This window comes from Ornithodoros turicata, chromosome 3, assembly GCF_037126465.1.
Source record: "Ornithodoros turicata isolate Travis chromosome 3, ASM3712646v1, whole genome shotgun sequence".
In the NCBI taxonomy this organism is placed as follows: domain Eukaryota; kingdom Metazoa; phylum Arthropoda; class Arachnida; order Ixodida; family Argasidae; genus Ornithodoros; species Ornithodoros turicata.
The window spans coordinates 31894872-32039050 of record NC_088203.1 but is presented as its reverse complement, the minus strand read 5'-3'; the positions used below and the strand labels follow the sequence as shown (position 1 = coordinate 32039050).

Here is a 144179-nt window from a genome sequence, read left to right as displayed (position 1 = left end):
TTATCTTCTTCTCGTATTTCTTTATGTCGGGCGTCATCCCGAACTCCACAGGACCACAACGGAAAAAATCTCTACCTGGGATAGACCCTCCTTTATGTTGGCAGCGCTCCCTGTAATGATTGACAATCTCCCGACGAAGCACCTTAGCCCTGCAGAGCTTGCACGTCACAGCGTGGAATTCGCACTCTTTCAAGAAATGATACTTCATTTCTTCTACCGTACCGACGAAAGCGCATCCTTGCTTGGAATTCGTGCAGAATACAATTTCTGTTTCAATTTGACGTTGTGTGAAAGAGCACTTTTCTACAAAACTTTCGTCGAAACAGTCGTTATCTATAGGGCATCTGTGATCACTCTTGAGTACGTCATTGTAGCAGAGTTCGCATAATGCATGGGATTGGGAACACTGTAGAACATATGTCTTACCGGGAATCACGCTGCATAAGCTGCAACATCGTGTTGACGGTAGGTCCACAAATTCCAGAGGTCGCCAATCCAGCGTCTCACAGAATCCACAGATGTATTTTTCAGACGACATGCTTCGACAGATAAATCGATGTGCAGCTGTCTCATGCGAGTCTAGAGGGAGAGTGCAACGAGCGCAGTGTTACATTCCTCCAAGATAACAACTGCGTCATGTGACTGTATTTTTTATGTCCCTTCTCTGATAACCTGTCGTTCACACAGCCACTGCAGCGTTGCCTCTATTGTACCGCATGTAGCCGTATGGTGAAAAAGCTAAGAAGCAGGGCGCTATGGTGGTGCATTTACTTGGGTTGTCCATCCATTGTGGATGATAGAGGCGCTGTACTGAAAAACAAAAAAAACAACAACAACAAAATAACACAGGGATTCCTGTTTGTTCCTGACAGGCGAGGGAGATTCATGCGCAGCAGAATCATGACCATTGGAGCAGCACAATAAGTTGTGACGCCCATATCTACCTTGCGCTTTCTTCGCCGTCCGATCATGAGCTGTGATTTTCAGGCTCCTGTTGAAGTATCACTACGTACACGAAAAACGACATTTTTTTTTTATTCAGCGTATTAAATGAAGATAACTTATTAGATTATTTTCGTCACTCATATAAATGCTCTATGCGTACGTTGTGCATTTCTACTGGTTTTTGAAGATCTCTTTAGTCTCCACATGTTTCGTAGACGCGATACGCAGGCTACGCCGTGCGCTGCTCCGCAAACTGCACTGATGTCATCCTCTGGCGAGAGCGCTACCCAAGCAGCACACAATATTGGACCCATATTGGCTGGTCAATGGCGATACGGGTCCAATATGGGACCCGTTTCGCCAAGATTTTCCCCATATTGGCTGAAAATGGGCAATATGGGCCCCATATTGCCCAGTTTCAGCCAATATGGGGAAAATCCTGGCAATATGGGCCCCATATTACCCACTTTGAGCCAATATTGGGAAAATCTTGGGAATATGGGCCCCATATTGCACGCGTACACCCCATATTGACTGAACAGGGTACGTAGCCGTGTTGCACAAATGCCCAAGCAGCACGGCAAGATTGAACGTTGAAGCGTGTGAAATACCCAATTCACTACATCGTTACATTCAACAACTTTCCCCCAGATGATACACATTGTTCGAAACAGTCAACGTAACTTGGCATTCCCAACGTAAAGTTCGCTAGAGTTCGACACCTCAACATTCCACGTCTTGGAAGTCGCCGCCATCTTTTTTCGCGATGCCAATGCCAATCGCTCGAGCCGACTGTGAGCAAGCGAGTTGTTTGAGCGTAATCACGCGTCCTACAACTAATGCGCATGCGCGACAGCCCGAACGGACGTTTCATAGGGCTAAAATGTCGCTGGGAGCTGTAATGGTAACGAAATTACGGCAGGTCAAGTAAAAAACACAATGTTTGATAAGAAGGGATGGCTATTCTGTAAAGTTAGGTGATTTCAAGTTGCTGCAAGCAGTGTAAATTGCTCTGGCGTGTGTCCGTCACCGCCACGAAAGTGTTTCGCTGCTTTGTATTCTCGGAGCGGGTCCACAGTATATTGGGATCCCAATGAAGGCTTCTGAGGGATCTTTGGTGTTGGCAGTTCTGTGGGACAGCTCGTGTCCTTCAGCGCGGGCGTAGCACCTGTTCTTCGTTTTTTTTTTGCGTTTGGGCAATGCCGTGTTTTAGTGATGGGCAAGTCAGTTCATTTTTGTGAACTAATTCATTTAGTTCAGTTCACTCCACTGAACTGTCTAAAAGAATAGTTCATTCGTTCAACTGTTCGCAATTAAACACAATCAAGTAATATAGTCCCAAACTTTAAAGTGGCTCGACCAAGACAGATACAACAAAATGATCTTGCAATTCAGTTTTCCAAAGGTTCGAGAACATCAACATAGCAAACGTAATCTTTTAGGTCGCTTTTTTATTTTGCTTTAAATTTCTACGTATATTTTAACGAGAAAAGTAATGCAGAGATCAATATGCAAGGTGCCGTCGTCGTTCAATGCTACAATCGTGTATTTCTGATCACTTACGTCTGCTTGCTGCGAACTTGAGAACACAGAAGTGTGATAAAGTAACCGCAGTTTCAACTCATTTCATTCAAATGCATGAGAGAGCTTGAAGAAAAGTACAACGTAGCGTTGTGGAGGAAAAATTGGGAAGCTTGCAGTGTATTGCCGCAAAAATAGCGTGCCCGCTCCAGGGTGTGCCAGTCACACAAGCAGTCAGCCAGAAGTCAGAACATAACGGCGCCACTAGCAGTCCACAATTGCGAGAAGGAGCTCAGAACAATCTCAGCGCAATCAGTTCTAAATGATTTACTCTCCTTCGCCGTTCATATAGTTCACTTGCCCAGAGTACTTCAATCCAGATCTCAGTTGTCTCGCGACGTAAACACCCAATTATTATTATTATAATTATTACTTCAATCCATACGGCGTTCAGAGCCGCTCTGCTGGCTCTCCCTCCCCCGTGGACGAGTAACAGTTCTGACAGGTACTTCCAAACGACCCGCGGCATCGTTTAGTTCTTTAGTTCATCCAGTTCTCTTCCTTCACACCTTCACACAGTCCACTCGAAGCTCTCCCTCCCCACGCTTTTTCTTAAGCGCATGCGCTGTGGACTAGCACCTTCTCTGACGGCCAACGGCAGGCTCTGCGAGTCCTTCAAAACGACTCGCGACGTCGTTTAGTTCTTTAGTTCATCCAGTTCTCTTCCTTCACACAGGTCCACTTCAGCGCAGCGTCAGAGCCACTCAAGGCCACAGCGTATGCGCCGTGGTCTCCCGCCCTTCTTCATGCGCGCATGTCCTTTGTTAGCTTTTCAAAACGTTCGTTAGATGGCGCAGATGTCACACTTGGAAGCGTATCAAAGCGTATGCGTTGTGGGTGTCGAGGGCAGGCCCAATGAACTGAATTGAGGAACTAATGTTTTGGTTGTTGTTGAACTAGTTCGTTCAGTTCACCCGAATGACTAGTTCAGTTTGAAGGGTTCGTCCACGAACGACACATCACTACCGTGTTTCTTTCCTTTTTTTCCGTTCTTTTTTTTTTTCTGCACTGATGTGAACGTGGATCAATTAGACCCGCAGAAATAAAAAAGCAAAAATCATACAGCATAATGCTTTATTATTACACAGGCTCCCCGTAGGTGTTATCACAGAAATATTGGCAATATTGGCGCAAAATGGGCTTGCCAATATGGGCAGCCCATATTGGTCCAATATGGAGCCTGGTTGCGCTCCCCATATTGGTCCAATATTGGCAGCCCATATTGGACCAATATTGGCAATCTTGGCAGCCCATATGGGTCCAATATTGGACCAATATTGGCGTGCTGCTTGGGATAGTCTCCTACTATAGAAACGGCGGAGGTGTCTCGCTTCGGCGCGTACCACCACACTCTAAAAACAGAACTTCACCGCATAGCACGTTGTGTGCGCCAACCATTCTCATGGACGATAGGGTTATCTCTGGTGACTGGAGAACAGAGGGGGGAGTACGCCTTTTTGTGAAAATTTTCATCTTTCCAAATTTCCATAAAAAGGCATGCACCGCCATCTCTCATCAAATCAGAAGCGATAGCCCTATCATTCGTGGCAATAGTTGGCGCACAGCGAGCTATCAGGTGAAGTTCTGTATTTAGAGTGCAGGGCGCGCCTCCACTTTGCAAGATGGCTAGCTGGTCCAGTTATGGTTCGGAGATTGCGATTTGGAAGGTTTCTCTCTGAATGGAAAACTTGTGCCTCCTTACGAACTCGACCTTATAACTAACGGTGATGACTAGGGCCCGGACCTTGAAGCACTGAAGCGCCCGAAATAGGCAGTCATTTAAACCCCAAGCAACATCAGAGAGTAAAAAGAGAAAATAGGCACGTTCTCCCGAGGACGTATATTGATTTCCTTGTAAAGCTTTCACGGCATACGATGCTGGTGCTTGCACTCGTTTAAATAATATCACACTACACAACCTGCAACTCCTCGTATAAGAACGCTTCTATGCATGGGGTCAATCCCAGGATGCCACCACCACTTTTACACTGATAGTTTCGCCGCTCATTGTCCTGAAAGCGAACTGTAATGAATCATATTTTCAGCATCCCAGTCAGCCCTGAAGATCTCGAAACGCCAAGGAATGCTGCATGTCTTGATTCCTCTTGCTATCTGAATATCATCTAGCTAACCAAAATACCGAACAATATCGAAGTGCCTTCAGCTATAAATCAAGCCTCCGTGAATAAAGAAAAAGAAAAGAAAATATACCAAGGCCCATATGGTCCCATGGTCCCACTTCGCCTATTCCCATTTCGCCTAATGCTACTTATCAGATTATCTCCCAATCCCTCGCCATGTTGCCTCCCCCGGAACTACACGGGGCCCCATTTCGCCTAATGTATGTGCCAGGCAGTTCCATTTCGCCTACTAAGGCTTATACAGGGTGTTTCATTTAAGTTGAACCCCCACTCCCCACCCCCACCCCCCCCCCCCAAAAAAAGACCGTCTGCATAATGTTAGCAGCCTTAAATATATTAACCATATTTTTGTTTCCTAATTCATTGACTTTTGAATTATTAGGATTAGATAAAAGTGTTCAATAGTGTAGTTGTGGAGGCTGACATGAGTTGACAAATATACGTATGGGTACAATTCTCCACCTGTTTCGCGTTTTTTTTCCCGTGTCCAAAAAATGATCGAGGACTTCCAAAAATACCACGTGACCTTTCTACGTCGCGCTAAAGGTGCGTCTGATCGAAGCGGTCTCTAGCACCCACTTCACGGACAAGCCATCAAAAGTTGGAACAAAGGGATCTCTTAAGCAGAGTGGATTTCGCTAACTGGCTTTTGCTAGACATCGACGAAAAGCCGGACTTTCTCAGAACTGTCATTTGGACCGACGAGGCAAACTTTTCCAGGGATGCGCACGCAAATGTGCATAGTCTCATTATTGGAGCCCTATTATTCCACACTGGCTTCACGAGTAGCGTCACCAATAACAGTGGACTTTGAACGCTTGGTGGGGTACAGGTCCTGACAAAAGTTGACGGAACACGCGAGCAGTATATTTTCTCGTCTGTGCGACACCCTATCGGCTAGCGGAAACGGACTCGTCTACTCGGTCAGAGGGGTGAGCGAGTGCGCTGGTAGCGACACACGGCGGTAGTATCGGTACGGTATCGCTTGAATGTGCCCAAAAGGTTGTTTAAATTGGTGTCGCTGTTCGCGAACTCCACCACCCCTCTGAACGAGTGAACAAGGCCGCCTTCGGTTGCCGCTAGGGTGTCGCACCGAGGAGAAATTACATCGCTCGCGTGTTCCGTTGACTGTTGTCGGGACCTCTAGTTTTGATGGAGCTCTCATTGGTCCCGTCTTCTTTGACGTCCAAGACGACGGCATTCTTGCCCACAGTTCACGCCAAGCTCGTACCCAGATATGTCTCAGAAACATCCACACAATATCCCACTTCGGATTTTGGGATATCCCAAGGACTAGGCTGAATAGCCCGTTGACGTCTCTGGGACAGACAGAGGACCCGCATTTCTTCCGCATTTGCTGATCCAGGGAAGGTTCCAGGAATGCTCTCAGGGATATTTGGACATATAGAGGACATACACAGGACGTATTATTATTATTATTGTATTTTGCTACTTTTTTATTTTTATTTAGCTTTTATTTATATTATTATTATTATTTTATTTTTTGTTGATTTTGCGATCCGCTACAATGACACACCTCGCTTGTTTGATCAAACGGCGGTTGGAGAATGTCGATGGTGATGGCGAATTCCCGTGGAAAAGCTAAAATACGTTTTTTTTTGCTTTGTTTATTGACTATGGTGCGATACGTGATGAGTCGTTACTGCTATGATTAGAAAGGCTATGGCTATGAGGGCATAAAATAAATATTATCAGTGGAGGAATGCGTGTGATAAATACCACATCAAACAGGCCTTACTCCACATGGGAACGGCACTGTGTCAAAATAGAGTTTAGAGTGTAAATAAGTTAGAGTGTAAAAATAAAATACAGTGCGAACAAATTGGGTGCGCAGTATGTTCACTAAAGACGCAACGACTTTTCTATTCGTGATAAAGGTCGTTGAAAGTACAATGTGGAATCCAGGCAAATATTTCTTGCGTAAATCCTCAGTTGAGTGGCTCGTGGAAAATCAACGTTGTTCCTTATGCTCACAATCCACCATTGACCACGTACAGTTGAAACAGCGTTGATTCAGCGCTATCTGTTTACATACAACATTAGTCAACATTAGACAACGTAGATTCTACGTTACACCAAGAGTCGGTGTTGACTGGCAGCTATTCTGCGAGAGCTTTTTTATTTGCTTTGTTGGACGTGTCTGAAGTGAGAAGCTATTTATTTAAAGAGAGTTTATAATATTTTGATTCAAAAATGAAATTGTCGCGCATTCTGAGAATGCTGAAAATGGCTGCTATTGCTACAAGAAATCTTTATTGTAATGTAAAGAAACGTCATTGTAGTGATATTCGTAGTATATCCACAGAATATTCACTGGGGGATATATGTGACGTCTCATGGCGGATATACAGCGGACGTAGTGAGGATACGCGTGACATCTGTGACGTATGAGACGAATTTGGGAGGTATGTGGGATATTGATGGTTTGCTGGGTAGCGTCTGCCGGAACCAGTGGATTGGAAGGTTCGGGACTGTGCCACTGAGTGTTAGGTCCCCAGGTATAACACCTTCGGTCTTTTTTTGTCTTTTTTTGTGGGGATACATAAAAAAAGCGTGTGCAGAGACGAAATGACAACAGCAGACGCACTGAAGGCAAAAATCACGGAAGTGTGCCGAGAAGTACCTGAAACTGTATAATAGTAGCACAGAAGTCATTTTTAACACACAGTTTTCTTCCTATAAAGCTGTTCAGTAGGCCAGTAAGATGCACAATGCGAAGTAATTCACACCACAGCGTCATAATTATCCCAAAATGGAATTTAAAGTACGCCGCCAAAAGCGACAGTGCGCAACGGCGGTGAAGAGCAGTACCAGCCTGTGCTCTGCCTGGAACCTCGCGCTGACGCTATAAGGAGAACGCTTGCTGATTGGTCTCTGAGAAATATTGTTCGGGGCTGTTCGGGGTTCTGAAAAAGCCTTTCTCCTCGCTCGATAATGATTGGGCCGCTCCTTCTATCCCCAATTCTCCAGGAGAACTGGCAAAACTGGTTTACGGCGGCAAAGGGACAAGGCGCTGACCCCCACTGACCGATGAACCAGAACGAGTTCTCCTTATGACGTCATCGGTGACGTGCCATTATACCTTCTCCTCCTCGTAATACCGGGAGTGGCGAGTTAAGGGTGAAGGCGCGGAGCCATGTTTATGTGAGTTTCTTTTTTTTTTTTTTCTGGGAACAAATTGCACACATCAAAACCTCTAGCGCCATTCTGTAAAATGACACACACACTTTCATCAGATGTCTTAATCTGAAAATTTTTAGGACGGCCCTCTGTACTCCTTTAAGGAGAGCAACAGAAGATGAGATTACGACATGCTGGCACTTTGTAGCTTCTGAAGGTTTGTGAAGGTAAAGGATGCTCTGAAATAAAACCATACTTTGCCCAATTGAAGTAAGTTGTGCTGTAAAAGAACAGTGGTCCGAACTTCGTGCCCTGCTTACTACTCAACAGATATGACCACACGCCCTTTCTTCCTTCACAAACAACCTTAACATCTGGTAGCATAACCGTTGTTTCTGGGCCTGTTCATTCGTGAAGTGGTCGCCAGAGACCGCTTCGATCAGACGGACATTTCGCGCGACGGAGAAAAGTCCCCTGGTATTTTTCGAATTCCGCGCACATTTTTTGGACACGAAAAAAAAAAACGTGAAAAAAATTCGTCACCTCATGTCAGCGTCCGCAACTTCACCATTGAATGACTTTATCTATTAAAAAGTTAAAGAACTATGTTGGTTAAGTAGGAAACAAAAATATGCTGATACCTTGCAAGGCTGGTAACATTATGCAGACGGTCTCGTTCCTGTGCGATGCTCCCCCAAGTGGAATGAAACACTCTGCATATCCCGGTTGATAGGAAGAACACAAGATTCCCGGGGTGTAACAAGGACACTGGGCGATTCTAGCATTTTGCATTGATAGGCTAAAAGATATGCAACACCCGTAGTCAGGGGCGCCATGTCACGTCGAGACTGGGAGGTACCCGGGTTCGAATCCCGGTGCCGGCTGTGCTGTCTGGGGTTTTTCCTGGGTTTTCCTCAGACGCTTTCAGATGTGTTTCAGATATGTCGGCACAGTTCCCTTAGAAGTCGGCCCAGGACGCACATTCCCCCAGGGCGTCAGTCGTGTCGTTGCCCACATACGTGAGGCCGACAACGGCAAGCCTACAGTCACTATATAAGCTACGCTTACAGTATCGACACACTTTTCCCCCATTCAAGAAGCCGCCAGGGGCGTTCATTCGCTCCGGGGTGTCATGTGGCCGGGAGCTTGTCGACTGGACGCAGACATCTTGGGGCTCTCGTTTTTCGGGCGTACGCGGCCTCTTTGGAAGTTGTTTTGTGCCGAAAACTACGATATGCCGTGCTGTGCGGCGCTATATTGTAAAAACAGCAACGCTGGAGGACATAAACTCTACAGATTTCCCCTCGGAAAGAAGGATGAGCTTCGTCTCCAGGATTGGTTGCGAATCGTGAATCGCAAGGGGTTCACGGTGAGAGAGCATTCAAGGCTGTGCCAGGTACGTGGTGTCGCGCCAGCAAGACTGATAAAGTTGCGGAAAGGATTTAAGTAGTTTCTTTTTTCAGGACCATTTTGAACCCAGTCAGTTTGAGCCAAACAGGGCTGACGGGAGACGCCTTCTAAAAGGGAACGCCGTGCCCACGATACCGGGAAGCAACAAGAGTGGGAGCAAACCCGGCAAAAAGCTACCAAAGGCGGTCGTGACAGACATACAAGAACCAGGTAATAAAGACTGGATTAACTCGATAATAAATCGCGAACGGACAGGCCGCGAATCTGGCAGAGCTGCGTAAATGTTGTTTGACTGTTGATTTATTTTGACGTTTGACGAAAAGAAAAATTATCGGCCACGAATAATTCGTACTGTTCATACACACAGAAATCCCAAGGCCGAATGAAGTTATTGCTGTCGTGCCTTCTACGGCACAGGAGTGTATTGTCGAAGATCCCACAGCACCATATCTTGGTGAGAAAACAGCATACTGCACCGCGGGTGCATGCATTCAAGCACGAGTGCCTGTTATTCAAAGAAGAAAAGTGACTTCCATAAATTAACTGAGTCATTCTTTCACACAGAAGTCCCAGAATTCACAAGTGTGAGTGTTGAGCCCTCCGTTGCACATGAATTGATGGTGATTGATCCGTCACACTCATACACTGGTACTACATCTCACTTTCTATCCCAGCTCTCAGATCACGCCACGTACGAGAGATCATGTAGTAAATGTTTTACAGGTCATGTAGTAGTCGGTGAGACTGCAGCAATGGAAGATACGACAGCCTGTACAAGTGGTATGTATTAAAGATTATGAATAAGTGTAAGAAATGAAAATTCAGATTGACCTTGATGCTGATGATTTTACACAAAAGGAGAGAAAAACAACAACCAGTTGCTAATTTTTCTCAATTCCACGTAGAAATGCCACTCGAAGATGAAACTGTTGAGCTGTACCCTTGCGCTACACAGGAGTACATTTTCATGAACCATATCGATCAACCGGTGCTCCTTCCTGGTAAGAAAACTGAAAGTTGGACATGTGGTAGTTTATTTTTGCATAATTCCGTTGATTCGATTCGGTGTAGCTGGAACAGGTTTGAAAAATGAGACATCTGAGAAGATGACACAAAAATCCCATTTATATTACATCACACAGTAGTTGGTTAGGTTTGTGAAATGAAATATGCCTGTGTGTCAATGAATTGCTTTTGTTACATGACTTGAGACAATATCATGTTTCCCAACAGACCACGTACTGTTCTACAATGAAGGTGAAAGGGAGGCCAACATTTCCTCAGTCTCGGCGACCCATTGTAAGTGCCACTCCCAGTAGCAAGTATGATTTTTATTTCTTGGTGACTGATTATTGACAAATATTTTTGTAGCTGAAATCTATTATTCAAACCGTTCCCTGGATGTGAGTGGACTGCTGTCCAGCTCTCTAATTGCTGACACTGGTAAGAGTTCTTGTATACGTGAAAATGGATTATGAACAACAAAATGATATCGAGTATCTGCAAACTGTTCCAAAGTAATTTGCAACACTCTCACAGAATTCATTTCCTTCAGTAGATGTCCTGCCCAGCTGCAGCAACGCAGTTGACATACCATCATATCAGGACCGCCTGTACTGTTGTGGTAAACCGTGTCAACATGAATTCTTGGTTGCTGATCTGAGACGCCGGCTGAACGTTGCACAAAAAAAGTCCGTCAATTGGAGCAGAAACTGGAGGCTCTTGAAAGTAATAATAATAATAATTGGGTGTTTACGTCGCGAGACAACTGAGGCTCTTGAAAGTGAGAGCTGCTTTTTGGAAATGGTGAACCCATTGCTTAATGTTGGCTGTTTATTTTCAGAAGACCCACGACTGCGCCTGGCACCCGACCACCTGAGAAGCATGGAGAACATTGATGCACGAGCAAATAGGTAGGATATTATTCTCTTTCACTTCTCTAGAACGCCACACAGCAAGTGCAATAAAATTTCTGTAGTGTACACTCTTTCACAGAGCCTTCGTTTTCTCAGGTGGGATGACCGAACTGTCCTCAAAGCCTTAAAGACAAGACTTGCATGTGGCCGTGGGGGATATGATTTTGTCAAGGATGAACTTCTGCCACTACCATCAGAAAGGACCTTACAAAGAAAAATTGAAAATGTCAAGTTCAGTCCAGGTATAGAATTAAGGTTATCGACATGCACAGGTGAAGATGTCGTGTTGATATGAGCAACACACATTTTAATGGTAGTTCAAAGTAATGAACACAGTGTGAACATTTTTCGTGTCACTAGGTATTCTTGAGGAGCTCCTACCTGCACTTAGAGTAAAGCTGGAGCAAATGCGACCAGAAGAGCGCCACTGCGCAATCCTAGTCGACGAAATGCAGTTGACACCTGGCTTGGATTTCGACCCCACACAGAAAGTCGTAATAAGACAAGCAACAGCACCACCCTCGAGCCGCAGTAACAAGGAACCAGGCTTGGCAACACACGGACTTGTCATCATGCTGGCCGGCCTGTCGTCCAGATGGAAGCAAGTGATAGCATACCACTTTTCAGGTTTGTTTCCAACTTGTGATGTTTTCTTTTCATAGAGCATAGTTCACAAGCAAAAGCTCAATACGAGACATTCTGACATCTTACAGGAGACTCCATCGACGGATCCTTCCTCAAGGATTTCATCTTTGAAGTAACAAAGAAATGCGAGGCTGTCGGCGCTCAAGTCAATGCCATTATTTCCGACATGGGTCCCAGCAACAGAGCTCTGTGGAAACTCTGCGGGATTGGGGCTACGAGGGCGTCTGGAGCAAGTGTGTCCTGCGGCCACCCATGCAGCACGAAGCGCAGGTTGTACTTCCTCGCGGATCCTCCACATATCTTGAAAAACCTTCGTGGTCACCTCGTAAGGGGTCAATCTATTCACATCCCACCGAATGTCGTCAAAGCAGAGAATCTTCCATCTGATGAGGTAGGTCGCATAACGTTCTGCAAGTTAATAAATGTTGTGCTTGATGTTAGTATGTGCAATGTATTGGTTACATAATACTGTGTATTTGCTCTTATGTCTTGATTCTCATTTACAGGTGTCAGTACGCCACATCAGGAAAGTTGCTGAAATTGACGCAGAACACGACCTAAAACTTGCACCCCACCTCAAGCTGAAATACCTGGACCCGAGCCACTATGAGAAAATGAACGTGTCATCTGCCGTGGCTGTTCTGAACCATGCAGTAGCTGCTGCCATCAGGGTTCTTGTACAGCTTGGGAAACTCGAAAAGGAAGCCATGACCACTGCCTGGTTTTTGGAGCAGGTGGACAAGTGGTTCTGCCTCATGTCATCGAGGTCAGTTTCCACAGGTCTGAGCAACTTCAAGGAAAACAAACATCAAGATGCTGTGTGCTTTCTTGAGGTATTTGCAAGGTTAATGTCGGCTGTGAAGATAAAAAAGGAAACTCAAAATGAATGCTTCAAACCTGTCCAAGCAGGCATCATGGTTTCATCTATGTGTGCAGTGCGATTGCAGGACCTTCTGTTGAGAAAGTGCAACTTCAAGTTTGTCATGCTTGGCCGACTGAGCCAGGATGCACTGGAGGACCTCTTTTCCTGTGTACGTGCAAAGAACCCTGTACCTCGGCCGCTCGAGTTCAAGCTAACCTTACGACTCATAATGCTGTCGCAGTATTTCCGGCCAAGTCATAAAGGCAGCTACCATGTCAGTGACCGCTCTGATCTGTTGGAGTTTGTTGAACTCCGAAAAGGACTTGCACGAGAGGAGAGCCACAGCAAAAATGACAGTGTTGCAAGTGTGGAACCCGAATTGCTGGAGTGGGAGGAGACCGTGACACTGGACGCCCTTGAAGCTCAGTCACTCTGCTACGTAGCAGGGTATGCTACCAAAAGTGTGGCCGGACTACACAGGCCCTGTGCAGCATGCAAAGCATTTTTGGAAGATAACTTGGTGGACAAGGATGACGAATTGCTTCAATTCAAGTCATATTGTGGTGCCGGTGAGAAAAACCCACTTTGCCGGCCAGCGAAAAAAGTTGTCAACTTGTTGCAGCACACAGAAAAGGTGTTTCGACAGCACGAAGACAATATCTTGAACATATCGATGTCAGTTCTTGCTGAAATTGTGCTGCAGTCTGCCCCTTCACATGAGTATCCGTCCTGCCACGGGATTGCTAGGAAACTAGTGGACAAATTCCTGAGCCTGCGGATGCGTATTGCCCTCAGGAAGATAAACTGTGCACCACGTGCTGCGCCATCAAAATGTGGCAGCAAGAGTGTAGCCATGAGAGTACTTGCTGAGCGACTCAAGTAATACCATCGGTAATCTGCAAGATGGCTGAGAAGAAAAAGGCCCTTTTCAGGGCCACACCACTTGCCTTACACAGAGGCCATGCTGCGTGTTTCGAAAACCCTTATACAATTCTTAAGCTACACACTGCACTTAAGCTGCTGTTGGGAGAATAAAGTTTGTGTATTTTGCTACACAGCTGGCTGTACACTGTTAGAAGAAAAGGTATATAAAAGGTATAAAAAAGGTATAAATAAGGTCTAGAGTACGACATTTATACCTCATCACCATTGTCTATACCCTGTTTAAACCATGTGTAAGGTATAGATCTTTGGTTCTATACCTTCCGCGGCAGCTGAGGGTATAAAAAAGTACTTCTATGTTACGATTATACCTTCAGCGTTTTGTATACCTTTTCTTCCACAACATCTGGGATCACATTAATTTGTGACGGCGACTATATCATCTCAGTTAAACAATAAGTTGATTTTAAAACATAGTAAGTAATACAGTAGCATTCTAATTATATTGGGTAGTGACATCTGGAATCCAATTGTTTGATCCCAAAATAAATAAATTTACACGCACTCACTTCTTAAGTTGCTTCCCGTGCGAAGGATGGTCTCCACCATGTGTAGCCGCGGTGTGTTGTATATATGTATATGTTCTCCAGCAAATGCTAACTGCTCCTGGAAATATTCTTCCTAATATTTGTTGGTGTTGCTTCTTGGTTTCCAATTTAATGCTAATTGTTACTTAATTTCTTTCCTCTCCGATTCACATCCATGTTTTGTGAGTTTGTGCGCGAGAGTCTCCAGGTATTCTTTTTCTCTCTTTTTTTTTTTGTTATCGTTCCTTTGGTCCTTTTTTTTTTTTCAATATTTGTGGAAAGCTGCGCTGGGAAGCCGCCACTCGGATATGACGCTGAAACAAATCGAATATTACCGTTTTCTTCAATTATACCCACAAGGTCTTCAACATATACCCTCAAGGAGGTATATCTTTATACCCTGAGGTGCAAATAATATACCTTCAGGGAGGTATAAAGATAGTATACCTTGAGGAAGGTATAGCGTTTATACCTCAGAAGGTATGCGCCCTGGGACAAGCCGTTTATACCTCAAAAGGTATACATTTTTCTAACAGTGTACAGACAGCTAGTTGTGTGTTTGTCTGCGGCTTTGTCAGTTTATGCACATACCAAAATCATCACAATCAACGGTGGTGTTAGGCTACAACCGTCCATTCAAACTGCAAGCTACCTATCTTCAAATTAAATCAGTTTGTAGCGCACAACGCAACGTAGATCCTCTCAACACATATCACAACCACAACGGCAGTGTCAAAGACTACACTCAAACTGGATGTTCAGTTTCAAACGCACAACGCAATGTAGATCCTATCAGAACACATATCACAACCAACGGCGCTGTCAGACCACAATCGTCCACTCAAACGAACTAATTTTCAAATAAAATCAGTTTCAAACGCGCAACGCGATGTAGATCCTATCAGAACACATATCACAACCAACGGCGCTGTCAGACCACAATCGTCCACTCAAACTAACTGATTTTCAAATAAAATCAGTTTCAAACGCAGTGTAGATCCCATCAGAACAGACATCACAACCAACGGCAGTGTCAGAATACAGTTGTCTACTCAAACTGATCCTCAAATAAAATCAGTTTCAAGCGCACAACGCAGTGTAGATCCTCTCGACACTTATCACAACTACAACGGCAGTGTCAAAGTCTACAATCGCCCACTGAAACTGGAACTTATCTTCAAATTAAATCAGTTTCAAAGACACAACGCAATGTCGATCCTATCAACACACACGAAACTTCGAGCACCCGCAGAGATCGACGCGAGAAAGCAAATCACACCTACGGCTCACCCGAAGTGAGCGGGAACTGTACGGGGACCGTATCATAACGTCATAACTGAGAGAAACCGAAACAGGAACCACTTTGCTGCCAGGACAGCTACGCCACAAAATGGCCGCCGTGTTCGTCGGCATAGCTCAGTGTCGATACTGTAAGCGTAGCTTATATAGTGACTGTAGGCAAGCCCTATCACCACCACCACCACCAGGGGCGCCGGAACAGGGGGAGCGACGGCTCCCCCAGTGTCACCCAGCGTCGTATTCTTCTACGCGGTAACGGAAAAGCCCGTGCATGTGTTCTTTCAGCAGCCATAAATTTAGAGAGCAATAAACAGAGAGCCTACCACTGTCACTGTGCGGAGACCGTTTGAGAGGAGCTACATACCAAAGGTGTCGGTTCACAGGGTTCTGGAGTTGACCATGGCAAGGTTTATGGTACGAAGTGCACTGTCGAGGTTTCGAAGTGCAATAAATCAGTCCGAAAGTGTGTTCCGGGAGGCGCGAGCATTACCAGACTCAATTCACGGGGTGGGGGGGGGGGGGATAGAGGCGCAAACGGGAATCGCGAAAGGCACGCAAGACACAAGACATCTGGGGGAAATAAGGATACAAAGATACCGCCCGGTTGAAGGTTGTTATAGGGGCGGTTTGCCAGGTGCAGCCACAGATTTCAGTCCGTTGTGGCCATGGTGCCCACTTCGAGCTGGCGTATGAGACCTGTAGTACAACAATAAGTGTGATTGACTGAGACGAAACGTCGCACCGGTGTTGTGTTCACGTGTCGGATTCCAACGGCAACGTCGAGGAAGCGCTATCAAGTTGTCGCCTGCAGCAGCGTTACATGATTATCAAACGCCACAGACATCGGAGAAGCCCACACCTCTGGTAAGAGATATGTATCGCAGCTTGTTTGTTGTCTTCATATTATGTATATGTTCACTTGTCATAGTAAAATATTCTAGCTGTTAACCGGATTGCTGCCTCCTCACTTTCCACCGTACTGATATCCAAAACTACCCGCTGTTGTCATTTACCCGGCTTTCCCTATTGAGTCGCCCAGGACTGATAACGACAGCGTGACACCCAGTCAAAGAGCTGGGTGTCAAAGGGACACATTCTTACTGAGCTCCAGACTGCCCCAGGAAGTTGTGGTTTCTCCGCAGAAGGCTTGCGGATCGGACGATATTCGCTTCCTTTCGCGGCACGCGTACATGCCTCGACGACGGTTCCCGGGGACAAGTCCCCGAAGTTCCTTACACATTACTTGTCATAGAGGTCTAGGCACCGCGCAGAAGTAAAAAAAGCCGGACGCACTGAACTCATACCAACTAGCCCAACACCAAGCGCTATTTCATTACAATACTTCTGCAATGCTATTTTAGATCTACTGTACAAATATGCAGATGTCGTTTGCATGGAGCACGTTTACAGTTTGTGTAGCAACCCTGTATAACGCCAGCATGAGCCCTCAAGGAAAATAAGTGATGATGATGATGATGATGATATTTATGGTAGCACTTTTTTTCGCTCCCCCACTGGAAAAATAGTTCCGACGCCACTGCCCGTAGTGCTGAGGACCTAACTGCCATGTCATTTTCGCGGAAACGCAGTTTTGGGCAGACCTTGGCAAAACTCACTAATTAGTACGCTCACTCATGCTCCCTCACGCTCAATTCGGCCAATGAACTGTGCGTGAGTGAGCGAGCAGAGACTTGAGCTTGCAGTGAGTGAGCGAGCCGAGAGCTCAGCGGACGGTGAGTGAGCGTGAGTGAGCGAGCCGAGGGCTGAGTGGGCGGTGAGCGAGCCTTGGTGAGCGAGCCGAGAGCTGAACGGGCAGTGAGTGAGCGAGCTGAGAACGGTGCGAGCGATCAGTGAAACGTGAGTGAGTGAGCCAGAGAAGTGACAGGGCAGCGAGTGAACTAGAACAAGCGACAGTCAAAACTGCCGAGGTATGTATGTCAGTATGAAGCTGAAAACGGCTACGGTCCAGCGACGCGTTGCCCCTGTTAACTGCTGTTACAGAAGAAGTCTCAATGCGCCCATTGTTTCTAAATGGCTGCCTTCCCGTGCCTTCGCCGGCGAAGGACCTTGCCGCGCTCAATACGTGGTCTAAGCGGCATACGCTCCGTGCATACTCACTGTGTTCTCAGCGATCGTTCATGGGCGGCGCAACGACTGATTCTTCGTGGAAAGCAATAACACATGCCCAGCAATTCGGGACAAAACGTAAAGCAGGCTTCACCTGATACTACTAAAATAGAAACGATGTATTAGGGATAGAAAAGCGCGTGCAGCACGTTCCGTTGTCATCGCTTTGCATTCATTCGCCAGTGGGACGTTTTCTGTGTCATATGAAAACATTTCGTGCAAATTTCGTTGGCGAATACTGGGGTCTTCGAGGTTCCAGTTTGTTTCCAAATTTCCAACCCCGTAAAGGGGGCTTCACGCGATGCACTGAAGCGGAGGTTGAGGCCGTCGTCCTGGTGAGTTAACGCGAACGCACCATGTATTTTGCAAGAAACGCGTGTGTTGTCTGTTCTGTACGGCTTCTCAAACACTGTTCAAGTAGACAATTTCGCATATTTGTCGCGAGACTCTCTCTTCGATGTACGCAGCTTGTGAGATAATTGGCCAGTGGCGCGCAAGGCAAGGAATATCGTGATAAACGAGCACAGAGGGCGATATTAGTTTATTTCTTTCGCCTTCTAAGAGGTTGGGTCTAAATGTAAAGCATGTATCACCTATCGCCGTGGGATACGCACATTGACATCGAAGAACGCTTTTAAATGCAGATTTGTGGCTCAATTCTGTGAGGTTCCTTTGAAGTTCCAAGCTTTTCAGCTCGACTTGTTGAGGAAGCTACACTTGGGTGCCCCAATTTGGGGATTCCTTTGTACATTTCCGCATTAGCTTCGCGTGTTCCACATACCGTTTGCGTGAATTTCAAATACGAAACAGATCCAGCTACTACTACAACACCAAGTCCTGAATAAGGTGCGAAAATGACAAGGAAAACCAAATAGAAAAATGATATTCCGAGGGTAATGGTAACATACCAGAAACAAACATCTGTTGAGCATGTCCCGAACGCACAGAACCGTCCTCGCCACTTCAATTGCTCTCTATGATTCGTTCTTGAAGCAAATGATTTATGCAGCCATATTTGGCCATATGGATGACGTTTTGTTTGCGCTACTTGGCCGCAGGCGTTTCTGACTGTTTTTCTCGCGTTTCGTTGGTAACATTTATTGCTCATTACTTATGTGTCATTTGTTATTCAGCTGTCATCATCCCGTCTTGTTTTGTACATGCCTGACGTTCTGCTGCTGCACACAGAGGAAAAGAAGTAAACATTTCAGACATAGCATGTGCGCAGTTGCTACATAAAGCGGAAGACCAACTGTCCAGCACCGAACCAGAACCCGTAAAAGTCAAGCACAACTCCCTTTGTTGGGCACGACAGTCATAGTATATAGTCCAGAGCACAGTTTCCGTACAGTTCGAATGAAACATCTCAAGGGTAAAAGCGATACGCTTTTACAGCATCCTGCTGTGTGGCATCAACAAGCTACAAGAGCGTGTAGGACGTGTTGCAATAGAACCACGTCATCTTTACTTCACCAGTAAGATATCAACTGGAAAACCTACAACGTCCTCGTACAGTTATCGCTTATCGGTACTTCAGAGACACATAAGAGGAAAGCAACGCTGCCTCAGACACCCCCAATACCATATCCCCTTTTTTTTTTCTTGTCTTTATCTTGAGGTTGATCGGACCACAGTTTGAAGCATACGGGTCTCAAGCAGTGTAAAATTTTCAAAAAGCTATGTGAGCACCTGCTGTACAGCGCCTGGTGTGCGCATCAACATAGTCATAATGTTGAGTAAATGTTTATCTGAAGCTCCCTAGGAAGAGCGACCAGAACTTCCGAGAAACTTAGCGAGTCTCATGAAAGGTGCTCACGATAACGATCCCGAAAGCATGGTAAGCCAATCGCTCTGTTTCTTTGAAGCGGATGACATCACATTGCTAAGCTTGGATTTGAGAACTTCATTTATCGTATGATTCGTGTCGTTTTCGCAGAATTCTTCCGATGTACTAGAACTCGGTAATACCGAGTTAGCAAAGTGATATGTCACTCGCTCCGAAGGAAGAGGATGATTAGCTTATGTTTTCGGAACTGTTGTCATAAAAACGTTCGGATATATTAAAACTCCCTATTGCCGCGCACACGATAATGCCGACTTCGGTAAATAAAGGTACTCTTTACATGACTATTGAATGAATAAAGGCTAAAACTAAAACCAGCTAAAGTAATGAAGGGCATAAGTCTTCCCGTTTCCTCTTTTTTTTTTGTGTAAATAGAGTGTTGGCTGTGTTGGAATTATTTACAAGGAATAGCAAGCCGTCCTTTCTGGCTGACTTTTCCTGTGAAAGTAAATAGATCCCCCCGTATTGGCTGAATCGATTGCAAACAGGTGAAGTGTATGTCTTCCACAAAACAACCAACTACAATTACACCGACAGCAATTTACCTACCTGAGCCTGATGGACAATGCGATTATGACTCTCCCTTTTTATTTCTATTCTACGTGCGGGTGATTCACACTTTTGAGACGCCTCAGTCTGTATTTCCTTTTCATTTGTATTTTATTGTATTTTTTAAGGGGAAAATCACTTTTTCATGGCTAGCGTTACAATGGACACTCTTCTCCACCGTGTTGACAACGACCTGAAAGGCGGAAAGCCCAAACAAGAAAGCCACAAGCCAAACGAGACGTTTTATGTGTGAAGAACGTAGAAACAGAAATTATATTTTCAATTCAGATTGTGGACGCCACGGTCTCTCCACGTTGACCTTCGCAGTCAGTGCAGAAGCGGATCACTAAGACAGACAAGTACAAAAAGTTGGAACAAGAAATTCAGGAAAAAAAAAAGGGGGGGGGGGTGTCAGAGTCAGTTACTAAACTTACACCGCAACATTTGCCTCAGCTTCCCTATGTCCTTCGAAGATGTCACCGCATCGTTTGCCTTGAGTTCCGCGCGAAGTTGACCGCGCGTTATGGAACGCACATCGGCTGCACTAGCTTCATGTTGTATTGGCAGTGTCAACGCGACCTCCCGACTTTAATGAAAATAACGAAAATACAATAACGAAAATATACTAAAGAGCGCAAGCACTCAGCCTCTCACGCCTCCTTCACAAATTCGTTTCGAGAGCACCCTAAGAAGAGCGCATCCAGTTCGACGATGAAAAGAGGACGAGAAAGGGCATACGCCGTGAATGTGCTAGGATACTAGGCACAGCGTGCATGTTCGCCAGGAATGGGAAATCTGATTTCAAGCACTACGGCAGAAGATAACTATAGCTATCAAGGCGGAGACGCGCACACTACACACACACACACACAAGGTGAGAAGAAACAGGTTGAAAGGATGGCGGTTAGCTGGTGATCGTTCATAGCGCAGAATACACCGTGAGTTTAAAGCCCAAGTCCTTTTTTTTCTTACGTACGACAGAGTTTGGTTGGCTGCAGCAGAGAGGGTCAGTAATACGGAATCAAAATAAATAAAATAGATAAATAAAAAGTGAAAGCGCATTACGGGCCCCCTCCTCGGAGGGAACCGTTGTTATCGCCATGAAGTTATCTATCTTGGAATGACACGGCAGCGCGTTGGTCGCCGACGCCCTGCACGGACACCGTACTGGCGAGAACGTTCTGCGCGATTGGAAGCTCCTTACACAAAAGCAAGTCTGCAGTTTCACGTGGACAATGCAAACAGCTTGAAGAGCACATCGTGCAAACAATGATGTGTTACTGCAGATCCGGTTAAGAGTAATCCGAGTGAACCTAGTTCTCGCAAGAACGGTGTCTGTGCAGGACGCCAGCGACGAACGCGCTGCTGTGTCATTCCAAGATAGATAACGTCATGGCATACCTACAGTTCCCTCCGCGGAGGCGGGCCCGTAGCTCGCTCTCATTTATTTTGATTTTGTCATACTGACTCTCTCTCATACCGCAGCCTACTAAATCTTCCTTACGTACGGGGGAAAAAAATAGATCGACTTTCGAAACAGATGTTTGTGGCTGGGATGTCACCATTACCCTCGGAATGTCATCTTTTTTTGTGTGTGTATTGTTGAAGACGAGTCACAGAATTAGTGAGCCCATCTTCGCTATCGTTTTAGCCTACCATTCCCTATATCCTTAATTTACTGGTTCGCTGTATTTTCCCCAACGAAGACGACAGCTGAGGCCAGTTCTAAAACACTGACCCATTGCTTTTGCACTTGAGTGTAACGCTGTATATTGTGCTTCATAAGAGCGCCAACACTGCTGTGCTTTGCAATTAACTCACCCCAGATTTCCTATGGATCCCCTCCCTCGTCATTTTCACAGCTTATTCAGAACTTGGTGCTGTAGTAGGAGCAGCTGGATCCGTCTCGTATACTGAATCCACGTAAGCGGTAAGATCAAATCTAGCGCTATGGCACAGGCAATGTCCCACCAGCGAACGGTAAAAACGGAACGTGCTGCACGCACTTTTCTATTCCTGATACATGGCTTCTATGGCAGCATTAGGAGGTGAAGCCTGCTTTACGTTTTGTCCCGGATTGCTGGGCATGTATGGGCGTGAGTGACAAAATAACTGAAAACAACACAAACGATGAGTTCAGCTGGAAGTGAGTGTGCGGGCCTAGACGTGAGCGGGCGGTGAGTGAATGTGAGTGAGCCATTCGAGAGCTGAGCGGCCGCTGGGTGAACGTGAGTGAGCGAACAGAGAACTGATCAGCCGGTGAATGAGCCTGAGTGAAATCAGGAAACCAGGAACGTCTGCTGGACGTACTAGAAAAATCCAAAAATCTAAGACTGAAGGGAACGTCTAATCTATACGTAGAGTTAGTGCGTTGGAAACAGTGGAGGTCTATGGAACGTGCACTGTACCTATGTTCTAGACATCCCTTGTGCATCCATTTTGTAGTATGTACAATTAACGTATAATGGATGGTACAAACCTGTGACACGTTTATGAAACATACGTTGTTCCCACTGTCAATTTAAAGGTCAGCTACGCCGATTTTAGAGAGTTGCAGAATGGAACGATACACATACGACGTTTTCGTTAGGGAACACTGGTTTTATGTACAAAGCAGTTATCCGAAAGTCTTCACGGTTCTTTAGAAAAGTGAATTTTCGGTTTCACTGACATTCCTACCTGCAGCCCGCAAACCCTGTGTCGACGATACACTCGAGGTGGGGGACGTGGCGGCTTGACATGACATTTGGCTTCGTTTCTTCCGCTGAGCCGGCCGGGATGTCTGCTCAGCGGCCCCTACGCTGCTGGTTAGAGAGATAGAGGTAGATGCGCTATTATTGAATAATTATATTTATGTGACTTCATTGAACCCACGAGGAACGCAAGTTTGGCTTGTCCAGGAGCATTGTCCAGGAGCATTGTCATGGGCTGTACTTGAAGTACCAAGAACTCAAGTAGTACTATAAGTACATTTCTGTGAACTTGTACTTTACTTTAAGTACATTTTAAATCGTGTACTTTGTACTGTACTTAAAGTACTTTTTTTCGAGTGCTTTTCCAACAAATACTCAAGTACCCAAATATTGACTCCAGACAAAAAATCACAAAAGAGTATCAAAAATGCACCCTACTAAGTGCGCTAAAATGACAACTGGAAGACGAAAACACACAGATAGGGCTATATCTCTGAGTTTCGTCTTCTTGCCATCATTTTAGCGCTTCTAGTGAAATGCAGTACCAATATTCCCAGTGGACATTTTACCAAACGGAATTTTTGTTCTTTTAAAGAGCATATTTGTTGAAGCAAACCTATTGTAGAGAGGCTTGACATCTTGAAAAAGTATCAACTCTTCTATGATTGAGTAAAATGAATGGAATGCAAAGACACGCACACGTTACGACACTGCAACCGGCAGCACAATGACTTGGTCAATTGTCATTTCAGCTCTCCCAATGCAAGGTTCTATGCTTTTTTATGTTGTTTCCTTCATTGGCAATTAATATTCAACTGATATCTCAATGTGTGATTGCATTACACGATGAGCACTCTGAAAGACGCACGTGCTTTCATTTTTACGTTTAGCGTTTTTTAATTGGTCGCATGGATTACATTGCTGCATATCACAGTCGTATAAAAATGAGGCTTACATCGTGTTTCATCCTCTTTAATTTTCTTCATATTCTTTTTTTAAACATGTTGTATTTCAAAAAAAGCAGCAAGGAATGCCAAGAAATGTATAGTCTCTGTTGGCTTGTACTTTTTTCCACCGAAATTATCTAGCCTCCTATACCCGAAGATTAGTACCGGAACACCACAGTCGCCGGCTTGAGCGCACCAAGGAAAGTTCATAATTTCAAACCAACCAATGAGCGCTCGCATACCGGAGGAGCGACCTCAGCAGCCAATGGGCTCGTGACGGTTGAGAACTCGCGCTTCGACATGAACGTTTCATGACGTGAAAAGCTCGCAGCGCCTCACTTTAGTCCGCAAGTGAACTCGCGAGTTTCATCCCTTGACCCGGCATTGACTTTTGGTTTGACGGCGTGCCCACAGAGGGCGCGCTTCCACACGTGGATGCAGAGCCGTTTATAGGGAGAGTTTGGCCATTAGGAGGAGCTTAACTTGAAGCGCGTCATGCGACGTCACGGCTAAGCCACCTCCCTCGCCGTGCTCTATTGTTGTCCCGTTGTCAGCCGGTCGCCGACGCCATATTGATGCTGATCGTTGTTTACGATGCAAGGAGGGAAGACACGTGCGTACATTGTCCTTCGGAAGCCCTTCGTCCTTGAACTCTTTCAGTTTGGTAACAAAACCCCCCCTTATCAGAGGCGGCTGTGGGTCATAAGCTGGTTATTCCTGTAGATTGCATTCACTGCGAAACAAAGCTGCGGACAGCATCAATATGGCGCGCATCAGATGGCTGATAAGCGGATTCTGCTTGGATTCAGTCTTTTTGGGCGGTGCAACGATGACTCTGACGTCAAAATAGGCTCCACCCACGAGGCGGCAAAAGATCAGAGAATGGCCAAACTCGTGGATTTGGGGACAAAGGGGAGCGCCTTTTCGGAGGCTGCCTTGGTACAGGAGGAGGAGTCGAAAGGATCACGTGGTTCGCTGACGTCGGTACGCGAAAGAGGGTCACGTGACTTTGGCGCGCGAGTTTTGAACGCTTCTGACCCGATCGAGAGGAGTACCCCTCAGGCTTCGTTTCGTTATCATCGCACTCGAGTCTGAATTAAGTTTCGGGGGATATTTTTTTTCTGGCACGGGTGGGGTTTTGTATCGTTGAGTGGTTCTCATGCTGTAATCCCTCGAGAACACCTAAACCAAATAGCTAACCATTCAGTGGAAACCTGAGTGGGGGTTAGGTCAGGAGTGTATACCGGAAAATTGGAAAACGCACTCTGCAGACTGTGGCTTCCTCGGTCGTATGGTTTACGTTTTCTGGACCAATGGTTAGATGGTGAACTGAGCCGAACATCACGACTGCCCCATATTGCAAATAACCTCAGGTTGGGCAGTCCCCATGCAGGCTTCTATTTATAGTACGGAGTTTCTCAGAAAGAGGCCTTCGTGCGACTGGTAGAAATATCTGTCCTCCTGATCATGTGACAGCTGCCATATCTCTGCAGCTATACTAATTGCTATTTTTGTCACACACACACACTTACTTAGTTAAACTCACTACTTTAATACTTGCTTTCGGTTACATTATAAAAAGCACAGACAAGTTCCCATCGCGTTCCACACGCTCGCAGTAATGCACACTCTGTATCTGCTCTTCTTGCACATTTCCCAACTTTTTGGCTTCGCCCACGCCGCCCGTCCGTCTCTCCATCGCCATTTAGACGCTTCAATACTCAACTTTCTCTTTCGTTCGAGGCAAAGAAAATGTAAACGCCTACATAACGTTCATGTACTAGACATTTAATAGCGCACACTGGTTAAACATAAAACACCAAACACAGCCATTCCCTCAAACATGTTTGACGAAAATGCCTGACAAACGTCCCCCATACGGGTATGGCTCAACAGCTGTGGTCACACTGCGAAAACGCCGTCAGAACATGTTCAAAGACACGAGTGTATAACCAGTGTGACCGTGTCGTGATACAAAAGTGCGCTTCGGTTGTGTTTGACAGCTTGTTTTGAAACACTTGAACGTGTATTTGGACACTGTCGAAAAACAGCGCATGGGGTTTCGAAGAAATCAAATAAATTTCGATATCCACCAAAGAATATATTGCTTTTTACGTGTTTGAGTGTCAGCAACATTGGGCATCATTGAAAATGGCGAGTTCTTTCCGTCTGGAGCTTCCCGAATCACCTCCGATCTGTCACTTCGGTGAGCGATCGGCGTGAAGTAAATTTAGCAGAAGGTGAGTACCTGTTTACTATCAGTGCTTCAACTCATCGAGCTAAGTTTTGCGTCGCAAGAACAGCACGACGCCGATATCGGCGTCACCGTCGTTTTGTTATCGTAAAATCATATGATCGGCGCAGTTTTGTGCGTCTTGTTTGTTTGTGCTGTTCTCGCGCCGCAAAACTTGTCTGCTATGTACGAACTACCCAGATGTTTCTAGTCTTTCTAGTCTTTTCTAGTCAAGTGGATAACATTTGTGTTTGGCGTTTGCTTTCGAGGAGTGAAAGGTCGACGCAAAAGGCCCGGAGACGGCGGCGATGAGTCTACGCTTCGCCCGATGCCCGTTTCATAAACATGGTGTTGCTCGCAGCCGGAATCCCGAAAGCCACAAGAAACTCGAACCCGGACATGAATTTCACGCCAACAACAGTGGAATAGGTATGAGGAGAATGTCCACTCCAATATCAATTTTAACATGTATGTGCGGCTCTGCTGCTAATGTAATGTGCGTCCAAAGAAGCAAATTAGCGGGCATGTCAGTATCGGCTAGCACCATGACATCTAGATTTGGTTTTGTTTCTTTGAATTATTCCCGTGTGGTAATTTGTCAAGGTGTTCAGAGTGCTCTACTGATTTCACCTCTGGGTGCACAACTGCACATGTACAGTTTATAGTGAAATGTGTCCCAAGATTTTCCCTGAAATCTTGCGTATTGAGCACAGTCTGTCATACCCTGCACATTGACTGTGTTTTTAAATTCTTTGCAGTGCCCTATATTGGCATATTGACCGCTATATAAGCAGATCGATATACATAGGATACTTAGAAATTTGGACAAAGTATGGCTAATTATTGCTGTATGTGGATCATTTGCACATAGCAATAGCAGGTCTGTATCTCATCAAAGTGTGCTGCAAAGCATTTGTGCTGTAGTGCTGTTACATTAGAGAATTGTAACCATTTAGCTGGTATTTTCATTATTTTGTGTGCTCTATTTAGGCCCTTCTGTAGGCAACATAACATATCGCCGCAAGTGAAGAGCTGAATGAGTCACCACAATACACCAAGTAGCTGTTCTTCCAGCGACAACTGCAGCACGGCAGCAATCAACACTGAAAAGCAAAACAAGCTCCAGTGAAAACACAAAGTGCCGATCAAGAGCCTCAGTCAGAGTGTCAGTAAGGAGTGCTCCAGCGTATTTCTCCCATTTTGTGATAAGCTACCAATGCTTGTTTGTGTTGCACATGTTTAAACCAGTTCAGTCACACGAGTATACCCAATGTTTATTTATTACTATATTGTACATAGTATTTATTAGTACTCATTCCTAATATACACAATATTTATCGAAGCACATCTTAAATTACGTAATGTAATGTAAGATGTCAACTCGTTCTTACACTCTCGGGACTGTTTATTTTCTGAACGCAAAATTCATGCAAAATAATTTCAACGTAAATCTGGCTGTTATCAATTCTGAGCTCTGTGGACATCTTGATGAGTGTCACAGTTGTTGTGCTGACATATACTCTGCCTTCGTGCTCAGGAAAGAAAGAAATTTAGGCAAAATCTTTATTCTTGAACAAGTGGAGGTTGCAAGTAGGGATAATTGTGTTATTTGTTCCCATTTCCTTCGCTATTGAGGTTTCTTGCTTCAAAATGTATTGGTATTGATTAAAATATTTTTCTTTAAGCATCTGTCGTCGTTTGCATTGCGTTCATCATGGAATAATCAATGAAACAAATGTTTATTGACCACCTGTTTATAAAACCAAATACAACATGAGACTGCAAAGGCAAGCCTGTGAAGGAGCTTGGTGAGGAGGAGGTGCAGCTTGCTGCTGTGCATGGTGCACAAGCAGTGCATGTCCTAGCATCAGATCCGGCGGGCCAGCTCGAAAAATGATAAGGGTACACAAGAAGCTTCAAGCCTTGTTGAGCAATGGATGGCTCTCTTATGGGGAGCTGTCTACAGACTGAGTCATCCCGCTCTCCAAACAAAGTTGACAACTTATTGAAGAAGCAGGGGAATGTCATCCATTGCGGTCTCTCCGGAATAAAACGGGACAGGTTACTGCATGCGATATGGACTACTGCTCTGAAGGAAAACAATGTGACAACTGAGCTTGTTTGTGCAAACCATTTCTACTCACCGGCATGGAATGTATTTTGTTAAATTAACGGGACCACGCTTAAAGGTGACGTAACCAGTATCCCACAGAAAATGATGATCAGCTCATGACGTCAAACTGTGGCACGTGCAGCAAGGTAGGCTAGCCAACCGTGTAAATCTGAACTGAGTTTACATTACATGGGTGACAATTTTCACGTACCATGCACACTGGAGCTTGTATCAACTAACTATATCATACAGTCAGAGTGGTGCAACGAAATTTGTGTGTGTTTGGATCAGGTTGGTGCCATTCTAGTTCTTCTAGTTCTAACTGGTTCGGCATGTGTGCTATGTGCCATAAAGCACGGCTACAATCTCAAATAGGAACAAAAATAGAAATTTCTGGTGTAAGAAAAATTAGGGACAGCAAGCACATTTTTTTTTTTTCCATTGTTGGTTTGGTGGTTATGTCTACCCAATTTTCACAGTCTGGATATGGTGCTATTGCAATGCCTGGATTCCCATTCCACCATGTGCTATCTCTTTTGCATTCATGACTCGTGAACTGTATCATTCCTGTTTTTGTTGTTTGTCGTCCCCTGTATCTCTCCTTTGGTGTTTCATTGTTTTCGACCTGTATGATATCCGTGTATGATATTACTGCAGGCAGCTCTCATTCAGCTCAAACGCTGAGCTTCAGACTGCTTCAGACGATCCCACCTCATGACAGAGACAAACTTGGGAGTAGATTTGTTTCGGTGGTCTTTGGCGCATATTTCGAGTCCTACATTGCCGCACTTGTGCAACAACGTATTTATCTACAATCTTACGCAATCAAGCTGCGTATGTGACACGTAGCCCACGTATGCAGTGGCGTATCTAGAGCTACCTGCGCCCATGGCAACATGGATAACATGATGTCCTTGGGGATGCGTTTTCGTGTTGTCCGCACTAGGTTTCAGACTATAACCTCTCTAATGGCGGGTGCTTTAGATCATTTATGAATGTGCCAGGTTGAGTACCCGACCTGGCACATTCGCACCCGACCACATAATAGCGCCCCTGTTCACCTGGCGCCCATGGCACCTGTCCACACCTGCCACACCCTAGATACGCCACTGCACGTATGAGCACCAGTTGCGATTCAAACGCAATTATTTCTTGCACGAAATCATGCTTAAAAACACAGGCGCATTCTCATATTTTGCTGCTCGGTAAATATCCTAGCAGTAGACGCCGTAGACGAACGAAGTACTCCGCTGCTTCCAAAATTAAGCGTCTCGATTTGTACTGTTTTCACGGTGTGATGCGTTTTTGTTTTTTCTGGTGGTGTTGACGTTCTCGGAGCCGCACAAACAAACGACATCGACGATAAAAATGCGCAATATTTTACGACGAATGAATATATCGGCAGCGTAGGCAGTCACCCGCCGCCATGCTCCATCGGCCGTCATCGTCCCCGACTGGTTACTGAGTCGATGACGAGTCGTGATGTCAGTGTATAAGCGGCCCCGTATGACCAGTATGACCAGCTATCGTGTGTTGTGTTTGCTGTTCATGTTGAAAGTGTCGTTCTGTCAAACAAGACAAGCATCAAACACTGTTGCGAGGCATGTTTTGTATCGTCAGTGTGACCAGTCGATTATACATAAACAAAACATGTTTGCATGCACGTTGTTAAACGTGTTTTGAGCGTTTGTATAACCAGTGTGATTGCATATCAACAACTGCAATCACACTGGTTATACAAACGCTCAAAACACGTTTAACAACGTGCATGCAAACATGTTTTGTTTATGTATAATCGACTGGTCACATTGACGATACAAAACATGCCTCGCAACAGTGTTTGATGCTTGTCTTGTTTGACAGAACGACACTTTCAACATGAACAGCAAACACAACACACGATAGCTGGTCATACTGGTCATACGGGGCCGCTTATACACTGACATCACGACTCGTCATCGACTCAGTAACCAGTCGGGGACGATGACGGCCGATGGAGCATGGCGGCGGGTGACTGCCTACGCTGCCGATATATTCATTCGTCGTAAAATATTGCGCATTTTTATCGTCGATGTCGTTTGTTTGTGCGGCTCCGAGAACGTCAACACCACCAGAAAAAACAAAAACGCATCACACCGTGAAAACAGTACAAATCGAGACGCTTAATTTTGGAAGCAGCGGAGTACTTCGTTCGTCTACGGCGTCTACTGCTAGAATATTTACCGAGCAGCAAAATATGAAAATGCGCCTGTGTTTTTAAGCATGATTTCGTGCAAGAAATAATCGCGTTTGAATCGCAACTGGTGCTCATACGTGGGCTACGTGTCACATACGCAGTTTGATTGCGTAAGACTGTAGATAAACACGTTGTTGCACAAGTGCGGCAATGTAGGATTCGAAATATGCGCCAAAGACCACCGAACCATATCTACTCCCAAGTTTGTCTCTGTCATCAGGTGGGATCGTCTGAAGCAGTCTGAAGCTCAGCGTTTGAGCTGAATGAGAGCTGCCTGCAGTACATATATCATACACCGATATCATACAGGTCGCAAAGAATGAAACACCAAAGGAGAGATACAGGGGACGACAAACAACAAAAACAGGAATGATACAGTTCACGAGTGATGAAAGAAAAGAGATAACACATGATGGAATGGGAATCCAGGCATTGCAATAGCACCATATCCAGACTGCAAAATTTGGGTACACATAACCACCAAACCATAAAACAATGGAAAAGTAAAGGTGCTTGCTGTCCCTAATTTTTCTTACACCACAAATTTCTATTTTTGTTCCTATTTGAGATTGTAGCTGTGCTTTATGGCACACATCCCACACGCTGAACCAGCTAGAAATAGAAGAACTAGAAGTATAACTAGAAACTAGAATGGCACAAACCTGACCCAAACGCACAATAATTTCGTTGCAACGCTCTGACTGTATGATATAGTTAGCCGATACAAGCTCTAGTGTGCATTGTATGTGAAAATGGTCACCCATGCAATGTAAACTCAGTCCAGATTTACATGGTTGGCTAGCCTACCTTGCTGCACGTGCCACAGATTGATGTCATGACCTGAGCATCATTTTCGGTGGGATACTTGTTAAGTCACCTTTAAGCTAATTTAACGGAATACATTCCATACCAGTGAGTAGAACTGGTTTGTACAAACAAGCTCGGTTGTCACATTGCTTGCCTTCAGAGCATTAGTCCATATCGCATGCAGTAACGTGTCCCAGTTTATTCCGGAGAGACCGCAATGGATGACATTCCCCTGCTTCTTCAATAAGTTGTCAACTTTGTTTGGGGAGCGGGATGACTCAGTCTGTAGACAGCTCCCCATAAGAGAGCCATCCATTGCTAAATAAGGCTTGAAGCTTCTTGTGTACCGTTATCATTTTTTGAGCTGCACCGCTGGAGCTGCTGCTAGGACATGAACTGCTTGTGCATCATGCACAGCAGCAAGCTGCACCTCCTCCTCACCAAGCTCCTTCACAGTCTTATGTTATATTCTGTTTTTTAAACAGGTGGTCAATAAACATTTGATTGATTGATTATCCCATGATGAACGCAATGCACACGACGACAGATTCTTAAACAAAAATATTTTAATCAATACCAATACATTTTGAAGCAAGAAACTTCAATAGCGAAGGAAATGAGAACACATAACACAATTATCCCTACTTGCAACTTCCACTTGTTCAAGAAGAAAGGTTTTGCCCCAATTTCTTTCTTTCCTCAACACGAAGGCTGAGTAAATGTCAGCACAACAACTGTGACAGTCAGCAAGATGTTGACAGAGCTCAGAATTGATAACAGCCAGATTAACGTTGAAATTATTTTGCATGAATCTTGTATTCAGACAATAAACAGTCCGAGAGTGTAAGAACGAAATGACATCCTACATTACATTACGTAATTTAAAACAATGCGCTTTGATAAATATTGTGTATATTAGGAATGAGTACTAATAAATACTGTATACAATATAGTAATAAACAAACATTGGATATACTTGTGTGACTACACTGGCTTAAACATGTGCAACAGAAACAAGCACTGGTAGCTTATCACGAAATGGGAGAAATACACAGGAGACAATGATGCGAGCACTCCTTACTGACACTCTGACTGAGGCTCTTGATCGGCACTTTGTGTTTTCACTGGAGCTTGTTTCGCTTTTCAGTGTTGATTGCTGCCGTGCTGCAGTTGTCGCTGGAAGAACAGCTACTTGGTGTATTGTGGTGACTCATTCAGCTCCTCACTTGTGCCAATACGTTATGTTGCCTACAGAAGGGCATAAAGAGAGCACATAAAATGATAAAAATACCAGCTAAATGGTTACAATTCTCTAATGTAACAGCACTACAGCACAAATGCACTTCGACAGAGTTTAAATTTAGCACGCCAGTTCAGAAAAAAATCGACAGTGACAGCCAGTGGCTTCACCCAATGTGGCTCTTTGTGTCACACCACCCACCCCCCAATAATGGATCCCTTCCCATACCAGATCATATGTGATGCGTAATAATATGGCACAAGCTATAAAAAAAAGAAAAAGAAACTGACGGCAGAGGGCTCCTCATCTCGCCACAGAGAAAGAGAGGTATGATGTGCCACGCTCTTCAACTGTCCCATGTAGAAATGCATATGTGCAGTTTTGAAAAGCAGAGTTTGGCTATTGTGGCATGCTGCAGTGACGAATAAGGAATACCTTAGTGTGCACACATGCCAACTTCCAATTTGCATTCGAACTACCAATAGGGAATGTGAATTTTCATGTGCAGAATGTTTATCGAAAAGTTACATATTCATGCAGTTTGAAGCTACGCAACAGCTTCTATACTGCAGTATAGCTTAAATACATTTTTAATTTCTCTTGCTTTTTTACACTTTCTTTCCATGTGCGCAGATTCAGCACCAAGGTGCCAAGTGCCTCAGGAGCGATAAAGGGGGCAGTTCTAATGATAAAGATTCCTCAGAATCATGTCTACACCATAGGTTTTCGGGCACCATACATAGTGACTAGCTAATTTTTTTGAACTTGCAGGATTCTTTCTAATGGTTTAACGGATCATGTTAAAAATTATATGCACAAAGTGCAGTACCCTTTCAACGAACGTGCATTTAAAGCAGAAAATTGACATACTTGACTGTTCTGTAGCTATGTTATTGTGATAATTCTGCATGTGCTGAGTGCAAGTACCTGCATTTTGCTTCCTCATCATTGGGAATTAGTAAAACATATGCCCATGTGTCGTTCCGGGGTTCACTATGATGTCTAGTGCAAACAATGTCTCTATGTGCAAGTGATCCACATACAGCAATAATTATCCATACGTTATCCAAATTTCTAAGTATCCTATGTAATGTATATCGACCTGCTTATATAGCGGACAATATAGGGTGCTACCAAGGATTTAAAAACTCAGTCAATGTGCAGGGTATGACAGGTGCTAACTATGCAAGGTTTCAGGGAAACTCTTGGGAAACATTTCACTATAAACTGTACATGAGCTCCCAGAGGTGAAATCAGCAGAGCGCTCTGAGCACCTTGACAAATTACCACAAAGGAATAATTCAAAGAAACAAAAACAAATCTAGATGTCATGGTGCTAGCAGCAGCTGACATGCCCGCTAATTTGCTTCTTTGGACGCACATTACATTAGCAGCAGAACCGCACATACATGTTAAAATTGATATTGGAGTGCACATTCTCCTCATACCTATTCCACTGTCGTTGGCGTGAAATTCGTGTCCGGGGTCGAGTTTCTTGTGGCTTTCGGGATTCCGGCTGCGAGTAACACCATATGTTTATGAAACGGGCGTCGGGCGAAGCGTAGACTGATCGCTGCCGTCTCCGGGCCTTTTGCGTCGACATTTCACTCCTCGAAAGCAAACGCCAAACACAAGCGTTATCCACTTGACTAGAAAAACAACCATTGCATTGTACTAACATTTGGGCAGTTCGTACATAGCAGACAAGTTTTGCGGCGCGAGAACAGCACAAACAAACAAGACGCACAAAACTGCGCCGATCATGATTTCACGATAACCCGGGGACGCCGATATCGGCGTCGTGCTGTTCTTGCGACGCAAAACTTAGCTCGATAAGTTGAAGCACTGATAGTAAACAGGTACTCACCTTCTGCGAAATGTATTTCACGCTAATCTCCCACCAAAGTCGACAGATCGGAGGAGGTCGGCGAAGCTCCACACCAGCGCCTCCTTTATTACTCTATGCCTGTCAGAAAGGAGCGATAACAATAGGAGAGGCTGGCCTTGCTAGTTCCCGAGCTCCGCCGCAAAAGTGAGTGGTGGCGCTGTTGAAGTAGGGTGGCTGCCGAGGTTGCGGACGCGAGCTAATGACGGGTAAGCGGCAATAGCTTAGGTTTCGTGTGAAGATCTCTTGTTTTGGAACGAACTGATGCTCCATGTTCTGCAGTCAGCTATTGAGTGTTCAGCTTCACATCACCGACAGTATAACAGGAACGTACCGATGTGCAAGCGTGTGTGGAACGAACGTTCACGTGCGGTTACAAAGGATGCACGCCCGTGTAACAAAGCGTCCAAGACTATCCAGCATTATGAGCACACCTTCTACGCCAGAATACAAGACACAAAGAAAACATAACGTTTATTATTCACATCAACTACAGTTTTACAACTTTGCGAGAGAGTGGCTCTTGGCGGAATGCTTTGTACACATCGTTCTTGTCGGTGACAGTGAAGGCATAGTTGCTCAGAAGTGTCCTGAAGAAATATCTGCAAATCAAGGTGCACAGTTCTTCCCTAAGCTCACAGTCATGGCTAGGACATTGCAACAGCGGGCAGCAAGATAGAGCAGGCACAGCATATTTGAGCAGTGTACCCAGTGGGCGAGGCAGGTTTGGCTTGCTCTTCAACGCAGCATCAGCAAATTTGTTCAGAATGTCCACGGCACGGAGAAGGTCTTGTGAAGCGTTTCTCATGTTCCTCAGCTTCCTGTTCCATCTTGATCTTTCAAGTGCAGTGATGCCCCCCTTCCTGAGGTTGTCCACTTGTGTTGCATAGTCCTGTCGTAGTGTTTGCTGTGGTGCTTTGCTCATATCCGCTGTTACTGCTTGTGTCAGCCTTTCTTCAGGCCGAACCGTACAGTGTCAGTGTCCATGCTGAGAGTCTGGTCGACTTTAAATTCTTCCTCTGGCAACGCAACATTCTGGGCAAGCTTAATTCTTTTTGCTGAATCGATGATGCCGCGTGTGTCATTGGCCAACTTTCGTTTCCTGATAGAGCTATCACCGCGGTTCGAAATTTGTCGTGGCTGAAGATGCGATGGATTGTCCGTGAACACCGAAGGTAGCGCTCCCTTTTTGAGCCTCCGTCTCATATCCTTCCACAAAATCTGCATTTGTGAAATGCCGGCTGCACACTTTACTGTAGTTAGACGTCGCGTTCGGCACCCAGTTATCACGCTTGATGCGCTTCAGCCACTGCTCCCATGTGTAAATATCCGCGGGAATCTCGTGGAAAGACACCCTGGGCGGCTTCTTCTTCAAGTCCGATCGACAGAGTGGAATGCAACAATACGCCATTACCTAAAATGAGAAGGAATAAAGCTCTTTTAAACGGGTGCTCGAAGGACTAAGCGTGCATTCATTCTCGTAGCTAAACACCACGCCTATATATACATTTCGCTAATGCACTAAAAGCGAGGAATAAAGTCTTACCTCAGGCTTTTCATTAAGGAAGGACCAGCTTCACACGTGTGCAAGAAGCAAGGCGTGAAACACGCTAGAACCACTGCCACTGTGAACTTTGGCTAGCTCTCTCATATATTCTACCCTACTTACACAGCGCTCCTGGCGGGAGAAATGTTGCGCGGGCAGCTTAGCGGGGGACGGCGCCGGGAGACTGGTTTGACAGGCGTAGAGTAATAAAGGAGGCGCTGTCCACACCGAAAGAACTCGCCATTTTCAATGATGCCCAATGTTGTTGACACTCAAACACGTAAAAAGCAACATATTCTTTGATGAATATCAAGAAATTTCTTTGATATCTCCGAAATCCCATGAGCTGTTTTTCGACAGTGTCCAAATACACGTTCAAGTGTTTGAAAACAAGCTTTCAAACACAACCGAAGCGCATTTTTGTATCACGGCACGGTCACACTGGCTACAGTATACACGCGTGTCTTTGAACATGTTCTGACGGCGTTTTCGCAGTGTGACCACAGCTGTTGAGCCATACATGTATGGGGGATGTTTGTCAGGCATTTTCGTCAAACATGTTTGAGGAAATGTTCGTGTTTGGTGTTTTATGTTTAACCAGCCGGTGTTCACCATAACACACAACTGCTTTTGCATTTTCCGAACTACAAGGGCGCTGCTATAGGGTTGTTACCTGTCCTGATTTCACCTACAAAGTTCGGAAAGTCATGACTTGCGGTCGGTGTCCTGTGTCCGGTGGAGGCGTAATCCGGACATAAAATGTTCGGAAATTCGTGCAGTCGGAATAAAAATCTTACGAGATGAGTTTTTCGCTTGTGTCATGGTCACCGAAGATTGAACGATAGCTAAATTGAGCAATCAGAGCTAGTTGAGTCACATTCACGTATAGAACCCACCGTACCCAGCGCTCAGCATTCAAGTCTCAAGAATTTCATACGGTTTCTCACAATCCACTTCATCCAATCCCAAGACAGAACAAACAAAAAACAAACAAAAAAAAAGCAAGAAAGAGGGTGGCACGGCAGGGCCCAGCACAACACTACACACCACCCATAAGTTGGATAGTCCACATAGAACAGGGACAAATGAAATTAACCGGACCTTATTATTATTATTATTTACCTTAACCTTGGTTGAAGTGTTAATCAGCATTGGGGAAACTGGGCCCTAAAGTCTGAGTGTCTTTGAACTCTGTATAAGGCAGCACTGGTGCAATATTGTGGCAGTGCCGCCTGTCACAAAACACGGCCACCCGCTTTACGTAAAGGGCGATAATTTACTTGGTTTCTGCAAATGTCTGAGGTGCGAAGATTTTTTCCCAGACCCCGCGGCCAAAGCAGAGAAACAAATAAACTGAGTAACCGTGGATGGGGGGAACGACCGGAGAATCACACCCCTGGTGGTCGAAGGCGACCTGGAAGACCTACACAGACGCGTCCGAGGTGTCCGGTTACTCGACTCGGGTTGTTTTTCCCAGACGTCTGAGACAAACTGTGTCAGCAATAAATTTGGGGATTCCGTGCATGTTGTGGCTAGCCAAACCTATGTTTGCGGTATTGTATGTTTTGTATTTTTGTCTTGTCTCGTCTGGCACCGGGGTGAGAAGTAACACATGTATTCTGAGTGCATCGTAAGGGGCTAAGTAGAGAAGACAAGGGGAGTCGCTCAGAAGACTTGGTGGGGACATGTAGCTTGTTCGGTTCCGTCTTACGCGAGTGGCGCAAACCGGGACTTTGGTGACTTCGGAAAGCAGGGGCGGTCAGTGTCGGTAGTTAACGGGGGCCTCACGTATCCACGAGCGACAACGACGGGTGTCGCGGCGAAGAAGTCGTCGCACTACAACACAACAGTCAACGAGGACTTTGTGAGTGTTTGCGTGTACGTGTGTTGTCCACCAACAGAACATCGACCCAACAAGGACCCGACCCTTCCGAGCTCCAGGACCCTCAGCCGGCACCAGCTAAGACTTTGTTTCTTTGTTGCCTGTCTTACCTCTTTGTAACCGGTTGCTCAAAATGCAGAATGTATCATTTTGTAACATGCGTGGTATTCTATATGCATTGGTTAGTTCATTCGTTTAAAAGCCTCGCTGTTTCTCAAGTAAATATTTGTTTTGTTTAAGCTACATTGTCTTTGTGACTCCCCTCTTTTCACAGTCTCGTGTTCATACGTGCCGCAAGGTACGCATTGGCGGTCCAACTTCTTTCTTCTGTGTTCTTGCTTACGAGGTAGGGTGTGCTTCGGGTGAATCGCACAGGTATAAAGTACATGTCGCGGAATTAGTCCCGATATTCCCCTGTGAGAATCGCCTGGCTAACCAAACGGAGCACCCCCCGCCGGACCTCGTGACACCGCCTGGTTAACACTTTAACAGCCTCAGTAACAGCCTCAGGTGTGGTTGCAAATGTAGGAGAACCCCTCCATTCAGTAAACCTATGCTGTATACCTACATACAGTAAACCTATATACTATACTCGACTGTAAGCTGTGCTTCTGTAATTCAACTTTTCAGCTGCACCTCTAACTGTGACGGTTTGGGGATTTGCTTCTGGGAGAGGTGAAATGGCTTTCCCGGGGGAGGCAACTGTAACACGATACGACCCGCCTTGCGCGAAGTTGCAGTGCCAAGGGGGCCATGAGGACTCGTCCGGCAAACGTTCGGCCACATGTTTTCGGGTGCTCCCGGTGTCCGGTTTCGACACAGCGTCCGCGAAGAGTGTCTAAAAATAAAGAGCAAAAAGAAAAGCCCGCGAAAACGAAGGAAGTGGCAGTGGGCGGTTGGTTCGGACACGAAAAGGAAGCAGAGAGAACGCTGCGACTGATCGCCAGAACCGAGGTTCAGCGGCCAGTAAGTTGCTGTAGTTTTCTCCTGAATCGGCCACCGCCCCGTAATTCGAAGGACGTCATAACCCAGGACTGAGAATTCTTGGAGAAGCATCTCATCTTTTGTCGACGCCGGGATCCTCGCTTCAGCCAGTCATCGGCCCCTACGCTTCGGACGTGAATATCGCCCCAAATCCAGGATTCATCGCTGTGTGACGAGAGACGACGCACTCGGTGAGAGCACTGACTTTGTCACCGTGCCGAGGTCCTCTTTAGGTTAGGGAACACCATAGTAGATCTGTGTGAGCATTTTTATTGTCTGTATCGTGTATCGCATTTGCCACATTAAATGTTTGTTGTTTCTTTTGTGCTGAGTCTCTCTGCCTCTGCGGGTGCCCACGTTAGCGTTTCCCATCCCGTTGTGCTCCGTCTGCTCCAAAACCGGGAGGCGTCACAATTGGTGGCAGCGGTGGGATCGCTCTTGTGAGTCCGCAGAGGTTACCGTTCGAGACCTATCTTGCCCTCGAACGGGAGAGAGGTCGGCGCGGGAGACCAACATGGCAACGCAGGCAGGCGCAATGGCAAACTCAGTAGGACCGGGCGTGTTAGCATTGGGGGGAATGGTTCCTTCATTTACGGGTGATGGCAACGGAGTCAGTGTTAAGGACTTCTTTATTGTGTTGGAGCAAGTGGGCAAAATGGGTGCCTGGAAAGACGAGCAGCTGATCGGCATTGCACGATGCAAGATGGTGGGAGCCGCGTATAGTTTTGCGTGGCATGATGAGGATGTACAGAACGCTACTACGTACAAACGTTTCAGGGAATTGAGTCTAGCTCGTTTCGACACAGAACCCCAGCACGTGAAGATGGAAAGATTTTACAGTGCGCGACAAGAGCCTAGTGAGGATGTGCGGGCATTCTCTTCGCGAATTCGGATATTAGGAAACGATACGTTGGGCACATTTGAGGGCGAGCGCGCCGACGAAAGGAGAGACGTAGCTAATGAGATCGTCAAGCAACAGCTTCGGACACAGTTTCTCAACGGTCTGCGGGACCCTGTACGGCGATTCGCTTTATCTCATGATCCCAAAACGTTTGAGGAGGCTGTGGAGGTGGCCGTTAGAGAAGAGAGCAATGAGAGACTTATCGGAGAAAAGCAGGCTGTGCGAGGGGTTTGCTCGGAAAGGGATGAAAAGTCCGACATGTTAACGCGGCTTGAACGCTTAGAGACCTTGTTGGCCAGGACGCTTTCCCTGCAGGAGGAACGTAGTCAGTACCCTCCCAGTGGACGTCGCGAGAGCAGACAACTGACTTGTTACAACTGTGGTAGACCGGGCCATATCGCGAGAATCTGCCGATCACACGTCAGAAATAGGTACGAAGAGCCCCGCATGAACACTGAACGTAGGGCAGAACCGCGCACCCCGCGCAACACGCAATCAGTGAACCAGGGAAACTAGATATACCCCCCGTCGACGACCACGGCGAGGGGGATACAGAGGTCTGCGTCGTTCGAGCTGGGGGAGAGTGCTGCCCGATGGTAGAGTGCACGATTGCCGGTTGTCCTGCGCGATTCCTCATCGACACAGGTTCTAAGGTCAGTTTGATAAAAGAGGGTTTTCTAAACAGAGTGAAGCCTGGATGGCGAGATTTGTACATAAAGAATGGGTCAAGCGTTAGGTTGGTAGGTATAACGGGAAGTCCACTTGAGCATAGCGGCTGCTACAATGTCCCCTTCGTGCTAGGTTCAACGCAGTTCGAACGCCCGTGTTATATTTGTCGGAATGGCGCGTTATTTCCCACTGACGGCATAATCGGGCAAGACACATTGAGGGCTGCGGCGATCGATCTTATCACTAGTCGAGGCGTTCTAACGATACAAGACAAAGAAGTACCCATTATAAACTGGCAAGGAACGTTACCGAAGTGCGGTTGTGACCGGCCTACCGAAGATCGCACGCCAGTTAGGTTGGCGGACTGTTACAAACTCCCCCCACTTTCAGAAAGTATCTGCGTGGATGTCCTGCCGGAGAGCATACAGGAGGGTGGATTAGCCGTACTTGAGGTGGACAGGTTAGAGGTGAACGGATTGACCGGGGCGAGTGCCCTAATACGCGTGCACGCAAGCCGTGACGTACCGGTTCGAATCGCGAATTTGACGTTACAAGAAATAACCCTTCCTAAGAATAAGGTTGTCGCTTCACTAGTTCATGCTGAGGTGTCCGAACCGTTACCTGATTCAGGCGAAGTTCCTGTGCGAGGAATCGAAGTTGTAGATGTCGAGAAGATGTTCCAGTTAGGTCACATCGAAAGTGTTAAACGAGACAGCCTTACCGCCTTAATCACAAAGTACAGTGACGCGTTCGCGCTTGATAATCTGGACTTGGGATGTTGTGGTGTTATTAAGCACCGTGTCCCGACACAGGACGCTGCGCCGGTGTACCGTAGGGCGTACAGGATACCATATTCGAAAAGAGAAGAGATGGAACGTCAGGTCAGCGAGCTGATGGACAAAGGAATCATAGAACATTCCACGTCACCATGGGGCGCTCCGGCATTGTTGGTAGAAAAACCAGATGGATCGTATCGTTTCGTTGTCGACTATCGGGACCTCAACAAGGTCACCAGAGTTGATCCATATCCTCTTCCGAACATTCAAGAAACACTGTCACTTTTAGGGGGTTCTCAGTATTTTTCGGTTGTGGACATGGCTTCGGGTTATTGGCAGATTCAGCTAGACGAACGGGACAAGGAAAAGACGGCGTTTAACACTCCGACAGGGCATTATCAATGGACAAGAATGCCGATGGGACTTGCAAATAGTGCTGCCGTGTGGCAGAGAACAGCCGATGTTGTTTTGGCTGGACTGCTTGGAAAGTCATGCCACGTTTACCTGGATGATATAATTATTTTCAGTAACAGTTTTGAGGACCACATCGAGCACATAGAGAAAGTTCTGGTTAGATTGAGGGAAGCGGGGCTCAAACTGAAGCCGTCCAAATGTCAATTTCTGAAATCGGAAGTCAAATACCTTGGACATATAATTTCAAAGGATGGAGTCAGGCCAGATCCGGGAAAAGTGCAATGTGTCGAAGAGTTCCCTAGACCAAGCAACGTTAAGGAGGTTCGCCAATTCTTGGGGTTGGTCGGTTATTATCGTCGCCACATTCCCGATTTCGCAAAGCTAGCTAGACCCCTCACTCGCCTTACGTCCAAGACAGTTCGATTTTGCTGGGACGGTATGGCCGAAGACGCATTCACTGTGCTCAAAGAGAAGCTTGTCACGGCCCCGGTTTTGAGATTCCCAGATTTCACCCGCCCCTTCACGCTCACGACCGACGCATCGAAGCACGCTATAGGCGCGATACTGTCTCAGACATTTGATGGTCAAGAACACCCGGTGGCGTACGCAAGTAGGCAGCTTAATAAAGCAGAACGAAACTACGGCGCCACTGAGCAGGAGTGTTTGGGAGTAGTGTGGGGCATACGTCATTTCAGGTGTTACTTGTACGGCAGGCGCTTCCAGGTAATAACTGACTGCAGATCGCTAAAGTGGCTCATGAACACCCGAGACCCCAGCTCGCGTCTAGCTCGGTGGAACTTGCTCTTACAGGAGTACGACATGGAAATCACACATAAGGCAGGGAAGGTGAATCAGAACGCTGATGCGCTCAGTCGAACGGCTGTGAGATCGGTGCATTTCCTCCCTGTCATTGAGGACTCCGAAATTCACCGAATGCAAAGGGAAGACGATAAGCTAAAGAAGGTTATGGCGGGGTGCGAAGCGACAGCTGAACAGAAAAACGGGCAGTTCTTTCTGGACTCTGATGGACTCCTTAAACATAGGTCAAGTACAAAGTCCCCCCCGGAGGGCATGCTAACGCGCGTTGTCGTTCCGCGAGCGCTGGTGTCCAGCGTTATTAAATCATTCCATGATGCGCCGTATGCAGGGCACTTGGGGGCTCGCAAGACAAGGGCACGGATAAGGGCCTTGTATTTCTGGGAAGGAATGATAAACGACATCAAAGAGTATTGCGCGAAATGTGTGTCGTGCTGCCTCATGAAAAGCCCTAAGAATGTGGAGCGGGCGCCGCTTCAGGTATTCCAGGAGGTGGGGACCCCTTTCGAACGCACCGCCATGGATATAATGGGACCGTTACCCACGAGTGGTGGCGGCAACCGCTATATCCTTATGTTTATTGACCACTTATCACGCTACGCTGAGGCGATTCCCATGCCGAATCAAAAAGCGGAAACAGTAGCTCGTGCATTCGTGGAAAATATAGTCCTTCGTCACGGCGTACCGCAACAACTGCTTACCGATCGCGGAGCGAATTTCACGTCACAGTTGATGCGAGAGATATATAGTCTTTTGGGTGTCAAAAAGCTACAGACGACGGCTTACCATCCCCAGTGCAACGGTGCAGTAGAAAGGCTAAACCATACCATCAGCACCATAATATCTCACTATGTGGCTCATGATCAGCGGGACTGGGATCAATGGCTTCCGTACGCATTGTTCGCGTACAATACGGCGGTACACGAGGGAACTAAGGAAACTCCGTTCTACCTTCTCTACGGCCGCAGCCCAACCATCCCAAGCGTCGCTGTATCCTCGCCAACAATGAACTACGGAACTCTGGAAAACTACAGAGTAGAACTGGAACAGCGCTTGGCGATGGCACATGAAATAGCACGAAGGGCGCTGAGTTCGGCTGCTCACGCACGACGAGAGCGTCAGGGAGTAAAGACCCGCGACAGGCCATACAAAGTAGGGGATGCCGTATACCTTATAACATTTGCAGCGCGAACGGGTCTCGCTAAGAAATTGTCGCCGAAGTGGAGGGGTCCGTTTGAAGTTGTCGAAATTTTATCGGATGTCACTCTAAGATTAAAAGGAATCAGATTGAGAGATGACAAGATTGTTCATATCGACAAGCTGAAGTTGGCCCCATGGTCGGTCGAATTTACCTTCAGGGTAAATTTCGAGAACTCGAATGCGATCTGGAAAGGAAGTTGACGGCCATGCAAACGATGCAACCGACGTCGAGGTGCCGCACACGCTGACCGAAATGACGATGATGGACGCGGCGCTCGCCGAGGCATCAGCACCGTCATGCGAGAAAAATCAGTTAAGCCCGCTGCCACCGAGCAGTGTCAATGCTATGCCTGATGCTGTACCGGTGCACTCATACGCCCTCAGAAGTAGAGGTCCGGTTGATTCCGTTGCAGCACTGTACCTGGAGGCGAAGACATGTAACTAGGCGGGCAAAACTCCTCTGGATTAATTGTCCCTATAACATGCAGCTTTTGGCATGCTACCGTTGCGTCTGTCTGCAGTCGCGCTAAGTTAATGTGGTGCTTGTGGTGTTTTTCAATCCAGCTTTCAGTGCCTTGTTGTATTTTATTGTTGTCTGGAGACAATTTTGTAATAGATATCATTTGACTGTGTTGTTTAGGTTAGGTTTTTGAAGTTGTACGAGGACTTTGGGCGGTTACGGGGTTAGTTGTTCTTACTGGGGAACGCATGCAGCGCAGTGCAGTGAACATTGTTTCAACATGTGTGTCTGCAACTGCGTCTCGAGTGAAATAACTTTCAAGAACATCCAGTGAATGAGGACAATGTGATTGTGTGGGCTGCAGTTCGTGTTGTCGTATTTGAATTTTCGTTTTTGTAGAAAATTCCTGTTGTAGGGAGGGCGAGTGTGACGGTTTGGGGATTTGCTTCTGGGAGAGGTGAAATGGCTTTCCCGGGGGAGGCAACTGTAACACGATACGACCCGCCTTGCGCGAAGTTGCAGTGCCAAGGGGGCCATGAGGACTCGTCCGGCAAACGTTCGGCCACATGTTTTCGGGTGCTCCCGGTGTCCGGTTTCGACACAGCGTCCGCGAAGAGTGTCTAAAAATAAAGAGCAAAAAGAAAAGCCCGCGAAAACGAAGGAAGTGGCAGTGGGCGGTTGGTTCGGACACGAAAAGGAAGCAGAGAGAACGCTGCGACTGATCGCCAGAACCGAGGTTCAGCGGCCAGTAAGTTGCTGTAGTTTTCTCCTGAATCGGCCACCGCCCCGTAATTCGAAGGACGTCATAACCCAGGACTGAGAATTCTTGGAGAAGCATCTCATCTTTTGTCGACGCCGGGATCCTCGCTTCAGCCAGTCATCGGCCCCTACGCTTCGGACGTGAATCTTGCCCCAAATCCAGGATTCATCGCTGTGTGACGAGAGACGACTCACTCGGTGAGAGCACTGACTTTGTCACCGTGCCGAGGTCCTCTTTAGGTTAGGGAACACCATAGTAGATCTGTGTGAGCATTTTTATCGTCTGTATCGTGTATCGCATTTGCCACATTAAATGTTTGTTGTTTCTTTTGTGCTGAGTCTCTCTGCCTCTGCGGGTGCCCACGTTAGCGTTTCCCATCCCGTTGTGCTCCGTCTGCTCCAAAACCGGGAGGCGTCACATAACAGGAGGTATAACAGGATCTAACTAAGTAACTATATAACACAAAAAAAAATGGAGGCTTCACTGTTGCTGTGATCGGGATTGTCTCAGGGCGTTCTACTGAATATTGGGACTCAATTGATGTAAAATTAACTTCTATCTTATACATTATTTTTCCTTTAGCTCTGCATTCCACCTGACAGCACAGAAAGGAAGTCTAAAGCAGCAGTGAAAGACCAGGACATAGCAAGGGATGACACGACAAGAATGGTTCTACATAGGATTACCTTTGAAAGCCCAACACACAAATCATGACTTCGGACCAGTTCTGAGTTCTGCACAGCCAGTGACCAAACAAATAATTGAACGAGTACTCGCACTGGTACGTGAAGGAATTACATCAGCAAAGAAGGTGAAGAAGTGCCTAAGGTTCTACGTTGAGGATGTCCTCTTCCCAGAATATGAGAAGCCTCCAGACTCCTCAAGAGCCTTCTACCCAACAAATAAGGACATTGCAAACCACATTCAGAGCGCGCTGCGAAAGGACAGATTCAGCTCTGTGGATCAGGAAAATACAATGCATTTTGTAGAGGCATTTAAAACAGCTAACCCTGAGTGCATATTCTGTTCAGGCCATATTGTGCACGTTCAGAGGAAGCACCTGTAGCCTCATCCGAGGCTTCTGATACAGATGATCCTACGCACATGCTCCTGCACGAGTGCAGAAGACAATACTCTTCTGCTACCAGTCAAATTTTATGAAAATGATAATGGACAAGCACACTAGTGATGGTGTGTGTTTAGATGCCACAAACAAAACCACAGACTATGCATTGTCACTGTTATTTCTTGTTGCCAAGACACCTACGGCATATGTAATTGTTGGGACGGTCATCGTTCAGTTTGAAACGGCACAATGCATACAAGAAGCTCTCAATGTGTTCATAAAGTGGTGTCCTCTATTTAATCCAAAATATTGGATGGTTGACTACAGTTTAGCAGAAATCAATGCAATCCATGCAACATTCCCCAAATCTCGTGTAGCCCTTTGCGACTTCCACAGAGAAAATGCATGGGAACGGTGGTGCCGAAGAAAGGAGAACCATGTTGAAGACAAAAAAATGGTCCTGAGCCTTCTGCGGCAAGTAGCAAGGGCCTCCACAGAAGTTGAGTATATGAGAGCACTGACTCTGCTGCAGTCAAGCCCATGCGGGTTCAATAACAGTCAGTTGCAGACATATGTAACGCAGCAGTGGCTGTCAGTGAAAGAAATGTGGGTTTCTTGCTTCAGGTTGGACCTGCCTATTTCAACGAATAATGGGACTAAAACACAAAACAAGCAACTGAAGACACAGCACTTAAAATCGTATACAGTGGACCAAGGAGCCTTACAGGCCTCGTTAGGCCCCTTTTGCAGCAGTTCTTTCCTGAAAAGAAAAAGGAATTCTTTCAAAAACTGCTACGTTATGCTGACAACTATTGTGCATACCACAGATATGTTCCACAATTTCTCCTAAACAGGCCTCCACGTATCATAAAACACATAATGCAAAGACTGATGCTTGGTGAGAACTTTGTGGCTGAAGACTTTCAAATGAAGGAAGAAGGTGTGTTCTTGGTGAAGTCTCAGACAGTTGCTGATACATTCTATACAGTGAACTTCACAATCCCAAGCTGTACTTGTGCAGACTTTTCTAAGAACAAACTTCCATGCAAACACTTTTGTGGCATCTTCATTCGTGTCAGCGATTGGGGATTTGAGCGACTGCACACAGTCTACAGAACTGGACCTCTTCTGTCACTTGCTACTACAGTCGGTGATTGTGTCGCAGAAGACATTGAGATGTCATATGTCCCAAGAACATCCTCTGGACCAGAAGACACTGATGACATGGGTTCTCCTACTGAACCAACTTCACTGCTAGATATCTGTAAGCAACAGAAGGCTTGAGTAAGTCACAAGAAAAGAAGGCTGCTCGCTAATCTTGAAAGGGCCAAGAACCTGGCATACTACTGCATAGATGACAAGTGCATGGATGAAGCCCTTTCAGCCCTATCAACATGCAAAACATCATTGCAAAGAGGCACAGCTAGTAGTGCTGGATTGAATGTTCGCCTGTCCCCAACAAAAGGCTGCTCAGGACAACAGCGAGGAAGACAAAGTGTAGCTGCTGCTTCATCACCTGCACCAATTATGGAGCTTACACGGTATATGCCTCCCCATAGAGACGACTGGAGAACAAGGGGAAGGGTCGGAGAAAAAGCAGATACCCTGAGAGAGACATACCATGGCACCAGATTTGTAGCGATTTTTCACAAAAGGAGCACGATATACATGAAATATGTGAAATATTTTGCCAGCTGTAGATAGTGATTTAGAATTCAATCAACTGGAGTGTATTTAAATTAATTAAAAAATGCATGTTTATATATCAGTTTCAACAACGCAGCCAAAAACACAGACAAAAGAGGAACGTACAGAGACAGTACGAACCGCCAAGTGTTTTTTAAACTTGTCATGTACTCAGTTCCCCCAGCTTAAGACTCTCTGTGTTTATACATCAACGTACACTGGGATTTTAACACTTTTGTACCAACAACTTGCACAACCACTCTACTCTTTCGCAAATTTGCAGGTTGGGTAGTCAGACACACAAGGGAGCTCCAAAGTAGGCAGTTCTCTCTAAAATGTCTTGACCTGTTGCTAACAATTGAACCTCTGTATGCAATAAGGGGATAAGTCGAAAAATCCCAAACCGAGAAAAGGGGCCTGATCTGATTGTGCGTCCCATTGACATACATGCATTTCCCATTTCTTACCCTCCTGTAGCGGGCCAATGTATTGCAATAGGGTCCTAAATTATTTGTGGCAGGTACATACTGGTATATAGATGTCATTACAGCAAAAATAGCGAAAAGGGGATAAATTGACTTATCCCCTTATTGCATACAGAGGTTCAATTACGGTACGTGTGCTCAATTGGATGACTCACCTTCCAGGCCTCTCCACTTTCTTTACTTTGATGCCACCCGCTGCCATATCTTTCTGATATTCTACAAGCGACGCCTACACTGGCCTGCACGACACGGTACGGCTATGGGCGTCAAGTGCGGGCATTGGTCATAAGTGATGAAATGGCACAAAAACAAGCTATAGTTCGAGGTGGAACTCCATATAGAAGCCTGCGTTTCGGTCACTTGCTGCGCAAACACGGGCTTTTGTAGTATGCGGCATTCATAATGTTGGGCTGAGCTATATGTAGTCCTTCATCCGGAAAACTGACACCTTTTTGCAATCCACAGTGTGAAGGCCCCCTTAGGGCAACCACCTAGCTCCAGTACACCACACCCCAGTTAAATTTAGGCTGCTGTTTTCCAGTTTCCCGGAACGGGTTCCACAGGTAGCCTGCACCGAAAAAAAAAACGGGAAGAAAACATGCAAGGTTTTCCACTATTAAAATGGTTTCACTTTTTACTGCGAATACTATTCTCGAGGGATTACAGCATGAGAGCTCCCCCGAATCGGATGGGAAGCGTTCAAAACTCGCGCTCCGAAGTCACGTGACCGTCTTCCGAGAAGTGGGCGGTGTCAGCGAGCACGTCATCCTCTCGCCCCTCCTCCTGTACCAAGACAGCCTCCGAAAAGGCTCTCCCGTGCAGGGGGGTCGGACTCGCTCAAAAGAGCGTGACCATACGGGAGCTGCCATCCGTTGGTCATGGAAGGTGTTGCCTTCCGTTGGCTGCTTCATTCCGCTAAATTTGACGTGCTCCTTTTCCAAAATTCATCACTTGCTATCTAAATTCCGCGTACTATGGGCGTATCTCATATGTATTCGTTGAGCAAATAAGCAGTGGATATTTTCCAACTACATCACTTGCTTGTGTGCTGCCGTTCGTTCACCACTTTATTATCACGAAACTCGACAGACCAGAGCGTGGAATGGCGGGTGGTGTCGGTTTTGCCATTTCCGGTTCCCGTTGGTTTGCAGAGCAGCATGAAAATGGCGGTTTACTGTGTGTATTCATCTTTGGAATTCTGTTGCCTTCGGAAATACATGCCTACATTTGTTACGATGGGTAACGATTTATTGATTTCGCTCGCAAAGCATACAAACGCCACTTCAACACGTCATAGGCGGTAAACATCTTCATCCGTGTCGGTGGAAAGCAAGGGTTGGCGGTGTCGCAGGTAATCTCATAGATAAGATATGATTCACGTTTGATATGGCAATGTTTACCTTGTGATTCCGATAGCGCTACTCAATTCTGTACGTATCCCGAAGATTCGTGCGTTCTCAACGCAATTACACGGCGGACCTCGCCGCCTCGCTTCCTACGGTGGACGCCGTTGCCTCCATCGGCTCGTTCCACAGTTTGTTATCCCACGTGACGGCACAGTGTTGGCAACAAACGGGGCAGCTCCGCTGTAGTTAGGGGGCTGAAATTCGTCCGCTAACACTGTCCATGACCAACGGATCGCTGCGCCCGGGCGGTCACACTCGGGGATAGGAGAATCCCATTGACGGCGCGCCAAGTACGTTCTCTAGAGTCTTCCTATATTAACTCTATGCTCCAGTGGATTTGTTGTCAGCCAACTGCCCTGAAGCAGACGACATTCCAGAGGGCGCCACATCACTGTAAAAAGGCGGCCACCTAGCTGACCTAGCCCAGAGAAACAGCAGGAGCAGACGCATTCTTGTTACATGCGCAGCATTCTTGGATGCACTTGGATGTTTCTCGATCCGTACTTGCCTTGGGCTTGTGTCACTGTGCTGGAGCTATGTTACGACTACTTCTTGACGTGTGGATCTTCCTGCAAGAACTGTATTATTTCGCTTTCGACCGGGTGATTCATTTTCTGTTCAGCTTGTGGTACGGAAATGTTGCCAAGGCCGTCTTGCCTCCGGTGGACAGCTCGCTCTTGTTTGAGCCGGCAACTTGTTTGGCCGTCAATATAAGGCTCGGAAAGGTGAGGCTTCTATGTGTTCATATACGGGTGTGTTCACGGCGCTCTTCACACGTCGTAGTAGGAAACGATGTACGTTGGGGTTGAAATTTTCGTTGCACTGCGGTGAGGCGTTGAGGTCGCACAACGTAAAACGTACGCATAACACGTGCAAATATAGTGCGCAAGCAATTGATATGCACGTAAACGTTGATGCCGGCAGCAAATGATACCGTATTTTTATAGTACACGTTCAGGAATGCTTTCGCTTAACCAGATGCGATTTTAAACACTGAACCCAAAGATTTATTCGAGAAATAGGAGTGCGAAGCAATTCGTTTATGGCTGACACCTACGGACCGTAGAAAATGAACGAACCGCGGAAGCAGCAAATTATTTTCAAAGTATGAGCTTTTCAAAATGCCCCCAATCTCGTGACACCACCTCATCGGTCATGGCAGTGTGTACATGTAATCGTAGTATGATCATAAAAGAGTTGAGTTAGACGTTCAGAATTGTGAAGGTCCAACTCAACTCTTTTTTTTATCCGCACTGCAGTGTGCACAAGTATGTGTGTGTTGCATATATGTGGTGTTGTATGCAAACAGGATCAGCGGGGGGGGGGGGGGGGGGCGTGTTCTCGTGGCGAAAAAGTGAGGTTCGCATGGCAATTTTCAAAGTTCATTTAAAAATAAATAAATTTACCGCAATTAAAAATTGTCCGAAACCTTTCGCAATGATGGCAAAAGTTTCCAGAAGGTAAATGCCGGAAGTCCGACAATCCTCCGAGGAGTCACCAGTTATTGTTTATCATCTTACATTGCGAAGAATGATAGGGTTATCGCTTCTAATTCGAAGAGCCTTTCTGTGGCAATTTTCACATATCCAAATTGCCACAAAAAGGCGTACGCCCATCCCTTTCTTCGAATCAGAAACGATAACCATATCATTCGTTGCAGTAGTTGGCGCACAACCTGCTATGCGGTGAAGTTCTGTTTTTAGAGTGTAGGTGAAACACCCTCTATAGAGGAGGGTTGGCGTCCACAAATCCCCATGTTATAGCGACTTTTATCAGACCGGGGTGTAGTGTCTTGACAGGATTTTCTGTATCGTGTCCAACGCTGAACAGAACAACCACCGAGGCTCCTTTCCGTCCGCACACTTCAATGCTTTATTTTCGACTCTCTCATACCTCTACATTTTCTCCCATCTTATCTGTTTACTACAGACATCGTGTTGGATCGACGCGCCTACGTGGCGGTGCGTATCACGTTACTTCGATGCCATCCGTGTATGTGATATTATATGTTCGGTTATACGAACACTACACGGGGGATGTTCACGATAACATGTCCGAACAGATAAGTAAACCACTCTACTTCGTTAAAGCGGTTGACATCACACTGCTAAGCTTGGATTTTGGCAACTTATCCTTTATCGTATCGCTTTCGTAGAATTCTTCCGGTACGCGTACCGCAACTGGCTGTTACCTAAAAGACAATCTTGCGTTTAGTTCTTTGGATAGCTTTATACAGAGGACAAACATTATATTTTATTTTTTTCTAAAGCACAAGGTAATCTGAAGCACACGTAATATGTTGAAAAATTACATTCTGCTTGTTGGAATTCTCCTTGAACAGGATTGCGAGAGGCGAAAAAGGCTGAGGAACGATGACGCCCAGTCAGTGTAATTCTTTTGTTGTCGCTGACATTTAACGACACTATTCATTCCTCTATCACTCAACATGAGAATGTGCTAAGCGGAAAAGGCACACATATGGACGCGCAACGCCTCGCGTATATTGCCAGCTAAAAGCTTTTCAAGCCTGGTCATGCAATATCTTTTAGCCGATACCATTACGATTTTGATGAATGAATGAGATATTTCACGTATCACACAAAGGCAGTAGATGAAGTCATAATATCAGAGTACTTGCGCTGACTATGACATGGCATTGTCCCAATATGCATTAATTCATATTCATTTCATGCGTCCATTATTTCAACTACATCCCTGTTGATCTAGAATAATCTGTAGTCAACGGAGTCTTCAAGAAGATCATGTGATGTGATAACAGTTGTCTTGCTTTCAACGCTGCAACAGATTAGGTCAGGTCAGACCGAACAAGGCACGACCACTAACTTTAAGGCTTACTGATTTTTAGGCAAAACCATGGACACTACGTCCTGGTATAGTCTAAAAACAGTCCTATTTCTATTACTAAGGATTTCTCGATGCACACGTGGAATGTTCGTAAACTATACTCTGGGACATGCTGCTAATGACATGAGAGGGGAAAACAGTAATAGTGAAATACAACAATATATTTATTGACCACTGATCTCTATGTTCAAAGGCTGGATCGCGCATGGGAGAGAGGCACGCATTCGGGCCGCCATGTTGGTGGGCCTTAAAGCGCTATGTGTGCCCATAGAAAACAATGGGAGGTCACAGAGATTGTGAGTATTTATTGCGCTGCAAGCGTTAGGTCGTTGTTTGTCATCACACAATTCTGTAAGGTGCCAGTACACTGATGTATCCTAACAGTGTTTCACGGGTGTCCTGCTGTTTGTTCCTAAAATTACGTTATGTTTTCTATTCCGAAACTTAGACCGTCACTGCAGTGCAGAGCTGGGGCTCGTGCTACAGCACGTTTCACAGGCAATATTTCGGGTGTACCCTGTTACCCACTCTTAATAATAAAACTTTTGAAATCCACGCTAAGAAATCCACCCTTCAAATTCCAATCCTTTGAAATCCAAGCTGTCAAAATAAATCACAATGGGTCTATGCAGTCCAGTGTTAAGCATGGTTTTACGTGAGAAAATCAGTGTTTAAGAGGGTCACACTCCACAATAACGAGTCTTTATGCAATTCTGTGTCGTATTCAGCATGTATCTCTCAAGTATTCATTAATTAAGTTACAGGCGTAAATAACTACGCGTATGAATACTAGGAAAACAACGCTTTAGCCGCTTCAGCGGTTCTGCTACCATTGAGGACGAGGCTATTTGAGAAAATGGAGTGTCGACGGAGCCGTATGTTGTTGCGGGATGTGCTGCATAAAAAGGATAATCACTGCAAGCTCTAATAAAGCACATGTTTCTTCTGCCGATTTCGTCAGGTATTTATTTTTCAGACGTGTAACGACTTGGTATAGTGGGCTAGAAGGACTGGTGAGCCGTTCGGCTGTTGTCATATGTACCCGCCGATGTTCCTGCCGAGAGATGGCGCCAAGCGTATCTCGGCGCTATGCGATCTAATCGCCTCTCGCGGCTCATTTCAGTGCTACTCGTCACGTGATTACACACCTGCCGTTAACCCATGAGCGTGCCTTTTCTTTGCTCTGCATACAAAATGCCTCTTGAGTGTCACCTGCAGGGGCAAACGAACGTCACACCCAGATATCAGTGCTGACATTCGTCGGCGCGTCCCTATCAGCCCTCGGGTCTCGGACACGTGTACTTTGATAACGATAAAGACGTGTTCGAGCAGCCGGTTCTGCCTTTGGGTAGTGATATTCGTGATATGGGTGCTCATCGTTCCCTTCATCTGAGCGACCTTTACCTTCCAGGTTGCGAGGTCCGGTGACGGGGGATTGTGATAGAAATGTTTAAAGGGACCGAAAAGTGAATATAAACCTATCGAAACTTTATGTTCAGTGAAAAGCTTGAACCTTCAAGAGTTCGAATATCAAAGAACTCCGCTGAAATCGCTGTAGTTTTTCTGTAATCGAATTTTCCATAATTGCATGTCCAGGGACCTAGTAGGAAACCGAGCAGTCTGTCAACAATTGCATGACCCCGCGCCATCTGTCGACGACGCATGTAATACGCGCACTTCCGGGCGCTTATCCGGCGAAAACGAAAATGGCAGTGGGCATTTGTGACCACTTTCTACGTCGAGAATGTCGAGCCTCTTGGACATGAGTGCGCTGGAATTCCGCATTCGAGAACTGTCGCTCACACAGAACTGTTGTTCGTGCGTTAGCGTGCTGGAAAGTGTGTTCTTCGCAGCAGAAGATTCCTCGTCCAGAGATTAATCGGAGTCACATTCATCCTCAGCAGTAGCTCACCGTGCCGTGAACATGAACTGCTTTGTGAAATTACCATGTATCAGGGAGAAGCACCTGTGTAAGCCGAAACAAGCGCTGTTTTTTCGTCGTGCAGGGGTTCATGTGTGAAATACAAACCGACGGATACTACGGATGAATACTACGGTTTTTGCTGCCGAGGGGTAGAGAATGCGTGTGAAAAGCAGACATACGATTGCATCAGAACTAAGGAATATTTCGAAATACTGTGCCTTGACACCGAAGTACTGCAAGTGTCTTTTACATACATCCGAGAAACCGAAGAGCATGGCAACATACACGGCAGCGCCGTGTGGTCTTTACGCGCTACTTGAACGGAAAACCCTTATTTCTTCAGGAACAGCATATTATCATTACTAGTTTGTTCCTGGAAGGTTAAGTAACCTGTGGGCATAGATGTATTTGTAGGTTATACTCATGTCTCAATTGAGTCTCATGTGAGGAGTAAGAAAGATAATTTTCATCAGTGTCATTCACTTGAACTGTGTTCATAACCTTTTAGTATACTTCTTAGTGACCACGTTTCCAAATGTCAACTAATAATTGAACCAAGATTGGGATCTAACACTTAATTAACTCTGTTTTGCTAAACGGAGTAGTACTTGTAACTCATTATCTGCAAAATGCGTTAATTAGCGTTCCTTAGTCATAAAGTCACAACTACTTCTCAACAGGAAGTATTCTTGTACCCTTCAAACAAGCTAGTAGTTCTCACCAGTTTCTTCTCCCCTTGTTGACGTCATACGAATGTTCTGCACCTGTCCAAAGACTAAAAAAAATGTCACAAAGTCTGGAACACGTAACAAATCTAGTGCTTCCATCTGTGGACTTTGCATACCTTTTTTCAGCTATTTCTGTCATGTCAGTGCCTGGATTACACACACACACGAAACAGTTTTGCGCCACTTCAACACTGGAAGGCCCCTAAAATTAAATTTGTTGATGTTGACAATGTTGAGTACGGGACAAGTAGGATAACATAAGTTAAATGGAATACGTCGTCGCTATATTATAATTTATACATGTGTGACGCCTGTACATACCTAAGACGTTGTGTTGAACTCGTCACCTCGGTGAAGCAAAATCACTGGTTACCGAACGGCAGTTCCTTCGGACGTCTTCGCAATTCGCCTTCTACGGCATCTTCTTCGTCATCGGCAGCAAAATGAACTCAGCCCACACGACACGACTGCTACATCTAATAATCGAGTGTTTCGAACCACATTCGTTTTCTCGCACTCTCCTCTTGAATCTTGTGGTAGAAAACGCCCGCCGCCGATGGTGAACGAACATGATTTTTGCATCCCCGGACACCAAAACTACACCAGGCATATTTAGGCCTCTCGAATAATTGACACAACAACCACGAACATGTCATTCACTTCTCTTCGCGCGACCAACACGACCACCCACGACGTAAACAATAAACGCGATAACACAGACGGCCTTGCAGATGGCGCGGCGGATCGTAGCTCGTAGCGACGAAGTAGCTGAATGCTTTATTAACGTAAAAGCTATGAAAGTGAGCGTAATTTTTAAAATGGTGTTTAGCTGTAAGATAATGTGCGTCAGCTTTGTTCTCTACAAAATTAACTCTCACGTGGTAAGGGTTGACCAATCCCTGGGAGCCCTGGACCTGAAACCCAAGTTGCTCTTTTTCGCCGTTCGCTGGCAGCACCGTCCATGTTCCGGCAATCTTCAAAATATTTATACGTAAAAAATATGCGGAATTGAGAAGTAATGCTTTCTGTATCTTATCGAACAACGATGTTGTGCACGACAGCGGGCAAAAATATGGGGGTTATTTTTCACTTTTCGGTCCCTTTAAGTCGGTGGTGGGCTATAAGCGTGAGATATACGTTAACTGCAGCTAACCAACGGAAGCGATAGAATTGCTGATTACAGTCTGCATATGAGCAGTCAGTAGAGGGAAGGAATCCGGAAGACAAATGGGACGACACGAAAATATAACGATTTATACATTTATTTCAGAATACTGGTCCCAGAAGGGACCTGGGAAGGAGTAGGGAACGTACGTTAATTATATAATATATACACATAATACACTCGTATAGTGGCGACAATTCGAAAGAAACCCGCAAAAGAGACGCAGCAAAAGGGGTCCCAAGTTATCTTTGCGAACGTGACGATCGGTAACACGAGTGTTCTATATACCGGTAGTCTGACCTAAACAGTGGCATAATGAAGTGTTCTTCTGAGATAGAAGAGGCTCTCTCTTGACTGTGATGCCTATTAAGCGCACGTGAAAATTCCATCTAAAATCGGACGGGACGGCGACCCCAAGATATTTGTACTAAGCTCCCTTGCAAGTATACTATGGTGTTGGCAAAGCCTTTGTTCTACATATAACAGCATAGACACAGTTTTGTCGGTGTTCAAATTGATTTGCAATTTGTAACACCACTCGTTGATGTGTTCTAAACTGCTTTGCAAAGGTGCGTAATATGAGGCGAGCAAGGTGAGCCATAAGCAAAGCACACAGAAAAAAAAAGGAAAAAAAAAGAAAAAAAGAGAGAGAAAGAGAACGATCGGCATATTGAGGACGCACGTTCAGACATCCCTATGTTTTTCGGAATATATCGCGCGATATGTTCTGCAGTCATCAGCGAATAAACATGCTTTACAATTAATGTTACTTAACATATCGTGCATATGGACAAGAAACAGCAAAAGTCTCAAGACTGACTCCTGTCGTATACTCCAGGTGTATGGGGTTCGATCAGACAGGGAATCAGTCCCGAAGCCAATCCATGATCTTGGTATTAGGTGTCAGCTTTCTATAGGGTACGTACACGGTCAAATGCCTTGGTGAGATGCAAAAACAATATTTCAATTTGTAGGTTATTATACAGGGTGTCCCAGAAAACGTGTCATTGAATTATAATAAAAAAACTACGCCACCTAGAATCATGCGGTCAACGGCATTTGTTCTTAATAGATTTTTGCCACCTCCTAATGTGAATGTCATGTACTCAAAGTTTAATTATGTAAATATTTGCGAACTGAACTGGAAATTTGCCAAGTAAAGGTCACTTTTTTTTTACCCCACCAATGTGAAGAGCGTGTCTAATTTAGTCAAATTAGTGATGATTGACAGAGATATTCAGGAGCTATGTCATCGGCAAAAATAGCCGAACATCATGTTCTACGGAGGTCGCACAGAATAGCGCACGATGAATTTTTCAACGCAATCTTTGTCAGTCCGACGAAATGAGGTTGGAAACCCAGCCCTCCCCAACATCGCAGAAAGAGATAAAACAGGCACGGCTTATAACGTCCGACTTTCGCTGGGATAATGCTTTCCCTCTCTCAATTTTAGGAGCTGCATACTTTTTCTACTATCACTCTGTGGGCTGGCTTCGGAACCTCCTTTCGTCGCACCGAGAGCGATTGCGCTCAAAAAGTCATAGCGCGCTATGGTCCGGTGCTCCGAAACGCATGATATTCGGCTATTTTTCCCGATAGGATAGCTCGTGAATATCACTGTGAATTACCATGAATTTGAGTGAATTCGGCACGCTCTTCATATTGGTGGGGTAAAAAAGTGACCTTTACTCGGCAAATTTCCGAGTTCAGTTCGCAAATATTTACATAATTAAACTATTTACATAATATTTACATAAGTGCATGACATTCACATTAGGAGGTGGCAAAAACCTAATCAGAACAAATGCTGTTCACCGTATGATTCTAGGTGGCGGAGTTTTTTTATTATAATTCAATGACACGTTTTCTGGGACACCCTATATAAAGCAAATGCAAAGTCGTGGATGAAATCAAGCAGGGCCATGACAGCGGAGTAGCCCCCACGAAAGATATGCTGCAAGGAATGGTGTTACTTGATCATGATGTTAATTGTTTGGAAAAGATTTGCTTTAGCAATTCACAAAAGCTGGAAAGAAGAGAAAATTCGAAACCAAAGTCGGGACTCCTGCCTTACGTATCGGTTTTATACGAGCGCATTTCCATTCGTTCGGGACAGTCCCTTCGTCCAGCGATATCTGGAAAATAATTTTGAGGAATTGCGCAGCTTACTCGGCGAACCTTCTAAGAAAATCATTCGGAATATTGTCTTGCCCAGAAGACCAGAATATCGCGTCCTGGAGTAATCAGTCCCGAGACTTTTTGGACTAGCATATCCACTTTTTTCCTTTGCCAATGTACCCGCAGAAGACTTCTTCATATTTAACTCGCACAGTGGCATAATAAGAAATAGAGATACAAGTGCTTCTTTAAAGTAATGTCATACTAATAATAACTCGGGAGTTGCGACAACGGTGATAGATCTATTAGGAGTTTGCCACATCTATATAATCTGTTCTCTGCTGTGCGTCATTTTGTTCCTCTTGTGCTCGATACTTTGAGTAGTCATATGCCAAATTTGCTGGGATTACGCAACAAAGACGTAGCTATAATATTTCTTTTTAGTCTCACTTAATTTCCTCATTTCCTCCTTCAGTGCCTTCGTCAAACCTGAAACCAGGGTTAGTTTTCATCGCCGTCTAATTTTGTTTATGCGACGTTTAAGATGCTAAGCTTCGCGTGTCAGCCATGGTCTTTGGGTGTAAACCTTGTCTGTTTCGTTTTCTCCGTTTTTTCCTTTATCTTTCCTTCCTTCTCTTTTTCGTTTTCCCCATTTTTTTTGGAATATCTAGCCGGCTCTTTGCCTGGCTAACCTTTCCTTCTTTTTTTTTTCTTAATAGACATATTACCCCCCCCCCCCACCCCTGTAAAGCTTCTTGCACACGAACTTTCTTCTGGACATGTGTACAGTGGCCTTGAAAAAATTTCAGGCCATATTAACATTTCTCGAGATGCTACAGATCCAGTTAAAATTGTACAAGGATCTGCCCAAGGAATATCGTGGAATATCTGGATTTTAGGTCTGTCATGCTTAAATTTTGTATGGTGCATCTCAAGAACCATCTTGTGATCTGAATGTCAACCAAGTACTGTGCAGTCCCATTTCCAATGAAGGGTGTTAGGCACCTCGAACAGGTCACGTATTGAAGCAGAAGACTCTTGACTTCTAGTGTACCTCATAGCAAAAGGCGATATCAGGTAGTGCATTTTCATTTCTGAAGTCTCAAACTCCGGTTAGGGTTTCCTAATTTACACTTCAACATGGGACCATATACTCAACAATCATGACATTATATCCTTAACCGTGTTCAATGTCAATAGGTCTCATTTGTAACTAGGTTACACCCTTTTTAATATAACCTGATGATGGCGGTGATGAGGTAACAGAAAAAGATGGGGATATGAGTCGCGACAGAGTCGGGGCCACCCCAGGACGCCTACAAGCGATGAAAATGCAAACAGATGCACATACGGTGAACGGATCAACTGCAAAATGTAGGACAAAGGTTTCAGAACGAGTGAGGGTAGTATGACAGAAGTAATATAACGGGGGGGGGGGGGGGGCACACCAAGCCGGCACTTCGCAAGTCATAGGGCACATGTATATTACGTTTTTCAACTTGAATCTTTATAATCTATAATGACGGCATTAAGGCTGTTGGTTGGTGGCCACAAACCCAGGTGGCGAATTTCCCCATTTATCATCATCAGTGTATTCGTTGTTATTGTATAATGTCACGCTAACAGCGCTCTTAGGCCGCTCAATCTGTGGATAAAATGAGTTTAACATGATGTTCTAGGAACCCTATGTATAACATAAATTCCATTCAAGCATTTTCGGTTAATAATACAAGTGTGGCATTTTTTCTTCTCTCTCTCTCTCTCTCTCTCTGTATATATATATATATATATATATATCTGCAACAAAATAAGGAGCAAGGAAGAAGAAGCAATGAAATAAGGAATATATCTTTCGCGCTATATATATATGACTCGGTCGTTCTACTGGTCAACAGTAAAACCGTGCGTGCAGAGAGAATACTACTGCGGTGCTACAGTTTCGTTTTTTATGGCCGATACCATGTTCCTTTATAGTTACATAGGGAGCAAAAGAATTACATAACAACTAATATGTGCGGCGAGGTACACTGTATAGAAAGCGCCATAGTTTAGCTAAATGAGAATTTAGTTGAACAATCTACCATCGGCCTATGTTCCGTGACAAAATGTTCCCAGCTTGCTGTAGACAGCAACTCGATAATCTAGGCTGAGAAGGAAGAGTGAAGAGAAAGAAACCATCAAGCAGGCGAGCTCTCGGACGCAGTAACCGCTCTTTATTTTGTTCTTCGACCCGTCTGTCATCATCCAACGAAGATAAGATATGCGGTCACGTGCTTCGCAACATTCCGATATCTTTCACTTGCAGGGATCGTCGGCTAGGCAGACGGTAGCAAATGTCACGTGGTTTAGTTACAAAGAACTGCGGATGCTAGTAAACAGTCAGTGCGGCAAACCAACGTAGTGCTGGTCCAAATATATTCACTATAAAAATAGTCAAGCACACATACACCGTCACACACGGCACATGTTGGACTAGTTCAACGAGAACCCGCTTGGTTCACAGCGAGCGCATAGCGGCGGAGCTCAGGAGCTTGGCTTCAAAACAGGGGCATCGCGCATTCCATGTATTGAATATGGCGGTAAGCACACCAGTCTTTCTAGTCCACCATAGACTTGGTGTGCTAACACGCGCGTGCAACTCATGAAGGAATTCATGGGTGAAGTGACATCGATGCAGTCGTAGCTGTTTTGGACAGGAAATCGGGTAGCGAAAAATGTCCAGGATGAGCAACATATAAAACTTACCGCAAAGCTGCTGTGTCGACCATTTGTCATGACGGTAATCACGTAAACATCACGTAAACATCATGTAAACGTCTCTTGCGTTCCGCGGCCTCAGCCTACGAAGAACCGCTAATGTTATGCTTGATAAGAGCCGCGAAACGTGGTTCAGCAAGGTAAAACTGTGCTGGGAACACCGTCACATGAGGGAGGTGTTTAATTAAATCACAGTGAAAGATAGCAAAGGACTGTTACTGGTCATGTAGACAGCACATCTCGTTCACCAACATATCAATGGATTGTTTAAATAGTCTTCCTCCCGTCTATACTTTGCAATGTTGACCCAGAGCTTGGTTTTTGGATGACACAAAAACACTTCTCGCCAAGATGGTGCACTGTGACTCATGGACTGTGACTCAATGGGGCATTTACAGCTCAGTGTCATTACCATCTGAGGCAAGTTGACTCTCTCAGATACTGTCACTGCAGTGCTGTAGAAGACCCAGAGTATATTCTGTGTCATTGCCCGCACTACCAAGCATAGGCGCCAACTGCGGGGGCCGCGGGGGCCCATGCCCTTCCCCCCGGAACATGAACTGGGGGGGTCGCCGGAAAGTCCCGCTAAGAGACTAACACCAACCTTTGGGGCTCAGGGCGCGCCCAGGTCAAAACAGCAAAGAGGCACCAACCCCAAAAATGCATCTTGCAATTTGTAAAATATGTATCCGCCCACCATACTCATTATCACAGTAGAAGGTGAGGCGAAGAAACACAGAGGATGACACAACACATAGCCAGAATTTCGCCCAAAGCAATCAGATCAATGAAACGAAGCAGTCGAAAAGGTACCAGCAGCTGCCAGTGAGGTGTAACGGTACGATCTTCGGAACGCATATCCGTTGGGAGCGGGTTCAACTTCCGCTGCTTCATTTCATTGACCATACTCATTATATTGCGCGCATTTCGGGTCAAACACCGAAGATCCAATGCATTTTGTTCCTTTTGCACTCAGTTTTCAAAGGCGTAATGCCTTCAGTTGTGCACTGTTTACGTTCTCTCTGTTTTTTTTTTTTTTCTGTTCTTCCTTCCTCTTATTTATATACCAGTTCTGCATACATCATAGGATCCCGCCAGAGTGTGTGATTCTTCAGCTTTAGTTTTGTGTTCTTCATTTTTCTTTTCCTTTTCTTTCCTTCTTTTTGTTTTCTTTTGTGTTCTGCTTTTCTTTGCCTTTTTGTCTTCCCCCTTTCACTTTTTTTTAAATAACAAACAGACACCCATCTGGCTCACCTTTCCTTTATTTTTTTTCTTAATATCCCCCTCCCCCCCCCCCCTCCGTGAAAATGAAAACTCCCCGCCTCTGCTACCAAGCTTTCCAGACTGCCATTTTCAGATAAGATTGCTTGGCTTATGGCTAAATTGAGCCCACGAATGCCTGCTCTCAAAGCTCTTTTGGCAATTTTGAACTCCATGGGACATTATTTCCTTCCTCACACGACAAGCAGCTATGGGGTAGAGTATCGCCCCAGGCAATGAAACTCCCTGTCCATCTCAAAATAAAGTTGATGAACAACATCTGCAACTTCTGCGAGGTGGTTTAAACCACTCTTATAACTGCATGTTATATAAACAAAATACAGAAACCGACACTGAAGATTTTTGTTTAAGTTTAATTTGTAGAAGCTTTCGCGTGGAGGACCACACTTCCTCAGGTCCTACCTGAGGAAGAGTGGACCTCCACGCGAAAGCTTGTACAAATGAAACTTAAACAATAATCTTCAGTGTCGGTTTCTGTATTTTGTTTATGTGATCTACAGGACTTGTCTCCCCTCTTCGTATACACTTCAACTACATGTTATGTGTAACCTAGGAATGCTGGTATGTGGGTGGAGTGGCTAGTTTGCCACAGTACCACAAATAGGAACACAAATGGCTGATAAATCTGCTGCAAAATGTGGGCCAAGACGATGAACACTTGGAATCATCACAGCTTTTAGTACCATGCAGAGTAGAGTACCCGCAAATTTTGTCATAGGAAAATTTAATGAGACAGGTATGAGACAGGTATGGTCACATGTTCAGGGGCTGCAGGATGACGCAACGATTATGTACAACGGTTATTTACAACATGGTGATCGATGAAATGATATGATATAGTTCACGGCGGCGTGCCCTTGATCGTAACGCAGCCACCTCGGGCTGAAAGCGACGGATGGAAGCGCCATCGACGAAGAAACCTGTCATCTCCAATAGCGAACAGTTCCCGCTGCAACTCAATAGTGAGCAGTATGCGCGCTCTCCGCACCAAGCAAAAAATGGGCACATCTCGACGACGTTGCGCGACTGCCTTACAACGAGCCTCCCAAAGCACAACCGCGCCGCAAGCTGTGAGAAGTACACTAAGGCGGTGTGGGTGACGTTGGTTAAAGCGCACTGGGCATACTATGTTCGTGCTTCGTCGGACAAGGTTCCAAAAGACGCGAGCAATGCGGCAGGCAAACAACACGTGCATGTTTGTCTCACGTTCACTGCAGTAAGGGCACAAATCTGTCGCTGCTACGTGCCACGAGTACAGGCGGTCCCGTGTGGGTTGCACGCCCCACGCGAAAGACCACATGGTGTCCCGCAGAAATCCAGGGAGCCATGTAAACACCGTCCATGCTATGTTTGACGCCTGCTCAACACGCACTCGAAGGCTCTCGCTCGCTGACACGGAGTCCAGCAACAGCGCACCAGCCATTGAAGAGGGGGAAGCCGCAACGAGGCTGCCATCAGGAACAAGGGGCGAGAGCTGTTGGTAGTACGTATGAACCGCGGCGTGAAACCCCAATGGTGCTACCGCCCGTGAACCACTGACAGGGTTTGGCCCGAGGAGTTCCACCCAGTAGGTGAGCAGCACTTTCGCCGGCGAGTCTTCCTCAGCGTGCACAATTCGCAACGTGGTGCTGAGAGCGATGCCCCGATTCATAAGCCCGATATCTGGAAGGCTCATCCCGCCCTTAGAATTCGTAAATGCCAGCATGGTCCGTAGGACAGGGCCTCTCCGCTTTCTCCAGAACAATGACAAGAGGCAAGAGTGCACCCGAACGACGACTGCACGTGGGGCAATAGAAACGTGACTAAGATGCCACAAGCGTCCCGGTAAGACAGTACGTGCGAGGAACGATCGTTCACAGTACGACAGGTCAAATGCCTGTGTCGCATCACACTTCGTCTGGAGCTCCTCCAGCGCCCTGAACCAGTTATCGACCTTTGGGCCGCGGCAGTCGAACACAATGCCCAGTATTTTTAGTGACGCGCTGAACTGGAAAGGCAGTGATGAATACGGAGAAAAGCTCCCGAGTGGCATCAACTTGGTCTTGGCGAAGTTGAGCATCCCACCGGAAAGTGCAGCATAGGACTCGTAGACTCGAAGGACCTCAGACGCAGAGCTTGCATCCCGCAGAAGAACCGTGATGTCATCAGCGTACGCACTGACCTTCCATTCCCGGATCTGGGAAGCGGAAAACCGCGAATGCACGGGTTGGTCTCAATGTTCCATAACAGGGGATCAATTGCCAAGGTGAACAGAGCTGGGCAGCCCTGGGAGAGAGTGGGCAGCCCTGCCGTACGCCCCTGGAGACTGGGAAATTTTGTACTACTTTTTCTGAATTACTCGTAATTATGCTGCAGCTACATAAGTAGCAGTTCAAATGCTACTCACAATTGCCAAAACTTCATGCTAGCACTCAATTCTTTTTACAAACTTTGGTTTGTGATGTGATGAATGTTTCGGTGACTTCCATAGGCCGGTTTCACCAACTCTGGTTAACTGAACCAATATCAAGGGTTGCCAATTCTTGAACTTAACAGACAGTTTTTTTTCAATCTGTGATAAGGGGAATATTTCAGTAATAACTCATTTAGTGAAGCAGATAGTTTAATGATTCTTCATCTTAGTTCAGATGCTGAAAAGGTTGGTGAAACTGGGTCATTATGTAGCCTTTGTGTTCTGGTGCTGTGCAATGGTTTTTCGAGGGATTCAAACTACAAAAAAGGTTAATAATAAAAAAAATTATTGGCATACCTACCTACATTCATGTCCCGGACAGCACGTAAGAAACTCAACATAATATAAATGTCATCATGACATTGGTAGACAGGCTGATACCGAAACAAATCGGAAGGGGAGGGCTGGGATCCACGAATGGGCACTTGTTCGCTGCCTCCACTTGAAAGAAAAGTAGGACCGAAAGTCACGTGCTCTCTCAGAGACCACCGTAATCCCCTCAAGAACGTGCCTTTTAGACGCGAACTTGTCCCCCCTAGCTTTGAGCGTAGCTCAGCTGTACCAAATTGGTGGCTCTGTTGAACAGTGCGATGTCATTTGTTTTTATGATGAACAGTATGATGTCATTTGTACCGTTTCTAAGGCACTTTGTACAAGGGTTTTGTATGCCAGCAGCGTGCTGTCTGCGAAAGGTAGTTTTCGTGTCCCCTTCAGGAAGACAATTTTTTTAAGAGGCTTAGAGGATGCGTAACTACTGTGTGATTTCCACTAAATATCCCAAGAGAGGTGTGCACCTAAATACCTGAAACCCTCAACTCAATTAATTGTAGGATCAAAATTACATGGGAATATATTGAGGTTTGTCTTGTTCACAAAAGATATCATTGCACACTCTGCAAAGTTCATCGGTAGTTGCCATGGCCTACATCAATCATAGACACTGCAAACCACTCATTGAGCATAGTCAGTCCGCGGTACGCAAAGTGAAAAGCGTCATTGCCCATTGTGAACATGGCCATGCAACAATGCTTGCGGCTTCGCATTTCTCACTAGTTTCTTTTATGAGATGACTAATGCTTTGCCAATTCAACACGAACATACTTTGTGACAACTACTTGGAACTTTGGAACAACTTTGCAAAGCATATGTACTCGTATGCACCTCCTTTAATTGCTTCACGAGTATTTCTCTTGTAGCATATCTCAGCAGATGCAGTATGTCATGTAGGTAACACAATTTTGGCACAGTATTTGCTTTATATCTGCAACAAGCAGAGATATCAAATCTTTGTGCCAAAATGGTGTGCCACGTGTCCGTGTAGAGACGAGTCGCTTCGATGGAATAGGTATAGCACCTTGATGTTGAATGCAAGAAGTTAAGGTTTGACAACACATGCCATGGGTTAAATAGAGCAGTATATCATACACATCAGAAGAATGCCAACACTTCAGTTCTTTACCTTTACCTGTTATTCCAATGTTTACTCACCCGTCTATTGGAATTATATATTTCAGAATCATTTTTGTATTACTGAATTTTAATTTGGCAATCCTTTCACATGTCTTGTGATAGACAGGTTAGCAATGTAAGCAGTGTTTATGTGCCTCTCACAACCTGCAGCTTTATGCAAAAATACTCCAAAAGCCGGGAGACGACAACTAGACAATGAAGTAGAGAACTCCAACTTCACATAACAAAATAACAAGGTTTACACAGATGTTTCATCCGTCATGCGACGGACATCATCAGTGCCCAACTGAATGAGCGATTGCACAACCGGTCACTATTCAAGGAGATGGGAGTATTGTTCGGGGAGGGGCCACAGTTTTTGTTATGAACCGAGGGGTCACTGCGTATGTGCCAAGACTCTAGCAGCTTCCTGTGTCCCCATCGTTATTCTCTCTTGTTATGTTAAGTTGGAGTTCTCTACTTTTTTGTCTGCATTTTTATGTCTGAGGCTGTTTCTGTGACAAGAGGGCAAGGGTGCCGCAACATGGCACATGTTCACAAAAATGCAGAACGAGACAGACACACACACACACAAAAAGTATAGCATAACAGAGTCCCAATCATTTTGTCGTGTCCTTTTTGATGTGTCGTCTGTTCTACAGTTTTTTGTGTGTGTGTGTGTGTGTAGTTTCTGGATTTTAAGCCCAGGAGCAGTTGCTGTAGAGGATGCTGAGAACATGTGAAGCATACATTTTCTCATTCTCACATTATGCTGTAAGCAGTGTGAAATACAACCCAAAAGGAATTTAATGAGAGGGAACTTGTCATCAAGATCAGTGTGGGAACATTGCAAAGGAAAAATAATTCTAAACCATAATGGATTCCTATCCTATTTAATGGTACAGTATCAGATGAAAGTAATCCGAAGAATATTAAAGAAGTAACCGTGCAAATTATCAATCAAACAGTAAGCTGGCTGCAGTACACTACAATGTGTCACATGTAACAATATCAGTGAAAAAATGGCTAGGAAGCAAGCGAGCTCGTGAAGATTATGCATAATGTAAAAACCTCGAGACTATAGGGAACACGAAGGGACGGACACAACACGAAGTCTCAGACTTTGATACTTCGTGTTGTGTCTGTCCCTTCGTGTTCCCTAGTCTCGGGGTTTTTACATTATACAATATCAGTGTTTCCAAAAACTGACACGTAAACCTTAGGGAGGCCGCAATAGTCAAAGCGGGGGTTACACCACTTGGTGAAAAGAAAAAGCAGATGAAGTGAACGCAATATGCAACAAAACCAAGGAAACTACCACGCTACAACTGCAATATATTGAAGTTGTTTTTAAAAAATTGAAGTTAGTTCAGCGCACAGATATCAGCTGTCGAACACACAGCCATCCCGAAAACTATGCCCAGCTTCGTTGATGCACCCACGAATCCACAGGAAGACCGCCGAGGCTTTCCCACTCGGATTAAGTATCTGTACCTTGAACTGTGAACAGTTTGGTGTACACTCCAGAAAACGAGAACAGCTGATTGCCGATTTCATGGGCGCGGCCATGCGAGCCGACAAGGACAGTTCAACAGAGGAGCAATTTGAACGCGAATATGGCGCTAGTGGTAGGCGCAACCACTTAAAACGACGTAAAGTGACCAAAAATGAGCAGCGAGGATGCGTGCTTGCTCATTTGTCATTATTTGGGCCTGTAATCCACATCACGGTTCAGAAAAGCTGCTAAAAATGCTGATGACCGGCACAAGAAAAACGCGTTTGGGATGTTCTTTGACCCGTTGCGGTTCAAGCGAATATGCCTTTTTTGTGCTTCCTTCCTCTTTTTTTCTTTCTTTTTTTTCTTTTATCGTTTTTTACTGTTGTCGGTTCGTTCCGGAGCCCTAGCTTGGAAAGCTGCTCCTGTTTAGTTTCGGTATAAATCGGAATGTGGGGGCAAGGGGAACAGTCCACCGCTCCTCGAGTTTTCACAGTGCTGGCTCTGCCCCCCACCCCCCACCCTCGAATTTTCCCTCCGAGGACCTCTTTGAAAATGCCGTACTTCTCAATCTTTAACTCCATGTTCAGCAGTGCTCTCCTTAAGGTTAGGTTAGGTTGGGTTAGGTTAGGTTAGGTTAGGTTAGGGCTTCCCTCCCCCTTGCCGACTTCCGACGAAGTATCTCGATAATGGAAAATCTGAAACGGTGCACTAAAAACAAATGTCACCTCTGTGGATAATAATTTGAAGCATATAGATGAAGGATTTATCTCATATCTAAACCGATTGCCAGCAATCCTGCTCTTTCTGTTTCTCGAAAGAAAGAAAAACAGCTTCACAAAAAAAAAGAAAAAGAAGACATCTTAGTGAATTATGCAAATTAGAATGCCAAAACACCTTGCAGATAAGGTTTTCCTCCACTCGCGTACGCGTAAGTGCGAAACTAGTGTACACATAGTCCTAGTTGTTTTATTTTAAAAAATCTCTATTAAAAATGACCAAGAAGTATGCGTTTGTGGCACCCCGTTTATTTTGTGTGTGTGTGTTTCAGCTTGGACAAACTTTTATAAAAAAGTCACGAGAGCACGTCATTATCACAGTTGAGTTCTACGGGCGCGTATCTCTCCCAAGAGAGACTATAATGACTAATAAGGATGACTAATCAATTAAATTCAATAATTAACTCTAATAAGGACGTCTTGAACAAAAGCCAGATACCGATATGAGAGACTGTCCTAGTTAAAATCCACGTTTAAAAATTTTGAAACGCGTACGTGTATTAAAATATCAATCCCTGAATTATGACATGCAAATGGGCCAAAACCGAAACCGTGGCAACCACATTTGGGGTGGTGGCCTTCACGGTACGGGATACTTTTGTATGTCAATTGCGCTCGAAACTATATTGTCTTGGCTCAGAAACCGTATGTTTCTGGAACGTAGAGAGGGAAAAAGGAATCACACAACACGAATATACTTCAAGTACTCTTCTCCTTAGGGAAGCGAGGAAGCGAAAGATTTATTGACTCTACGTTGCACTGGTATCAGCGCGCTGAGCGGTTGAGCTGGAATTGGAATTAGAATTGGAAATGAATAAAAAATAATGGTAAATATTACTAAAAAGAAAAAGAATGAAAAAAGCGTTATCTGAACTGATCGAGCTCGGTTCACTCTGGAAATTGTTGCACCGACGACTGGCGCCACGTTCGAACTTACCTAAAATTGCTCCTCTGTTGAACTGTCCTTCTCGGCTCGCATGGCCGCGCCCATGAAAGCCGCAATCAGCTGCTCTCGTTTTGTGGAGTGTGCACCAAACTGTTTGTAGTTCAAGCTACAGGTACTTAATACGAGTGCGAGAGCTTCGGCAGTCTTCCTGTGGATTCGTGGGTGCATCAACAAAGATGGGCATAGCCTTCGGGATGCCTGTGTGTGTGACAGCCGGTGTCTTTCTCCGTCTGTTACGTCGCGAGACAACTGAGATCACCGCCTGTGCGCGCTCAGGAAGCTTGAAATCTGCCCTGATACATATACAGTAATATATACCTTCAATATACGCTGATACATATATGGTCAATAAATTGGTATGCTCCACTGCAATCTTTCCCGGAGTTCACAAGAGACAGTGTTTGTGGATTTATGCCTTACATTTAATCTATCGCATGTCGTTCCATACCCTACCCGAATAACTCATGCCACGCAGTCAGCCCTTGACTTGGTTTGAACCTCCCATCCTGAGCACATCACGTCTTTGCATGTCACTGATGGTCTCAGTGACCACAAGGCCATTTTCTAAGATATCTCTTCAAGTAGTCCAAATGTTCGTAAATTCAACGATAAAACCATATACGACTACGCTCTACTTCGCTCTACTACGCTAACTTCCAAGCCATCAACAAGGGTCTTGAAGCTCTGTATGAAAATTCATTTCATGGCACCTTGCCTCACTCCATTGAGGATAACTGGTCCCTCTTTCGTGACAACATAAACTACCTTACCGAGTACCACATTCCAAAGATAAGAGTGAAATCTTATGATCACAATCCTTGGTTCACAAAAAGTCTTAAAATCTTGCTAACCAAGAAAAAGCGTTTATTCAGGAAGGCAAACCGTCTTGGTGACGACGTATCATGGGCTAAATTTCACTACTGTGAATGGGAATACAGGTGCTCGATTAAGGAAGTGAAACATAAGTTCTTTACCATCGCCCTCCCGTCTCTCTTGACGAATAAACCAAAACAATTTTGGAAAATTTTATCTCCGCCAAAATCCCACCTTATCCGTCTGACACCCGCTGACAACGACTGCGCCAACGCTTTCGCTTCCTTGTTTTCATCCGTTTTCAACACCGATAACGGGTACACCCAAACTCCATTATCAGTAATCGCCTCCTCACCTGTGGTCCCCATTCATATCAGCACTCATGGCATTTGTAAAATCATTGGGTCACTGAAGCTGTCGTCAAGTGCTGGTCCGGACTCTATCAACCCGAAGGTTCTATACAACATGAGTTCTATTTGTAGCAAGATTCTATGTTGCATATTTACTCAGTCACTCCAAGATTCTGCTTTACCGCAGGACTGGAAGACTGCGAAGATTGTCCCTATTCACAAATCAGGCAGCTGCCACATCGTTAATAACTACCGCCCCATTTCACTCACTTCTATAGTATGTAAAATTCTCGAACACATACTCCAACGTAGTTAAGTACCTTGAAGAAAAATGCTTCTTCTATCCCTTGCAGCACGGGTTTCGAAAGCTCTTTTCGTGTGAAACTCAAGTAGCCAGTTTTGTTCACGACATCTTTCTCCACGCGGGCAATAATCATCAGACTGACGCCGCTTTCTTAGACTTTCGCAAGGCCTTCGATATGGTGCCGCACTCTAAGCTTCTATACAAACTCTCTCTGCTTAACCTCGACCCGTATGTCATCCGTTGGATAGCTCAACTTCTGACTAATCGTACGTTATTTGTTATTTGCAACAACCACCTATCCCCAAATGTACCTGTGCTTTCTGGTGTCCCCCAGGGTTCAGTCCTCGGCCCTCTCCTTTTCCTTATCAATATAAATGACCTTCCTTCAGGCATATCTTCCACGATTCGTCTCTTTGCTGACGACTGTGTAGTGCACAGGCAAATCCTCTCTCCTTCTGGCCAACTAACCTTACAAAGCGACCTTTCACTAAACCGGCGTTGGTGCAATGAGTGACAAATGCCTCTGAACATTGCAAAGTGTCGCATTTTGTTGTTTTCTCGAAGACGGGTCTCCTGTCTTCCTCCCTTCCCCTACACTCTAAGTGATATCACATTAACCCGAGCAGATTCTTACAAATATCTTGGAATCCACCTTTCCTCCAACCTAACTTGGAACGAGCACATCAACCACAATCTCGCTCCCTAGGCTTTGTTAGACGCACCCTCAGGTTGGTGGCCTCCATCTTAAGCTCCTAACCTTCACGGCTCTTGTACGAAGCAAGCTGGAATATGCATCACCTATTTGGGACTCTCCCCAAAAGTATCTCGGGCTGCCCGTTTCATTTCCAACGACTACTAATTCGATACCTCTGTAACCGCATTAAAATCAAATCATAATCTCGACTCACTCGAACATCGTCGCCGTCTTGCCAAGTTAGCCCTTTTCCATAGGTTCTTTTTCATCTTGCCACCGCACCAATCGCCCATCACCCGCCCGAGTGTCATTTTTCCTCGCATCGACCACACTAATAAGGTCACACGCTTTCATTGTAATACCAATGCATTACCCAGATCATTCTTTCGTTCAACTGCCATCGAATGGAACAACCTCCCATCACCTCTCACAACTATTATCGAGCATACAGTATTTTGTAACACCCTCTCCCGTTCACTCCACCCACAAGACCACCACGTTTGTATGTCAGTTGCTATGAAATTTTTCTCCTCCTCCTTATCATATTTGTTAATTATCTGTACTTATGTGAACGAACTCCCTGTTTCACGCTTTAATACTTGTTTTCATATAAGTTTGTACTGCCGCCGTTTCTTTATTTTCCTGTTTACTTACTGCTAATTGTGTTGTTCTTTTTTGCTTGCTTGTTTGTTTCTATCAAGTTGCTATAAATGTATCTTACGCTCCAGTTCCCACCCCACATGTAATATCCTCCGGACCCTTGGGGTTCTCGAAATAAATAAATAAATATGAATGTTATACTAGTGCGTGCAAGTAGCGTCTGATGTAGGTCCAGGGTCTCGTCATGATACAGTGAGGAATACTGCGACACACTTGATTGAAAGCATTGCTGCGAGTTAGCTTGTTTCCCGACTGATTGTGCGTTGAATTGAACTTCCATTTTTGTAAAACAACTTCAATATAATGCAGTCGTAGAGAGATAGTTTCCTTGGTTTTGTGGCATATTGCGCTCACTTCATCTGCTTTCTCTTGGGCCCCATTTGGGCTATCGCGGCCTCAATGGGGGTCCTGACACATGGTTTGGGAAACACTGAGGCATACTGTATATTGTTACATGTGACATGTTCTAGTGTACTGAAGCCAGTTTAACTGTTGTATTGTTTCTTCGCATGGTTACTTCTTCAATGTTAGTTGAATGAGGAATGCGGAGAATGAGGAAATGTATGCCTTGCATGTTCTGGATGTTCTCTAATTGCTGACCCCTGCTGTTGGGCTAAAATCCAGCAACTACACAAAAAGATTAACAAATGCAGAATAGGAGACAGAAACACGGACACAATGACATGACTGAGATCATGATATGCTGTCAGTTTTTTTCTGTGTCTCTGGTTCTACATCTTATGAACATGTGCCACATTGCCAGCACCCTTTCCCTCTAGCTACGAAGAGAGCCTCTCAGCAATAAAAACGCAGGTTGTCAAATGCACGTAAACAGTGCTTACATTTTTTGGCGTCTTCGCTCATCTAATGTTTATGGCAGAAAATGCTCCTCTAGCACACAATGCATACTCAATATGAGTGTGTTCCACAGCCACAAACTACATTGTAAATTAGCACTGCAGTATGTTTATTGGCACACATGAAATTACCCTTCATAAGTGCATCATGCAAGCTCATTGATTGTGATGATAATTGATCATGAAATAACATGGGGTAGGGTGAAAGACACTGGAATCAGATGTTGCGTCACTAGCAGTGCCACTACTCACTCAGCAGTGACATCACAAGCAGTGATTTTTCACTGAAGCCTGCAACTCAACGATCTAATTCACATCTTGATTGCAGAAAAAGTAAGCACATGTTTGTTATTACTTGCTATACAGTTAGTTGAAACTTGTTAATGTGATGACGATCATTCTCGTTGATTTTGGCAATGAAACCATTTTAGCATAAAAAAACACCTGTCAAGGTGTAAGCTATGAAATGTAGTAAATTGAGTGAGGCATTTTAAATTGCCTTTTTTCCTTTATATTTTCAATGCTGACATACATCAGCCTGTGTCAACCTGGGATATTCCAGCCAAAACCAGCCAGAGATGTAGCTTGACTCTCTTAAATATCACTGAAAAAAATTTTGCGCATTTTTTAGACGATGCGTATATCGAATGTAAATCATCATTTGGTTTTCTTGAACAGTGGGGGCACATTAAACTGTGCCGAAATATGAAATTGTCCCTTACGAGCTTCCTTCTGACATCTACATATACATCATTTGTGCGCTTTCCTTGCCTGGTGTTAGAGGGGAAGCACGGGTCTGCCATCCCAAAGGGTATGTAGAACGAGAATAAATCTGGTGACGTGGTGAGAACTCAAGAACGGAGCCCATTTGGGGTCAAGTTTACAATAAATGTCTGACAAATTGGCATTCTTGAAGGAGCCCCAGATTATTTATGTTTGTGATGTGATGTGATGTGATGTGAATAAAGAAAAAAATGGGGATGTAAGTTTCGACGAAGTCAAACTGGCTACCCCAGTACACTTAATACAGAAAGTTCAATCTGATGATGAGATGATGAAAACGCAAAAGGATGATGTCCAGAGACGAACAGAGATGATAATGGAGTTCAACATGTAGGTCAAAAGTTCAAGAGCTGCGCCCATTTATGTTTGTAACTGATTGCTTGTGATTAGCTTCACATAAAAATATCAAGCTGATCTATATTCATTGTTTAACCAAGTGTTTGAGAATATCAAGCACTTGCAAAAAATTACTTTTTTTTTCACATAGTATATTCACATATAGGTCGTCTAAAAGGTTTATTTTTATTTCAAAAAATAAAAAAATTGTCACCATAATGTGCTGCAGCTTGTTCGTCAGTTGAGGCCATCTAGGAAACAAAAACAAAAATAAAAGATGCCTTTGTGGCTTTCTCCTGCGAAAATCGACACTCTGCTTTTCCATTTTGAGAACCTATGTTCTTATGCAAGAAAAATGTTTCGTCAGCTCATTCATATCCCACCTGTATGACGCTATAGCACACTTTGAACAAATTTTGCATTCAACTGTTCTGCCCAGTTGTACAGATTAGTTGCAGTCGCTGCTTCACAACAGCTTTGTCAACATTTATGATTGTTTTCACATATCTGAAGTCATCTGGAAAGTGAACAATTCTCATCATTTCAAGGGCATACCCTCTCCTATAGCATGCTCAGAATCTGCTGGCATGTGTTTTCTGTAGATCTTATAGCATCAGCTGACCATATTGACTCAGATCATGTCAGAATGTGACGTAAGAGCTTTTGGAAACAATTTATTATGATCTCGTGTGCCCTTCAACCACAACAGAAAAAAAGCCCACAGCCTTTCTTTCAGTAGAAATAGGTGTTTTTGCTGCATTAACAGAAGGTGGCTCAAATTAATTGTACCTCATTGTGGCCTGGGTGGAGCATGCCTCACTGTGCTTTATGTCCAGTAATTTCTTCTCCAACCGTATCTCTTTGGCAGTGAGCCACAATGTATGCAGTCTTCAAGCTTTCTTTCACCCGGAAGAACAGCTTACAGCTCTGCAGGCATCAGAATATCTGCACACAATAGGGGGCTGCAATCTAGCCCTATAGGTGCCAACGTTTTAAATGGTACTGCAAACACAGTCATAGTACCCTTTATCACGGCACAAAGCAATTATGTCAAAGTCATGCTTGTGGAGGCAAAGCCATGCTTGCCAAAGCCGAAGAGGCAAAGTGATGCTTATGGAGGGTTTTATTATGCCCTGGTGCTCAGTGTATGGCTTCTGTTTTTAGCTGGAACAAACCAATAAAAAAAATCTGAGGAAAGAAATATGCCACCTTCAGTTGCCATCGACCAAGCAAACTAAGTCAATAATGGTGGTTGTTATTCACTCTTCTGTGTGATTGTGTTCATGTTAATTCACCTGTTTGGTACTGTGGTACCAGCTAGCTTCCTTGTAGTGTAACATATATGTGACTGCATGGAGGACAAAGAGGAGGAATTAGCTAGTCTAGCATAGGAGCTCTCACACTGGCATAACTGGTCAAAAAGAAAATGTGGGCCATACATCACATAAAACACAAATACCAGTATATTTTCAGAAACCACTGGTTAATTTCTAGTAGGTGCGGTGCATGTAGCGTGTCCATGGACTGATTTTTTTATTCTTAGAGAAATCATATTTTTGCAGTTATAAGGGATGACAACATGTTCTACATCCGAAGTGGATGTACTAATTAGGTCTCGTTTAATTATTGGAAATAGAATGTCGGTACAAATGCAACGTCGGTTTCCCTATGTGCATCTGTAGTTTTCAAAAGCACGCTCGTGACCATTTAGCGTGAGGACATGGCCCCGAAATAATGGTTGTGTGAGAGTAAGTCTCGGAGCGTTCTTTTTGCCTTTTCACTTGAACGTGAGGAAGAAACAACGCTGCAGAATTGCAAGCAGCAAATTTAATGTAATGTCGTGCAGCATGCAAGTTTTACAGCGATTTCATATTTCAGCACAATATTTATAAGCTGTAAAAATAGGTGCAAGGATACCATACAATGAAGCAGCTGGTACCGTAAATTTTAGACCTCTTCTTGGCGTGGGTGCTTGGCATAAAGAGTGACCTGCTAATAAACGTACTTCGGGATTTCTGAATGTGAAGATCACAGCAGAGAAAGGAAGGCAAACAAATACAACAGAGAGTGCCATTCATTTCTCGCACTTCTGATTTCAGTTACTTATTGCGCTTGGTTTTCTTCATGTTCCGACATTTGATAACCAGAATTTGCACTGTATATTCACGTGAATAAAAAAGATGTAAAAATTTCTGTGAGAAAACTTCATGGTATTTAAGATAATGGCATTCTTAGGTTCCAGAGTATTAAAAATAACAAAAACGGTTAAGAGCATCAACTGTTTACTATATACATAAAAACAAGACTTTCGTGCAGTAAGCTGCACTTCTTCAGGTTTGAGGACCTGTTACAAGTGGTGAAGCATATATCAAAAACCAAGTCACATGGTACAAGAGAAAAGGGTAAGGGTGAAGAAAACTACAAACGCAATACAAATATCAACAATGAAAAACAAAACGCAATCAATAGGAGGTGCCTGGACAAGGTCAAACAGACATACAGACGAGTTGGAGTTGTACGTGGATGAAACCAATGAACATCACATGAATAGGCATAGCAGCCAGTTGGCACAAAGAGCTTTAGAATGCGTACGGGGAATTAGGGCTCAAGAGCGAAGGATTGAGGACACACAGCACCTTGATGGCTAAGAGCTTCCAGACTCTGGGAAAGTAATGCGGAGTTGGTGTCTTACTGATTGTGTATCATCGTGTGTGATGTGCAAAATGGCAGACGAGTGATAATACAATAAATAGACTCATAGTATAAAGGACGGTAATGGGCCGCCGTACACGTTGATGCCGTGTGGCTGTAACGCTGCAAATTTCGAAATGAAAAAGGATTCTCGATTTTTGCGTTTGATGTCATTAGCGTACCCGGATTCTAAAATGGTGATAAGTATATGTGTATGCAGATCATGTCCCGGAAGATTAAAATGTAGCGATACAGGCGATTGACGTTTATTAACAATATCTGATTTATGGCCATAAATTCTTTGACGGATGGTGTTATGTGTTTCGCCTATATATTGTTTATTGCACAATTTGCATGTTAATGAGATAGCAGACATTGAATGAGTTACAGTGAAGAGACCGCCGAATAGAGAAAACGAAACCATTAACAGTGCTACAGGTGGAGGTACATGTTGCAATAAATAAGCAAGTTTGGCAGCAGTTGCTGTTGCAAGGAGCGCAACCGGGACTCTGTTGATTATTGCGGGAGGAAGTGAGTAAGTCGCGTATGTTACGTGATCTCCGAAATGTAATAGCCGGAGCATTAGGGAAAATGTCTTTGAGATATTCATCGGCGTGGAGTATGTTTAAATGGCGTTTGAACACAGATCCTACATTACGTAGTGCGCGGTTGTAAGGTGTAATGAAAGTGCATTTATTATGACTTTTGTGCCTTATTGGATTCACGAGAAAGCAACCTTTCCCTGTCTAGGGAGGTGGCTCTGGCTAGGGCATCGTCGATGAGTTCGTCGAGATATCTGCGCTCCTTGAAGTCATTGCACATGTCCTTTGCATGCTTCAAAAAATCTTGTGTATTGGAACATATGCGTTTTAAACGTGTGAGTTGTCCAAATGGAATGTTTCGCTTTTGGATATTAGGGTGATGGCTGTTGAAATGAAGGTACTGCTGTTTGTCAGTCGGCTTCTTATAGAGATCTGTGACGAGTTTACCCAACTCGAGAGAAACAGTGACGTCTAGAAAGCTGATTGAAGTTCGAGAGTAGTTGCACGTGAATTTGATGGAATTGTGCTGTGAGTTAAAATGATCACAAAATGAGAGTAGAGAGGTTTCGTCAGCTGTCCAGATGGCAAAAATATCATCAATGTATACGCTTCACCACTTGTAACAGGTCCTCAAACCTGAAGAAGTGCAGTCTACTGCATGCAAGTCTTGTTTTTATGTATATAGTGAACAGTTGATGCTCTTAACCGTCTTTGTTATTTTTGATTCTGCATCGCCGGAAACTTGTACATTGTTTTTTCTTCACGTTCTACGTTCCAGAGTATTCAAAGACCAGTGAAAACAAAGTGCTTGAAGTATTATGTCTAGATGCATCTTTTGCAGCTTTTGCATGGCAAATCGTTGTCTAGGAAGGTGCGCGAATCAATGTGGATGTTTCTGAAATTATAATCTTATTTCGTTACACTTTGAGATTACCGTATGCTGGTTACAAAAAATTAGGGCACCTCTGCTGACTCAAGTTATTCATCCGAGAGAAAATAGTTTTTTCTTGCAAACAAACAAACAATTTCTTCACATTCACATGCAGCTTATTTGCAGAAATGCATTTCGAGAGTCTGTCCAGTACCTGTTCCCTGCGTTTATCAGAACGTAGGCTCACAAGGAAAACCACAGGCAGGTTCCGATTTCACGATTCTACGGTTCTGAGGCTGGAACACACACAAACACATACAGACGGACAAACACAACACATCCACACGGTATCGGAATCAGGCTTTTTCGTCGATCGTCACTTTTCATCTCTACGACTTCACAACCAAGGCAGCCCTGCAGGAGAATGGCGATGTTCGCGATAATGTTCATAATATAGCAGGTGTCCACCATAGCTGGAACCAACACCGGGAACTCATTTGGTGACACGACACGAATTCAGAGTTCGACATACTCAAATTTGACAGGCGAGCAGCAGAACAAATCATTAATAACTGCAGTGTCAACAGAATCCTGATAGCCGGCGGAGAATACAGCAAACGATTCGTCCAGACTCGGTACTCTCGTTCCCAGCCCACCGCAAAAAGCCTCACCCTGCGGGGAACTATTTTGAGACGCGGGAGCCAAAAGCCTTCGCTGCTCTGAGGCTGTCGTGCCTGTCGACCCTGTCGACCAATCAGAGACGATTTATTTTGAAGGTTTGAATCTGAAGCGTTTGTATCGCAAAAGTTGATTTTTACGGCTTTATCTCTACACCGTGGATTTTTTCGTGATTTATTTCGAGGAGTTTATTCTCGAAGTTTATTTTGCGAAGTGTAAACCAGAGTCATCCCAATATTTCAATAAGAATCGATGTGAGTTTAACAACAACCACGTATAATCTCCCATGCTGCGTTCTGGACAGAAATTCTTCCAGAAAGAACAGTCCCGGAAAAGATATACTCGCATGGTAGAAAGAAATCGTCCCGTAGAATCACAGCCGTTGTTTCAGATACGTTCACTGTGATTTATATCAAGCATCGCCGCAGAAAGTCTTTTAGTGAACGACAGTGGTGTCTTCGACTTGATGCCTCGCAAATATCAACACACCGTAGCAGCCCAAATAATTACTTCACGCAATTAGATCACGCTCGTTTCGCCATTTAATCTAAGTATTGATGTAAGCTTAATCAAATTACCTAGAAAGTGGCAACACCTCCTTGAGACACAAGATTTATCTCATTTTGAAGTGCAGCACATTTTTGTTTGTTTGCATCGACAACAAAGGTCATAATATATCAGAACATTGGATAGGTTCCAACTAGTTAAAAATAAATATGTTGTTCAATAAAAGCATTGAATAAATGTTTAAAAGATCAGTTTAAAACGGGGTTTACAATCCCGATATCTTTTTAAAATTTAAAAACTCTTCTACAAAGAATTGTAACTTCATCACCAAGCAATAATGCTGGGTGAAATTGCATAAGGGGTATATAAAACTCTCTGAAGTGATGTGAACATGTACAGAGAATTATTCCCTTACAAACAAACAAGCAAACTTGTAAAGAGAATGTGCAAAATTGAAAGAGGCTTACCACAGTGCGTGCACTGAGGTGATTCCTCTCTGTGAAGTATAGAGACCCGCGGATGAAGAACATGATACCTATCTGTAAACTCCATCGCATCACACTGCACAGACTATTCTCTGGGTAGCCCCCATGACGAAACCTGTATTGAGAGACCACTTTTGCCTTAAACACTGCTACAAATAACACGACACGCTACAAATTATTATTATCGCAACAAGCTGACAACATAGCTCAGACACAAAAGCGGTATCCAAGTCACAGCACATCACCGTTACGTAGGATTCTTTGTCACAAATCAAACCAAGGCACAAAGCAATACAAGAAAAAGGGTGACTCTTGGCCTCATTACGACGTAATACTGAAGTTGTGCGCGAAGGTGATTTAAAGAAATGACTGTGCACTTGCGTCTGTAGGGAACCCGGTGTACCGTGCTAGCAATGTATGCGGGAAGCGCTCGAATGCTCGCACATATACTGATGACAACGCTACCAGTGTAGTGTAACATGTTCTCTCAAGCATATTATGCACTCAAACTGTATTTGCCGCTGGATAAAATGCAAGTGTGTTCGATTGAACCTCGGAAGAACGGTCAAACAAGTTTCATCGAGTGCTGGTTGTGGGCAAAAAAAACTTCATAATTGTAAAATAAATGTACAGAATGGACGCCCATATTTATTCCTTGACTCACCTGTAAACAATGACTCACCTGTAGAAATTTAGGCCCTGTATCCTTGCCTGTACGCTTGGTACGACCGTAATTGCAAAACGTTGCCATGATGGCTGCTGCGAGTGTTTTGGATAGAGTAAGATGGCGGCCGGTTGCCGGACGTTCGCGCTCCCTATCCGCGATCCAGCCTTTTACAATCGAGATCAGTGTTATTGACAGTGTTGATTTTCGTTCAAACACGGAGAGCTGCCTCGGGACAAAACGGGCACTAACTTTCCGAAACTGAAGGTGTTCATGATTGATAGTGTTCAACGTTCCCACAGAAAGGTCCGTTTTTCGAGCCAGTTCGAGAAATGTTACCCGTCGGTCCTTGAGGATCAGGGGCTTTACAAATTGGATGTTCTCAGGAACTCTGACACTGCGCTCTGAGCCGCCCCGGCCGGAGTCGTCCTGCACTGATGTACTGATCCACATGATGTGGTATGTTAATAATGGTGTACACACCTGTTGGTGTTTCGCAAATGTGAGCAAAAAAAAAAAAAAGCTAGAGAATGCACAGAATAAACACGAATTACATTCCTAAATATTCGACTGCGCTTAGATTTTGTGAGTTAGTGAAACTTAGGATGATCGTCACATCATTCTGCCTGATTAACAAGTATAACTTTAAGGAACAACAAGAAAAACATTCTGCTTCTCCGTTCTCGCATTTTTGCTCCGTGTTCAACGTCTCCCGTATTCTGAAAAGTAGCGGTAACGGTAGCGGAGAAAGTTTCCGCCGCTACTCACATTTGTTACGGAAATTCTTTTCCAGTTACTAGCTCAATTGATTTTGATTTGATTTATTTAGAAGAAAACCAGGGAGAAATTGAACTTGTCTCCTGACTAGTTCTGCTACTCCCAAAACAAAACAACAACCTACAAACAACCAAAAACAAACAAAGTCCATTCCCCATCCCCAACAATTAGTGTGTTAGTACACTAGGTGCAAGTGAATAAATATCACTAGAACATGCAGAGAAACAGATATACCCTAATGCAAGTGAATAAATATCACTAGAACATGCAGAGAAACAGATACACCCTAATGCAAAGATACACACTACAAAGATACACACTGATGGAGGCACTCGCACAAAATCCTAAAATATGAGTTCCATGCCGCAGCTCACAAGGAAGTTCTCAAGTGCCGCAAAGGCAGTGTCTCGCTTTCTTGGGTCCCACAGTCCGAGCACTTTCACCACGTCGAAACGCCTGTTGTCCAGGCGGTCGAGGATATACCTCAACCTAGCCCTTTGTGGAGCATACTTTGTACAATGCAGGAGAATGTGCTCAGTGTCCTCCACTGTCGCACACACTGAACAGTCTGCAGAGTCTGCCCGCCCAATCTTGTGGAGGAACTGTTGACCGTACGGGACATTCAACCGAAAACGATGCAGCAGCGTCTCAATGGGCCTCCGTGTACCGGATGGGAACCTGTATTTCCCTTCCGGGTCGATCTTGAAGAGGAGAGATGATCGGCGATCAGCTTCCTGCCACTGTTCCTCCATACCTGCTCTTGAAATGGACTGAAGTAGCGATTTCACGTCTGCCTTGAAAAATGGCACCACATAGTTTGTTGACGAAAGATGTGCTACGTCCGCTAATTTGTCTGCGGCCTCATTACCCGGTATGCCAATGTGGCTAGGTATCCACTGGATGAGGACGTCATGACCGGTGATGTACGATCTTGCATATTCTTTCAGTATGTCGTGAACAACTGGATTAATACGTCCGCCAGTCAAGAACGATTGTATAGCTTCAAGTCCAGCCTTGGAGTCACAGTAGATAACCCACTGAGCCGGTATCTCCCTTGTGCCTATATAATCTATTGCCATTTTAATCGCAACTAACTCAGCCATGGTCGACGACGTGCGATGCGATAGTCTCGCGATCCCTTCCCTACTATGCTCTGGTACCACAAATGCAGATGCAGATCCTGAGGTCGTCGTCGAGCCGTCAGTAAAAATCGCCGTCCTGTTCTTGTGATTGTCCATTGTGGCAAGGCAGTACTGTCGGATCGCCAAGGTTGGGTGATGTGCTTTTTTCTGCAAACCTGGTACGGACGTGCAAACTACCGGGGGTATAAATGTCCATGGAGGATGCAGCGCCGTTTCCTGTCTTTGCGCCTTAGGAATTGTTCGGTGGTGTTGAGCGATCGCATTTGAAAAATTCGATTTTCGGTGGACTAATTGTCGTGCAAGCGGGTGTTTGTAGTGTGACGTGCTTAGCCGCGCATAATGACGCACTGATTCCTGTGTCCGCAGCACAGCGAGCGAAAGTTCTCGGGATTCTATTGTGGTTAGAATATTAGAAGTGGCGCACGGTACTCCAAGACATATCTTCAGGCCCTTGGCTAGTGCACTCTGCAGTGTTCGCTCTGAGGTGTCAGATATACCATGTAACACCGGAAGGTGGAATGCAATCATCTGCCGAATGAGAGCTCTGTGTATGGCCAATAGGGATCTGGTCGACAGTCCCCAGTGAGAACCTGCGGTATGACGCAACACGTTGCTTCTCGCATCGGCTCTTCCTTTTATATATTTGACATGAGCAGCCCATGAGAGTTGTGCGTCGATGATTACTCCCAGAAAGCGATGGTGAGATACTCTTGTTACTCGTTGCCCATTTAGATGCAACTGAAAATGCTTCAATTTCTTTCGGGTGAATGGAAATTACTAGCTCAAAATGTAGCGACACCGCTACTCCGCCGTTGAAAAAAGGTAGCGTATACGGTAGGCGACGCTACTAGTTGCGCCGCTATGTACAATAACTGGAGGGAACACAAACGCGCGAGGTGTATTTACGTCGTACCTTTAAATGGACCTTTTTCACAATGGCGCATGCGTATGACCTTGAGGCGCCGGAGAGGATTATCTCCGTCTTCACCAGATGGCGCACTATGGGGACGACAGAAGTGGGGTCCAGTGGGGAGACCGCACGACTGGTGCGACCTTGTCGGCCCTACTCCGGACCGGTTTTGGTCATTTGTGCTATCCACGTGGATTTGTTTTGACGCGCGCCGAGCATGGTTCGTTGGAGGTGCCGCTAGGATACGACGCGCATATGAAAAAGGTCCATTTGAATGGTTTCCGTATCGTTCCAAGCAGACAAAAGCAATTCCGACTTCGCCGGAGGGCTGCGATACGCGTTTTCGCGTCCGAGAACAGGTGCGAAGAGGCCCTCGGTGGCGGCCGGTTTCGAATCGCCGGCGGCGGTGGCGTACCGAAAATTACCGGTGGCGTCGGCGCACATGTCTACTCTAGAACCACGGTCCATTGCTAGAACTCTAGAACAGCCAAAAACACAGAGGGTCGCGCAAAGGATCAGCTCACACACAACTGGTCTAATATTACTCATCTGTTACAATGTTAAAGTGGCACTAAAATGCAAAAAAACTAGTTCGCTTTAAATTACGCTACACTCTATGTTAATTTCGTACTTGTTATCATAATTCGAAACTTCGATTACGTTAGGAAGCTAGAATCAAAATTATACCGGTCTCTTTTGTGCTTGGGCGCTAAGCAGTGAACGACGCTTCAGCTCGTGCAACGGGGTTTTTAGTCCAAGATGCGCGTGCCACGCCGTGGAGCAGTCCCGGATAGAGCGCTTTACAAAGCGGACTGGCGTCGCTGTCCGAAGGACGTGAAGATAAATGTTGTCAGTCGAACATTCGCGAAAACTGTTGTAGGCTACACTTCAGTGAACTGCTATTGAAAAATGCACCAATGCGCATCATGCCGCGCATATACGGAACACTAAAATCGGACCCGTTCCGAATCCATATAGCCACGATAGGTATGCGCTCGCTTCTCCTGTTGTCTCATTGGATGCCGCCAATCTTGGCCCCCTGGGCACACCATTCGTTGCCGCGAAAGACTGCTCTGCTTTCATTGAGTTTTTCTTCTAAACTGTAGCGCTGTGTGAACTAATTCTGTTTGAACTGTACTAATTGCGACACGGAATTTCATTTCAGGCCAAGTTGTTTTGTATTTTAGTGCCACTTTAACATTAAATCAGTCGTATATTATCTTTTGTGTCTCTCTCTGTTTTCCGTGCTGTTTTTGGCAGCTTTTTGACGGCATATGAGGACCCCGCGTCATCGAACTTCGGCGACCTCGTGATGAGACAGCGATACCATTCTCTGGAATACGTTGTCTGGTGTTAAATATGAACGCACTTGCATGAAAGTGTTTTTGTGGTTGATGGTGCGCATGTAGCAGTCATAGCAAACATGGTTGTCACCTACTGTAGAAAGTGATGAAATTGTTTCTCCCGATTCCAAAATCACTAGAAGAAACAGAGGGGCAGGGAAGGCGGAGTAGCCATGAGAACTAAAAAAAAATCGATGGGCTCTAATACCGCTCTAATACCCCTGTCACACGGCAAATTGAATGTCATTCCCACCGAATGGCTTGCGTTTCGTGTCACAGGGTGAATGGCACCACCAAATGGCAATACCGTAATTTCACGCTTATTAGCCGCGGCTTATGCGCGATTTTTTTTCCTCACGGGCCCTCTGCAGCTTATCCACCGGTGCGGCTTATCTGATGACTATTTTCCCCTGGTATTTTCCCCCATACGCCGGTTTTCACGAAAGGGCCGACAGTGTCTCTGGAACAGCACCGCCCTTCCAATGCACAAACAATGTGTAACAGGGGCGCGTCAACATTCGAGTAGACTGACCGTCCTAGTGCCTTCCTCCAAGCAGCTTTAACGAAAGTGGTGACAGTGATCCATGTCTTCTGGAAGGCCACTGACCCGTCGATCCATGAAAAACACACAACAAGGGCAGTCCGATCTTGGTAGAATACTAGAACTGACCTCCTTTGTTGTACACCATGCCGACCCCGGAGTATGGACCACAGGGTTTATGGCCTCCTCTATGGTCTCCTTTGTCCCACAAATTAGTCATGTCGTACTGCCCGGGGCTTATCTGCGAGTGCGGCTTATCTGCAGAAAATTTCCAAAATGTTCCTAAAAGCGGGTCGTGCGGCTTATCTGCGGTGCGGCTTACACGGGTGAAATTACGGTACATGCGAATGCACTCACTCAACGAACGAGTTCGGGGAAGTCATTCGCTTTTCCCTCTCGCGCAGATGCGTACCCTCGCAATAGAGGTAACAAAAACAACAAGGATAAACCGTTTGAAGAAATTAAGGACGAATGAAAAGTTTGTACTCCAGTACTTTATCACGAATTTAAAACGTTCGACACGAAGGAAGGAAGGCTAAAAGGAACTAGCTCATCCGTCGCGGTCCATTCCGAAACAGTGCCATTTTACTCCTCGTTCATCACCGACAAAAATCCGACGCGATTTAGTGGAGTTGTTTCTGTGCAGTTTGATGTAATACGATGCAAGAGCAGACAACGGATGTTGAGAGCATTCCGGAATTCCCTCTCTGTAAACGTCACTTGGACAACGCCGATCAGCGCGCGTCCTTTGGCTCGGACAAGGCCAATCAGGGAGCGGCAAAGAGACCTTAGCGTCCGCCCGCCGGGCGCCCCGGCGGTTCGGGAGTGATAGAGTATGCGGGCGGTCGCGGAGAAATCTGTAATCGGCTCGTGGAATAATGTTTCTGGTTAGCGTCGTACGTGTTTGTACAGCCAGGAGCGTAACACCCTGTTCAACTGAACATGGTCACGTCAGCACACACACTGGTAAGCGAGAGTCGGCGTACTTGCGGAGGTATTTTCACTTCGTATATTGCGGTGCGAACGCGAAGCAGACTATAGTGGCGCTGTAGACTGTGAAACAGGGGCGGATTTAAGGGTCTGTCATGGGGGGGGGGGGGGTCTTAAGGAAATTTCGTGCTTTGCGGCGCAGCATCGTCCAGGAGATTGGGTTCTTACATAGGGAACACGACCGTATGGGAGGGGCGGTCGCCCTTCCCGCCCCCCTTAAATCCGCCCCTGCTGTGAAACCATGCCGAACGTTGCCGTATTGGCCTCATACACAGGTTTCCGGATGCGATAGACCCTTTAACACTGTTTTTCGGAGAACTATCCTCCTTCGCTGTCGCCATGTTGCGAAGTGTGGTGCAGATGGGCATCTTATTTGTCTTAGCTTGTGGTACTCGGGCCCAGTTTAACCAACGCCGATTAACATTTGAACCGAGATCAACGGTCCCCTAACTTCAATTTAACACTTCACTCTGCTTGACTAAAGGGATTTATTATCACTAAAACATTCATCGCGTCAACGTTTGTAAAAAAGAAGAGTGTTAAGTTTTAGCAACCCTTGATCTCGATTCAGAGCTAACCAACGTTGGTGAAACCAGGGAAGGGAACCAGTATTGTTTTCGGTCCGGTTCGGGTTCAGGCATATTGGTTCGGTTCGGGTTTAGCTCCGCTGAACCGAAATTATCAGATTGATCCGGTTCAGCTCAAGGAGAACCCCCCACCCCCCGCACAAACACAGACAACAAAAATCTATCAATGGTCGGGACATTTACAGGGATTGGAACCGTTACTTTTTTCTGGCACGGTTTAACCGGTTCATGGGCAGTAATTTTGCTACATCAAAGTGAGCTTGCCGTACACGGTCGTAAGAGAAGTGGGTCACTCCACGCCAAGTGATCCAGGAGGGCTGCTCGACCATCAGGGATTTTTATGAAAAAAATCAGGGTGGTTCGTGTGGGCATTCGGAAGTAAAGTACATATTATTTATTCGAACATCAGTTCAGTTCCACCGCTAGGGGGCCCCAAAATTGGCGCAAGGAGCAAAAACCATGTTCGGCTTCGTCGCGTCTCACGGCCGTTCTGCAGCACTTAGAATGCTGAAAATCGGTGCACATGTTGTGTTTGTGCTCCAGATGCACGAGATCGAAGGTCATTCATTTACCTGTGAAGGGAGCCCCGTAGGCGCTACCGAAAGCAAAGCAAAACTTGTCAAACTTTGCGTATTTTTTAAACGAATACCGCGCGTTGCAGTGAAATGAGATTTTGCACATGAGAGGTTCGGCTGCTGTTCGTTCGATGGGAAAAATCTCACCGACATGCAGAATAATTTTAGCGGCGAAAAAATTTCGCGAATTTGAGAAAATCGGTGAAATACGCGCGTGCATGCAGCATTTTGTGTCTGCGATAACAAGCTGGAACTGCACGACTTACGCAGAACTGTAGAGATGCACGTCGGGAACGTAAATACGAAAAATTAAAAAAGTGTTTTTTGTTAAACGAAAGATGAATTTTTTTCTTGGAGTATCCGTGGTGCAGGCTTGGCACGCCCAAATCTGCGACGGAGGGCGGCGCACGTTTGTGGTGCAAGTCCAATTATTCGGGGCAGATTATAATCGTTGTTATTAATTAATATGAACATTATTTAGCGCTGATGAAATGTAACTGAATGATTGAGTATTCACGTGTCTGCTCAGGTATAGTGATGTCTGGTCGACCCGTGGATTAATTCCTCAGCGTTCTTTGATATCTGTGAAACCTCACATGGCCGACACTGTATTTAGCTTCCCCTTGGGAAGGCGCACGGCAAGAACAGAACATTATTGAACGTACACACAGTTAACTTTTAAAGACACTGAAACAAACACACCAAGTTGTTGCATACTTTACACTTTGGTATATAATGAGGGATTGGAACATCATTGAAAGAGGACGTGAATGGCCTTAGACTTGAAATGTTTGCTTTCCCTAGCCGTTGAATACCCGAAAAACACTTCTCTTCTCATGAGAAAGACGTCGGCATTGCAGTTACATCACGTACTGTGACAGGGAAGCAGCAATGATATAATTTTGTGCCAGGCACTGTAATCGCTTGCCTGTACCTAGGAGAAAGGATGTCATGATGTGCCTGAATGTACTCCTTTGCTACCCAGATCGGTGTTATATTCTTCATGTTTTCTTGTGCCCATTTGTATAGGTCAAGAGGTGTCAGGATTTGGTCCTCGAAAGGTCCTTGATGGCTGGCTTTCGCTGCTAGCCTTTTGAGCGTGCCACCTACACCATCACATGGACCTTTGCCATGGGATGTTCCAAAAAAATGCCAGGAAGCGTTAATTCCAAAGTCTGATTCATGGCGACAGAGATTTACAAAATTTCTCTTGTCACCGTCTGTGAAGTATGAAATCCTCTTAATGTGGGGAGAGTCTGTAGTGAAGCGTCGCAGAAACGTCGTTTGGAAAGCATGCACTGTGGAATTTTCATGCGAGAGGGAGTCGGATATCATGATGTATGTCTTGTAGTTCAGGTCAGAGTCTTGCATGTGAGCGTCGCGGTAGTACGCAATAATTGGGTGAATTGTGGCTTGGCTGTCTTGCCAGCAGAACTACTGGGGGGAATTTTGTACCAGGAAGCTGTAATTTTCTGAAAAGTTCATCATGACTATTGTTTCGTCGTGTGGGAGGGTTTGCTTCAGATGTCGCAGGAGACGAGCCTGCTCTTTCGCAACGAAGTGATGCATTTTAAGGCAATCAATGTCCTTCAGAACTCATCAATGGCAAGACCATGGTGTCAAGCCTACTATGCAGTCCAGGTACCCATTGCTTGAACTGTACGTGGCCAATGAGGTCATCGTCCCAGCCTATATTAGCTGTGAAATAATCCTGGAGTTTTTCAACGGCAGGACACGTACTGCACGAACCTCTCATGCAATCCTCCTTTGGAGTGTCACACACGATCATGCTCAGTAGATCCTTATAGTCATCTTTTATGCCCAGAGCATGCAAGACGAGCTTGACGTTCTGGTGATAATGGCACACACAGACTGCGTAAGTTCCTGGGTCTCCCGCCAGTACGCACCAAGGGGGCTGCAAATGTGCGAAGGTTGAAAATCCGGCATCGAGGATGGGGTTCTCCGCTTTCCACATCTCGAAGGCTTCTCGTAAATTAAAAAGCATCATTTTTTTTCTGGCGCCCGTGTCGTGTGTCTTTCTTCCCGGGAAAGTTGTGTGAAACCCGATCATCCTCATAAAAAGATATTATTGAGGCTCGTACGTCCTTCAGTGGTCTACCTAACTTCGCACCCGGCTCTGAGAGAACACCTTTTTCTCGTCTTACGCGTCTTGCGGCCCTCACCATTCTTTCGCTGGCATTGAATAAGTCAGCAACTTTTGTGCCGGCTCCATGAAGAAGGTGCTGTAGTAAGTATGGCCACCTGCCTAGATCGGGACTTCTGCTCTTGAAACTTTATTCGCAGCTCTTGTAGAAGTGCCTGGTAGTCAGCTGAGAGGTCTTCTCCTTCGATGTCCGCATCGGGGGGACGAACGTTCAAGGAAGCTTCAAGTTTATCCTGGAGCCTCTTCCGAGCTTGTTGTAACTTCTTCTTCGCGTACGCCCGTCTCCTGGACAGGGATCGTTTCCGGGTGACGGGAGTTTCACCAACAGCTGCCAACGAAACACTGAGAGATGCTATTTCGTCTAAGTCTTCAGCAGCTGATCCACATGTTCCAGGAGGCGTTGGTCTTTCCATTCGTACTGGGGATGATGCTTCAGCTAGTTTTCTCGCCTTGATATTACATCCGGGACACAGCCTGTCACCTGGAACTAAGTTGAGGGCAAGCGCTGCACTGGCAAGCTGCTGCGTGACCACAGTCGTTCCTTTGTTTGGCTTCTTGTGGACGTCAAAGGGATTGATACAGTTCCTCGAAACAAGTAAAGACGTAAACCTCTTGGTGTACACGTAGTAATGATGGTTACATATTGTCGACACGCTGCTTTTCTTCTGCTTGGATCGTAGACATATAAGGTTCTGGCAGCTGTCACTCAAATCATCAAATTTCAGCAACCTCACTGGCCTCACCAGCGTACGTTTATGACAGTGATTTGGACCGAAGCTACATGATGGAAGCGACCAGCTGCCATGTCTGCAAGAAATTGAACAACAAAGAAAAAGAGGACAGTTGATTAAATGTAACAGAGATGCGTCGCTACTTGTAGCAGGCTAAAAAAAAAAGCAGAAAAAATGACACAGCGATCGATTTGACTTTGTTTGCATTTTGCTGCGATTCCGTAAGCGCGTCTACATACATTGCAAGTTATTTGCAGGGTGGATATATCCAAGAGATTCGGGTTGATACTTAAATTGGAGTTAAATTGGAGAGAATTGTCGACAGGATCAGAAATGACACGAGATTCATTACTTGTATGAGAAAATAGATATCCAACGTGGTAGCTGATCAGTAACCTACCTTTGCAAGCATTCGGCGCTGGTGATCGGTGTAGACAGTTGCTCGTCTTCTATTCCGGTATGCACACCACGGAAAACAACTCAAATGACAACACAGCACAATCAACTCCATGGTACCGTAAACCAGGGTAGCCTATCGCTAAATCTTCCCCCTTCGACTCAACGCACGGTGTCCTTGGCTCTTGGTTAGCAACCGCCATAAACCATCATAATTGATGGAAACGCCGTCTCTGCAGTGACTGTGGATAAGCCGACCACCAGCGTGTGTGAACCACGAAATCATCAGCCGAAAAACCAAATTCCATCGACAAGCCATGCTTACGAAATCGTATGGTACGCAGCAAATTCGTGCGACATGGACATTTTGGTCATACTGCGTAATAATCTTGCGTAGCTCCTTTTGCTACTTCTCTTTGTTTCAAGCTAAAGTCAGCTTTCTCTTCTTGTTGTGTTATGTAATCAATGCTAAATAATGAACATATTAATTAATAACAATTATAATCTGCCCCGAATAATTGGACTGGCACCACAAACGTGCGCGGCCTGTAGCTCTAAAGGGCTAAATGCGCCGGGAAGAGGCAAGCAGTAAGGGTGCCATCCGTGGATACGTCGCTTTGAGACGGACTGCACGCTCACACACGTCCGCACAGGTTGACTTCTTTATTGCAACTAAAACTAAACACAGAGAGAGAGATGGAGACCACAGAAGGGAAGTAAACGGACACTCTCCGTGGGAACGATACGAGGATGGGAAGCCAAAGGAAGTTTATGTAAGTGGATGCTCGCCCCCAAGTGGTTCACAGATCGAACCCCAGACACTGAAAGCACATACGAAACGTTCTGTCTTTACGTTAGCGGAGAAGACAGCACGCACATATAAACACACGTTCGTTTCTCCAACACACTCCCCCGCAATGAGCACTAGCTCATTCTGTTATACAATCTCTAGCGGGAAGAGATGTTGGATGGCACGTTTAAGTGTTCCACCTCCGGGAAGTCGGACCTCACAGGATCGTACACGTCCATCTCTGCCAGGGAAAACTTTCACAACACGACACATCCTCCACATTTGTCTGGGTAGACGGTCCTCTTTTAGCAACACTAAATCGTTTACCTGCGGTGCCGTCGAGGTCGCAGTGTGCTGCTCATGTGCTGTACGCAGTTCCAGGAGGTACTCGTGTACCCACCGCTTCCACAGGCGCCGCAGGAGAGCCTCTCGGTAACGCAGCATCTTCGATAGCTGCGGCTGGCCGGGCCCCGAGGTAACAGTAGGCTGGTCAGGCAGTCGGGTTATACGCTTACCGACTAGGAAGTGTGCCGGTGACAAAGGATCGGGTTCGTTGCTGTCCGAGTAGACGAAGGAGATGGGTCTAGAGTTCACCATGGCTTCTACCTCTGTGAGTAGCGTTGTTAGTTGGTCAAGCGTCAAGCTACTTTTGCCCAGGACCTTCCGGAGAGTCGTTTTGACGGTGCGCACCATCCGCTCCCAGAATCCGCCCCACCACGCTGCTCTCTCAACGATAAATTTCCAAGTTATGTGCGTCCCAGAGAAATAGTCCTGTACTTCGCCGCCTCGCATTTCGGTCCAGAGCTGTTTAAGGTCTTTCGATGCGCGTTTGAAAGTGAGGGCATTATCTGTGTATACAGTGTGGCATATCCCTCTCCTGGAAATAAATCTACGGAAAGCCAATAGAAAAGTGGCTGCTGTTAGATCGGTTACCAATTCGAGGTGCACGGCTCTAGTTACGGCACACGTGAACAGAACTATGTATGCCTTGCTGCTTCCGGTCTCAGTTTTATAGAACAAAGGCCCGGCGAAGTCAATCCCAGATACAACAAATGGTTCTGCCTCTGTCACACGGTCGCGTGGTAGTGGTGCCATTGCCTCATCCGCTGGCTTGGATCGCCATTTCCGACAGGTCAAACATTGATGAATAGCTCGTTTGACTGCTTGCCTTCCTCTCAGTATCCAATAGGATTCACGGAGCTGCACTAAGGTGTCTCTAACACCTCCATGCAGAAGTCGCAAATGCTCTTGCGTGATGAGTTTCGAAGTGAAGTCGTGATCCTTGGGAAGAATTATGGGATGCTTAACTGCTGTCTCTGCATCGCGCTGTTGCAGCCTTCCTCGCAAGCGCATTATTTGATCCTCGTCCACGTAGGGTGACAGGGTTCGCAGTGGAGACGTTTCGCCGACAGTGTTTTTGCCCGATGATAGTATCTCCAGTTCTCCTGGAAAGCTTTCCCTCTGCACCTGGCGGATCCATTGTCTCAGCGAACTTTGGATTTCGGCCGCATTTAGCGGGCCAGAAATCCTAGCATCTTTCTGTCGACAGTTGTGAATAAAACGCTTGATCCACGCGGTGATTCGAAGCACAGTCAGAAGAGAACTGTGGTTCTCAAGAGTGAGGAGTGGCGTGCTAACATTGGCATCCGTCGTCATCATCGCTGTTGCGTTTTTTCTTTCCTCTCGCGATGTTGTTTCAGGAAGCTCCAAGGTGTCAACTTCGAATTTCGGCCAGAGGGCCTCTTCATTGTTGAGCCACTCAGGTCCCTTCCACCAGAAGTCGTCTTTCATGAGCATGTCGGGCAGCACTCCTCTTGTCAGCAGATCAGCTGGATTAGATTCACCGGGACAGTGATGCCAGTCTGAAGGGTTGCACATACTTTGAATCTCGGTGACGCGGTTGGCAACAAAGGGTTTCCATCTACTAGCGCTTCCTTTTACCCAGTGAAGAACCACGGTCGAATCGGTCCAATACCGCACGGTGAGGCCTTCGTAGTTCAAAGTTGCTGTCACGTAGTGAGTGAGCCTAGCACCCACAAGAGCACCCAAAAGTTCAAGTCTTGGGAGTGAAACTCGCTTTAGTGGGGCTACTCTCGATTTAGCAGCTACGATAACGACATTTATGCTTCCATCTTCGTACACTGTGCGCATATGCAGCACTGCACCGTACGCTTGCTGGCTCGCATCGCAGAAGCAATGAATACTTCGGGACACAACTGAGTCATCGTCTGTGATTGCCCTTGGCACAGTGATCTTTGGTAGAAATGGAATTCCCTTGCACCACTGTTGCCACTCTTTACCGATGTGTTCGGGTAGCTCGTCGTCCCATCCGATGCCCAATTCCCACGCTCGTTGACTTAGTATTTTTGCCTTGACTGTGTAGGGCGAGAGAATGCCGAGAGGGTCGTATATTCGTGCACTAACTTGAAGTAAACATCTCTTCGTGTCTCTTTTCTTTGTCAGGAACTGGTCCAATGAGTCCATTGGAGGTGACAAGACGTCATTTGTCGTGTTCCAAACAATGCCCAAGACCTTTTTCATCTGACTGTTGTCTTTGTTTTTAGTCCTGAACGATACCTGTAGCTCACTGTCGTTCGTCGCCCACTTTCTTAGATGCATGCCAGCAGCCGAAAGAACTTTATTTGCCTCATCGTGCAGAATTTCAGCCTCTTCTCTTGACCTGACGCTAGTCACAAAGTCATCCACATAGAAGCCGTCCGTTAGTTTCCTGCAGGTTTCGGGGTACGTGCTAGACATTAAGTTGAAATGATAACGAAGTGTTGCTGCAAGAAGGAATGGGCTGGACGCGGCACCAAAGGGCACCCTCGTCATTCTCCACACCTCAATCTCGGACAGTGGTCTTCCGCTCTCCGGCATGAAAGTGTACCACATGAATCTGAAAGCGTCTCTGTCGTTCGGATTGAGAGAAATCTGCAAGAATGCTTTCTCAATGTCGGCTGTAACGGCAACACTGTGCTTACGGAATCTTAGAATTGTCGCCAGGAGATCAGGATTCAGGTTTGGTCCAACCTCCAGGCAGTCATTCAACGAAGGGCAGTCCGAAGCACTGGACGAAGCGTCAAACACGATGCGCACTTTAGTACTTGCTTTGTCAGGTCTAAATACAGCTCGATGAGGCAGGTAGAAGACTGGTCCGTCGGCGTTTGCTTTGATATCAACTTTCTCGGCGTGTCCGTCATTCAAATATTGCCGAATAGTGGTGTCGTACTCTGTCATGACGTGCTGGTTCTTCAAAAGCCTTTTCGTTAACGAGTTCAGTCTCTCCTCTGCAGTTCGCTTGTTTGTTGGCAAACAGGGATCACTGGTTTTCCACGGTATGTGTACCTCGTACCTTCCGTCTTCATTGTGCTTTATCTTTGCTTCGAACTCTCGCACGATAGTGTCGTTTACCTTGTCGCAAACCGTATCCTTTGTTTGTATACCCATATGCTCTAGTTCCCAAAATCGTCCCAGTTCGTTCGATATGTTTGCCTCGTTTTGGTCAACTACCGTTCTCATGACGCAGACATTAGTGCAAGTTGTAACTGTACTTGTTGGTACCGGTCCTTGAAGAGTCCAACCAAAGATTGTATTGATAGCCACCAATGATTCGCTCAAATACTTTGTCTCTCCGGTGACGACCCTCCAATAGCAGTCTGCTCCGATAAGGATTCCGATTCCATGGTCGCAGTCGATGTTAGTCACCGGAACGTCACCTACGCAGAGACCGTCCCGTTCCATTTTGGCTATGAGGTCGTTGTTCGGCACTTGCATGACATCAGTGCAAATTTCTGGCATCTCGAGCGCCTCGACTGCGATTTCGTTATGGTCAAACTGGCTACGCAACCATACTTGCACCCTGCGGCATTTTCTCTGGATAGTTGATGTAGAGCCAAAGGTGTGAACTGTTAGCTCTTCTTCTCCTAAGGTTTGGCATTTAAGCATCTCCGACAATGACTTCTTAATAAATGTGCGTTGGCTGCCTCCATCCATCAGAATGCGTGTGAGCCTTCGATCACTTTCACTTTCTGCATATGCACGAAGAGTCTGAAGGAGCACTGTGCTGTTTGCAGCGTACGTCGGGCTGGAATCTCTCAACGTGGCAACTACCGTTGGCTTCATTATCTGAGTTTCAGTAGCTGTTGTGGCGACTTCGGATCCGGCGCCACGTTTCCATGTTGGGTCGCACATCACTGTCAAGTGTTTCCCATTACAAAATGCGCAGCACAGTCGGGACCCACTTCTGCATTCCCGTGCCCGATGATATTGTTTGCCACATCGAAAACATCGTCTCTCTGCTTTGAGCTTCTCCTTCTTTTGTTCCAAAGAAAGAGGAGCCGCGCAGCTCTGCAGGGAATGATCAGTAGACTCACAAAATACGCATTTTGTTTGTTCTGCGCCAACCGTTAAGGCAACTCCTGATGGGAGATTGTTGTGTTGGCGACTTCGGGTACCGTCTCCAAGTTGTTTCGTTATGTGAGGCTTGCTTGCTCCCCCGCGTTGACCTCTCTCGCGTCCGGCAACTTCTAAGGTCAAAAATGTCAAGTAGGAGTCAAAATCATCCTTGTCCGCATGCTTTCGATCATATTCCAAGTTGATATCCACAGGGACTGCCTTGCGTAAAACGGATAGCAACAGCACACCATATGAAGAATGGGCCACACCCAAGGCTTCCAGGCACCTGACCCCAGTTCGCACTTCGTCGTAAAGTTCGCGTAGCTTAGCGACTTGACTTGAATCATTTACTTTTGGCAAGTTTAACAATCTTGACATGTGTTCGTCGATAATTAGACTTTTCTTCCCGAATCGGTCCTTCAGAAGTTCAATGGCGGTCGAGTAGTTTTCTTCGGAAAGCGAAAGTCCTTTGATCACTGTCATTGCCTTTCCTGTCAAGTAGCTTTTCAAATATTTGAACTTGTCCACCTTGGAGAGCGATTCGTTAGAGTGGATGGTAGAGTCGAACTGGTCCCAAAAGCTTTCCCAGTTTCTGAGATCCCCGTCGAATTTGGAGATTTCCAGTTTCGGAAGTTTCACATTTGTGGAATTTTGACTTCTCGAATTACTGGAGCTCCTTGCGTCAGTGGGGGGACTATCTAGCGCATGCTTGGCAATCGACCTTGTGGTGCAAATTTTGTCTTCATAAGCCTGCGATCCAGTCAATTCCTCGTCATAGGCCTCGTCGGTCGTTAATTCTTCTATGGCGACGTTTAGCTGTTCTAAGGCACTCTCTTTAACAGTGAGGAGGTCGAGTTTCTGTTGCAGCTCACCTTTAACATTCGTTGTGCTTGGCTGCTGAGTAAGTTGCACGATGTCTTCCGTTATCTTTGTCACTGCTGCACGGATGGTGGAACGTTTTCGTTTGAGTCGGTCCATCGTCGATTACTCCACGGTGGTACCTTGTCGATAAAGGGCCTTCTTTCCCGGGTTTCGGCACCAGAAAAATGTAGCTCTAAAGGGCTAAATGCGCCGGGAAGAGGCAAGCAGTAAGGGTGCCATCCGTGGATACGTCGCTTTGAGACGGACTGCACGCTCACACACGTCCGCACAGGTTGACTTCTTTATTGCAACTAAAACTAAACACAGAGAGAGAGATGGAGACCACAGAAGGGAAGTAAACGGACACTCTCCGTGGGAACGATACGAGGATGGGAAGCCAAAGGAAGTTTATGTAAGTGGATGCTCGCCCCCAAGTGGTTCACAGATCGAACCCCAGACACTGAAAGCACATACGAAACGTTCTGTCTTTACGTTAGCGGAGAAGACAGCACGCACATATAAACACACGTTCGTTTCTCCAACACGGCCCTCCTTCGCAGTTCCGGCGTCTGTCAAGCGCGCACCACGGATACTCCAAGAAAAAAAGTCATATCTTTCGTTTAACAAAAAACACTTTTTAATTTTTCGTAGGTAGATTCCCGACATGTATCTCTACAGTTCTGCGCCAATCACGCAGTTCCAGCTTGTTATCGCAGACACAAAATGCTTCACTGAAATGCGCATATTTCACCGATTTTCTCAAGTTCGCAGAATTTTTTCGCTGTTAAAATTATTCTGCATGTCGGTGAGATTTTTTCCGTCGAACGAACAGCAGCCGAACCTCTCAGGTGCAAAATCTAATTTCGCTGCGACGCGCGGTATTCGTTTCAAAAATATGCAAAGTTTGACAACTTTTGCTTTGCTTGCGGTTGCGCCTACGGGGCTCCCTTCACAGATAAATGAATGACCTTCGATCTCGTGAATTTGGAGCACAAACACAACATGTATACTGATTTTCAGCATTCTAAGTGCTGCAGAACGGCCGTGAGACGCGACGAAGCCGAACATGGTTTTTGCTCCTTGCGCCAATTTTGGGGCCCTCTAGCGGCGGAACTGAGCGGATGTACGGATAAATAATATGTACTTTACTTCCCAATGCCCACACGAACCACCCTGATTTTTTTCATAAAAAATCCCTGATGGTTGAGCAACCCTCCTGGATCACTTGGCGTGGAATGACCCAGGTGTGAGATAACCGTTTCAGGTGAGTCAAAAAAAGATCGGCCAGTAGTACAATGATTTCACCTCTTAACCAATTCCCGAACCGGTAACCGTATGAATTTTTTTCGGTTGAGTTCCAGTTCGGTTCAGGACAAACAAAAAAATTGTTCGGTTCGGGTCCGTCAGAAAATAACGTTTTCGGTTCGGGTTCAATTCCGTTTCCGATCCCTGGGTGAAACCCTGCTTTAGTAAACTAAGCGTCGTCGAAAATGCAAAGATTCTGTGAAAAAATCGCTAATTTGAGAAAGAGGAATTGAAATTGAACTAATATACCTGTACAATGTTCGGCCCAGGTGTTTTAATAATTGAGGCAAATGACGTTCTGCTTCTTCGTTTAGCTCGATGCCATACAAACGAATGGCATTCGGTGTGGCTGTCATTCGCTGAAAATGCCATTCAGTTTATTTGCAGTATTTTTTTTTTTAATTCCGTGTTAGCACCGCAACGCAACTGACAGGGGTATTAGATTGCATCCCTGAACACGAAAGATTGTTCTGCAAACTTTCGTGCACGCCTAAAGAGCATTATTCGCTGTCAAGGGAGTGGTAGCATATTAAAGGCTATGCCATCTGATTTGCTGGATTTCCCGCAGACACCTTCAGACATGATGACACGTGACTTTACGTGACGGAACAACTATGATTCCGAGCGATGCCACAATGATCCGTCTGTGGAAAAATTTATCCACCTGAAGATCCTTAACGAGTGCTTCAGCACGCAGCGCACCCCGGTTTAGGGCCATGGTGTCTAATGAATGACTAATTTCACTAGCTAGTCCCGAGGGACCGTTCGTCGTGTCCGCACTAGAGCGAATTCCGGCACTCATAGAGAGCGGATTTTAAGACACTAAAAACAAGGGGTTTAGGCACCCAGAAAGGAACTGAAAAACGTCCCGAAAGGCATGAATTTTTGCGTGATAGGCACGATCAATATTGCAACAGAAAACAATCACCACTGCAATGTGTTCCTGGGTGAAATTCTGTCACCTGTCACTACCAGTTGTTCTAGTATATGCCGACCTCACGACGTCTACCGATTTGACGATGTACGCCGGTACCAACACGGGTACTCGGTGAGGGATATCATCGGGAACAGGAGTGTTGCCCCCAGAGCTGCAAAGTAACTCGTTAAAGGCAATTGAGTAACTGTAAGTACAGTAATTACTTTTTGTGTAACTAATTACTGTAACCAACTACTTTCTGAAACGTGTATCTGTAACTGTAATTTAATTATTTTTCGAGTAACTTGCACTCAGAAGAAAGTTACTTCTTCAATCAAATTTCCATGCGAGGTTTAGGTCCTGTGTGTTAGGTGCCAAGCACGTTGTGGGTTGCTTTAGAAGTTTGTTTTCAACAAGTACTACATATCATACACTATGTGTCAAAAAAGGGCAGAGAATCCAGCGAACCGTTAATGTGAACCAGTGTGTCAGTTTTACACGCCACCTTGAAAATGAGTAACTGAATAACATTTCACGAGGAACCGTAACTATCTGAGGCGCGCTTCTGTCTAAGTAAGTTTTCCGGTGATTTCGTTTCTCTTAGAGTCATGTCGCTGACAGTTCATTACACTTTGTGAGTAGCTTATACAGTCCTGGTTACCACTTAGCACAGCTGCAGGGACAGACGGGGTGCTGCACCGGGTACAAGTAATACTGGCGAAAAATAATCTACTTTATGCCACAGGGGTACACACTTGCATTCAGTGACTTAGCGCAGCGAAGCGTGTCCTTGTTTTTTTTTTTTTTTTTTTTGCAAGAGCTATGAAATGAACATGAATCAGCAAGTAAGTGCCCATTTATGCGCTTATTGGCGCCTATTTGAAAAAAAAAAAAACCTAATCGCTTAAAAAGCATTAACATTAGGGTACTAATGGGTCCACTTCGACCTGATTCGTGCTTAGAACATTAAAAGGCATCATGTGTACTACTCCCAACGAAAAGGCGTATGCTTGGAAATTCGCTACTCTCACTTAACGTCGCAATCACCTCTCCATCTGAAATATTGTATCCCAGGACAGTTGCCCTAGAAGCTAACAGCCATGTACTCTATGGGTGCTTCACTGCAAGGTTTTTTGGGGACTTGTTTGGCGGCACACGGATCTCCTGCCCTACCCAGTGACCTTTGATCGACGGTGGTAAGGTCACCGGCACAGCGTTCTTGTCACAGCCTGCGGCGCGGATATGCTGCGGACGGTAGCACACCATCACGCTGCGGCGCACCGACGGCGTAGCACACCGTTACCCATATGTCTGCGAGGGTTGTGTGTTAACCTCGTCAACATCCTGCAGCGTGACTTGTTTACGTCGTTGATGGATGTCATTGTGGGCAGGCGCCTTTCCCTTGCTGCATATTTTGTACCTCATAAGGTGTTTTGTTGGAAAATCACCCAATGTTTTCTGAGTCTGTTACTTTGCTACGTATTGTACATTGCTGTTGAGTTCTGTTCTTTTCTTTTTTTTTCCACATGCATGGGTGGATGTCCTGCTGCACACAGTGTACCCTCCTGTTGTTGTTGTTTTTATTGTAAATACTTGGCTGAATGTCTTACTGCTGTATTTCGCTGGCGGAGAGGTTGTATATCCTGAACTGTATACAGTCTGATTCATACTGGCTTGTGTTCTTCATAGTTGTTAGTTTTGCTGTAAATATTTGGCTGAACGTTTTGCAGTTGTACTTCGCCGGCGGAGAGGTTACGTGTCCTGCACTGTACTAGTCTTATTCGCACTGAACACTTCATATCCATATTCATACTGGTTTTGAGTTTTCCGGCAGACTTGTCAGACAAATGTCCGTAGATTTTCCATTGAAGTATGCCCAGGAAGCATACTAACCCCTTGTCTCCTTCTCCTTCCTGCTGTCCGCTCTCCATCTGTCCATGTTTGTATGCCGCTCATAATCACAGTTGCTTCGCGGCGCTCATACATAACAAAAAAGTCATACTGGTTTTGCGTTCTCGTTCTCACCCTTGTGCGCATGTTAATGTCACGTCATATTAAATTTTCCTCTAACACCGGTCATTATCCACGTTGTGATGATGAATGATGGCCACGATGGCGATCATGAGTGAATCCGCCGGCGTATAAACACAGGGAGGTCGGAGAGCGGAATAAGCTTCAGTGTTTTTGAAGAACAGCTCACTTGATGCCACTAGCGAACGCGCCATGCACCCTGCTTAATGCGTTCACTTTAATGCAGGTGAAGAGCGTCGACGTGGTGAAGGCCTACATCAAGCGTATTAGGCAAGTACAACCAATGCTCAACACCATTGTGGATGAACGTTTCCAAGATGCCGTCGCCGAAGCTGAGGACATTGACAGGAAAATCAAGTCTGGCACGATGGATCCACAGTTCCTGTCCAAGCCATTTCTTGGTGTTCCCTTCACAGCGAAAAACAGCGTTGGAATAGAAGGTACAGATAAACTACATGCAAAATGCACCGGAGTTAATAGGTGGCCAATTCCACTGGTCGATCTCGAGCGAGCACCCGAATCGGTTACACAGAAGGGAAAAAAATCCTCCATGGAGGAACTGAAAGTGGATCCACTAGCTAAAACAACCTCATTCTTGGCAAGACCCTTGCGGGAGTCGTACCTCCCAGTACTCGCTGTTGCTATATGACTTGCGAGATATGGAAGAAACGACGAAACTTTGTTAAGATGCGTCTAAGGTGCGACTATGCCGATAAGCCTTGCCATAGTGAGGACGCACTTTTAGAGTTCCGTACGAACACGAGCGGAGCAAGAAAGGGAGCTCAGTGCTGAAACGATCCAGTCGGGATCGACCAGCGGGACACGCATCTCTGCTGGGGAGCAAAAAATGTCGATCTGGATCGACCAGTAGATTTCTCCATTACTTTCATCTCGTCACTTGCTACGTCGTTACGAACTTTGTTTCATCTTTGCAACGAGTTCCTTTTCTTACATAGAAAAAAAGAAAAAGAGAAAAGAAACAGAAAACTGTACTCTTACGAGCCATCGCACGTTCTGACGTTACCTGGAAAGCTCTTGCCAATAAGCATGCACTCCGCAGGAATTTTTCCGCCATTCTAATAATGCATTGTCCACATTGAGTGAGACTCATTACAGAGAAAAGTTTTCCAATGTATACCAACCAGACTGCGTTCAAGACTGGGGCTCGTGGTATCTAAAGGACCGCAAGGCGAAGGAAGACGCAAAAGTGGTCGAGCTCCTCAGGGAGGCTGGTGCTATCCCAGTGGCGACGTCGAATGTTCCAGAAATGTGTATGTCTGCGGACTGCGACAACAGAGTGTATGGTCGCACAAATAATCCCTACGACACGAATAGGATTCCTGGAGGGAGTTCAGGTAAGACACAGCAGAAGCCGTTACTGCTACTTCTGCAAGATCATGTTTCTTTTACGGGTTTGTTGTAGTTTCCATATTTCATTATTATTGTTGCGGGCAATTCAAAGGTTGCATTTATTTATTGATCTATTTATGATACCCTCAGGGCTTCGAGCATTAGAGAGGGAAGGGGCAGTAACCGCAACTACAAACATAAGTCGATCCATAGAGAAGATACAAAACAAAAGTGAAAAATTACGCAAAACAATCACTATGTGGCAATAAAAAGAACACAATGCGCATTCTTAAATAATGAAGGGTCAGCAATGAGTGAAATATAGAGCCGGGAAGGTGGTTCCGCTCGAAGGAAGTTTTGGCCAGAAATGACAAAGTATGTTAGTGGTGCAAAAGGGAATGCCAACCTTCTCTAAACGGTCCAGCCGTGAAGATATATGCGATTGATGAGAAATTAAAGATTGTCGGAGGATATCGTTGTGATTTTAAAAAAATTGTGAAACAAAGACTAGTAACACTCCGTCGAAGTGAAAGATGAGCTAGGTTAAGGCTAGCTTTCACTAGCTGTCCGGGCGTGATTACCAAGAATGAACCGTTGCACCTTCCACTTGAGCAATGAGTGACCCCTCCCGCGGGTCCCACACGAAAGCAGCTTCGGAAGCACGGGGGTTCAGTACATCATAAGTTTTAAGTTGAGTGGACCAAGGCTGTAATTACGGCACCCTAGGGTGCGTGTGGCATTCTTGGTAATGTACTCGATGTGTTCTTTCAAGAGTTCGAAGATATATAAATGCCAATATATTTATATGTATAAACATGTTCCAATGAAATGTTCTTAATCATATATGTGGGACAAGTTTCTTTGTAGCGGCATATTATCATGTGCTTACGCTTTCCAACGTTTAGTTCCATGTGCCATGTGGAACACTTGGTTAGTAGCGTATCGAGATCTGTCTGTAGTAAGTCCGAGTCAGAAGTGGTAGTTACTTCCCGGTAGATGGCACAATCGTCCGCGTAGAGATGAACAGAAAATAAGAGATTAGGAAGGTCGGGTATATAGAACAGAAAAAGTAAGGTACCGAAAGCAGAGCCAGTGGTACACCAAATAACACAGAAGTTTTGTTTGAATTCTCACTGTTCGTAATGACATACTGGACGCCATTAGATAAGGAAGTGTGAATCTAGACTATTGGCGGCGAGACCCTCACTATAGGGACGCCAGTGTGCCGCCTCTTGGTGGGGATCTTCGTTTCGGTTTCGTTTCTGCTACTTACAGTCTCTTAAAAACGGTCATATTGGAATGGAAATGCGATTTACTTGGAACATATATGTCATTTGCGTGACGAATCGCCACGAAGTATCAACGCTGGACAGCCTTTTACACGTGCAATGCCCAGGGATTTCCCTACACCCCCAGGGGAGTGTACACCCGCCTGCATTTTTGCAACCCACCCTGAAATTTCTCAGGTGACCCCACCCAGCTCGGCCACCAACACGTTCTGGTAGATAGTCCGGCGCAGCAAATTACATCCTGTACTGTCGAACTTTGGCTGTAGGACCACAGTCACGCAGGTGATTGTACGATGCATTTGTCCAAAATCATTTGCAAGTGACTGTTCAATGCATATATTGCGCGCATATACGAGCAAAAATGCGTGCGGGCATGCAAACTCAATGTGGATAATTTTCATTTGTTTTGACATACTGCCAGCCCCCTGTTGGGGGCCAAGTCAAGAGAGGGCTACAGTATAGGTGTGTACTCAAACAAACGAAGACTATGAATAACGCATTGATGTCACGCCCCATCCACCAGTTTAACAAAGTATTCAACATTCTTAGCATTGACAGCATCTGTGAACAAGCGGGTTCCATTCGATCACGGTACGCGGGAAATAACTAAATTTGTAACAGTCGTTACGTGGCAAAAAATGTCTGAATTGTAAATTGTGCTCTTTCCTGGTGTGCAAGTCATATAAAGGTGTAAGGTAATCGGTAGCAGCAATTTTGAGCTTACCCTTAACTAGCTGATAAAAAAAATTTAACCTGTTCGTTTGTCATCTGGCTGCTAAGACAGGTAAATCACATTGGCTACGTAAAGTTGACATTGAAATTCTCCGCCCGTAGTCTTTAAAAGCAAATCTAACTGCATTTTTCTGAATGTTCTCTAGCTTGTTAATTGCTTCCTGCGCATGTGGGTCCCAAACGATATCAGCATACCCTAAAACTGAGCGTACGTACGTTTTATAAGCAGTTAATTTAGTTGTGGATGATGCATGTTTTAAATTACGTCTGAGGAACCAAAGTTTCTTGGACGCCTTCCTGCAAATGTTGTCAATGTGGTGATTCCACTCAAGTTGTGTGACAATGAAACACTTAGGTATTTGTACTGCAATACTCTACTAATGGGCATGTTATTAACGCTGTAATCAAACACCAAATGTTGCTTTTTTCGTGTTACCGTCAAAACTGCACACTTCTTGATGTTCAAATTCATCTGCCACGATTCGCACCACTCGCTTATGCGAGTTAAACAGTCATTGAGCAAGACGTGGTCATCCCTACTACTAACATTACAGTAAATAGCACAATCATCTGCAAACATCGACACTTTGCAGAAGAGACTATATCCAAAGTCGTTCATGAATATTAAAAACAATAATGGGTCCAGTACTGACCCTTGTGGGACCCCAGACGGTACTGGAGTTACGTCGGACAAACAGTTATCGACAGAGACATACTGTTCCCTCAAATGGAAGTAGTTCCTTATCCAGTTTAATAGTTTATCGTTTTTCAATATGGCCTCCAGTTTAAACAGCAATTTTGTATGGGAGACCCGGTCAAAAGCCTTAGAAAAATCTAGGAATGTAATATCGGTCCGTTGTTGTTTATGGTGGCTGCTAGATTATGCACTATGTCGGCTAACTGTGTTACCGTCGATAGTCCTTTCCGAAAACCGTGCTGACTACGATAGGAAAAGTTTGTGTTCTCAAGGTAAGAAGTGATATGACCGTGTATTATATGTTCCAAGACCTTGCTACACGTGCACAGTAACGAAACCGGTCGATAGTTGGAAGGATCAACTTTGCTTCCCGACTTGTACACGGGTATCACTTATGCAATTTTCCACTGATGTGTAACCACTCCACTAGATAAAGATCTATCAAAGATTATAACTAGAAACTTGCTAACCATTCGGCGTACCTTCTTAGGTACACGTTAGGTATTTCATCAACGTCCATACTCTTTTTCGGATCCAGACGGAGTAGAAGGTTCAAGACACCTGTTACGGATACAGATGCATGTGGTACTGATACTGGACAGGAGAATGTAAATACAGGTTGGTTCTCACTGGTGTGTTTTGACGCACATGCATCCGTTCCGTTGACACGCATCCTCAGCGCCCGCCATGTTCTCACTGCCACGGACCTACGTCCGTCGGTTGACACATGCGGTCGACGAAGCGCACCAACGTGGATTCAGTGCATGCCCATACAGCACAGACGAAGGCACAGCGAAAGCACTACGATTGAACAACGTGTTTTAAAAGCGTTTTGTTTACGTGCTGTGTGGCCTCGATATAGAAAATCCGGAACGGTGACGCTCAGCAACGCCTTCGCTGGTTTTCTTATGGACCGGTATTCCTCGGTGGCACTATTGCAGAAATTGAAGGAAACAAGAACACACATTTTCAGGCTGCACTGCCTTTTAATAATGTAGCCTCGTCTGGTCACCTCTGTTTCGCTGCAGAGCATTTATTGCACTGCAACGTCCGTGGCAGCACCAGATACACAAAACCACACAAAGCTGCTCCGTCGGCCGCCATTGCAGTTTACCTACACCGTACAAACCGCGTGTAGAGGACGATGGTCTTCCTCTACATGAGCCCCGACCGGCGATGATGGTATGCCACGGAGAGGCGATGACGGTGGCCTATCTCCATGGCCGCGCCGGTGGAACTGAGAAGCGGGTGCTCCACGCGTGTGGCCATCGTTGTCGTCGTCCAGCGTCTACTACAGGGGTCCCCCGGCCGTCAGATGCGTTGCGGACGCATCGCAAGAGCTGGAGTCCAGGCAACGCGTCTGGGAAAAGCTGCAGTTGAGGGCGACCGTGGTAGACGTGCAGACGTGGTGACGTGTGGTCGAACCGGGGCAGGCACACGTTGGCGGCATTTCACAGATGATGAAGACGGGAACAGCGATCCGTCAGGTAGATACGAGCGAGAGAGTGTGAGGCGCTCGGTGTCGTGGTCCTGGGGTGCCGCGACTGGCACGGGAGCCGAAGCTCGAGAGTCTCAGGTGGAGTGAGTGAGGTGCCGAGACGGGCTGAAGCGTGCCAAGGCGTCGGCTGCCGCGACCGGCAGGTGAGCGCAAGGCTCGAGTGTCGCGGCCGGCAGTGAGAAGCGTGAGAAGAGCAGTGAAGAGTACCGAGATGCGGTAGGAGTGAAGGCGTGCCGTGTGTGCCGGCGGTAGTGCTGCTCGACGGCGTCGTCACAAATTTGGGATGGTGAAGGGCCGAATTGCTCCGGACGTGATGTTCTTCGTCCGGGTCACCAAATGTAGAGGACGATGGTCTTCCTCTACATGAGCCCCGACCGGCGATGATGGTATGCCACGGAGAGGCGATGACGGTGGCCTATCTGCATGGCCGCGCCGGTGGAACTGAGAAGCGGGTGCCCCACGCGCGTGGCCATCGTTGTCGTCGTTGTCGTCGTCCAGCGTCCGCTACACCGCGCATGCGTCAGGTTCGCAGCTCTAATTGGTCTCCTGCTGCGTCGAACGCGCTGCTGTGCTGGGAGGTACCCGGGTTCGAATCCGGGTGCCGGCTGTGCTGTCTGGGGTTTTTCCTGGGTTTTCCTCAGACGCTTTCAGACATATGTCGGCACAGTTCCCTTAGAAGTCGGCCCAGGATGCACATTCCCCCAGGGCATCAGTCGTGACGTTGCCTACATACGTGAGGCCGACAACGGCAAGCCCTATCACCACCACCACCACCTGTGCGGAAAAGTTGAGCCGTTCCAAACTCTTGTACGTCCGTGCGTTGGAGCTCTCCGTTAGCTGGTAACTGACGGACACATGGTAACTGATGGTCATGGTAACTGACGGACACAGGCCAACGGAACGGATACCTGTGCGTCAAAACGCATGAGTGAGGACCAACCTTAAGGGCCTGCTGCTATTATCACATGTGAAAACGGATGTAAAGAAGTCATTGACGTGCTGAGCTACTTCTGGTTTGTTTGATATTAGAACGTCGCCCACAATTATCTTATCGATTCCGGCTGGTTTAGGTGAGAAGTGTCGCCAAAACTTTCGTGGGTTATCCCTCAAAAAGTTACGCATCGGGATATTATAATAGTTGAACTTAGCGGTTTTTAGCTTTTCTTTGAACGTTGTCTCAAGCTCGGAAATGGCTGCAGATTCTTCCTTTGATGGCCTCCTTTTTGACCGACCCCGTTTGATCTTGCGTTTTATTAAGCTGTCTCGTAACCCAAGGATGGGACTTATTTGTCTTTACTCTTTTCGGGATGAACTGCTGTATAGAGATTCTTACAATCTTAACAAAACTTTCCCAAAGATCGTTAGCGCTTGTCATACTGTTCTCAGCAAAGTTAACAAATTCGTCATACTTACTTTCGAGTCGAAAGAAACTTCGGGGTAATCGAGTAAACTCTCGTCAGGGGGATTAGAAAAATCATAATATACGGCCAAGGTCTGAGGGCGATGAATGTAGCTAATAGTAGGCTAGTTCCATCTCAAATCAAACAATCCAGTACACTTGATGTCTCGAATGAACGGGAAAAAAATTATGTTGAAGCCATCGGTGAGTTAGGAGAAATAAACGTTTTCCGAATTCTGTGCGGTGCGCGGTTCGGGAAATAGGAGAGGAGGAAAAAAGTCCCTCTCATAAGGTGACGTCGCCGCGAGCGGGTTAGGGCGTTCGCTACAAGGCCATTTCTTCTCGCATTATAGTAATTTCTTGATATGGCTTTAGACCACTTAGGGCACAATAGGATCCTGCGTCGGCAGGGCTGTGTCCGTTTTTGTTTGTCTACAAAAAAATATCAGAGTTGACTCAAAGTGCCGAAAAGCACCATATTCACTGCAACTTTGCGGACGATGCACAAAGCGAATAAGATTGAGCTTTATGCCGTTTAATTTTTCATTCATTCATTCATGTGGCTATCGAATGATGTATAATTTGTTGCTCTACTCTGTCAGGAACTTAAGCGATACCTCTTTCAGTAACACCATACCACCGAGAAACGACGAATTTCGGAAGCCTTTATCTAAAAAAACCACCAAAAAACTTGCCTCGAAAATTTTATATGTTGTAGGTAGTTCCTTAGACTATGCACAGAAGCAAAATCAAAATTTGGACTTGATCGGTAGGCGCACTGTGAATTTTTTGCCAGCACTATACGCGGAGGGCATTCAAGCGGAGGCACCGTGTCCCGCGTGTTGCAAAATCGAATTTTCCAAAGGGACTTTCAACTTCTGTCTTCATATAAAAAGTAATTGCTGTCATTTGAAACCATTCTGAGGTTTCGAGGCTTCCTTTTCAAGGTTCTGAGCGTTTGCGTTCATAACAATGGTGTAATCGCTGAGTCTAGATTGCGGAGCAACCAGATGTGCTCGTATTTTTTGCGGGATGTCACACATGCATTGCAAGTGCTGGGAGCCCGGGAAGAGCAGAATGATTTTACATCTTTGTAAGAGGCATATCTGTTCAGGGTTATTCTAAACAAGCATATTTACTGTACGCATTATGGCAGAAGGGACGCAGTGACTTCCAGTATTCTTTGAAACATTTCCTTTCCTACGGCCCCATGACCTCGGACGGGGGAAATTGCACTGAGGAAAATGTTGTTGTGTAGTGCCATACGCACACACTCAAGGCTAATTCATGCTGCCTTTTGTGAACCTTGCCGAAACAGCCCGACTGGCGCCGCTGCCCAATATGTTATTCGGTTCGACATGCTGCGACCATATAAGGTCCTGATCGCATTTACTCCTTGAAGACACCTTGCGCAAAGTTTCGACTACACACAGAAGACGCTTCACTCACTTCTCAACTACAGAAGTGCATGGAGTGCCCTTATACAGAGTGTGCGACGACATCTGCATTACTGTAGTGTGTCGTCCTGCTTTCACATCTACCTCAATGGCCTCTTCGTTGTACAGTGCTGATAGTGTGGATTTCGCTGACTACCGCCTCATACACAAGAAAAAAGTGCTATAGACAAAGGATCTTCGCTTTGCTTCGGAGATCGGCATAGCTGCCATAAAGACTGTGGTTCCAGCAGATCAAGCCGAAGGCGTAACAGAAATGGGCCAGCTATGCAGAAGCTGCTTCAAGTACTTCACAGCAAAGGTGGCTGAATCACAACACGCAGCAATGTTGCCCACATTTGAAAGAAAATCTGACAAGAACCTGCCATCAAAAGTAACATTAAGGAAAGTGGCTTCCACGACGGCCTAAAGCAGTTCATGACACGAGCACTCTCATCCACCCGGAATGCTCTGCATAACTTACATTACCTTCTTACCTTCGTCACCTTGTCTTCTTCGCTGTCAAGTTCTTGTTATTCTGTGTACTGTAAATATGCTTCGATATGATCACCGTGGATAAATATACCTCTTGTAAAGACGCAAAAGTATTCTAAAGCATTCTGTTCTTCACGGGCTCCCAGCACTTGCAATGTGTGTGTGTCATCCCGCAAAAAATGTGAGCACATATGGTCGCTCCACAATCTACATTCAGCGATTACAACACTATTATGAACGCAAGCGCTCAGAACGATTTCAAATGATGGCAATTACTTTTTATGTGAAGACAGAAGTTGAAAGTCCCTTTGGAAAATTCAATTTTGCAACACGCGGGACACTGTGCCACGGCTTGAATGCGCTCCGCGTATAGGACTGGCAAAAAATTCACAGTGCGCCTACCGATGAAGTCCGAGTTTTGATTTTTCTTCTGTGCATAGTCTAAGGAACTACCTACAACATATAAAATTTTCGAGGCAAGTTTTTGGTGGGGTTTTTTAGATAAAGGCTTCCGAAATTCGTCGTTTCTCGGTGGTATGGTGTTACTGAAAGAGGTATCGCTTAAGTTCCTGACAGAGTAGAGCAACAAATTATACATCATTCGATAGCCACATGAATGAAAAATTAAACGGCATAAAGCTCAATCTTATTCGCTTTGTGCATCGTCCGTAAAGTTGCAGTGAATATGGTGCTTTTCGGCACTTTGAGTCAACTTTGATATTTTTTTGTAGACAAACAAAAACGGACACAGCCCTGCCAACGCAGGATCCTATTGTGCCCTAAGTGGTCTAAAGCCAGATCAAGAAATTTCTATAATGCGACAAGAAATAGCCTTGTAGCGAACGCTCAAACCCGCGCGCGACGACATCGTCTTATGAGAGGCAGTTTTTTCCTCCTCTCCTACTTCCCGAACCGCGCAGCGCAGAGAATTCGGAACGCGTTTATTTCTCCTAACTCACCGATGGCTTCAACATAATTTTTTTCCCGTTCATTCGAGACATCAAGTGTACCGGATTGTTCGATTTGAGATGGAACTAGCCAGTAGTGTCTACCCGGGGGGCAGTTTCATTTTAAATCGAACAAGGCGCAGAAGTTGGGTCTTTTGATTGTGACGAAAAAAATATATGTTGAATGGGACCTCGGGCGATGTAAAACGCGCCCTACACTAAACTCGTTCAGGCATTAATATCTGAGGTGGAGAGGAGGAAAGATCTGAGACTCTTTCGGGCGCTTCTGTCGACACCATATTTGAGCGCTTCAGGAGCCGTTCATTTTCATCGTAAAGGGTAAATTCTTTTTGGGGTTAGAGACAGGGTACTAGTGCCTGCGCCACGTTGTTCTTGCCGCCGTGTGATGCGTAGTCAATTTCCAGAAAAATGGTAAACTCTGCGTGTGCGTAAAAAAATCCCACAATTTCCGGTCACCTACCACCATAAGTATTTCTTCCACTGAAGTGAAATTAGTATCACTCGATAGATCGCGCAACGCCCTTTCGTGTGGTATGTTTTTTATGTATACCGATCTGGGTATTACGTGATTTGGAAGCGTTCAAATGCGCAAGGTATGCGGTTTTACGCAAATTTTGGCCGCAGATATCTCAAAAATGCCATCTTCGATTTTAATAATTTTCGGCACATGAGTAGCTTCACCCCGCTTGTTTCTAATGGCGGAGAGACATTTTTACTTTTTTGCGTCTGGGAAGAGGAGCGATTTTCTCCCTGCTGCAATGTTTACGACACGCACGGCTCTCACGCGCCGCTACGCAATCTAATGCGCCACACGTGCGCATCAAAGAACATCACGAAATAGTGTGTCACGCTGAGCTCAGACACGATACACAGCTAAGTCCACTCTATAATATCCATTTGGTGTGCCTAGTTGCAAAACAGCTATGCAGCACCGAAAAGGGTCTCAAGTACATGGGAAAACTGATCTCTGTCAGATCTCCCTGAAATCAATACAGCCAAAGCCGTCTGTCTGAAACAGGAATCGGCGAAGTTCACACACTCTTGTGGCCTGTCCTTTGGATTTGGGACATGCAATAAAACATGTTTTGCTCGCAGCTTAGCTTGGCCGGTCCTGGCTACCGCTGATTTCTAGAAATAGTAGCTTTCATATCCACCATACAGTTATTCCGTGATTCAAAAAACAAGTACAAAATATGTGTCAACAAACAAATTTATTTGAGTCATCATATACTAACACAACCGCCTGTGCAGACTGGCACACATACATGCACTGAACGTACAGCGTCCGTTGCGAAGCGCTTCTGAGCAACAAAGTTAAACCGTTGACCCTTGCCGTTCACCCTTTCAAAACACAGCCTTTTACCAACAACGACCAACTTTCACTTTCACATACTTGCCCACAATCACATGATGAACACGTCCTTTCCTTGCCGGCTATACACCAAACAAAACATCACGCTGCTTCATGAATCCTATTTTCTTGTCACTGCAATGCAAAAATAACGGCGCTCGAACATGTTTCTGGAGTCAGAATTCACGACAACATTGCAGTTTTAAATACAGTTGGCTGTTCGTAGACTGATGCTTGTATCGAGAAACAGTACAACACAATCATAAATGGATTAATTAATATTATAGAGTGGGCATAGCTGTGTATAGTGCCTAAGCTCAGCGTGGCACACTATTTCGTGGTGTTCTTAGACTGATGCTTGTATCGAGAAACAGTACAACACGATCATAAGAAATGGATTAATTAATATTATAGAGTGGGCATAGCTGTGTATAGTGCCTAAGCTCAGCGTGGCACACTATTTCGTGGTGTTCTTAGACTGATGCTTGTATCGAGAAACAGTACAACACGATCATAAGAAATGGATTAATTAATATTATAGAGTGGGCATAGCTGTGTATAGTGTCTAAGCTCAGCATGACACACTATTTCGTGGTGTTCTTAGACTGATGCTTGTATCGAGAAACAGTACAACACGATCATAAGAAATGGATTAATTAATATTATAGAGTGGGCATAGCTGTGTATAGTGTCTAAGCTCAGCATGACACACTATTTCGTGGTGTTCTTAGACTGATGCTTGTATCGAGAAACAGTACAACACGACCATAAGAAATGGATTAATTAATATTATAGAGTGGACATAGCTGTGTATAGTGCCTAAGCTCAGCGTGGCACACTATTTCGTGGTGTTCTTTGATGCGCACGTGTGGCGCATTAAAGTGCGTAGCGGCGCGTGCGAACCGTGCGTGTCGTAAACATTGCCTCAGGAAAAAAATCGCTCCTCTTCTCAAATGCAAAAAAGTAAAAATGCCTTTCCGCCATTAGAAAGAAGCGGGGTGAAGCTACTGATGTGCCGAAAATTATTAAAATCGAAGATGGCATTTTTGAGATATCTGCGGCCAAAATTTCCGTATTATCGCATACCTTGCACATTTGAACGCATCCAAATTACATAATACCCATATCGACATACATAAAAAACATATCACACGAAAGGGCGCTGCACGATCTATCGAGTGATACTAATTTCACTTCAGTGGGAGAAATACTTACGGTGGTACGTGACCGCAAATTGTGAGATTTTTTGACACACATGTCGAGTTTACGATTTTTCTAGAAATTAACTACACGTCACACAGCTGCAAGAACAACGTGGCGCAGAGACTAGTACCCTGTCTCTCACCCCAAAAAGAATTTACCCTTCACGATCAAAGTGAACGCCTCCTGAAGCACTCAAATACGGTGTCGACAGAAGCGCTTGTAAGAGTCTCCAATCTTTCCTCCTCTCCACCTCAGATATCGATGCCTGCACGAGCCTGGTGTAGGGCGCGTTATACATCGCCCGAGGTCCCATTCAGCATATATTTTTTTCGTCACAATCAAAAGACCCAACTTCTGCACATCGTTCGATTTAAAATGAAACTGCCCTAGGACGACCATTTTATGATCAGAGAGACCCTCGTGAAATGAACAATGGTAGCCCCGATCTATCAATGAGCTTGACACAAATATTAGGTCTAGAATTGACGAGCAGTCGTCCGCAATTCTTGTTGGTTCCTCTACTATCTGAGTCAAGTTCAAACTAAACGTAGCATTTACTAATTCGTCGGGCACTTTGCAGCGCAAATCCGTTGGAATCATGCTGGACCAGTCCACATGCAGAAGATTAAAGTCTCCCGCAAGAATTATGGGTTTATTCTTTGGAAGTGAATGCATGTAACGTATTAACTGCTCTACAGGAGTAATGTCAGAATTTGGGGGACGATAGAATCCTCCTACGATCAATGAAGGTTTAGCAGAGAGAAGGTGGATCCACACGGACGCAGCTCTGCCTATATGTCGGAAGTCTAACAAAATATAATATATAATCAAGAACCATTTGCGCCCAACTCAATCAGGCGAGGTATTCTGCTTTCTTCGTCTAAGATTTTCAACGTTGGTCGGCGAATGCTGTGATGAGGGTTTTAAATGCTTTCCCCTCTTTAGCGCACGCGTTTGGGGTGCAAGGAGAGCGAAGGCTGCGCAAACGAAGCAAAAAAAGAAAAATGCGTCTGGATTGTTCTTCACACCTCCCCCCCCCCCTCTCTCTCTCTCTCTTGAAAGCTCTCACCCCCCAGCAGTGAATTTCTGGGGAAATCACTGGCAATGCCTTGGTATGCAGTGCAATGTGCGAATACTGCTCGGGGACCGCCGGGATGGGTCCATTCACTGAACGCCAGGGGGCGACTCCGAATCTTCTCAGCGCCAAGAACATTTTTGTTGACGTATTCATTTCGATCTCGGACTTTATGGGGAGGGTGTGTTTAATAGAAATAAAAGGCAAAATGTCATACAGGCTGATGCTGGCTTGCTATTTCACAAAAAAATATATAAGAAAACTCTAAATAAACATTAAAAAGAAGAAAGAGAGAAAAACAGTCAGTGCAGCACAGACACGAGATGGCGCGAGAAAGCCCGCTCAGAGGGCGGACACAAGGCCCGAATCTTGCAGGAAGCGGAGCGCTGCTGTGGTGACGGCAGGGGCGCGAAGCTGTAATAGAAATCTATTGTAGCGGAAAACTCATAAGTGACCTCCGGAGCTGGACCAATGACTGACGACTAGCCACCCTATTTTTTTTTTCTTTTTTTGGTTATATCGCCAATGACGTAAATGACGTCTCGCCCGTTTCTCTCTCACTACATTCCTCCTCTCTGCTCTGCTTCCCGTCTTCTTTTGTTGTTCCATTTTTCTTCCTTTCATTGTTTTTTTTTTTTTTGGTTCGGGTTTGCTCGAATGCAGTGGGAGTTACAGGAAAAGGATGGAGCCCCTGGCTGTTTTTGTCACATAAAGTATTTTATTGTGCGACATACGGTTATGCAAGCAAGACGTACACAGCATGTCTACGGTAACGAAAACAACATGACATCAATATTGCTCCGGAATTTGCTTGAAGAAGCCTGACGATGTCGAACTGCTACTGGAGACTGGAGCTCGGTGGCTGCAAGATGAAAATTAGTATCAGACATACAGCTATGCATGTGAAAGTTGCAATGCAAACAGAAAGAATAAAGAGACCTTAGTACAAAACATATCTTTTATTGCGCTACTTCACAATTCAGGCCGAATAGCCTGACAAACTTGGCTTTGGAGCTACGTATGAACAGCTACTAAACTCAACGTCGGACAAAACTTGTCGAGCGAAATCACCGAGAGTCAGACTTACACTAGCGTCATACCTTTATATGGTACGACGTGAGCGGGTGTTTAATCATAACATTTGGATGATATTGTTTCACGAACAGAAATATAGTCTACCATCGTATCTGCAAAGCTCCGCGGAAAGCGTATTCCGGTCCCGATTTACTGACTGTTAAGCAACTCATTAACAGTACACGAAGTGAATGCGGTGTTGTAAGGCAACAAGCCATGACAAATGACTTACCTGTCGGCAGTCGTTGACCAGGTATCGGGTACGAGGCGTTCGGACTCTCGAATCGTTTCTACACCAAGAAGCAGAGCAAAAAGTTGCGCAGGCATCTTCCCTGGCAGATGTGGCTGTTCAAGGGCACTCACATGATACAGCTTGCGTTTTTAAACAGGAGAAATCACAACTCATACTCCAACCCAACCGCTACACAACACGAGCCGTCTGAAACGGACGCCGGCGACTCCGTGAACGCCGGTTCCAACCGGCACAGCCGCCGCGCTGTCGCCTGTTTGAGCGCTCGCGAACAAATTTGAAAACGGCCAATCATCGCTCAGAAAACGAATTCATCCTCATGGGAACCAATCAGTAATCACTAGCCACCGGATGTCTCCATGACGTTCAATTTATGAGGTTTTCTGACGTCCGATGACGCGAAATGCATGAAGCGCCTCATTTTATCCCGCAAAGGAACTGGCGAGGTTTCGGGCCCTTGGCGAAACGTCGAACTGGCCACAAATTTGGTAATGTAATGACACATCCATGAAGCATATTCGTCAAAACTGCGCACTATGGTTTGCTATCGCCGCGTCATCGGAATATAGGTTACCGGCCAGTCTCAAGGTCGAGGCTCAAAGTTATGGCGACCACACGTGCCCTTACTGAGCTAGAGTCACTGTACCGGGGGAAGAGTACCGCAACCGCTCCGCGTCGTCTGCTCCGGCAGCCATATTGCTTCCAGCCGCCGCGGATCGCGTGTAGGATAGCTGTAGTCAGTGTTACATCGCGTTGATTTCGCGGCTGTGCACCAAAAATTTTGTGACTTCCTGTGGTGGGACTCGGCTAATACTTAATGAAACAGGGCACAAGCGTCACTACAGTATAGTTTGTTGTATTCTGTAGCTAACAGACGTATTATGTTGGCGCGTGTTCGCCTCTAAAAGGCATCGTCGAGTCTCGTTTGCGCTCTATAAATCATTTTTTTTCTTTTAGTTCACTTGTTTTGTGGACATAAAACTATAATGCTCGTGTGTGCAGCTTCATGTCGATATAAATAACCTACACCAGTTTTATTCTCATCTCTTCGCAATTAAATTTCTATTTCACACGTTCAATGGCTATGTGAATGCCAACTTTTTTTCTACGCGCATGTAAAGTGCTGTGGATTGTTCTTCCAATCCCCCGATCCAACGCAAGCAGTTGATCTTCCATGAGGAGTAGACCGTGAACTTAAGTCACTACATTCCGTCTCAGCATTTGCTCGTTTCTGCGACCTCGTCGAGGGGACCATCACGTGACTTGTCTGCAGGTTTTTCCTGTGCATATTCCTCGATGCTCTGGTCACAGAAATTTGTGACGGTGTTGACTTCCTCTGCAAAGTTGATTCACTTACAATTACAGCTCAATATTTAGGAATAGTTTTCATAAGTTCCAATAATTTTCATAGTGGATATCTACATATACTTCGACGCATTACCATCCTCCACTGCCCCTTGATCTTACACTAGGTTGTCATCAACTTCAGTGTGCAAGTCTTTTGGTGACTCATCGGAGAACTCTGCGTGCGAAGAACGGGGGATAGGAGCCTTCCTCAGCCTCGTATGTGTCCGGTATGCAAAACTGCTTGGGACTGCCGTCCACTTCAACTTCTTTCGAATCTCCTTGTCCTCGAAGTCGTCGCGTGTGAAGTGGTCCTGATAGTGGCGTTTTGTTAGCGCCGCAGGAAAAGGAACGCAATGGCAAGATCCAACAAGCACTATACTTTGATACGCCAGGCTGTTCTTCGCACAGTTGAACTGTTATTCAATACTGTGTGCAAAGGTTCTGCAATGAAAACTAAACACGCCACGAAATTTACCTCGCTCAAACGTGTGTTATTCGTAGGCGCGAAGTTCTTCCGGCAGGTTCTGTGCCGGTCTACGCGTCTCGTCACTTTTGCCCGTCGGAATGCAGAAAAATGCTTTGCCTGACTCTGTCCTGTTGCAGCACAAAATCCAGACATGGTTGTTCGTAGTTCCTCAGCTCTCTGAGATCCATTTCACGTAAAAAAAAACAAAAAAACAAGAGCGGCGCACGTACGCGCACATGCGTCCCAGCTATTGCGTTCCCCGTAGACCCGGTGGGAGGTTGGAAGCAAAGAGGAGGAAAACCATGGAGGAAGGAAACACAGGAGCGGCCGTTTCGAGCAGATTTCCGTGGGACCCCTCTGGCGGTCGCTCCTGTCAAAACCACCATTACTTCCTGTCCACCACGTGATCCTCTCTAAAGTTTCGGTTTGGCCAGTTTGGCAACGCTTTGTTGCTCGCGCTGCTTTTGTGCTTTTCCAAAGTCACTTACTCTTAAAATGTGAGCACTACCGCGGAAACAACGTTTTATTAACGTGTTCTTACCGCGGTTGCGGCTGTCGTTCAACAGAAAGCAGCTCTGTCACGGGAATAACGTTTCCTTCGTAAGCACGTACTTGACCGGTTGTTTCGTACCCCTGTCTGTGAGAGAGTCATCTTGAATCGTTCCTTTGCAAGCTGGCGCTGTGCTACAGCTGCAGATTCAATTGATTTCCTCCATCGTTGTACAAATTTGATTACTGGCATGCTTTACCACTTCAGCAACAAACACACAAAACGCGGCCACGTCGTCACACAAACATCGCTGCCGCGAATTATGTTTCTAGTCCTGCCTGGTTGTCCTGCGGACCCTGACCGGTCTTGTAGTAGAAGGGTAAACCAAGAGTAAGCCTCCGAACACACACAAATAAAGCTGGACGCGCGGCGTTCGTCACAATGCAGACATCTGAACTGCAAGACAATCACGGCTCCCGTCGTCTGCTTTGGGAGCTGGCCTGCGCATGCTCTGGGGGTCACGTGACCGGTCACATGGTAGACAGGAGCATCCCAGAATGCAGTGCGAAGCTGGCACGCCCGTCCCAATGGCAAAAAGTTGGAAGGGCCGCTCCTGTGTTTCCTTCCTCCATGAGGAAAACGCACCACGTGACGCGCCTCGGCGAATGAGCAAGGCGGCGGCACGGGGAAAGCGAATGCGATACTCTTCCCCCCGGGTACAGTGACTCTATACTGAGCGCCAATGTTGCGCCATCTCTTACACGAGAGCAGAGGCTTCAAGGTCGTAGCTCTACCGGAAGGAGCAGACGACAGCGGCTCACATATCCCAGTGACATATCCCGAGCCGACCACTACCGATGCGCCATCTATTAGGAAAGAGCAGAGGCCGCAGCGTTCCGCCTCCCGAGTCCTCCTATTGGCGCGCCATTTGGAGGCGGAGCCTCCCTCGCTCTTGGTCAGCAAAGTCAAGGATAGTCGTTTACGGCTGGGGTCCGGGTGACACCCTGCGTTACACGATGTAACATTTCAGTGCCCGCAGCTGTGCCTCACCTAGCAAATATGCCCGGTGCTATGCTTCGCTTTACTAGGCACTGCTCGTCTCACAGTCGCATGATCTGAAGGGGAGGAGGAGCCACGTTGAATATCCTACCATAAACCCATAAAGCATCTTCGCCCATGGTTGCGATGGAGCCATCTGCCGTCTGAGATGAGCTTTCGGCGCACACCACAAGAATTACAATTGAGGTATTTATGAGGCGATAGCTGCTAACTAATGAACCACGTGCTACCAAAAGGAAAAGAGGGGGTTTCCAGCTAGTGTGATGCATCATTGTGCGCAGCGCCAGCGTTCCAGGAGCTTCCTCGAAGTCTCTCAGAGACAGAGAAGAATTGGCGGCTCCCTCTTCTGGGGTTGCCCCGATGTTTCGCTTCACCCTAGAACTTGTGTGCCGCTGTATAACAACGATATGTATCTGTACCGTACTTCACTGTTTTGCTCTGCAGCTGCACCATACCACGGATTGCACCCTGCATGTGTACAAAAAGGAAAAAAAGAAATGAAAGTACACTTGCTAACAGGGCACAGAAACGCATACGTTGCAATGTTTCTCTTGTGATTTTCATTAGTCACTGTATCCCTGATGTCAACTACAGCTTTTTTCGACTATGATAGGACACATTGCTCTACATAGTAAACGAAACATATAACTTACTATGTTACTGAGATTTTGTCAGGACTTTGGCGCATTGTGACCTCAAATGTTGTTGCGCGATCAAACATCAAACACCGCCAGCGTTGACATGGCATTACACGAAGATGAGAGGCTTAAGATCTTCGGTGGTCAAATGTTGTAAATATCAGTCGGCCTAAGGACACAATCAGTAGCATGATCAAACTCAAATGTCTTGCTGTAGCCTTGCTTATGGGCAAATGCAAACAGGGCCGTTGTTGTTCCACGGCTAGCACAGGAAACGAGGAGGTGAGGGTGTCACACCTGGGACAATTTTAGGGTCCAGGGTAACAAGAAAATAATTAATGGATATACGAGGTTTGTCCAGAAAGTTCGAGCAGTGGGTTTGCTGAGCGGCAGTAGGTGAACAGGTGGCGCCCTTCTCCGGCTTTCCACATTCGACACGTGTTTGACATTCGCTAGCGTGTCTAGGAGAAGGCCTGGCTTTGACCATCCTTGTTTTGTGGAAATGTTTCTTGCTTATTGTCAAAATTGAGATAGACCAATAGCTCGAACAACGGATTCACATAAAGTTGCTTGAAAAACTCGGCAGGAATGGCCCCGAAATTCATAAAATGTTGCAGCAGGCATACGGAAAGGGTGCACTAAAGGAAAGAACGATTTCCAAGTGGGTTGAGCGTCTTCCGGGAAGCCATAAAGACACTAAACACGATTCAAAGTCGGGATGCTCCTCCACCTTAACCGACAATGAAAACATCAAGCCCGTGCGTTCTCTTGTGTTGAGTGACTATCGACTGACTGTCAGAATGATAGGAGAGTTGAGTGGTTTGGGAAAATCGTCTGTCCACACGATTTTGACGGATCATTTGGCAATGAAGAAGGTTTGCGCCAAGATTGTGCCGAAACTGATCACCCCTGAACGAATGCGAACCCCTGGTTCGACGGAAGGATGTTGCCTGAACTGGAAATCGTCTCAGAACAATGTTGATTTCGTGGATACGGTGGTTACAGGCGACGAGTCATGGATCTAAGAGTACGACATCGAGTTGAAGTCCCAGAGCAGAGAGTGGAAACAGAATGATGAGCCGAGGCCGAAAAAAATCACGAAAAAGCAAATAAAAAATCAAGGGCATGTTTCTAGATTTCTTTGACTGTCATGGAATTGTGCACCACGAATTCGCGTATGAGGGCCAGGCGATGAACACAGCTTTCTATATGTAGAAGTTTTGAGGCGCTTGAGAGATCATGTGCGGCGCGTGCGACTGGAACTGTGGGAGGGGAGGTGATGGATTCTGCACCAGGACAACGCCCCCGCCTACAAAGCACTAATTGTGCGTGCGTTTTTGGCTCGTAACTCCATTACAGTGCTTGAGCACCCACCTTACTGCCCTGATTTAGCGTCCACCGACTTTTCCCTACTCTCAAAATGCAAAATGATGCTGCGAGGTCGCCACCTGGGAGGTGTGACGACAATCAAAAAAGAAACTACATCCCTGCTGAAGGGCTTCACAGAAGATAGCTTTCAAAGGTAGTTCCAGCAATGTCAACGGAAGTGGGACAAGTGCATCATCTCTAACTGAGAGTATTTTGGAGGGGACCACAGTGATGTATCCTAAAATTTGTAAAATAAAAGTTTTGTAAACGTACTGCACGCACTTTTTGGACAAACCTCGTATTACATCATGCGACCATGAACAAAATTCTTAAAGGAGCACTGACGTGACACACAAGGTGTGCCACGTCAGTTTTTTTTCTATCTTTTTGATGAAAACCTATGAAAGCTGTATAAATCGGCGCACAGGTATCAGGCCCTGCTGCCATCCTTTCGATAGGAGTGTGTATCCACTGGATGAATAACTAATAACCTCATTAAATAACTCTTCAGTTAGTGGCTGTCCGGCAATAGTGAGACAGCAGAACGGGAGACAATCTACGTTGAGAACATTTCTCTTTCGAAAAGATCCTTAAACGAGCACATGCCCTGAAATATCCATCGCCGAATTTTGCTGAGCCAAAACCAAAAAACGCGCGCCTCAGCAGCACATGACATTCGCCTCTGGCGGGTTATCTTGGCCGCAAAGCGGTGGTGAGGGTGCTCGTGCTGTGCCGATGTCTGCTATGTTCTCTGGAGTGTTTCCTGAGTTTTCCTCAGACGTTCTCAGACATATGTCAGCACAGTTCCCTTAGAAGTCTGCCCAGGACGCACATTCCCCCAGTGCGTCAGTCGTGACGTTGCCCACATCTGTGAGGTCGACAACGGGAAGTCCTTTCACTAGCACCACCACCCCCACGTGCTCGTGCTGGACCAGCTCGCGTGGCTCAGTGGATACCGTGCTGGCCATGTCACGTCGAGACTGGGAGATACCCGGGCTCGAATCCCCGTGCCGGCTTTCCTGCCTGGGGATTTTCCTGGGTTTTCCTCAGACGCTTTCAGACACATGTCGGCACAGTTCCCTTAGAAGTCTGCCCAAGACGCACATTGCCCCTCGGGCGTCAGTTGTCACGTTGCCCACCACTGTGAGGCAGACAACGGCAGCCCCTTTCACCACCACCACCACCACCACCACCACCATGCTCGTGCTGGTGGAAGGGCTCGCCGTTGTTGGCCCAACAGAGGTGGGTAGCGTCACCACTGACACCTGGGGGAATGTGCGTCCTGGGCCAACTTCTAAGTGAACTGTATCATATCAGTAGCTAGTCCAATCGTCTCCAACGCCCCAAAGCACGTGACTCTCTGAAGTGTTGCAATTGTAGAAACGTACCCAATACGGTAGAGGCTCTTCTAGTGGCATAGCAGTGTATTAACTTCAATTTCAAGCTTTAGTACATCGGTCTACGAAAACGACACGAAGTTAGCAAATCCAAGCTCACCAATGTGATGCCACACGTTTTAAACAACGAGAGCGGTTGGCTTGCCATTCGGGACCATTACTAGACTACTCAAACGAGAAAATATTTGTGAAAGTGGAGGCAAAAATGGTAGCCACACTATGTAATTATCTGGTTGGATTGATAATCTGGCATAATGGCTCAATTTTTCCCTTCAGGAGGTGAAGCAGCTTTGCTGGCCTCAGCAGCTTCGGTCATCGGTGTTGGGACAGATCTGGGAGGAAGTCTCAGAAGTCCAGCTTCGTTCTGCGGCATCTTTGCTCACAAGCCAACTGCAGGTAGTCACATTTTTTTGATGCGTCCGATAACCCTCATAATGAAGACTCATTTGTGGACGTTTCAGAGTGCCGCGGAAAAATTGGCATACTTACTGATTTGATGATTGAACCCTACGACCATTGAACCCTACGACCATTGAACATGCACATACCGTCACGAGCGTTCAACGTATTAACTTCTCAAAGACTACTGTAGAGGTCGTTTTTTCCGTGTAGAGAATATTTTCGCGTTTTCGAACAGAGCTGGTTTGAGGAGTGATTCGCGAGAACTTAAATTCGCGACACAGGTTTCCGCGAGTGTTTTGCTCTTGCATATCGTGCCGCCGTCAATACTCAGGCATATTTCGGCACGTACTAAAATATCCGTTGTTCACATGGATAGCGGCATTCTAGGTCAATTCCTTTCTTCTCCTCACAGACATGGGAGGAAAGGGCCTGTACAATGGCCTTTAGGGACCCTGCAGGAGGCCATAGTACTGGCCGTGTGCTGGTCTGCCAGTTCATTTGAGCAGTTCTCATTCATTATCACTCGGGGTACTGAACAGTTCGGTTGAGATGTGGTACTATCATACAAGCTGGTTTTGAGAATGCGGGAAAAGGCATGTTGTGGCTTCGTGGCATACTGGTATACTGTATGTTCAGTGCAACGGGTTTGTAGGAGTAACAAAAGAGTGATCGATTTCATTTCCTTACATCTAGACTGATGGGATAAAACAATCTTTTGCAGCTCGCTTAAACTGCCTACACTGCATGGAGTAGAAAGGATCAAGGTAGTCACGGTACAGCGTCGGACGTCGAACGATTTTCGCCCTCATGTGGCCAGGGTTATTCGCGGGAACTTAAATTCGCGATTTTGGAGGAGTGCGCGAAAAACGCGAAAAATAATTCCGCGCGAAAAAACACACACACACACACACACACACACACACATACACTTCTACAGTATTGGGCCCAATGACCCCTAGCCGTTGTGTTCAGTTATAACTGAAGACTGTTCATGTGACAGGGGGGGAGGGGGATATGTTTATTAAGAAAAAAGAAAGGAAAGGTCAGCCAGACGGAGGTCGGCTTGCTTTTCCAAAACAGGGAAGGAAAGAAAAGAAAAGGAAAAGAAGAAAGGAAAAGGAATAACACAAATCTAAAACTGAAAAATCACACACACGGTCACACAATCAGAGGGCGTTGATAAGGTTCGAAGCGTGGAGAATGTTGATGTTGAAAATACTAGGGAGAGGTTGAATTCGTCATCCGACAAATTCGGCTACTCCCATAAATACCCCCCAATGAAAAATAAATATAATACAGAACCCCCTCTGCTTTTGTGATAACTATCGGCCCAAGGCCAAAACCCAAGATTACCGGTTCACGTGATGAATTACCGCATAGTGAATTCCATGGTCCTAATAGACTGACTCCAGCGCACACCTCCGAATAAATGTCACAAGCGCTGACAATGCAGTATCCCTCTTGTCAGATGGCCAAGGACCCAGCACCCTTACGAGGTCAAAGGTGCGGTTGTCCAGTGTGTCGAAAGCAGATTTCATATAGGCCTTTGAGTTGTGTATCTAGAGGAGCGCACGAGAATGTGCTCAGTGTCCTCCACGGTTGCACAAAGTGTACAGTTCGCTGAATCTGCCTTCCCAATTTTATAGAGAAATTGGCACCCGTATGGCACGTTCAGACGGAACCTGTGCAAGAGCGTCTGGATAGACCGAGGTAACGTGGACGGAACTCTAAATTTCAGTTCCGGGTCAACTTGATGGAGCAGCGAGGAATTCGCGTCACCTTGTAGCCATTGCTGCCTAGTCATAGTCTTAGTAAGATACCTCAATATGTCTTGCACATCGGCTTTGGACTACGGCACCAGATGCTTTGATGAGGACAGATGTGCTATATCTGCTACTTCATCAGCCGCTGCATTCCTCCGTATGCCTGCGTGTCCAGGAATCCGTTGAAGTATGATGTCATGGCCAGCATCCCTGGATTGCATGTACACTGTCAGAATGTCGTGCACTACGGGTACCATACACACATTACGCAGGAATGATATTATTGCTTGTAGTCCAGCCTTTGAATCGCTGTATATGATCCATTGCGCTGCAGACCGCTATGCAACCACATATCGAAGAGCAAGTAGTATGGCGACTAGTTCTGCTGTTGTTGAGGATGATCTGTGGGATAGATGTGTCATTACTTCCGTATTGTGCTCGGGGACAACAGAGCCAGACGCCGACGCAGCTGCAGTCGTCGATCCATCGGTGAAAATAGCTGTCCTGCTGTGGTTCTTTTCCATCATTGACAGACAGTACTGTCTCAGCGCAACGGATGGTAGAGCTGACCTTCGGTGCACACCGGGCACAGTTACGCAAATTTGAGGTACCAAAAATGTCCAAGGGGGATGCTGGGTCGATTGTGGAGGTATTGCTTTTGGCAAAGCTCTATGATGTGGAGCAATCGCTGTCAGGAAACGAGAGTTTCAACGCATAACCTTGCGTGCTAGTGGATGTTTGTGATGCCGTGTGCAGAGACTGATGTAATGTCGCACTGTTTCTTGCACACACAAAATTCCTATGGGAAGTTCTCTGGCCTCTGCAATAACTAGTACATTAGTGGCGGCACGAGGCACACCTAGGCATACCTTGAGGCTTTTGGCTAATATGCTTTGCAGCATCTTCTCAGATGAGTCGCATATCCCATGTAAGACTGGTAGATGGTAGGCCGGCATCTGCCGTATCAGTGCACTATGTACGGAGAGTAGGGCACTCCTCGTCATTCCCCAGCGGAAGCCCATTATACGACGTATAATGTTGACTCGTGCGTTGGCTTTGTCCTTGATATGATTGATGTTGGCAGCCCATGAGAGCTGTGCATCAATAACTGATCCCAAGAACCGGTGATAGGACACGCTCATTATCGCCTGGTCATGAAATCTTAAATGAAACTGTGACATTTTCTTCCGAGTAAAGGGAAGGAAAACAGTGTTCTCGGCGGAGAGAAGCGGAGGAGCGCTCTGGTGACGGCCCAATTTGTGGGCTGAAGAATGGGGACCGAGTAAGATAGCCAGTGTCATCGTGCCTTTTTTAAGGGAGTGTTTAAAACCCGCAGCTTGGTTCATTAAACTGTTGTTCAAAGTTGCGCATGCGCTGTTGTGTCCCTCGTGTCAGCGAAAGAGCGAAGAGGAGAAAAGATCCCGGATTGAAAATGTTTGGCAGCTTGTCGAGCCGGTGCGTGACATTATTGAAAGAGTGCTCAGGCAACACCTCCTAGATAGCATCAGGCCTGTGCCCCACGTGACCCAGCGTCACAAACGAAGGCAAGCTGTGGATGCTGCTATGTCAATGACCTACTAATTGCCTGGCAGCCTGCAAGAAAGTACTGCCTTTTGCACGACCTTTTACGATTCTGCAGTCTCTCTTGTCCCATACATATATGTTCAACGTGCACGCAGGCAAGGCTGGTGAGCATTGACAAAGCCCACGTCATGTTGTGAAACACAGTGTGCTACGGGTGTGACTTGTGTTGCACTGACTCTAATATGACCTGCGCAGAGACAGAACATGAAACTCTCTGAAAGTTTCTCTCATCTCCTTTTCAGGAATAGTGTCGCTGGATGGCATCGACCCCAAGCTCCCCGACGCTCTCGCCGAGATGAACACAGCAGGGCCAATGGTGCGGTACGTGGATGATCTACTACCGATGCTGAAAGCTATGGCTGGAAGCCAGAACTCGGATCGACTTCGTCTAGATGTCGAGGTATGTGCTTTCACTGCTTTTCATGCAATACATGACCCATGAAGAGAGGAGTGATAGTGCGTCCTTTTCAATGGTTTCATTTAAAAACCCACTGAGAACATGAATCATGTTTATTGCTAAAAGGGCACACCGTAATTGCAACATTAAGAACAGCATAAATATTTCACGTTTCAGTAGTAGTCCTGGTTGCATCATTAAGAACGACGTGGCAGGGTTGAGCTAACTATTTATTAAGGCCCCGGTAGGAGCACGGATGCTTCCTAATATCTATCTATCTATCTATGTTTTTAATTTACCAAAATTCAAATTGTGAAACACGACTTCTCGAATTTGTAAGACATTTCCGCTTATTTTAATAGACATGAGCAGGTAGATGATATTTTCACTGATTTTGCAAGAGCATTTGATCGTGTCCCTCATTGCGCTTCTCTGAAAACAAAAATGAATTTTTTGTCAGAACGGGTACCATAGAACAGGCCAGGATGACACACAGAAGATTGCCACACACAGAAGATTGCCACACACAGAAGATAGCCAGAAGAAGATGGATATCCAGCGCGCCTCTCTCCGCAACGCATATGGCGCAAGGCTACGTAGCCTTTTGCCGTCCAATCTGAGGATGAGCTCCGAACATGACGTTTCAAATTACCAGCCAATAAACAGGCTTCATTATCAGCTGTGAGGCGGAGTGCTCAGTTTGTTTGTGTGGAACTACAGTTTGCGCTCCGTGGTTCCGAAATTCAGCGTCATGACAAATCCAACATCGCTGGCACAAACGTCAACAATTGGGCGGCTATGATATGACGCGTTTCGACCCCGGATGCCTTCAAGTTATGACGCGAAATGCCCAGCAAGCTAACCACTGTGCCACGCGAGAGGGTGACGCGATGTCGCGTGGCTCGAACCAAAGTACGGCATCCCAGTCGTCGGAACGATTTGAAAATGACGAAGATGACCCATCGCACACCTACCTAACAGGGAATTCAGCTGGCCGTTTTCGTGCAGAAGAAGTTGCACTGGCTCGAGCGTGCGTTTTCTACTGGTCGTTTCAGGGCAACATGTTCCACTGGACGTTCGCGTGCGCTCACTAGCACTGAATCCGTGCAGGTTAGGCCACACCGAGAATATCGGCCACGTGGACCAGAAGACGAGCTCTCGAGTTCCGCTTTCGGCTCCTTCTCACCCTCCTTTTTACACTTGTTCAACATGGCCGCCATGGAACCGGCAGACCTACTACATAGGATGGATGCTTTGGATGAGTCAAGTTCGTCGAGCGGACAGCTTAAGCAGTAGCAGCAATTACACCTTGCTTTATGCTGAGGGGTTCGACATATTTTTTTCGTCTTCTTCTTATTCTTTGTATGGGATGAGAATGGTCACAGGCGAAGCATCCGAATGTGGACAACTATACGTTAAGGACACTGTTTCGTGCTACGCGGACGATGAGGTACCAATGTGGTTCGTGGTTATGAATGTCGGTTGTGAATCTGGATTCTCGCACTGTCGCGTATTTTATGTTTAAAGCGGTTATTAAAGCGGTTGTCGTGCGGCTCCATCTTGCACATCAGCTGCATGAGTCATCCCGCTGCCGTATTGCCAGTGCGGCGCAACGGTGATTGAACGCAGTTTCGCATTTTGGGCCGACACTGGCACTGTCTAGCATGATCGGCTGGGCGGATCGGTGTAAGCTGCACTGGCGCGATTTTCCTGCATGTGCCCTACACCGGCGCACGACACTGGCCTGCACTCAAACGACCAGCTGAATTCGCTAAGATTCCGGAACTGTAGCGCCGGATATTCATTCACGCTCGCAGTGTTCTGTGTGCTACTGCGCAGAAAACGTAGTGAGCGTGTGATATGTAAATTGAATGTATTTCTTTTCCACTTTGAGGCTGTAACTGTTTCAATTTTGAATAGAATAAGACTCACATTCGTTTAGGCCATTTCCACATGTGAAATAAAATCGTACGTAGAACCTTTGAATGTCAAAATGACGTAAAGTTAGAGCGCAGGGCCGAGCTAAAAAGCAAAAGAGTGCAGTGAATATTTCATCCGTATGCAAGCGCCTTTTGGTTTTCAGCGCTACTAATTGCAATGATCTTTCACTGCCTAAGTTGCAATAATATAACACCGAGAAATGCGCACCTTGTTTACCTGTTTACGGCCATTTTAATGCTGTCAATCTACACTCTATAGCGTAATAAATTGGTAGTAGCGCAGTAAAGCTCAGTTCTTCGAAATAGGACGCAGTGTGTAAAGTGGGGGGGAATTATTATCAGGTCATTCCAAGGCCATATCAGGAGTGCCTGAGGGGTCGGTTCTCGGGCCACTCCTTGGGCCATTGCAGTACGACTTAAATATTATTCATAACTGGTGTAGTAAGTGGCAGATGAAAGGTAACGTGAGAAAAACAAAAACTTTTAGGTTCTCAAGATCTACGAGACTTTAATTACTCGATGAGCAGCGCCAATTTAAAGAAAGGGCTGTCCACGTCTGTACGCAGCTCATAGCCACAGTTGCTTCGCGGCACTATCACAGAAGGAACGAAAACAAAAGTAATTTTGCACCCGGGAATATCGGGGCAGTGCCAAGTAAATATACACTATAAATAAGATTTTAAAAAACATCTTCCCGGGAATAGCACCGCAAAGGATACTACCCCAACGACTGTTTCATAAGGCTGCGTAATCAAAGGAACGGCTCACTCGGGGGCGGACCGTGTTATCAATGGGCCCTTCTCCAATATGTGAACGACCGGCTCTTCCCTCCACCGCGTACGCAGATTTGAAGGGAGACAAGAGCATATGAATAGGAACCACGTTCTGTGTAACCTGGCTTGCGTTTATTCCTAAATGATTACTGTCCAGTTGAATAAAAAATCATACCATATTTAATGCTGACGCGGTCACGCTGTGCACGTTTTGAAACTGCGCTACGGTTCTGGTCCAGTCTTTTGTCTAGGTAGAAATCTTTTAGGTAGGCCACACAGAGAACTCTGGAACAATTTCCTATAACTCTAAACATAACAATTTCAAAACTCTGTCAAGGCGGACGAGAAAAGGGCCAACTGTCATATGACATCTTCCCTTTCCCGCTGCAACCTTGGAACTTTCATGGCGGCCACAGCATGGGTTTGCATCATGCGGCTGCCATTAACGCTCTAATGTCGTGGCGGCAAGATCAAGGGATGTCGCTACCTTTCCCAATCTAGGGACTTCAGTAATAGCAGGCAACAAAGCCAGACACTCATGTGTGTGACGTCATAACCCCAGCTTATCCTGCTTAGGAGCAGAGCAGAGCAGAGCAGAGTATAGTAGAGTAGAGGAGACCAGCGGCATGGCCGAGCGGGTTAGGGTGTCCCGCTCGTTGGTGGTAGCCAAGGTCGTGCTGAAGACTGGGAGGTGGTGGGTTGGAGTCCTACCACCGGCTTTGCTGTCTGAGGTTTTGCCGGGGCTTTCCGTCAGTCGAATGTCGGCACAGTTCCCCCTGAAATCGACCCAGGACAATTACAAACCCCCTGTCCTCAACCCTTACTGCTGTCCTTTCCCCATCTGTCCATATGTGTACGCCGCTCATAGCCACAGTTGCTTCGCGGTGCCAACACTGAATAAAAAAAAAGTGTTGTTCCCTGGGTTAACTCTGGGTATTTTTCAACGCAAAGTTATGACTCCATTCCCCCCCTACTCTGCCTATTTCTCGCCCGCTTAGAGTAACTCCGAGTTGCGAGAGTCGAACTAGAATTCTGATTATGGAACCAGAACTGATTCTGAAACCCTTTTCAAAGTTATGCTGTCTGTATTGTTCCAGTGCCGTTGCAGTATTGCACATGACCGGTGTTTGCACTATCTTTTACATGAATTATGTAACGTATGGTATGGTAAGGTATGAATCTCTCAGGTGCGCCACGTTTTTCAAAAATCGTGAGTGATAATGAATATCATTCTGTTAACGGTTCTGTCACGAGAGTGTAATATGCGAGCAAGGACTTACATACACGCGCCCTGGTTTTTCTCAACACCTCCCCTCCCCTTAAATTTCGGAGATTGCCCAATACAGCTTGGTTGCCAATACATTTACCCATGAACGTGCCCCTGCAAACACACAGCCCCGTCCCCTGAGAGGCTACCCCCCCCCCCCTCCCCACCCCCGAGTCGCTTTATGAGGAAGTTACTGAGTCGTATGTTGTTTCCTCCCTCTGTGTGCCCAGATTCAGGCTTTGACATTATGAAATTCATCCACCAGCTAAACTGCATCTACGCCACTTTGTCAGTTACTGTATGAGACTGCTTTGTGACTTAAGCGCAAATTCGAGCAAACCTCAATGCCGTTATTTTGTTCCTTCAACACCTGTTCAACAACTGTTGGTAATTTTCATGCATTTACTCAAACGACATTTTATGAGCAGGTGAACCTGAAGAAGGTACGGCTGCATTACATTCCGGACGACGGCGCCAAGTTCATAAGCCGCGTAAGACCGGAGGTTACTTCAACTGTCCACAAGGTGAGCCTGATTACGTTTCTCTGTCAATTTACTCGTGCACTTTGGGAGGGCCGCGTAAAAAGCTTTTCTTTAGAAGTGACTCTGAAAGTGTGTTATACAGCGTGTTTCTTTTTATCTGGAACACATTTTCATAAAAAGGGGAGTTGCCTTAAGGCGTTTAACTTTGTCATTGGATTACCCGATGTGGGTGCTACTCGGAAACCATACTTTTTCTTATTTACGGGTCTAATTAGCAGATGTATTTCAATCAACTTTTTAATGACCGACTTTGAATGAAAATATCTCTGTTAATTTATCCCTTGATTGAAAAAAAACTGTTTCCTACTAGTAGCCCCATCGACTAATCCAATGACAAAAGTAAAAACGTTTTAAGGCAGCTCCCCTTATTATAAAAATGTGTTGCAGCTAAAAAGAAATACCCTGCATATTACACAATTAAGGAGGAGATGGCATTAATGGCCATGGGTATGAGTAATGAGTTACATGTTAATGGGGTGTTTGAATTATTCAATTCTGGAGGCAAGAATGGTGGTACAGAGCGAGACGACATTTCGGCGTGACGTTGACTAGTTTTGTACCACCATTTTAACACCTAGCATTGTGCGGGTCACAGCGCTGTGCTGTCTGTGTCTGGTTGTGTCTGTCCACCGAGTGATTGTCAGCTGTCAATTTTTTGTCGAAATCTGCAAAATGCTGCATTTGTTTGGAAATTTTTCGAGTTTAATTGTGTGAATTAGCTTAATACCTGACACGAATGCTAATTGTCTCAATCTGTGACAAAACACTGTATGAGTATATTCTACCTAGCTTTATAATTATTTGAAGTAAAACGTATTTTGATGAATTTAGTGACTTCCTTTCATGGCACACCCTGTATACGACTAGAAAAGAGAAACCCTAATCACAATGCGCAGTTTGCTTCAGGACTGCCTTCATGTTTATGACCTGCAAGAGCTGCACGGTGTGAACAAAACGTCAAGCGTCTTGTAATAAAGAACGACAGAAAAACTCATTTCAAAGTATAGTTGTATTCGACTTAAGAAGGAAAAGAAATAAGGAATATTACTGCGCAGCAGATAGGATGGCTGGACACAGAGAAGCCCAACTCGTTCCTCCGCCAGTTAATGTAACCCATCATGTTCACTCTGCTTTCGCATTGACTGTCAAGACTGGCCACATGACACTAGTGGTCAGTGGTGGCGCTGCAGTATTTCTCGTGGTGCGCTATTGCTTCTCCTTACCTCCAGCGGCGTACGTAGTTGAAGGACTAGATTCCTTTTCCTTCTTAAGTTGAACACGAGTATAGTTTCGACTTCCTCGCGGATAAGACGCAATTTTACTTAAGTCTACGCGTCGTCTTTCAGGCTGTTGCCTACCTTGAAGAGGCAACGGGATCCAAATCATGTCGACTCAGCCTCCCTGAAATGCAGCACGCATTCACTATCTGGATGGCAAAAGCGTCTCGTTGCCCTCCTATCGCTGGCAGCTTCAAAGCAGGAAAAGGTCGCTTGCATCCAGCAAAGGAATTCCTGTTGACAGTCTTCGGTAGATCGAAGCATAATTTGGCATCGGTTATGTACGCATACCGTGAGAATCGACGATATTTCGAAGACAAGAGACGTGTTCAAAAGTACGAAGCGAAGGAAAGATCAATCGGCGAAAAGCTAGAGGACATCCTGCGTGATGACGGTGTCTTGATCATCCCTGCTAACTCTGCACCTGCACCCTATCACCATGAGTGGCTTACCAGGCTGGGTTATTTCACCAGCTTTTATTGTCTCTTCAATGTGCTTGGCATGCCGGTGACAGCTGTGCCTGTTGCAACAAGCAACGAAGGACTTCCAATCGCGGTTCAGGTGGTGGCAGCTAAGAACCAGGATCGACTTTGCGTTGCTGTTGCCAAAGAATTAGCGAAAGGCTTCGGTGGATGGAAGATGCCGAGCACACAATAAATACCCATGTTTTGTTGGGTTACAGGAATACTCCAAGAATCTGCCTGCTACCGCTTGAGCGTGCGACATGAAACTAAAGACGCTCGAATGTGTAATGCACCAGAACGTTCATGTGGAAACTGTCACTAATCGCAGCACAGAGATTTGCCTAATAAAGCATTGTTGATTGCTTGCAATTGTAGAACCAAGTGTGTTGACAAGGTTGATGTATGTTGTGTATGCACATTTGCACGTTTGACTTTCGGCAGCTCGGAACATGAAGATAGATTAGATTAGAATTACAGGGCGGTGCGAACATGAAGCTTTGCAATGTTTATGCTTACTTTCCATTTGAGGAGCCTTTCAGATTACTTTTCAACTGTGCTCTTGCTTGAAATCCATAACACTGGAAATCATTACAGACGCGTAAACTGCGTGGGCTCGAACAATCTATGTTCGCTCCATCCAACTTTTCTCTTGTGTATTTCCGTGCCGCTGGTGAAAGCAAGGCTTAATACTCATTATGGAAATGGACCTTTCTTTTGTCGCAGCTTCGTACTTTCGGATGTTTTAAGTGTTGACTATCCTTGCGTTTGCTGACCAAGAGCGAGAGAGGCTCTGCCTCTTGGATGCCGGCCAATGAGAGGACGCGGAGGGCAGGCACTTCCCAAGTCCCTGCTCTCACCTAAGAGATGGCACAGCGTTACCGTTGTTCCAAGAGCGAGGGAGGCACTGGACTATCCTTGCGATTGCTGACCAAGAGCGAGCGAGGCTCTGCCTCTTGGATGCCGGCCAATAGGAGGACGCGGAGGGCAGGCACTTCCCAAGTCCCTGCTCTCACCTAAGAGATGGCACAGCGTTACCGTTGTTCCAAGAGCGAGGGAGGCAATGGACTATCCTTGCGATAGCTGACCAAGAGCGAGCGAAGCTCTGCCTCTTGAATGCCGGCCAATAGGAGGACGCGGAGGGCAGGCACTTCCCAAGTCCCTGCTCTCACCTAAGAGATGGCACAGCGTTGCCGTTGTTCCAAGAGCGAGGGAGGCACTGGACTATCCTTGCGAGTGCTGACCAAGAGCGAGCGAGGCTCTGCCTCTTGGATGCTGGCCAATAGGAGGGCGGGCACTTCCCAAGTCCCTGCTCTCACCTAAGAGATGGCACGGCGTTACCGTTGTTCCAAGAGCGAGGGAGGCACTGGACTATCCTTGCGATTGCTGACCAAGAGCGAGCGAGGCTCTGCCTCTTGGATGCCGGCCAATAGGAGGACGCGGAGGGCAGGCACTTCCCAAGTCCTTGCTCTCACCTAAGGGATGGCACAGCGTTACCGTTGTTCCAAGAGCAAGGGAGGCACTGGACTATCCTTGCGATTGCTGACCAAGAGCGAGCGAGGCTCTGCCTCTTGGATGCCGGCCAATAGGAGGACGCGGAGGGCAGGCACTTCCCAAGTCTCTGCTCTCACCTAAGAGATGGCACAGCATTACCATTGTTTTACTTGCCGCAAGGCTTCTGCCATGGCGCACCAATCTAACCAACGGTTTCGCCGTTCGTTAACCGGTGTACGCGAGGCTTAAGTGAATGTGGGGTCGTCCGTGTTGTAGCTGCTGTAACAGTGGGGAATATACCCTATGTATAAGTCCCGCCATCTGTCCGCGGCCGAAGCAGCCGACGTCATGATCGTGGCAACGCTGTGGACGGAATGTACTATCGCCGGCGAACAAAGCTCTTTTTATCTTTTAACTCGTTAGCATTAGAGTCCTCGCTACGTAAGAACCGCGGCGTGGTCTGTCTGTAGCCACAGCGCGGCGCGCATTCGCGGTGAGTGGAGGCCCAAGGAGAGGCAGAGGACAGACTGTGGCAGTGCAGCCAGGGGTGCGAATCTGCCATAGAAGCCCGTTGTAGTGGAAAACTCACGTGACCTCCGGCACTGGACCAATGACTGAGGACGAGCCACCCTATTTTTTTTCTTTTTTTATTATGTCGCCAATGATGTGGAGTGACATGGCGCCCGTTTCTGTCGCTCTACTTTCCTCCTTTCAGTTCTGCTTGTCGACTTTTCCTGTTTTGTTTCTCTCTTCCGTTGTTTTTTGGTACACGTTTGTTCGAATGCAGTGGGAATTGCAGAGACACGACGGAGCCTCTGCTGTTTTTGTCACATTAAGTGTTTTATTGTGTGGTATACGTTTATGCAAGCGACACGTACACAACATGTATGCATTGACGAAAACTACATGATTTAATGTTGCTCCGCAATTTGCTTGACGAAGCCTGACGATGTCTGACTGCCTTGAGCAAGGACTGTAAGGCCGCTACGGAGGACTGGAGCTCACAGGCAGCAAGATTAAAATTAGGATCAGATATACAGCTGTACATGGTGAAAGTTGCATGATTAAAGTGTGCAATGTAAATACGAATACAAAAGCTGGTATCCAGTGCGAGAAAAAAAAAGTGAATATGAACGATAGTGAGAAGCTATTGGATGTGATGAGCGACCTAAGTACAAAAAACACATTTTATTGCGCTACCTCACAATGATATATCCAGGCTGAATGCCCAGGCAAGCTTGGCTTTGGAGATACAGGACAGCTATTAAGTTAACAACGTCGAATAAAACTTCGCTGAGCTAAATCACTTACAACCACGGACTTACCGCAGTGTCATGCCTTTAGACAGTACGATGCCAGCGGTTATAGAATGATAACATGAAAACGATATTGTTTTACGAAAAAAAAATATATAATCTTCCATCGTAACTACAAAGCTACATGGTCGGTCACAGCCTAGTCGGGGATTTACAGTGACTGTTGTGCTAGTTATCTACAAAACACGAACTGAATGCTGTGTTGTAAGGCAACAAGGAATAGCAAATGACTTACCTGTCGAAAGTCGTTCACGGGGTATGTGAAGAACGAGGCGATCGGATTCTCAAATCGTTTGTCGTTTCTACACCAAGAAGCAGAGCAGAAAAGTTGAGCAGGCATCTTCCCTGGCGGCTGTGACTTTTCGAAGACACTGACATGGTCCGGCCAACGCTTTTAAGCAGGAAACATCGGAATTCATAGCTAGAGGTGAGCGCGGGTGCGGGTATACCCGCGGGCACCCGCAGTTACCCGCACGTCGTTACGATTTGCGGGTAGGAGTTCGCGATCGCTGCGGGTAGCGGGTAAAATGCGGGTGTACCTGCACTCCATGGCCACCTAAGTTATCCCTCTCTGTCACACGCGAGCTCAGCAGTGCCCTATGTCGTTGGCCGTTGGACTTATGTCCATGTGCCAGACTGCATCAGGCAAGTGCTGGCGGGGGAGTTCGATTATTAATGCGGACATATATGGCAATCTCTGAATTGCAGTTTTATTGGCATACGATCGTAGCCGTCCGAGACACTTAGCCAACGCTCAGAATTTTCATCGTTTTAAAATAGAAACAGCGGTAAAGTGGACGAGGAACACTTCCCCCTGCGTGTCCCAATGCGGGTATACAGACAGCAGTGCGGGTGCGAGTCGCCCAGATTAAATGCTTGTGTGTGTGGGTGCGGGTTACACACGAGCGGGTACTGTGCGGGTGCGGGTCCAAGTTTGCTTACCCGCACTCACCTCTATTCATAGCCCAACCGCTATTCACGCCATGAGCCACCGAAGTCGTACGCCGGCTACTCTGTGGACGCCGGTTCCAGCCGGCTTTGCCGACGCGCTCTCGCCTGTGTAAACGCTCACGCACATAATTGAAAGCGGCCGATCGTCGCTTAGAACACAAATTCATCCTCATGGGAACCAGCCAGTAAGCACTAGCCACCGGATGTCGTTGTGACGTTAATTGTGTGACGTTTTCTGAATGAACGTTCTGAGTGACACGCATGAAGCGCCTCACTTTATTCCGCAAAGGACCTCACGAGTGTGGTGCAGCTGTGGTGGTGACAGGCTCAGAAGTGTCTGTATGGGCGCGCCATGGGTTATAAAAGCTGTACGGAGGAGCGGCGGCGAAAGAAGGCTGAGGCTGCGATGCGGCTCCGCCAAGCTGAATCGGAAGAAGCTCGAAAGGCTCGTTTGGCTGCGGATGCTGTCCTGCGTTAGCGTTGTGTAGTCTCGTGTCGTGAAAGGTTGTGTAGCGTTTGTGAAGGGTCGTTGACGGACTGTGTGTCGTTGCGAAGGGGAGTTCCCAAAGGATTTTCAAATCTAATGCTGACGCATGTCCGTCGGATCCACCAATAGATCGTCCTTGATTTTTGTCGTTTCCCCAACTTGTGCTGAGCGGTTATGGCATTGGATCGGAAGGCTGGGGGTGGATCCAGGGACATTTCGAGGCTTCCATTTCTGTCCGACGGGCGTATAAAACAGTTTTATGAAGCAAAAACGTCGTCGACAAAAAAAAAAGTAATAATAAACTTCGACAGGAGCTATACAAGTTCACGATGGAGTTATATGTGGACCTGCCGACGATATGTACAAAGACAAACACAGGTTGGTGTTGTTCCATAATCAAGCGGAATGTTCAGTGCTATTGCGCACCTTGTGGTCGCTTGATTACTGGACGCATGTTGAACGTACTTACGGCATGGCGTAAGCTTATTCAGCCACTGTTCTTTTAAAGATTTCACCATGACACTACTGTAGTTGATTTCATGGCGGTATACAACTAGACTTACAAAAGAATGCATGATTCAACAGTTGCAGTGTTACTGCCTGTGTATCAAGCGAGACACGGTTTTTAGAGGGTCTTGTGACCGTACATGATTTGTGTGCCGTGCAACCGCAAACCCAACCATAGGTCGGCATGGGCCTCGCGCAGACTACGTGGGCTACATCGTGTGAGATGCGCTGTACAGCCACACTGAGCGATCAGTGGCATGGTGTGTCCGCTCGTTGATGGAAGCCAAGGTCTGCGGAGTATTTGGACCCACCACGGGCTGTACTGTCTAAGATTTTCCCTGGGTTTTGTGGTAGACTTCCCACTCGAATGACGGCACGGTACCTCCTAAAGTCAACCCAGGACGCACAGGAAACCGCGCCTCCCCCATTTCTTCCTGCTGTCCTCTCTCTATCTGTCCATGTACGGTTGTTTCGATGCGCTAAAACGAAATTGAAAGAAATCGCACATTTGGGAGTTTTAGCACACCGGGTGCGTTCTACAGAAACAAAACAAAAAACAGCGTCAGCAAAAGTGGCTAATGGTTGCCGCTAGAAATCGCAACACTTTCCGTGGTCGTCTTAAATGTTTTTGCCCTGCCTTGGATTGGATGAAGCGGATTTTGAGGGACGTTATCAAACTCTTGAGTCTTATGCTGAGCGATGGGTACGGGTGGTTCTACATGAGAGTTTGTCTACAGTATCTTTACGTGACTCAACGTAGCTTTAATTGCTTATTTTAGCCATCGCTCAATCTTTTGCGACGATGACGCAAACAAACTCCAGTAGTAAGGGTTTTACTCAGACTTCGCCAATTTTCGAACATTTTACGCCCGGATTACAACTTCACCCGTACACCGAACGCAAGCCTAGCATCACCGGACTGTACTGGTGCAATCCGGACAAGTGGCAACCCTAGTTGTGGCCTTTGGATGCCGGTGCCGTATGGGAACTTCCGGACATACCAATCATATTACTGGAGTGCTACGTTCGCTGTCCATCTTGCAGAAGTCCGGATGCAAAGTGCCACCACACTGCGTTTTACCCGCGAAACTGCCACAGATATGGAACCGGCCACGACGAGTCGTGCTCGCAGAGAACACACTGGATGTGAACTGCCACACCGTTTTTGATGGGAACAGCAAAACTCTACTGGCATACAAGCTGAACATCCGTGTGAAGAGGCGGAACGAATTCGAGCAGGTACAATGCAATACAGTGCTTATTTCTACAAGGGAAGTTACACAAACAACCTTCTAAGAACCCGCTAGGATGTCCTAGGTAGTAGCTGCAAAGGGGTTGTCGTCGGTGTCACAAGCATTGGGGGGGGGGGGGAGAAACAAGTGTTACGGACACCTTATATTCAGTGCCCTCGAATTTTTCACAAACGAAGCTTGGAGTGACCCCCGTCTGCTCCACCATGACTGCGCAATACCCTATTAATGTGTCGAAATTTGAGATTATTGTGGTGGTTGCAGCACAAGCTCCACTGCCCCGGGAATATGACGAGGTGACACTTTTTATCGGCGCAGAGGCAGCAGAGCCCTGAGTACCGACCACGGAGCACCCTGTGCTGCAGATAAAAAGACACAGCCACTTGCTAGTTATTTGTCTCAATGTACTACGGATTATCAATAGAACTATTATAGAAGAATTATAGAAGATTATGGCTCGTGCAGTTAAGCTGTACCTTCAGCCCTGGAACACCACGGGCCGTAGGTTACCAGCACCGCTCACCTGACAAAGTATATTGTCATGCTCTTCCTTTTTTTTTCTCACGAGGCTGAAAAAGCTTAATTGCTTACCACGCTCCTAGTCATCAGCTTAATCACAATCCCTAATAGGCACTGTGCTTTGTCCTTGATAAAACCTTGTCGTTTCCGCTCATGACACAAAAACAATCGAGAGGGACACACAAATGCAAGCGGCCATCAGTGAATGGTGGCAGGCTCGCAAACGCATAAGTCCTGTTTGTTCGGAAGACCATCTTAGCTTTACTAAATAGGTGTAAGAGTATCGCGTTCCTTGTCCGCGCCGGAGCCGCCGTTCGGTGTCCGCGATTGGGTCGATCGTGTCACGTGGTTTCTCCTTCCTGGAACTCGCCGTCCAAAACCGGTTTCCTGGGTTGCGAGTTGGCTCGACTGCACGTTGTTTTCCATCGTTGCTAGGCAACGCAGGCGTGCCTGACTCAAGATGGCGGACTCGATCGCCTGCGTGGCTCAGTCTCGCTACGCTGATCCCGATTTAGTGACTCTATAGGCTATCTAAAAGGAGGACGGGCTGGACAAAGGTGGGTCTGACGGTGAGACTCTTTGCAAAAGACATCTCCCGTGTGGTTTCTATACAATATTGCGTGAGGAACGAGGCAAACGCTGTTACAAGGTGCGAGGTGATAATGAAAGGAAAAGGCCATGATGTGCAAACGTTTTACAGTGGAATCATGGTTCCACCGGAGTCACCCTGTGTGGAAACGGGTCCAGACCGCCTAGTGTACGGTCCACAAGAAGAGAGTCCCTTCGGAGTATTTGAGGTGACGTGTCCCTGGTCAAAGAGGGCATGCTGCTTATCAGAGGCCCTGAGCTGAAAAGACTTCTATGCGATCGATCCAGTTGGGATGCCATTCTTGAAACCTGACTCTGATTACTTTTATCAGGTTATGGGACAGCTTTATTGCTCTGGCCTACCATGGGCACACGTTGTGGTGTACTCAGTTGGATGGATTATAATAACAAACGAAGTTTTGTGCACAGCTTTAGGAGGGATTAAACAAAAGATTGATCATTTGTATTTTTGATGTTGTCTTCACATATCTTGCTGCTTGTAATAACAAATGCTTTTCGGTAACGCAGCATGCAATGCTCATGACACACATCTGTGTAATCTCAATCGCGTTGTGTGATAATGGCCTATGAGTTCTAGAAGAAATATTGAACGCTGTACTTATTCTTTTACAGGGCTTCTTGCTTCCTTTTCTTTTCTTTTGTTTGCGCAATTGCAATCACTGCTGAATCTATCCAGCGCAGTACATTCTTGCACTTTGTACTTTCGTTTTACTTATTTTGCGTACCCTAGGCAGGAGACGTTTATTTTTAATCTAGTGCGGTTGTGATGTAATGACGAGATGCTTGCTTCCCACTACTTTCTATCCATCTTTCTACATCCTCATCCTACTTTCTACGCCATGTACTTGCAACCTTTCCTTTCTTGTTTTTGCTGCTTGTTGAAAACATATCAACACATGTAAGCTTGCAAAATTTTATATGTACGCCGAAGACACTACTTTTTTTCATTTCCGGAGATGCATTACTTACTATTGCTAATTATACTAACGCTGTCCTTGAGCATATCAAAACTTGGGCATACACGAATCGCTTAAGCATTAATGTAAATAAGAGTCATGGAGTTTTATACAGACAGAAAACAAACCTGTAAATTATCACTTAAGGATTAACTTAGATGGTCAGCAAATTGAGATAGTGAATAAAGTGAAAGTCCTAGGTGTGATCTTCTCTGAAAAGCTAACATGGGATGATCGTGTCGCCTACCTAAAAACTAAAATTTCTGAAGGCATTAGAATGATCAGCGTCTATATGCAATTAAAAGCCGTCAAAATCATTTTTAAAAGGTGGCGAATTGAGTGGCCGGGAGGCACCGGCTTACCCCATATTTTTCTGTTGAGCCGCTTTGTACCATGGTCAAATGGCACGTTACATGACGCACCCTGTATATATGCTTGCTGACTTGCACTGCGGCCTCCACAGGTGGTGCCGTCACCGTGGAACAGTGATGTCCCGCTCAGACACACTGTCGTGCCGAGTGAAGATTAGCTAGGCTCTCGCTCCCCCTCCCATTTCTTTCTACCAAAATTGCTTGGACCCTGGTCAAATCCAGCCCACCAAAGCTCTGCCCTCAAAACTCTTTCGACCGGTTTGAACGCCACCGGACTTCGATGCTTATTCTGAAGGGGCTCGTTATTTCATTCCTCACATCACCACCTGCATTGGGGCTGCGTATCAGAAAAAAATGGCGCTCCTTCACGAATTTTTTGCGGACGATCTATCGAACGGATTTTTGTTCTGAAAACGGCTTTGGTATCGGGTGACCGAAGAGATCAGATGTTCTCATTGGAGCAACTTCGTAGCTTTTATAATTAAAAAGTTAATTATTGAAAGTTAATCAAGACATTGCCTTAGGAGTCTGTTAATGCCCCCCTAGGGAGTGCCCTTCAGCATATGCTATATTGCAACTGATTTCATCTCGGAAAAAGTGATTGATATATTTTTAAAAAATATGTTCACACGTAGCGTGGACACCCTGTATATATATATGTGGCGGCCCGTGGACGACGATGACGACGTGCCTCTGTTGCTAAGCGCTACGGCGCTGGCACGGCAGTTCTACCGGCACCGTCCTAGCGTGAGGCCATGCACACCTGCCCGCTGGGACATTCCATCATCGCCGGTCAGGACTCGTGTAGAGCGACACCACCTCCTCTACACTCTTAATCTAGTTCCCTCTAACGTTACTCTGATACGCACCTAACTTGTGAAATACAAGTTATTTGTGCTCGATGTAAAGGTTACAGCCCATTCAAAGGTTACATGCGGACGTGCGCTGCCCTCTTACAGGTTACATTGCGAGAGAAACAGTGGCGTTACCCCTAAGGACGGCGTTACGCTTTTGGAGAAGTTACCAGCGTTACTTATAAAAGCGAAGTGGTCCGCAGTTTCGCGAAAGTCGGCAGGTGGAGGTTGCACGTCAAGTGGCAGTTGGCAACAGCGTGTATCAGGAAAAAGCGGGAGGAGCGTTTCGCTTGCTGTGTAGTACCTCGCCGCTTCGACATCCGTTGCATTGGAAACAACGGAATTCAAAGTCACATAGTAAGTAGCCTTTTGCATTTGCTATTACATTCCTGCGTAGTTCACTCTCATGTTAGTGCAATGTTGCATGGGCGAAACTCGCAGGTGGATATATGACGTGACGGACGCACACAGACATTCGAGGTTTCACACAGGGACGTTGCACGGACGCCGGCTGTGATCGTGATGCATTTATTGGAGAAATGGATGAAAATGGACATGCACTGGAAGTAGCATGCTGTTATTGTCACCATGCACCAGCCAAGCATGCAGCACTGAGTGAAACAGGTTAGTAACACGAGGAACGCGCTTTATGCATGCGTTGAGCAAGTGATTGCGTTGCGTGAAACTTCTTCTTTCTTGATGCATTCGCTTTTAGTGATCCCAAAGACGCATCATAATTGCGACTGCTTCTTCCTCGTCCTGAATTAGACATTCGTTCTTTTCCTTCACTATTGTTTAAGTCGATTCCTAACCAGTTATTTTAACGGTCGCTTATCCCAAGCAGCACAATGCACTGAAAGTCGAGTGCAATAGGGGTGGACGGGTAGGTTGAAGGCCTTGAACAGACTCGTGAAACTAAAGAACTTTGATAACACACATACCGTCCACCCCATTGCACTCGACTTTCAGTACATTGTGCTGCTTGGGACGGACTTTTTTTTTTCTTCTGTCATTGCACTGAAATGTCGGTTATCATCACTTGGTTGCCTGTGACTACATGATAGAATCCCGAAAAGGAGGATAAGCAAGCTGCGCGTTTCCACGTCAGACTTGTGTAACCGTTATCATTTGGCTCTTCGCAGGTTGTTTTGAACTTGAGACGTCATGAGCAAAGCATTTTTAACGTTACAATTGCATTCGGCGCAATAGCACAGAAAGTGGTAGGACTAAAAGCACCCGATATATTATGGCCTTGCAATTTGTGCAGAATATTGCAGTAAAAAAGATTGTTCTTCGCAGGTAACCCATGGCGCAGCTCAACTGGTTCCAAATTTGATGGACACAGCCATGAGTTACCTGGCAGTATTGTGGCAGAGGGTAAGTGAATAGTGTGGGTAATGGTTCCTGCACTCGTAAACTGTGGGGATACGTGTAAAAATGAAATAATCAGCGCGCCCCCTTTTGACGTTGCGGTTTATATTTAGGTATCTTGTGCCACAGAAGTACATACGAACAGTCCAGCAGAAATACAGCAGCAGCCCAATCCCAGTCTATAACTCCGCAGAGGCTAGAGAGATAGCAGCAAACCAGGTCCTTCCCACAACTCTCCGCAAGCTCGGGATTCGTCGCAAACCCAGCCAGCCAGCCATGTACGAACCTATATTTGCCAACATTGTAGATTGTCGACTAGGTATTTCCAGTGCTTTTGTGACCACGTTGTTCAGTGTGTTGGGTGTGGCTTTCTCCCTTCTTGTGATACTTGTGGAACAACGTTTGAAACCATCTAAAGATACATACATCATTTGAATTTTTGTATTTAGTTAAGCACACGAGTACAGGATGACATAACATGACAGGATGAGCCAGCCAACACAATGTATAGGTGAGCTACTTGAGCAGATGGAAAGAACAGATCAAAGTTTGGAGAATAATCTGAAAAAAAAAAAAGGCTATTTATGCCATAACCCAGAGGGCCACCACATGTGCTCCAAGGTGGTTGTCGATTGCGTTGTAAGCAGCATAGAGGAATTGTTTCAGGAAATGGGTGTGCAGATTGACACCACTTTGGTAAAATCAGATCAGGTTCGGAAGTTGCATTA

General features: G+C 45.9%; 2 protein-coding genes and 1 long non-coding RNA gene across 3 annotated transcripts; all 3 read left to right on the top strand.

Moving 5' to 3' along the window:
* Window positions 1-11941: 11941 nt before the first annotated feature.
* LOC135389269 (uncharacterized) lies at window positions 11942-13524 on the top strand. The gene is made up of 2 exons (XM_064619334.1): window positions 11942-12170; window positions 12286-13524. The coding sequence occupies exons 1-2, from the start codon at window positions 11946-11948 to the stop codon at window positions 13522-13524; spliced, it is 1464 nt and encodes a 487-aa protein (XP_064475404.1). The 5' UTR covers window positions 11942-11945.
* Window positions 13525-25723: 12199 nt separating this feature from the next.
* LOC135390156 (uncharacterized) lies at window positions 25724-27485 on the top strand. Its single transcript, XR_010421737.1, has 3 exons — window positions 25724-25808; window positions 26071-26230; window positions 26792-27485. It is a non-coding gene; the product is annotated as an uncharacterized LOC135390156 (long non-coding RNA).
* Window positions 27486-49185: 21700 nt separating this feature from the next.
* LOC135388386 (fatty-acid amide hydrolase 2-like) lies at window positions 49186-133133 on the top strand. Its single transcript, XM_064617940.1, has 7 exons — window positions 49186-49858; window positions 101008-101221; window positions 101927-102136; window positions 122637-122756; window positions 126352-126509; window positions 130915-131010; window positions 132375-133133. Exons 1-7 carry the CDS (start codon window positions 49610-49612, stop codon window positions 132960-132962), a joined length of 1635 nt encoding a protein of 544 aa, XP_064474010.1. The 5' UTR covers window positions 49186-49609; the 3' UTR covers window positions 132963-133133.
* The last annotated feature ends 11046 nt before the right edge of the window (window positions 133134-144179 follow it).

Excerpts from the sequence above, each read along its gene's own strand:
- LOC135388386 (XM_064617940.1), top strand. The coding sequence starts at position 49,610 with ATGCACTTGGATGTTTCTCGATCCGTACTTGCCTTGGGCTTGTGTCAC. Across the intron at positions 101,222-101,926 it reads AAACAGCGTTGGAATAGAAG|ACTGCGTTCAAGACTGGGGC; the intron begins GTACAGATAAAC and ends TATACCAACCAG. Across the intron at positions 102,137-122,636 it reads GATTCCTGGAGGGAGTTCAG|GAGGTGAAGCAGCTTTGCTG; the intron begins GTAAGACACAGC and ends TTTTCCCTTCAG.
- LOC135389269 (XM_064619334.1), top strand. The coding sequence starts at position 11,946 with ATGGGTCCCAGCAACAGAGCTCTGTGGAAACTCTGCGGGATTGGGGCT. Across the intron at positions 12,171-12,285 it reads AGAATCTTCCATCTGATGAG|GTGTCAGTACGCCACATCAG; the intron begins GTAGGTCGCATA and ends TCTCATTTACAG.